Source organism: Homarus americanus, unplaced genomic scaffold (assembly GCF_018991925.1).
Source record: "Homarus americanus isolate GMGI-L3 unplaced genomic scaffold, GMGI_Hamer_2.0 scaffold22413, whole genome shotgun sequence".
Classification (NCBI taxonomy): Eukaryota; Metazoa; Arthropoda; class Malacostraca; order Decapoda; family Nephropidae; genus Homarus; species Homarus americanus.
In genome coordinates this window covers 57,812-201,990 of record NW_024729477.1, presented here as the reverse complement: position 1 = coordinate 201,990, position 144,179 = coordinate 57,812, and the positions used below count along the sequence as shown (strand labels likewise).

At 39.6% G+C, this 144,179-nt stretch overlaps 12 protein-coding genes across 12 annotated transcripts in view; 6 read left to right on the top strand and 6 right to left on the bottom strand.

Moving 5' to 3' along the window:
- The first annotated feature begins 22,686 nt into the window (after positions 1-22,686).
- Positions 22,687-26,360, top strand: LOC121866746 (peroxidase-like). The gene is made up of 9 exons (XM_042366447.1): positions 22,687-22,711; positions 23,025-23,143; positions 23,262-23,361; positions 23,476-23,673; positions 23,960-24,099; positions 24,979-25,143; positions 25,348-25,547; positions 25,868-26,037; positions 26,128-26,360. Exons 1-9 carry the CDS (start codon positions 22,687-22,689, stop codon positions 26,304-26,306), a joined length of 1,296 nt encoding a protein of 431 aa, XP_042222381.1. The 3' UTR covers positions 26,307-26,360.
- Positions 26,361-47,028: 20,668 nt separating this feature from the next.
- Positions 47,029-49,757, top strand: LOC121866745 (glycine, alanine and asparagine-rich protein-like). The gene is made up of 3 exons (XM_042366446.1): positions 47,029-47,101; positions 47,626-47,660; positions 48,954-49,757. Exons 1-3 carry the CDS (start codon positions 47,065-47,067, stop codon positions 49,638-49,640), a joined length of 759 nt encoding a protein of 252 aa, XP_042222380.1. The 5' UTR covers positions 47,029-47,064; the 3' UTR covers positions 49,641-49,757.
- Positions 49,758-53,132: 3,375 nt separating this feature from the next.
- On the top strand, positions 53,133-55,078 carry LOC121866744 (maternal protein pumilio-like). The gene is made up of 3 exons (XM_042366445.1): positions 53,133-53,222; positions 53,672-53,709; positions 53,946-55,078. The coding sequence occupies exons 1-3, from the start codon at positions 53,186-53,188 to the stop codon at positions 54,675-54,677; spliced, it is 807 nt and encodes a 268-aa protein (XP_042222379.1). The 5' UTR covers positions 53,133-53,185; the 3' UTR covers positions 54,678-55,078.
- Positions 55,079-59,106: 4,028 nt separating this feature from the next.
- On the bottom strand, positions 59,107-61,656 carry LOC121866743 (antifreeze protein Maxi-like). Its single transcript, XM_042366443.1, has 3 exons — positions 61,554-61,656; positions 61,283-61,320; positions 59,107-59,983 (listed from the first exon to the last, which is right to left on the bottom strand). Exons 1-3 carry the CDS (start codon positions 61,639-61,641, stop codon positions 59,297-59,299), a joined length of 813 nt encoding a protein of 270 aa, XP_042222377.1. The 5' UTR covers positions 61,642-61,656; the 3' UTR covers positions 59,107-59,296.
- A 4,243-nt stretch (positions 61,657-65,899) lies between these two features.
- Positions 65,900-67,754, bottom strand: LOC121866742 (glycine, alanine and asparagine-rich protein-like). Its single transcript, XM_042366442.1, has 3 exons — positions 67,652-67,754; positions 67,134-67,162; positions 65,900-66,856 (listed from the first exon to the last, which is right to left on the bottom strand). The coding sequence occupies exons 1-3, from the start codon at positions 67,689-67,691 to the stop codon at positions 66,125-66,127; spliced, it is 801 nt and encodes a 266-aa protein (XP_042222376.1). The 5' UTR covers positions 67,692-67,754; the 3' UTR covers positions 65,900-66,124.
- Positions 67,755-74,446: 6,692 nt separating this feature from the next.
- On the top strand, positions 74,447-76,318 carry LOC121866741 (glycine, alanine and asparagine-rich protein-like). The gene is made up of 3 exons (XM_042366441.1): positions 74,447-74,521; positions 75,283-75,329; positions 75,441-76,318. Exons 1-3 carry the CDS (start codon positions 74,479-74,481, stop codon positions 76,128-76,130), a joined length of 780 nt encoding a protein of 259 aa, XP_042222375.1. The 5' UTR covers positions 74,447-74,478; the 3' UTR covers positions 76,131-76,318.
- Positions 76,319-80,441: 4,123 nt separating this feature from the next.
- On the bottom strand, positions 80,442-82,409 carry LOC121866740 (calphotin-like). The gene is made up of 2 exons (XM_042366440.1): positions 82,372-82,409; positions 80,442-81,427 (listed from the first exon to the last, which is right to left on the bottom strand). The coding sequence occupies exons 1-2, from the start codon at positions 82,381-82,383 to the stop codon at positions 80,588-80,590; spliced, it is 852 nt and encodes a 283-aa protein (XP_042222374.1). The 5' UTR covers positions 82,384-82,409; the 3' UTR covers positions 80,442-80,587.
- Positions 82,410-88,987: 6,578 nt separating this feature from the next.
- On the top strand, positions 88,988-92,470 carry LOC121866739 (glycine, alanine and asparagine-rich protein-like). The gene is made up of 3 exons (XM_042366439.1): positions 88,988-89,062; positions 89,417-89,448; positions 91,582-92,470. The coding sequence occupies exons 1-3, from the start codon at positions 89,023-89,025 to the stop codon at positions 92,269-92,271; spliced, it is 762 nt and encodes a 253-aa protein (XP_042222373.1). The 5' UTR covers positions 88,988-89,022; the 3' UTR covers positions 92,272-92,470.
- Positions 92,471-96,868: 4,398 nt separating this feature from the next.
- On the bottom strand, positions 96,869-98,993 carry LOC121866735 (antifreeze protein Maxi-like). Its single transcript, XM_042366434.1, has 3 exons — positions 98,920-98,993; positions 98,379-98,407; positions 96,869-97,984 (listed from the first exon to the last, which is right to left on the bottom strand). The coding sequence occupies exons 1-3, from the start codon at positions 98,957-98,959 to the stop codon at positions 97,295-97,297; spliced, it is 759 nt and encodes a 252-aa protein (XP_042222368.1). The 5' UTR covers positions 98,960-98,993; the 3' UTR covers positions 96,869-97,294.
- A 2,867-nt stretch (positions 98,994-101,860) lies between these two features.
- On the bottom strand, positions 101,861-103,978 carry LOC121866733 (spidroin-1-like). Its single transcript, XM_042366433.1, has 3 exons — positions 103,917-103,978; positions 103,750-103,790; positions 101,861-102,910 (listed from the first exon to the last, which is right to left on the bottom strand). The coding sequence occupies exons 1-3, from the start codon at positions 103,954-103,956 to the stop codon at positions 102,236-102,238; spliced, it is 756 nt and encodes a 251-aa protein (XP_042222367.1). The 5' UTR covers positions 103,957-103,978; the 3' UTR covers positions 101,861-102,235.
- Positions 103,979-108,306: 4,328 nt separating this feature from the next.
- On the bottom strand, positions 108,307-111,696 carry LOC121866732 (glycine, alanine and asparagine-rich protein-like). The gene is made up of 3 exons (XM_042366432.1): positions 111,619-111,696; positions 111,391-111,419; positions 108,307-109,092 (listed from the first exon to the last, which is right to left on the bottom strand). The coding sequence occupies exons 1-3, from the start codon at positions 111,656-111,658 to the stop codon at positions 108,400-108,402; spliced, it is 762 nt and encodes a 253-aa protein (XP_042222366.1). The 5' UTR covers positions 111,659-111,696; the 3' UTR covers positions 108,307-108,399.
- A 5,496-nt stretch (positions 111,697-117,192) lies between these two features.
- Positions 117,193-144,179, top strand: part of LOC121866731 (CCR4-NOT transcription complex subunit 1-like) — an 80,067-nt gene continuing 53,080 nt past the window's right edge. Inside the window, exon 1 of the mRNA XM_042366431.1 lies at positions 117,193-117,496. Within this exon, the coding sequence (XP_042222365.1) occupies positions 117,395-117,496 (102 nt within the window). The 5' untranslated portion in view covers positions 117,193-117,394. The remainder of the gene's footprint in view (positions 117,497-144,179) is intronic.

Below are 144,179 nucleotides of genomic sequence, written 5' to 3'. Positions count from 1 at the left end.
CAATATTTTTGTTAGGATAAAATATCATAATTAAATTTCGTTGGTCATAAAATAAGCTGAAACTGCATAAGTTATTCCGTGCACCAAACGGGTGATCATGACCTATATTTTATCATTCAAATTAGGATGCAAAAGTGTCCTTGGTGAAGTAGGGTGAGCAGGTGAGAGGCAGGTAGAGATATACTCAGCAGTACCTGAGGGAGGGAGGGAGGGACGAGTCGTATGGCTGACATACGGACACGTCGGAAGGGTGTTGCCCCTAACAGATAACAAGTTCTCAGCCACCACACTGCTACCACTGGGGACCTCTCCTCTCTACTCGGGTAAAAACAGCTTTCTACACCACAAGATAGACTACGACCTTCACCTCCTAATAGCTGTTTCTCATTAAAAATCATCTAACAATCATGATTTCACTATAAAAGTCGTGAATTATATCAGTCATCATATATTAACAACTTAGAAAAATTCACACTAATTTTATATAAACCAAAATGAAATTAGCCAAAAAAAACGTCAAATTTATCACGTCAATATTTTTTTCTCTGGCAATAGACTCCTCAACAAATTACATCTACCAGAGAAAACAGATATTGAGGACCAGTGTGTGTGTGTGTGTGTGTGTGTGTGTGTGTGTGTGCTAAAAATGTGTGAAATATCTTGAAAATCTACTTGACACTGAAATGATGGCTACAGTATGAGTCATGACGTTAGGAATGAAAATTAAACAATATGTTAAATTATTTTCAGAAAACCTTAAACCTATACTGTGGAAAAGAAAAAATAATAGGTCCTAAAAATATCCAGAAAGAAAAATAACATCCTGGTGGTCAGAGAAAACCCAAGCAACAGTGAGGGGGGGAAATGGTTCACTTTCCTATCCTAACTGAAACACAGAACCCGAGACACGAAACACAATTATACATCACTAAGGAATAGGAAATTGATAAAAGGGCAAAACCAAGATAAAAATCTGTATAGATAAGGAACCAACGAATACAAAAAGTTACAGATCTTGGTTCTGTACTGATATTACATAGGTCATAGCTGTAACATTCAGTCCTACATTTGAAGTGGCAGTAGACAGAAATTTTAATACTTCATTCATGTGTCTGTAAGGGTGACAGACAGACAGATTTACCGTCCCTTATTGTCTTCTTCTTTGACTATATCCATTAATATCTCACATACTCTTCAATATCCCTCACACCACTACGATACCCTCCTCCCTCACACCACTAACGATACCCTCCTCCCTCACACCACTACGATGCCTCCCTTCCCCCTTCTCAGCCTCACATTTTCACCATGCTTCACTTAGCCACCTGCCCCACCATGGCTCCGGTCCACCCCACTCACTGGCACAACGAACACTCTCCTAAATAACTAGAAATATGACCTTTATGAGCCGCGGCATTAAGCCTCATTACCCACCCGCTGTGATCGGCAAGAAAATCACATCCGGTAAAAAAAAAAACCTCATCAGTAAGTCGTTAAGTCTGACATTTTCACATATAAGTAGCCGTGTTAAATTATCAGACCTTCTATGGCATGTTTAAGCCTCACTACAAGTAACGTGAAGGTTTATGTATATTGACGGGTGGAATTAGTGGAGGTTTATAGTGAGGTAAAGGATGACTTGCTACTCAATATCATTATCGTTCTTGTTTGATTTACGACCAGTCTCCTGTATGAGGTCACGAGGCTAAGATCCACAAGGTTAGGTTAATTTGTTAAAAACATCATAATATTGTTGCGATGGTTGCCACTCGCCCGTCTCATATTCCGCACCATCAGGTACCCTCAGGTGATTTGCATAAGGTAAACATTAGCATGTGGTGTGCACACGTGTGGAAAATGTAATCAAACCCAGATTTTATCGCGTGTGCACACCTCATCCTTTGTGTGTGTGTGTGTGTGTGTCGTCGCATTTAGAGATGACGGGACCGCATGCCTTCACAGTGGGTTAAAGGGCAATAGCTATTCTCTGTGGGTGGTGAGAGTATCAGGTAATGTTACATGTGAAGAAAAGTGTACAAAGAAACGTCGTCCAACATACTGTAAGTGTGGGACTGTGTGTAGAGATCATTTGGTTTATCTGCTAGGGTTGCGAGTGGGTGTTTACAAATGCCAACATATAAATACTGTCACATAAATACTGAAGCGAATATTTACATAACTGCTTTATAAAAAATTACATAGGCAATTGTATTTTTGTTGACGATACGTACATATGAAAAAGTATGTGGTGGTTCGTTTTACGTGCATCCAATTAATAGTTTTTACTTAGTATGTTGCCGACAAGGGTGTTATATTTCTCCTGTACTGTACTGGCAGCTTTTCTCCTTAATAGTACGTTGCCATAGTGTAATAAAATGATATACACTTACTACACGTATAAATAAACTTGAGGATTCCCGTATACACCTAAGTTCAGCGACAAGAATAAAGATTTCAATGGTGTGTTTTGGGACCCGCTTAGGATGTTGATTTGTCGATTTCTCTTGGTTTTCGTTTCGCGTGTCTGTATTTTATCTTAATTCCAACTGCATAAAGTCTCCAGCTTTTGCTCTTCAACTTAAAGATATGCTTACTGGAGTTCCCTTTTGGAATCTTGTTGATTTTGGTCACGATCGAGTAAATATTAAGGTCACAGAATCGTACCTTCCCTACGGATGATGTTTCAACCTTTTTACATAATGTATTTAATAGATAAGGAGAGCAAGAATAGATCAGACATATGCCGCACCCCAATCACTTTATATAAGAGAATATAAATCATGTCAGTATTCTTAAAAAAATTTTAAGCTTAGCATCAATCAGTTACAACGTCATACTATACGAGAGAGCAGAGAATCAGTACAGCGTCTAATGAACAGGATTCTCAACATATGTCTGGCGTATGAGTCACTTAGTTGTTGTGACCAGGAATCTCTCAGCCTGTTGGTTACGTCACAAGGTAACTCTTGAGTGACGAGAGCCCTTCTTGCCTGCCCTGAGATAAGACCAGGCAGGGGACAGGTCTTGACATCCTCAGGTAAATAAGAAAAGTGAAGGGCGCGTATGGCATGGATTTTAAGAGGGCGGTTTGTGTATTTCATTTTATCCCTAAGTAGGAGCTGGGAGTCCTATAGTATTCTCCAGGATGCTGTGTTATATCAGCTTGAAGTTGGTGAGGGAGAGAGAGAGGAAGGAAGGGAGGGAAGGAGGGAGTTGAAGGGAAGGAGTGTGGGAGGAACGGAGGGAGGGAGGGTGGGTGGGAGGAAGGATGGGAGCGAGGAAGGGAGGGAGGAAGAATAGAAGAGAGGGAGTGAGGGAATACGGGTGGAAGGGACAAAAAGAAAGAGAGAAGGTGAAAGAGAGGGAAGAAGGAAAAGAGAGGGAGAGAAAGGGGGAGGACGGGAGGGAGGGAGGAAGCCAGGACAAGAGTAAAGGAGGGAGAGAGGGAGGGAGGATAAGCAAAATTCCCAGGTAGAACAGGGGCAACAGGTGAGCCCTGGGCTATTGTGAGTTACCTGGGAGGGAAGGAGGGAATGAGGAAGGGAGGAAGGAGAGTGTGTCAGGAGGAGGGAAGGAGTGAGAAAGGGAGAGAGGGAGGGAAGGAGTGAGGAGGTCATGAATAACTTGCTGTGTTAGACGGAAGCACAATACACACACACACACATATAATAGATGAACTGATAGGTAAAAATAGATAATATCTCTTGATAGAAATATAGAAAGAAATAGAGAGAGAGAGAGAGAGAGAGAGAGAGAGAGAGCAGCTACCAAACTGGGAGGTACTACCGCCTGGGAAGATATTGGAAGCATAATGTGTTGTCTAATGGTAGACCCTTCTGCCATATGTGACCAAGTCCCAGGTTGTTGATCTGACTTTCTGCCTCATTTACACACAGTTGCAGGGTCTCAATTGTTTCTCTTACTTTGACAACACAACATACATATATTGTTTCTCAGTCTTGATCTTTTTTTTTATTTTCTTATTTATTTATAGTTCTTTTTTATTAATATTTTTATTATTATTATATTTTATATTTATTTTATATATATATATATTTTTTTTTTTATAAACTTTTATTAACTTTTATTTATTATTATTATTATTATTATTATTATTGTTATTTTTATTATTATTAATAATAATATTATTATTATCATCATATTTTCCTCCCCAGGCCCTGATATTCCATTCAAATTCAATTGATGCGGGTCATTGGCTTGAGCCTTGGTGGGCTAATACCGTAAAGAAAGAAAGAAAGAAAGAAATGTATGTATATTATGTATGTGCTCCATTTATATACATAATATACATACATACATACATACAGAAAGAAAGACAGAAGGAAGGAAGGAGAAAAGATGGGGGAGAGAGAGAGAGAGAGAGAGAGAGAGAGAGAGAGAGAGAGAGAGAGAGAGAGAGAGAGAGAGAGAGAGAGAGAGAGAGAGGACCGCCGGGTCTTGCATTACCATCTTATTTGCTTACAAGTATAACTATAGGAAAAGATGTATATATAAAATGTATATCTGTTGGTGGCAATAATGTTTTGGTGGCCTGGCAGCAACAAGCGGTGTTACTGAAAGCTGATGTGTGTGTGTGTGCGTGTGTGTGCGTGCGTGTGTGTGTGTGTGTGTTTCTCTCTAGCTGTAAACTAAGATAAGCCAAAATTGTGTTATCGTGCACATATACAGTAGGGGGCAGTGAAATTTTGCTCAAAGCTGCACTCTTCAGGCATTGTTCCTTATACATATCTAAGACCCAGCCATGAGTTGAAAAGAATTGTCATTACAATAATAAAGTTCAGTGCTCCAATGTGGTTTTACATCAAGAACACCCTTACGTAACACACGGCTCAAGGAACGTATTCCAGTCCCTGCTATATATGAAACACCTGAATAGTGAGGAGGAGACGATAGTGAAGAAGGCTGTCCAGAGAAATGCATACTTCGCCCACACAGATCAACTTCTTCTTGGTATGTGTGCAGATGAGGACATGACTGTTAGAGAAAAAGCTGTCTCAATGATAAGAAAAATTAGAGAGGAGAATCAGCAAAAGGAAGAATGCACTGGCAGATCTGAAGAGGAGGAGGAAGATTCTGATGCTGCTGTTGACGAGAATTTGTTAAACTATACTGATGAGGAGGGTAAAGATGGAGATGGGAATGAGGATGTGCCTCCTGTAGTCAACATGAGAAAGGTGGTGACTCCGAAACTAAAGTGGCAAGCAAAAAACTATCATTCCATGATTAACTGGAGGAATGAACTCAAGACTGAGCCTCCTTACATTGCTTCTCTGTCAAATCTACAGGTTAATGACATTCTTGAGACACCATTAGTGGTGCCCAAGTGGCCAAACAGCACTCAGGCGGTCGAGAGAGGCATAAAAGTGATGACTGAAGCTTGCACTGAAGTGACGGGATACGAATCGAGAGATGGATATATTAGGCAAAGATTATTGTCTAGGAAAATGATGCCAAGGTTCCGCACAAAAAAGAATTTCAATATGAACTTGTAATGAATTTCTATACGGTGTACCTGTAAAATAACATGTGAATTAAATCGATGTCACCCATGTAAAATTTATCATAATCCTGGATAACATTAAATGACACCTAATTTTTGGTATACACTAAAAGTTGACAAAAAGTCGTTCGCGATGCGGCAGGGTAAGTATGCATGAAATGGCATGAAATTTTGCACAGGTGTTTGTTACAGCCATACAAACGATGCCTGAAAAGTGCAGCCTGCAACTCAAATAAAAGTGTTTTTTCCCTGCCTCCTAATATACAGTATATTTCCTCTCTCTATATCTCCGTGTGCCTGTGTTCGTTTGTACAGTAAGTCATATTCATAATTGAATATATATACTTATTCTCACCCAGGTTGTGACTCAGGTGCTGTTAGCTGGTATCCTACATGTGGCATCTTATTGGCAATGGTGCCACAAGTGCAAGAACTATACACACCTGGTAGCACAAGTGGTGCAAGGGGCAATGACCAGGTGTACAGGGTGGGGATACAGCTTCCCCTGGGTGGAACAGCGCCCTGCCAAATTCGAGGAGTAGGTAGGTAGTAGGCAGCTACCAAACAGGGAGGTACTACCGCCTGGGAAGATATTGGAAGCATAATGTGTTGTCTAATGGTAGACCCTGCTGCCATATGGCATCACGAAAAATTGTGACCAAGTCCCAGGTTGCTGATCTGACTTTCTGCCTCATTTACACACAGTTGCAGGGTCTCAATTGTTTCTCGTATTATTGACAACACAACACTGTTTCTTTTTTTTCTTTTTTTCATTTTTTGTATGAATTATTATTATTATTATTATTATTATTATTATTATTATTATTAATGAAATTATTATTGTTATTGTTATTATTATTATTATTATTACACCCCCCCCCTCCCCAGGCCCCGATGTAGGTCAGTGACCTGTGCCTGGGTGGGCAGATCCCCCTTAAAAAAAATGCTGAATGATGGTGGAACAACCTTTGGCAGAATACACACACACACACACACACACACATACTCCCTCTCAAGCAGTTAGTCGTGCAGTATAACAGTAGCGCAGTATAACAGACGCGCAATACAACAAAACACAAAACTGAACGTAGGATACCGAGTCACGATAACAATGTACGAAGGAAAGATGATATCAACTATACGATTAACAATGGAACTCCCACACCTGTACACTATGAGAACCATAACAACCAAGGTAAGAACACACACACTGCTCTGTTCTCTTGTTCCACCTTAATACTATACAACCCATGTTGCACTGCTTCCCCGTTATATTTATATTTTTCAATTCCACTGTAATTTATGTATATACTTATAATATAAATAAATAAAATAAATAAATATTCAAGTATAAATAAATAAAATAAATAAATATTCAAGTGATAACCGTGGTAACATTCCGAGATGTTCTTATTACCACCATGCTATGTGCACTATTCCAGATGTTACTAAATGTTACATAATACTTCCTTGAGATAAATGTATAGTATATATCAGGTGCCTACAGGAGAGCTCAGGTTCTCAACTGGCTCAGCCATGTTAATATTGTTATTATTATCCTCTCTGTATCTGTGTTTTTCTGGCTAAATAAACTGTTTTGTTTCAATTAAATTCAAATCAATGAAGGGTGGGTAGTTTAGAAGAAACAAAAGAAGAACAAGAGTAAGCGGCCCAAATAATTATCAAGGATACACCCGTAATAACCTCAGTAGTTGACGGCCAGCAAATCAAAGGAAGGAAGGTAAGGCCTTACTGACCCTGGAAGTTGATAGGCTTAAAGACCAACCAACCAAAGAGGAGGGCGCGTGCCCGGGGAGGTATCATATGGAATTAAGCTTCCCTTAGTTATCTATGCTTTTACATCAATAGATACGGTTTAGAAAACGGAAATTATTTTGACAGCTCCGGCACCTTAAAAATTGGCATTGCAACTCTGCTTGTGGGCAAATTATTATCGGCTTGCGCGGCTGGCTACAACATGTCAGAAATTGCAAGAGACGTTGGTTAACCCACTGGGAGGATTCCGGGAGCTTGGAAAACCAGTTGCGGTGAGTGTTTTGATGGTGTGCTGACATTTGATATATTAACATGACTAATTTCGGTGTGTAATTTAAACAAAACCTATTTGAACTCTTGTTAATTCATAGACATTATTTAATATTAGTTCGGAAGACCACGATTGACAGGCGAGAACATGGAGGGGGGGGGGGGTTGAAATTTTATATGACCTGTGTTGGTAAATATTAAAAATACATGTGATTTCAACCCTTGAATTCAATATTTCTCACGATATCAACGTTATTATAAATATTTAATTACCGATGTTTAAAACCTGAACAACAACCTGAAAATGGATGGCACGTTATAATAATCATAAAATAACGTCCTCATGAATTACCTTTTCAAGCATGTAAACCTAAGATAATATAGTGAAGAATAACTTACATACAACCTTTCCTTCCTTCTTTCATAAATTTCCCTGCTTTCTTCACCCCCCCCCCTCCCCTCTCTGATGAAGAACTTGCCTCATACTGCCCTCCCCACCCCCAACAGACAGCACTTCCCTAACTCAGTCAATACCCCTCTCCACCCCTCGTGACTTAATGTGCAGAAAGGACCCGGCCAGACGCAGGGGTTAGGTTCAGATAGTGAAGTGGATGATTACTTTTAACCGTAACTGTACATGCGTAAACATGTATACACACACACACACACACACACACACACACACACACACACACACACACACCACCACCAGCGAGGCAAACATATAATCACCTGCTTCCTCTATAACCTGTATGTTACCTTAATGTCTTCTTTTTATATAAACCGTTAATTATTATTATCATTATTATTATTATTATTACACGTAAACACCTGCAGTTGCCTCGTGCAGCCCTTGCTAAGGTTGAAAAGTCACAAATTCCTACGTTAAATTTTCCTCCTAACTGGAGATGTATGTTACAACGTATCTAACTGAGAGAGAGAGAGAGAGAGAGAGAGGACTGTAGCATTTCACCAAAAGCTGCAACATTTAAGGAAACATTACCTGGGCACGAGATCTCCATTATAATCGCATCAATCACTACACAATAGCTAACGCGGGAACAGATGGTAAATGATTACTGTGACATCGTCTATAGTAAACCCATGTGTCAGCGCTGGCAAGAGATGATGGTTCTCTCTAACTAGTACTGCGTTTGTGGACCCACTTATGTGTGTGGGGGTGGGGGGAGGGGGGTGTAATGATCAGCATGCACGCCTCGTAAGATAGTGGACCCGGGTTCGATCCCCGGGCAGGGTGAAACTATGAGCAAATTTCTTTACGTCATTTGCCTCTGTCTACCCAGCAGTAATCGGGAACCTGGATGTTAATCGATTTACGGATCGTGTTCCGGAGTAATGGTTAACCAGCGCAGTCGGCGAGCTGTCCGGTCTTCCCGGTCTATTTCTTGCAGCTCGTTAACTTAGGGCGTGGTTGTTGTTTTGCGACAGTTTCTACGTCTTAAAATAAATTCACGCCTAGGCGGCCCTAGGGTCGGCCATCCTTGTTACATGAGTAAATGGGTGAGTGGGTAGTCAAGAAATCCTAAAACAGGTGCATTAGGAAGTACCGTCGTCATTGTAATAACACGAGTCTTCTGTTCATCATTCCAGGCAAAAATGGCGTCTTCTTGAGTAAGTAATTCAGCGGCGAAGCTAATGTGGCATATCCTTTTTCATATAAAAAAAAGATAGTATCTTGATAAACCAAGAAAACTACGCACCTTGTGGCCTTATCAACGGTTGTGGGAACTGCATAAAGGCCAAACTGTATGAATGCCGCCTCCATCGACCACATCACCAAGGAATTATATTCTTGATTTTAAAAATTCATATTTAGAAAGGTTAACTTTAAGTCTCGCTGTAGAAAGCTTCAGGAAAACTAAGGTATGCGTCACCAGCCTGGTCGTCTTTTCTCAACTCTACCCAACAACGCCAGCTAGAGAAGGTACAGAAAAGGGCCTGCGGAATCATGATCGGCGCGGACTACTCGGGCTACAACAACGCTCTCTCCACCCTGGAAATGTCATCCTTCAGTGACCTCCACCACCAAGCACTAGCAAGGTTTGGCAGTGGACTACTGCCACTACAACAAAATTCAGCCCATAAGAGCCCGCACTGATAGATATAAGACTAGCACCATCCCATCTATTGTTAAAATAATAAACAACTCCTAATTTATGTACGGTACAGCCCTGTAAATGTATTCAACGCATATCATTATGTCTAAATCAAATGTAAGTCTGTATATTTTCAGCCACCGGCTGCAACTCTATTAATAAACCGTTTATTATTATTATTATTATTATTATTATTATCATTATTACTATTATTATTACACGTAAACACCTGCAGTTGCCTAGTGCACCTTGCTAAGGTTGAAAAGTCACAAATTCCTACGTTAAATTTTCCTCCTAACTGGAGATGTATGTTACAACGTATCTAACAGAGAGAGGACTGTAGCATTTCACCAAAACCTGCAACATTTAAGGAAACATTACCTGGGCACGAGATCTCCATTATAATCGCATCAATCAATACACAATAGCTAACGCTGAAACAGATGGTATATGATTACTGTTACATCGTCTATAGTAAACCCATGTGTCGCGCTGGCAAGAGATGATGGTTCTCTCTAACTAGTACTACGTTTGTGGACCCACTTATGTGTGGGGTGTGGGGGGAGGGGGTGTAATGATCAGCATGCACGCCTCGTAGATAGTGGACCCGGGTTCGATCCCCGGGCAGGAATTGAGCAAACCAAATTTCTTTACGTCATTTCCTCTGTCTACCAGCAGTAATCGGGAACCTGGATGTTAATCGATTTACGGATCGTGTTCCGGAGTAATGGTTAACCAGCGCAGTTGGCGAGCTGTCCGGTCTTCCGGTCTATTTCTTGCAGCGCGTTAACTTAGGGCGTGGTTGTTGTTTTGCGACAGTTTCTACGTCTTAAAATAAATTCACGCCTAGGCGGCCCTAGGGTCGGCCATCATTGTTACATGAGTAAATGGGTGAGTGGGTAGTCAAGAAATCCTAAAACAGGTGCATTAGGAAGTACCGTCGTCATTGTAATAACACTAGTCTTCTGTTCATTATTCCAGGCAAAATGGCGTCTTCTTGAGTAAGTAATTCACGGCTAATGTCGCATATCCTTTTTATAAAAAAAAGATAGTATCTTGATAAACCAAGAAAACTACGCACCTTGTGACCTTATCAACGGTTGTGGGAACTGCAAAAAGGCAAACTGTATGAATGCCGCCTCCATCGACCACATCACCAAGGAATTATATTCTTGATTTTAAAAATTCATTAGAAAGGTTAACTGTCTCTTGACTTCAGGAAAACTAAGGTATGCGTCACCAGCCTGGTCGTCTTCTCAACTCTACCCAACAACGCCAGCTAGAAGGTACAGAAATGGCCTGCAGAATCATGATCAGCGCGGACTACTCGGCTACAACAACTCTCTCCACCCTGGAAATGTCATCCTTCAGTGACCTCCACCACCAAGCACTAGCAAGGTTTGGCAGTGGACTACTGCCTACAACAAAATTCAGCCCATAAGAGCCCGCACTGATAGATATAAGACTAGCACCATCCCATCTATTGTTAAAATAATAAACAACTCCTGATTTATGCTGTACAGCCCTGTAAATGTATTCAACGCATATCATTATGTCTAAATCAAATGTAAGTCTGTATATTTTCAGCCACCGGCACAACTCTATTAATAAACCGTTTATTATTATCATTATTATTATTATTATTATCATTATATTATTATACTATTATTATTATTATTATTACTATTATTATTAATATTATTATTATTACTATTATTATTATTATTATTATTATTATTATTATTATTATTATTATTATTATTATTATTACTATTATTATTATTATTATTATTATTATTATTATTATTTTTATTACACATACACACAAACACACACACACATGTATACACTTCCATATAAGCACCTGCAAAGATACACACATAAATATGCACTTACACTCGTGAAACCACACACACACACACACACACACACACACAGACAGAACATTCTTCCTTGCTTGCCGAATGCTGCTTCAGTTGTTGTCGTGACACCGCACACATATTATCTCCCTAATACCGCTGGTGTCTGCGGTGAGTAACAGTGTGGTGTGTGTCTTCATGGTATACATGTAGTGTGGTGTGTGTGTCTTTTCAGTAACAGTGTGGTGTGTGTGTGTCTTGTGAGTAACAGTGTAGTGTGGAAGGGTGTCTTTTGGTAACAGTGTGGTGTGTGTGTCTTGTGAGTAACAGTGTAGTGTGGAAGGGTCTTTTTTGAGTAACAGTGTGGTGTGTGTCTTGTAGTAATACATGTAGTGTGGTGTGTTTGTCTTGTGAGTAACAGTGTAATGTGGAGGTGTCTTTGAGTAACAGTGTGGTGTGTGTGTGTGTGTCTTGTGAGTAACAGTGTAGTGTGGTGTGTGTCCTTTGAGTAACAGTGTGGAGTGTGTGTCTTGTGAGTAACAGTGAGGTGTGTGTGTCTTTAATGAGTCATGTAGTGTGGTGTGTGTGTCTTGTGAGTAACAGTGAGGTGTGTGTGTGTCTTGAGGTAAAGTGAGATGTGTGTGTTTTGTGAGACAGTGTGGTGTGTGTGTCTTGTGAGTAACAGTGTGGTGTGTGTGTGTCTTGTGAGTAACAGTGTGGTGTGTGTGTGTGTGTCTTGTGAGTAACAGTGTGGTGTGTGTGTGTGTTTTGTGGTAACAGTGGATGTGTGTTTTGTGAGTAACAGTGAGATGTGTGTGTTTTGTGAGTAACAGTGAGGGTGTGTGTGTGTGTGTGTGTCTTGTGAGAACAGTGTGGTGTGTTCGTCTTGAGTAACAGTGTGGTGTGTGTGTGTCTTGTGATAACAGTGTGGTGTGCGTGTGTCTTGTAGTAACACTGTGGTGTGTGTGTCTTGTGAGTAACAATTGGTGTGTGTCTTGTGAGTAATACATGTAGTGTGGTGTGTCTTTGAGTAATACATGTAGTGTGGTGTGTGTGTCTTGTAGTAGCAGTGAGGTGTGTGTGTCTTGAGGTAACAGTGAGATGTGTGTGTTGTGAATAACAGTGTGACGTGTCTTGTGAGTAACAGTGAGGTGTGTGTGTCTTATGAGTAACAGAGTGGTGTGTGTGTCTTATGAGTAATATTTGTAGTGTGTGTGTGTGTCTTGTGAGTAACAGTGTGGTGTGTGTGTGTCTTGTAACAGTGTGACGTGTGTGTCTTGTGAGTAACAGTGAGGTGTGTGTGTTTTGTGAGTAACAGTAGTGTGTGTTTTTAGAGTAACAGTGTGCGTGTGTGTCTCAGAGTAACAGTGTGGTGTGTTGTCTTGTGAGTAAACAGTGTGGTGTGTGTGTGGGTTGACGTGGTGTGTGTGCGAGAACATGTGTGTGTTGTCTGTGTGGGGGTGGTGTGTCTTGAGTAATACATGTAGTGGTGTGTGTGTCTAGGAGTAACAGTGAGGTGTGTGTGTCTTGAGAGTAACAGTGAGTGTGTGTGTCAGAATAACAGTGTGACGTGTGTGTCTTAGAGTAAGCAGTGTGTGTGTGTCTATGAGTAACAGTGTGGTGTGTGTGTGTGTCTTATGAGCATGTGTGTGTGGTGTGTGTGTCTTGTGAGTAACAGTGTGGGTGTGTGTGTGTCTTTGTGAGTAACAGTGACGTGTGTGTCTTGTGAGTAACAGTGAGGGTGTGTGTGTGTCTTGTGAGTAACAGAGTGGGGTGTGTGTGTCTTCAGAGTAACAGTGTGAGTGTGTGTCTTGTGAGTAACAGAGGGTGTGTGTGTGTCTTGTGGGTAACAGTGTAGGTGTGTGTCTTGTGAGTAATACATGTGTGTGGTGTGTGTGTTTGTGAGTAACAGTGTGGTGTGTGTGTCTTGTAAGTGAGCAGTAGTGTGTGTGTGTGTGTCTTTGAGTAACAGGGTGTGTGTGTGTGTCTTGTGAGTAACAGAGTGGTGTGTGTGTCTTGTGGGTAACAGTGTGGTGTGTGTGTGTCTTGTGAGTAATACATGTAGTGTGGTGTGTGTGTCTTTTGAGTAACAGTGTGGTGTGTGTGTCTTGTAAGTGAGTGTAGTGTGTGTGTGTCTTGTGAGTAACAGTGTGGTGTGTGTGTGTGTCTTGTGAGTAACAGTGTGCTGTGTGACTTGTGAGTAACAGTGTGGTGTGTGTGTGTCTGGTGAGTAACAGTGTGGTGTGTCTGTCTTGTGAGTAATACATGTAGTGTGGTGTGCCACAAGGACAACCCTAGACCTTATGCGTGTGACCAGGGAACGCTACCGACCATGACACAAGGATACTAGTGTCCTTTTGGCATGGTCGGTAGCGTTCCCTGGTCACAATCATAAGGTCTAGGGTTCGTCCTGGCTGGTGGGGTCGTTGATTATATGTTCACGTCCGCGTGTTATATGGACTAAAATGAAGTGTGTGTGTGTGTATTATATATACAGTATATATATATATATATATATATATATATATATATATATATATATATATATATATATATATATATATATATATATATATATATATATATATATATATATATATATATATATATGTATATATAATCATTCATCTATTTCCCACAGTCATTCCATCACCATGATGAACCTGACTGTGCTACCAGTCGTCTCTATGCTCATGAGTAGTTATCAGCCGCCAGTCATCACGCCTGGGTTCACCTGTGAGGGACCAACACCTTTGTTTTTGAAGACCCCTGATGTTGACCTGTCTCTTCTCCCACCTGATGCTAACCTGGAGAAACTGCTGAGCTTAACTTGGCCAAGATTAAGTGAGTAATGTGTGTGTGTGTGTACACAGGGTGATGTAATGCATCTAGTGTGGCAGCATCATGTTAGTGTTAACGTGCAAGCCCTGCTTGCTTCCTCTCGCTTTCAGCTTCCACTGCTGGCTAGCCCTCGTGGCGAACAGGGAAGTAACTTCCATAAGTCCTCCCCTGCCAGTACACACTACACAGTCTCTTCACCAGCAAGACTCGTGCTGTGCCTCCTCATGACCACACACGGTAACTAGGTGCTTCGGGGCCCAGGCTAGGCAAGCAGGGGATCTCGGAGCAGCAGTGGGCCCCAAAGGCACGGTGCACAGGCCCACTGGCATATGAACAAGTCCTGGCGCCTACCAACCACTGCCCCGCTTCCTTGCAGATTAACCTTGGTAGGTAAAAGGCTACGGAAGTACACACCCACACGAAAAATCTGTGGTGGAGCCCCACATCAGGCAGACATGCTTACAGAGCTCCAACAAGACCCCAACGGTGGTATAGGCGGAAGAGGTGACCACCATTGGAATCTAACGACTCCACCGGCGGATAAACACATACATGATGGACAGCGTACTAAGGCGAAACCCAACAAACTGGGCTATCGGCAGTCCATTGCAACTCTCCCTCTCCCCAGTCGTTGCAACACTTATACCACTGGATCAGGAAAAGGGAGAGCCAAGATGTGTGGTTACAGCCTGCACTCCTGCTTCACCACATAAATCAACTCACGTGCAGCCAGCATCCAGCTCATCATACTTTTCATCACCATCAAAAGCCCTATATCCCCAAAAGTCCTATGGCAATGGAAGAATGGCAACGGGGGAAGGCAGAGATGACTGCCGGGAGTCTCTAGTCACAACTCTGTACATGGGCGGCATAGATAAGATGGTCGTTTATGCACTGGGATCTAGGCAGCAGTGCAATCCGGTCCTGTCTGTGTGACTGAGCAGCCCTTTGGGGGAGCCATTCTACTCATCCTACATGGGGAGGTGGCTAGAAATGGTGCCCTAAAAATAGCCTGCCTGAAGAACCAACCTGACTGGGCAACTGCACCCGTTAAGGTCATCCTTATGCGGTCGAAAACACAAATATAATCACAGATCAAAACAAAAACAAACTTTACAACCTCTTATGGCCACTGCAATGGCATGTCAGGACCCTTCTGGATACTGGCACAAATAAATCGTCCTGAAAGAAGAACTGCCCTGGTGGCAAAAGAGCTGGCTAGGTATAACACTGATATAGCACCTATTAGTGAGTCCCGTCTCCCAGACGAGGGTCCACTCACAGAACGGGGGTGTGGCTATACCTTCTTCTGGAAGGGTAAGCCTGCTGTGGAGAGAAACCGCATTTATGGAGTTGGATTTGCCATCCGCTAATGCATCCTACATAGACAAACTGAAATGCCAGTCGGGATCAACGAGCGCGTCATGACACTCTGACTCCCACTGAATCACTCACGTCATACTTTCTTCGTCAGTCCATATGCCCCAACACTGGATGCAAGGGATGACATCAAGGAGGCCTTTTACACCGACCTTGACAGAGTGCTAACCTCTATCCCCAGAGAAGATAAGGTTGTGCTCCTAGGTGACTTCAATGCCAGAATTGGCAGAGATGCTGACATTTGGAAGGGAATCATAGGGAGAAATGGACTAGGTAAGTGTAATCCCAACGTCCTTTTCCACCTTGGCAAGTGTGGTGCACACAACCTCACTATCACCAATACCTTGTTTAGGCAGGCCGACATTTTCAAGGGTTCGTGGCAACATCCACGATCCAAACACTGCTGAAAGAGTTGATATCCCTCAATATGACACGTTTCAGGCACAATTTGCCAAGCCTCACATATGGCAACGACACTAGCGGCGGCTGACCTGACTGTGGTTGCCAGCTCGTCAAACTTGAACTTGTTAGCTAGGGAAGTGACGTTGGAGAGCAGTAAAGAAGGGAGATCATACCATATCCGTGGAACTTCAGTGTAATGGTACGGTCTGTCAGGTGTGGGTTTCTCTGGTTTCCTAGTGGAGGTTACGGTCCTAATGTGTTTATGTTTATGACGCCCCTGTCTACGGCTGCCTGCGCGCGTGGAATATGTTCAGTGACTTGAGTCGGGCGATAACACTGTCATCAGGATAACTGTTCCCATGCTTTAAAAGGTACAGAGAGCGTTGGGAATAAGTGATTGGTGGCCATCTGTTGATATCTGTTGTTGTGGACGGACGGAAGTGTTTGTCCCCGGTGGCCATAAACTCACTGACGGCACTTTGAGGGCCACTGACACTGGTAGGCGTCTGTTAATATTTGTCAGTCGTAAACACCGTGAGTCCTTGTCTCTGGCGCTTCGGGTCGCCGACACAGTATCCACGATATATGTAAACACCGCGGTGGTCCTTGTCACTGGCACTTTGAAGGTGACCGACAAAGTTGCCCACTGTCTGGTATTACACTGCTGTGTTTTTGTGCTTTTCCTTGGGGTGCACTATCGGAACACTGTTTGGTAATCATTTATTGCACTGATCACTTGAATGTTTTGCTGAATAAATCCCGGTGTAATAAGGCTGGTAGGGCGTTGGGATATAGCAGGGGCAGGGGGGAGGGGGGGCAGGGCCAAACCCGGAGCGCCTTCACGGCACGTCTTGTCTCGCTGATGGTTGACAAGTGTATGTGTGTGTGTGTGTGTGTGTACAGAAACACACAAGAGATATGGGATAACCCATTCTTCTCTCTCCTCAGACGACAACAACAAACTGTCGCAACGTATCGAGACCCTACCTGACATCCCCGCCAGTGATCTCCAGTAAGTATGTTTGAGATGTGTTAATACACCGTAGCTTGTATCTCTCCCTCAATCACTCTGTCTCTCTTCCTCACATACTATCTCTCTTTCACTCACTATCTCTCTTTCACTCACTATCTCTCTTTCCTTTTCTAACAACCCATCTTTTACTTACAGAGAAGCCTTTGACTTTGGTGTCTCAGCCTTCAATGCGCAGATCAAACTTGAGCAGCTGCTGAAGAACAGAGGCCTGTGTTTGAAGAGGAACTCGTCCTCTTACGATCACCAAGTACTGAACAATATGCCTAGACCCACCACAAAAGCGCTCTCTCGTACGGGTCACATTGTGGACTACTGTACGGCGAGGATAGCTAAGAAGTGAGTCTTTGTCCTGTATGTGTGTGTCTGTCAATGTACTTGTCTGTTTGCCTGTCTGTCTCTCTGTCTGCCTATCTGTCTCTTGTGGGTCATATATGTAATTGGTTTATAACTGGTGAACACTGCTTTTCATCTCTCACATGTTATTTACTGGCACGTCTACGTACAGAGACACCATTAACCTTTTAGACGGGAGCAGCGCACTTACGTATTTTATTCTGGTTAACGCCTCCCGTACACACACAAAAAAAAACCTCTACCAAACATCACAACTAACATCATAACTCTCAACTTCAGGTTTAACTTGGACAGAAATCAGCTGAACTTTGCCATACAGAAGTTGAAATCCCCGAAGGAATGTGAAGACGAGAGAATTAGACAAAAGAGAGAACCTTGTGACCCCAAGAGACGTTTTAGAAATCAAGATGGCACCTGTAATAATCTTAGAAACCCAGAGACAGGAGCTGCTTTCACTTCCTTCAGACGTCTTGCTCCATCTGAATTTGGTGATGGTGTGTATGTGTGTGTGTGTATGTAATAATAATAATAATAATAATAATAATAATAATAATAATAATAATAATAATAATAATAATAATAATAATAATAATAATAATAATAATAATAATAATAATAATAATAATAAACGGTTTTTAATAGAGTTGCAGCCGGTGGCTGAAAATATACACTTTCATTTGATTTAGACATCATGATATAATATGCGTTGAATACATTTACAGGGCTGTACAGTACATAAATCAGGAGTTGTTTATTATTTTAACAATAGATGGGATGGTGTGTGTGTGTGTGTGTGTGTGCACCAGCTGTAACATCATAACACCTATCTATCTTTACAGGTGTTATGACGTTAAGACAAGCAGCAGACGGAGGAGACCTGCCTAATGCCCGTCTTGTGAGCACCACTGTCAACTTTAAAGTATGTTGGCACACACACACACACACACACCGAAGGAAAAGTTCACTTAATTATTCTAAACTTAATACTTTTCCATCATTCAAATACTTAAAAGTTTATGAGTAACATAATGTCTGGTTTATTACTACATAATTTATTACTGAATATTTTACTATTGCTACATTTCTTCTGTTTAAGTAAGTGAAGTGTCACCCCCTCACAGTCCGCAGGTCAGAAGACTTGCCTCAACTTTCTTCACATGACTTTCGGCCAGTTCCTGGATCATGACCTGACCGAGACGCCCATGAGTAAAGGTGAGCTTCCAACCACTCAAGGTCAGGTGTATGTGTGTGGTACAGTAACCTTGCAATACGGTGCAGTTATCTTGCTCTACGGTACTGTAATCTTACTATACGACACAGTAACCTTGCTCTACGCTACAGTAACCGTGATATTCCGTAATGTAAATACGCTATACTGTGCATGTATAGTAACCATGCTATACGATATAGTTACCATGCTATGCGGTACAGTTACCATGCTATACCGTACAGTAACTGCTATACCGTACAGTAACCATGGGATACGGTACAGCAACCATGCCATAAGGTACAGTAACCATGCTGTACGTTATAGTTACCATGATATACCGTACAGTAACCATGGGATACGGTACAGTAACCATGCTATAAGGTACAGGAACCATGCTATACGGTACAGTAACCATGCTATACCGTACAGTAACCATAGTATAAGGTACAGGAACCATGCTATATACGGTAAGTTAATTAGCATACCGTACAGTAACCATGGGATACGGTACAGTAACCATGCTATAAGGTACAGGAACCATGCTATACGATACAGTTACCATGCTATACCGTACAGTAACCATAGTATAAGGTACAGTAACCATGCTGTACGTTATAGTTACCATGATATACCGTACAGTAACCATGGATACGGTACAGTAACCATGCTATAAGGTACAGGAACCATGCTATACGATACAGTTACCATGCTATACCGTACAGTAACCATAGTATAAGGTACAGGAACCATGCTATACGATACAGTTACCATGCTATACCGTACAGTAACCATAGTATAAGGTACAGGAACCATTATACGGTACAGTTACCATGCTATACCGTACAGTAACTGCTATACCGTACAGTAACCATGGATACGGTACAGTAAACCATAGTATAAGGTACAGGAACCATGCTATACGATACAGTTACCATGCTATACCGTACAGTAACCATAGAAGGTACAGGAACCATGCTATACGATACAGTTACCATGCTATACCGTACAGTAACCATAGTATAAGGTACAGGAACCATGCTATACGGTACAGTATCCATGCTATACCGTACAGTAACCATAGTATAAGGTACAGTTACCATGCTATACGATACAGTTACCATGCTATACCGTACAGTAACCATAGTATAAGGTACAGGAACCATGCTATACGATACAGTTACCATGCTATACCGTACAGTAAACTATAGTATAAGGTACAGTTACCATGCTATACGGTACAGTAACCATAGTATAAGGTACAGGAACCATGCTATACGATACAGTTACCATGCTATACCGTACAGTAACCATAGTATAAGGTACAGCAACCATGCCATAAGGTACAGTAACCATGCTGTACGTTATAGTTACCATGAATACCGTACAGTAACCATGGGATACGGTACAGTAACCATGCTATAAGGTACAGGAACCATGCTATACGATACCATGCTATACCGTACAGTAACCATAGTAAGGTACAGTAACCATGCTGTACGTTATAGTTACTATGATATACCGTACAGTAACCATGGGATACGGTACAGTAACCATGCTATAAGGTACAGGAACCATGCTATACGATACAGTTACCATGCTATACCGTACAGTAAACCATAGTATAAGGTGGAACCATGCTATACGATACAGTTACCATGCTATACGGTACAGTAACCATAGTATAAGGTACAGGAACCATGCTATACGGTACAGTAACCATAGGGTACAGGAACCAGCTATACGATACAGTTACCATGCTATACCGTACAGTAACCATAGTATAAGGTACAGGAACCATGCTATACGATACAGTTACCATGCTATACCGTACAGTAACCATAGTATAAGGTACAGTTACCATGCTATACGGTACAGTAACCATAGTATAAGGTACAGGAACCATGCTATACGGTACAGTAACCATAGTATAAGGTACAGGAACCATGCTATACGATACAGTTACCATGCTATACGGTACAGTAACCATAGTATATGGTACAGGAACCATGCTATACGGTACAGTAACCATAGTATAAGGTACAGGAACCATGCTATACGGTACAGTAACTATAGTATAAGGTACAGTTACCATGCTATACGATACAGTTACCATGCTATACCGTACAGTAACCATAGTATAAGGTACAGGAACCATGCTATACGATACAGTTACCATGCTATACGGTACAGTAACCATAGTATAAGGCAGGAACCATGCTATACGATACAGCCATGCTATACCGTACAGTAACCATAGTATAAGGTACAGCAACCATGCCATAAGGCAGTAACCATGCTGCACGTTATAGTTACCATGATATACCGAACAGTAACCATGGGATACGGTACAGTAACCATGCTATAAGGTACAGGAACCATGCTATACGATAGTTACCATGCTATACCGTACAGTAACCATAGTATAAGGTATAGTAACCATGCTATACGATATAGTTACCATGCTATGCGGTACAGTTACCATGCTATACCGTACAGTAACTGCTATACCGTACAGTAACCATGGGATACGGTACAGCAACCATGCCATAAGGTACAGTAACCATGCTGTACGTTATAGTTACCATGATATACCGTACAGTAACCATGGGATACGGTACAGTAACCATGCTATAAGGTACAGGAACCATGCTATACGGTACAGTAACCATGCTATACCGTACAGTAACCATAGTATAAGGTACAGGAACCATGCTATACGGTACAGTATCCACGCTATACGGTAATGTAATACACACAGGCAGGCACCCATACACCCATGTGAACGACCCTTACAATGTTTATGATACTTGTCAGACCGAATGGACACAATTAGTTATATCCTCAGAGAATAACATGTAAACCTAAATGGGGTGCCATGGAGATAACCCCGCCCATACAGTGTGCCAACCAATCAGGGTAACAGAACATAAGGACCCTTGGAAAAAACCTACTGTGATTGGAGACTGAAAAGGCCTCCTCGACAACGGGATAGGCAGTGTAAGAAAAAGACAGACAGTTTGGCTGTTGAAGTGTGGGGGTGAGGTTCCTGTGTGTGGGGCCCGGCGACCGTCGATACTGAAGGATCGGTTATGTGTACCTAATGTTTTCTCTTTAGTTTTGCGGGTGTATAGTGAACTCCACCACCCCCCCACCCCCTACGGTGTCTAGTTAGAAATAGGACGAACACAGGCGACCTCATCTCACATCCTTACTGAATAAACTTAAAATGGAAAATATCTCTTTCCACTACCCTTAATAACTAATACATTAATCTAAAACAAAGGATTCCCCCAGTAACAGATGGATGGATACCTAAATGTACATAGAGTCAAGTGACCCCCTTTAGTAACTACAGTACCACCCCGACTGAGTAAAGTAAGTCGACACAAAACCTTTGTTATAGTAAAGTAACCATGTAATACGGTACAGTGTCCATGCTATACGGTAATGTAACCTTGCTATACGGTAATGTAACCTTGCTATACGGTACAGGAGTGAACGGCAGCACTATAACATGCTGCAGTAAGGAGGTGCAGGACAACCCAGACCTGCTACACCCACAGTGTGCACCGATCACCATCCCCGCTGGCGACAACTTCTACAGCCCTTATGCCGTCAAATGTATGGAGTTTGTGCGATCTGCACCTGCCGACAGGTGTGCCTTAGGTGAGTATACTGGTATATCTTATGGGAGTATACTTGTGTACCTTAGGTGATTATACTGGTGTATCTTATGGGAGTATACTTGTGTACCTTAGGTGAGTATACTGGTGTATCTTAAGGGAGTATACTTGTTTACCTTAGGTGAGTATAATTGGTGTATCTTAAGGAGTATACTTGTGGTACCTTAGGTGAGGTGAGTATACTGGTATATCTTATGGGAGTATACTTGTGTACCTTAGGTGATTATACTGGTGTATCTTATGGGAGTATACTTGTGTACCTTAGGTGAGTATACTGGTGTATCTTAAGGGAGTATACTTGTTTACCTTAGGTGAGTATACTAGTGTATCTTATGGGAGTATACTTGTGTACCTTAGGCGAGTATACTGGTGTACCTAAGGTGAGTATACTGGTGTACCGTAAGTGAGTATACTGGTGTACCATAGAGGAATACACTCAGGTTGTGAGTGTATCTGGGGGGTGTAGCATAAAGGGCGACTAAATAATGATTACTTAACGATAAAATTACCTGTATTAGTTTAATCTTAGTTTATTATAATGTAACATAAGTGGCCAGTAAATTAATAATCTCCCCCAGGACCGAGGAAACAACTGAACCAACTGACCTCGTATGTTGATGGTGGCAGTGTATATGGGATATCTCTTGAAGAAGCTGCCGAACTACGAACCTTCCAAGGTGGCCTATTGAAGACCCAGGTGAGGCTACTCTTTCTCTCTCTTAGAATCTCTTATCAAGTCACCATTATCTCTCATCTTCTCTCGATACCTCTTACTGTCTCTCACTATAATAATACAATTATCTCTATACTTATAGTTAACGAGGGACGGGGTGGAACTACTCTGGCCAGACAAGAATCTTCCAGGCTGTAATGCGCCGGCAAAGAGCGCTGAGGGGGAGTACTGTTTTAAGGCGGGTAAGTATCTCTCTCTCTCTCTGTGTCTGTAACCTAAATAAACCTAACAATTCCAATACCTGCTATAACATTCATCAATGTATCATCCCTTCCAATAATTTTCGTATTCCTCAGGCGATAACCGAGTGAACGAACAAAGGTTTTTGACGACGGTAACGACGGTGTGGGCGAGGGAACACAACCGCCTGGCGAAAAGACTGGCGAAGATCAACCCTCACTGGGATGATGAGAGACTGTTTCAAGAGGCGAAGCGAATAGTTGTAGCGGAGATTCAACAAGTTGCTTACAATGAATATTTGCCTCCTGTGTTAAGTGAGTGAGTGAGAGACCGAAAGACAGAGAGAGAAAATATACGGATTTCTCACAGACTATTGTAGAAGTCAACGCAGATACTTGAAAACATTATAATAGTCAACATGTGTTTGACTGTAACACTTAAACACTGATAAAATCCAATATATGTTAATACGTAACACTTAAATACACATCATTGCTCCTTTGTGTTAATATTTAACCAGTAAACACATAAAATAGCTAATATGTGTTAATATGTAGCACCTGATAAACACCCTTAATACCTGTGTTATGTACTCGACAGGTCCTAAGCTCATGGCAGCAGCTGGACTCAATACAGGAACTGATGGTCAACAAACAACTGATTATAGTGACAGAATTGATCCATCTATGACGACTGAGTTCGCTACTGCTGCCTTCAGATTTGGTCACTCCCAAATTCCCGTAAGTGTTCGGGGTGTGTGGGAGGAGTGTGGGGTGGTGTGTGTTTGTGTGCTGGGAGGGTATGTGTGTGTAGGGAAGTTTATAGGTGCTTGTGTGTGTGTGTGTGTGTGTTGGCAGGGTGTGTGTGTAGGGGAGTTTAAAGGTGTGTGTGTGTGTGTGTGTGTGTGTGTAGGGGAGTTTATAGGTGTGTGTGTGTGTGTGTGTGTGTAGGGAAGTTTATAGGTGCTTGTGTGTGTGTGTGTGTGTGTTGGCAGGGTGTGTGTGTAGGGGAGTTTAAAGGTGTGTGTGTGTGTGTGTGTGTGTGTGTAGGGGAGTTTATAGGTGTGTGTGTGCGTAATCCACCCAAAAACTTTTGTTGACTAGTGACATGTAAATAAACCTCAAACACCTGTATCCATCAATAACTTAATACACCTGTCTCCACCAATTTGCTCCTGATCCCTACTCATCAGCGGCATAATGTAATGTATTAACGTTCATCAAGCACTACCATTGTGTTATGGAGCGTGATTTGCAGCCGTCATACATGCATTGAAGACGAGAATGTCACTATCTGAACCCAACATTTAGAACATCGAAGAGCAAAAGCATCATTCAACGCTATTTTATACTTCAACTGCAATGGGGGGAAGGGAGGGGAAGGGAGGGAGGGGAGGGAAGGGAGGGAGGAGGGGAGGGGAGGGGAGGGGCTTCTCTGATCCACGCCACCAGAGAAGAAAATAAAAAAGGGGAAGAAGATCGAGACCAGTGTGTGTGTGTGTGTGTGTGTTACCTTACAAGCACACATATATCTCTCTCCTATACACACGTCTCTCACCTTCAGAACTATCTCCCACAAACTATCTCTCACACTCAACTATATATCTCTACTACATACAGGACCAACTTTTTGAAGTAGCGCAAAATGGAAGAACCACAGTTGAAGACTTCAGTAGTGTGTCATTTAACCCTTTCGCACTGTACCTGCCGGGAGTACCTGAGAGACTAGTGAGAGGAGGGCTGGTCCAGGCTGCAGGCAATGTGGACATGGGCATAACTATGGCGGTGAGTTTCTATACGTGATTCCCGTGGTCCAAGGTGAGTCACTTGATTTAGATGAGTCACGGGGTTTTTTGGAGTGTTTAATCATGATGAAATAAGCCTGGGGGTGAATATTTTGGTGATTTCAAGTTTTTAACAAATTCTTATTTGTCTGGTTAGTTTAGGTAATCTGGTGTACCGCACTGAATACAACTCGTGGTTATACAGGTGACCGGGAAGCTGTTCCGTCGTATGAAGCAGTTTGGGCTGGACCTTCTCGCTCTCAACTTACAACGAGGGAGGGACCACGGCATACCTGGCTACGTCAGATACAGGATGGCGTGTGGCCTGAAACCTGTCAATAACTTTGATGAGCTTGTACCTGACATGGAGCCTCAGACCTTAGTTAATCTGAAGAAGGCCTACAAGTGAGATACAACGAGAGAAAGAGATATAGAGATATAATAGATGCATAAAGAGAGAGAGAGACGGACAGACAGGTTGGACCACAGGGTCAAGTGGGTCAAAGAGTAAATGGTTTGATTATGTTTCCACATGTGGGTACAAACGCGACTAGCCTTCAGTATTAAGACTTAATAAAGGTAATATAGGTGACCTCAAAACGACCTGACACTCTCACTTGTCAAATTATTCATGATTTACCTGAGGCGATGAGAGAAACTGATACATATAATGATCTATATATATCTCTGTCAATCTTTCTGACTAACTATCTATGGTCCCGCAGGAGGGTTGAGGACATCGACCTGTTTGTCGGCGCTCTATCAGAGAAGAAAGTGACTGGCGGCAATGTGGGTCCCACCCTCGCCTGTATCTTGGCAGACCAGTTTGTGAGAATCAAGATGGGAGACAGATTCTGGTTCGAGTACAAGGACTCCCCGGGAGCTTTTACTGTTGGTAAGTGAGACAAAAAGAATCACTTTCTCTCAATATCTCTCTTATATCTCCAAATTGAACATAATTCTCCTCTATCTCTCACCTCCGTAGATCAACTGAGAGAGCTCCAGCTGGTCTCCTTCTCTCGTCTTCTCTGCAACAACATCAGAGAACTGAATCAAGTCCAACGTTGGTCGTTGATGGTCATAAGCCCTTTTAACCCTCTCTTATCATGTGACTCTAAATGTATTCAAAGTCTGAACCTCGACCATTGGAAAGAGAAGCACTAGATACCATTGTAGTGCAAGGTACCATTATAGAACAAGATACCATTATAGAGTAAGGTACCATTATAGAACAAGATACCATTATAGAGCAAGATACCATTATAGAACAAGATACCATTATAGAACAAGGTACCATTATAGAGCAAGGTACCATTATAGAACAAGATACCATTATAGAGCAAGATACCATTATAGAACAAGATACCATTATAGAGCAAGATACCATTATAGAACAAGATACCATTATAGAACAAGGTACCATTATAGAACAAGATACCATTATAGAACAAGATACCATTATAGAACAAGATACCATTATAGAACAAGATACCATTATAGAACAAGATACCATTATAGAACAAGATACCATAATAGAGCAAGGTACCATTATAGAGCAAGGTACCATTATAGAGCAAGGTACCATTGTAGAACAAGGTACCATTATAGAACAAGGTACCATTATAGAGCAAGGTACCATTATAGAGCAAGGTACCATTATAGAGCAAGGTACCATTGTAGAACAAGGTACCATTATAGAACAAGATACCATTATAGAACAAGATACCATTGTAGAGCAAGGTACCATTATAGAACAAGATACCATTATAGAACAAGATACCATTGTAGAGCAAGATACCATTATAGAACAAGATACCATTATAGAGCAAGGTACCATTATAGAACAAGATACCATTATAGAACAAGATACCATTGTAGAGCAAGGTACCATTATAGAACAAGATACCATTATAGAACAAGATACCATTGTAGAGCAAGGTACCATTGTAGAACAAGGTACCATTGTAGAGAAAGGCACCATTGTAGAGCAAGGTACCATTGTAGAGCAAGGTAACATTGTAGAGCAAGGCATCATTGTAGAGCAAGATACCATTGTACAGCAAAGGCACCATTGTACAGCAAGGTACCATTGTAGAGCTAGGCATCATTGTAGAGCAAGGTACCATTGTAGAGCAAGGAACCATTATAGAACAAGGTACTATTTAGAGCAAGGTACCATTGGTCTACTGTGTATCCCGAATCTTTGGAGTGACGAACATGAGGGAAAAATAGGTTACAAATGTTATAATTACAAAAAGTACCAATATTTTAAATCCTTAACCATTGGAAAAAGAAAGATAGAGTTCCAATATCCTAATTTCACTTATGAAGTTTACATAAATTAACCTAACCTAACCTAACCCAGCAAGGCCTAACAGAAAAGTCGATTATTTATCATCAGTGCCAAAGTTTATGTTTCTGGAGTTAAAATTCTAATATTTTCTTGAATTTACAAGTATATTATTTCAAGTTGTTTTTTAATTGTCCCTAATTTAATATTTACTTAAATTATTATTTTGTTTTTAGATACTAAATTAATATAAAATACTTTTAGTTAATTATTATATTGTTTTAAAATTATATATAATTTTTGTTTGGTTATTTTTTGTTTATGAATGAAAACAGTTATATTGTTGTAGTTTTTAATTGGTTGTGGAAAGTTATATTTAATCTAGTGTGTATTTGGTTGTGTGAAAAAAGTGGAGTTTTTAATTTTTGTCCGAATAAAAAAAATGTCAAATTGTGTTGCTTTTTATTTTTGTATATCCGACTTTTACAACATTTTTAAAACTATTGAATAAAGTGGATTATACACCCGTATAATCCGCCCAATCAGCCTAACATCAATAGTAGGCAAATTACTGGAAGCAATCATTTCAAACTCTATTCGAAATCACCTGGAGAAGCACCGATTGATCAATGATTCCCAGCATGGCTTCACAAGCGGACGTTCTTGCCTAACTAATCTATTAACATTCTTTTCATCAGTTTTCGAATCGGTGGACGAGGGGCACAATTATGATGTGGTATATCTCGACTTTAGCAAAGCCTTCGACAGAGTCCCCCACGAAAGACTAATTAGAAAGGTAGAAGCTCATGGCATCAAAGGTGACATCCTTAAATGGATTAGGGAGTGGTTACAGGACAGGAAACAGCGAGTGAGCATTAACGGCACTAAGTCCCATTGGAGCAAAGTCACAAGTGGAGTTCCCCAAGGCTCAGTACTTGGACCATTATTATTTATTATATACATAAACGACATAGATATCGGCATTGACAGCAACATAAGTAAATTTGCTGATGACACTAAAATAGGACGTGTTATCAAATCTGTCGAGGACTCGGCAAAACTACAGGAAGATCTAAACAAATTTTTCGAATGGTCTGAAAAATGGCAGATGAAATTCAACGTCGACAAATGTAAAGTACTTATAGGAGATTAATGATAAGTAGAGAACCTTAAGCCAAGTAAACAATGTGTTTTTGCTCGTAACAAGGCTAATAAAGTACTTGGGTTCATACAAAGGAGTGTTAGTTACAAGACTAGCGAGGTCATCCTAAAACTGTATCTTGCTCTTGTGAGACCACACCTGGATTATGCAGTTCAGTTCTGGTCACCGTATTACAGAATGGATATAGAATCCTTGGAAAGAATTCAGAGGAGAATGACAAGACTAATCCCGGGCATTAGGAACCTTGAGTATAGAGACAGGTTAAAGCATCTTAATTTGCACTCCCTTGAGAGACGTAGAGCGAGGGGCGACCTGATAGAGGTGTATAAGTGGAAGGCAGGGCTAAACAAAGGGGACATTACAAAGGTACTCAAACTATCCAACCAGGATTTAGGCGTGAAATAGGTAAACACTGGTTTGGAAACAGAGTAGTGGATGAATGGAACAAGTTACCAAATATCATCATTAACTCGAATACGCTGAATTGCTTCAAACATAGGTTGGATGCTCATATGAGCAATAGGGGTTGGGTGTAAACGGGACTGCCCAGTATGGGCCAATAGGCCCGCTGCAGTTTCCTCCATTCTTATGTTCTTATGTTCTTAATCCAGATGGCATAATGTAGGGAAATGTTCAGAAAGTTTAAACTAATCAACCCCCCAAAAAAGGGAAATAATTGGAGTTGGATTATTAAAAACAAAGACATTAAAATCCTGTTTGAGGCAGAAGAAGTAAAGGAGAGATGGACAGAGTACGTAGAAGAAGCATACAATGATAAGGATAGAGTAGAGGTAAATAACGAAAAGGAAATAAAGATCGAAATACCAATTCTGGAAACACAAGTTGAGGCAGCTGTGAGCAAAATGAAAAATGACAAATCTTGCGGGATTGATCAGCTTCCAGTAGAATGCATCACACAAATGGGCAAGAATGGGATAGAATGTTTGACTAAAATATTTAATTATATATACTTCAAAGGAGACCTTCCCAGTGATTTCGAAAGCAAGGAGCCTCAGTGCACACAGTTTAGAACAATAAGCTTAGTATGTCATCCGTGCAAAAATTGTATTCAACATTATTTTAAGTAGAATTAGTTTAGAATAAAGTGAGTTTATCTGAAGACCAAAATGAATTTCGAAGGGGAAAAGTTACTAGAGAAGCTATATTTGGTTTGAGAATTTTGAATGAGAGCTTTTAGGAGTCCAAAGAAATTTGTATATCTGCTTTGTTAATTTTGAAAAAAATCCTTTGATAAGTTAAAGTAAATATAATGGAGATACTAGAATTTTAAAGAATTTTTACTGGCAAGACGAAGCTGCAGTGTTTGTAAATATCATAATGAACTTATTATTTGGATCACAGACGGGGAAGTAAGACAAGGCTGTGTTCGATCCCCAACATTGTATAATATATATTTAGAATTCTCATTGAGAGAAGTTATAAGTGATGATAATGAAGAACTAAACGTTTATGGTAAGGTACTCGTAATATCAAATGTACGTTATGCAGATGATACTGCTCTTATCACAGCGAGTGGAGAGGTATTACAAAAACTCGTTAACAGATTGTGGATAAAGGTAAAAATTATGGTTTAATGCTGTAAAGACGAAAGTAATGGTTGTTTACAAATTCGAAATAAATCCAAAAATACAAATTATGGTAGGCAACAGGGAACTTAATCAAATGGAATATTTTGTGTATTTGGGAAGTAACATTAGCTGTGATGGTAGATGTACGGAAGAAATCAAAACAAGAATAGGGCGAGTAAAAACAGCATTTAATAAAGCAAAAGGCCAAATGAAAAGGAGCACTAACTTCAATTTGAGAAAAAGACTACTGAATGACTTTATATGACAAGTACTGATGTATGGGTCAGAAGCACGGACACTTTAAGCAGACACCAGAAAGCTGCAATGACAGGAAAACAAATGAAGAAGTACCAAGATTAGCAAAAATTTCATGAGAAATACTTGAAATGTACAGAAAAGGAAAGATTATCTACTCTGTTCATGTAATTAGGGATGAGGGGATAATAACAGAAATATTAATGGGCAAAGTTAAGGGTAGGAGGGTCAGGGCAAGGCATAAACAGGGATGGATGAGTGAAATTAAAAACTGGGTCCCAAGAGAGATTCAAACTGTTGAGGATTGGTAAAAACAGCCCGAGAACGTTTAGAGTGGAGGACTGTGATTGCCATCCCTCAGCGCCGACCACACACGTCCTTACCCTATGAAGGCTGAAAGAAGTGTGTGTGATGCATGAAACTCTAACTAGACATGAAGAGAAAAAATAAAAATACTCATTAAATAATTAAGTGTAAACGTGTCCATTATAAAAAGATACCCGACGCTCAGTAAGTTAATACAAAAATACCCGCAGAGTAATAACGTACTGGAAAAAGCAGAGAATATTTGCATGAAAATACTAGGTCATCCCAAACACAATATATCCATACAAAATTAGTCCCAATCTTAGCAAAAAGAATAAATAAATAAGTTAATAAATATATATATAAATAAATAAAGATCATTCTTTTATAATTTCCACAGCCATAAAGTGGTTTACACACGATAAATTACCATGTACTGTATATATATCTACTATAATATTAATATGATGTAGTAAAAGAAAGGTTCACGGCACGCTTCAGTTGTTACCCTGACAACAGTTATATATATCGTTTTAATGTGAACACGATGCTAATATCCCTAATTCACACACAGAATAACTATTACCAAGATATGATTGCCACTGTCAGCGTTGGGCCAGACGAATGGGAGGCTGTTAATGTTGCGGGCATGGGGAGAGAGGATGGTTGAACGGGTGTAGTCACAGGGTCGGGTGGGGTGACATTACTGTTGTGGGCGTGGCGCTAGACGAATGGGTGGGATAGGTGAGTGGATAATGACAACTATTGTGAACGTGAGGAACGACAAACGGATGAAGGACGTGGTTTGAATACTGTTGTGGGCGCGAGGTAAGGGAAGAACGGGCAGGCATAAGTAGCGTGGATACCAGTCTTGGCCGAGGGGACACGAAGAGGGAGAAGAAGGAAGGGGATATGATTACTGCCGTGGACATAAGAGGTAAACAAGCTTGATATACTTACTCTTGTGGGCGACGGGACGGATAGAGTTGAGCTTGTGTGGTGTAAATTACTGTTGCGGTCATGATGAAGCCAGCCGGGCGGGCGTGGTTTGTATACCGTTGTGGGCGTGGGTCCAGATGAAAATGGTGGGTGAACGCAGAGGAACGTGGGTGGAGGCCAGATATAAATTGTATATAGTGACTGGTCACATTATTCACGGGGATGGGTGTGAGGGAGGGCGAGATAAGGGTATACTGCATGTTGGCCGTCCCTCAGGTGTGCATCGTGGCATGTTTACTGATGAACGTATATACCTGTCGCAGTACGTCAAGCATATGAACTGTAAACAAAATTACTTAGAGAATAAAATCACACACACACGAGAGTATTCAGTCAAGGGAATTTTCTTATACTGCACTGTAATTCTGCAATATAAAGATCCATTCGCCACATATTAATTTCTCCGTATTAAAAAAAAATATTATTCTATACAAAGACGCGGAAAATCTCACATAATAAAGTGAGCTCACAGATGAAAATATATTCACTTGCTCACAAACCATCATAATAGAGGAAATTATGCACTAAAACGAATTTCAACATTTCACAACAAAATCATGGTTACACGGACGCTGGCAGTGAGTGAGTACCTGACAGCTTTCTCTTGTAATTTCATTCATCATACTACCCAGCGTAAACAAAAGATTGGAATTGGCGAGACAGGTTGAGAGTCCGAAAGGTGTTGCATTCGTATCCACTAATCCACCCCGAGACCCAGCCCACGTAACCAGTTTTCTTCCATACACCTGAGAACCAAAACAAATAGATTTACCTTCCATTTTAGCATTCCTTTCCAAAACCACCTTCTTCCCTCACCCACCTTCCTGCTGTCCACGAGCCACCAGGAGCATCAGTCAACAGGAGACAGGAGTGAGTTTATGCAGATCTTCACCCATCACAGCTCATCAATCACGCGCATCACGACACATTACCATCAAGGAGGAGGAGGTGGGGGATGGAGTGTCTAGGCTTGGGCTGGGGCAGAGCTAAGGGACCCCACTTAGTTTGCTGACTTTCTTGATTTTAAGTTGTGGTCAAAGTACTGTACGTATATAAATACTTAATGAAAGCTGAATAAGGTTGTGAGTGACGGTGGTAAACACAAATGTGGTCAAAATTAATTTTCAGGTACATTTTTCATTACATGTTTCAAAAATGGTTAATGTTTTTAGATTTTCACGTCAGAAAATGCATTTAAAAAATGGGTCAGAGTCTGGGAGGCTACTCGACACCCTCCATTCGCACAGAGGCACGTCTGTAGCTTCACAGTCCAGTCACAGGAAATGTGTGTACTTGATACGAAGTTTTAATCAAGTCTAGGAAATACCCGTACTGATGTCTTGTGTTCTTGGTCCAGATGTTAACATTTACTGTAAAAAGTTTCAACGATGTTGTGATTCTCTCTCTCTCTTTCTATATCCTTCCACATACCACCATCACTGTAAACCTTGTCACGTCCCTATCTTTTTGCAGGGCGAAGCTGAGCTGTGGGTCAATTTATAGTAAAGGACATAATCAGATATAGAGGTTTTGTTATGTCCAATGATAATTCAGACAAAAACAAGACGATTTTCTTCTATGACACTTTCAGCGCATTTAACCCATAACCGAGATATCGTGAGCTGAAAACCAGAAAACTACTAGAAAAGGTATTACTGCATCTATTACCACGAACCGAATCTCGGGAATTTTATCTTTCCAATCAAAAGCTTATACAATTCTCACACTTTATTTTCTCTGTCGTTTCCCTCACAAACAACCTATTGTAGGTATGTTTGGTTGGTTAGGATAACTTAATTAGTATAACGTGATTAATAATATAATAAATACTATCGTATCATTACTTCTATTACATAAACAATGGACAAAATAACTCAAAACAGTCTTTCAGGCTATTTTCGCGTGACCGGTAATTTAGCCACTGCCATATATTTTACCTTGTACAGCAGCGCCTTGTACACATCTGGGTAACCTGAGGTAGACCTTAAAGCAGCTGTCGAGGAGACCTTCTCATTAATTACTATCCCAAGGATGAAATTCTTGAACTCGATTACTCCTGTAAAGGTGGGAAAACCTGTTTAAAAAAGTGGCAGTTATAACACCTTCAATAACTTTTTCTGGTAGTCTAAGATATGACAACACAAAACAGTATACAAAAAACAAACATTGCAGGATACAGTTCCATAGCCACTTGATTGCAATATATCACAAGTTCCTAATGTTGAATTTTTAACGCCATCCATTCAACCCTAGTGAGCGACCTGGCAAATTTTCTCCAGGTACACCCGTTACCTCCTGCACTAACACTGGGCTAGAAGAACAAACATTAAGAATTACGGGAGGGATTGAACATGCTACCAGTATCCTTTCCCCGTCAAAACAATGAATTAACATATCTTTAAATCCCAATGTAAGGGGGGAGGGGATCTCTCTCACCTCAAACTGCCCCCCTTGTCTTACTCATACTTCTCTTGTCTTTTTCTTTCACTGTTCTTCCTACTTATTTCAGTTCAATGTTAACTACATAACCTCAGTTCTTTGGTAGCTGGCGAGGGCTGGCAAGTGGGTATTGTAATTTTGGTATCAAGGTCACTTGGACGGCAATAAAGGTGGAATACTGAGGTGAAAATGAATACTTCTAATGTACTCTAAGAAAAGGTATATTAATATGAAATCAAAGTAGGGAAAAATACATCATTAACATACAACTCCAAGATGCAACTCCTCGGCTTAACTCAACTGCAATTTACTCAGATACTGTACTCTTACTACACACAACCTTACTGGTGTTACATTACATTACAGTTACAAGGATCAATTCCTTGGCTTTACTCACATTACAACTCCAATCAGATACTTTACTTCTCACACCTTCTGGTGGTACATGGCATTACATCCAGTTATAAGACAAACTTACATCTGATACCTTCACACTGTTGTTAGTACATATGAGATGCACTCACAACACACAACACGTTAATACTGAAACCAACAACTTATACATGGGTTCACTACCCAACATGGAAAAATTATTTCCAGTTAATTATCCCCAAACAAATACAACACACACTGTGGACTATAACTTTCAGGGGCGTCCCAGGGTATAACACTGGCGCCTCTAACAACTGACGACTGCTGTTGTGGTCGGTTACTCCAAGTCTCCAACACGTGTTGACAGTCTGGGGTCTAAGGCCCACGAGGCGGACCTGCCGGTTCAATCATCTCGAATCACCGACATCGGCCACTACCGCGAACTGATAGGTAGCCACCGACTCCGGGGCAGTCGGTGGGGTGTTCAAAAAGCCACCCACTGTACCTGAGGTACAACGGGAGAGGGAAGTGTCACCGGAGGAAGCATGGACTCAAACACAAACAAATCTTTCGTCTCGCAACGTCAGACGACATTTACTCTATAGTACTTCTTACACAGGGTGAATGACAATTCCACTGTTACAACATGAACACTGATGCTCACTAAATTTGCTAAATCAAACTGAATGGCTATATTGGCGGGGAACACACGTCTAACATACCTGAGAACAAAGTTGGAGGATCGTCACGGGAGGCAGAGCTCCTCCTCGCACGGGGTTTATATACTCCTGAGTTGCCAGACGTGGCTATCTCACGCAATGACAGAAATTACAAACAAACCAACTGCTACACATTCAAAGATGACCCTCAGTTGACAAAGGTCTTGCGAATTACTTAAGTTGATTTACACAGACTCATTCAAGATTGAGCTAGCCAGGAGAAAGTGGAATAAAACGTATTGACAACTGTCTTCACAAAGGCGGGGCTAACTGGGAGGGAAAAGCGCATTTCTTCTAAGGGGTAGCTAACCAGTTACCCATTCATGTTTTGTGGGCGTGAAGTATAATAGGAATCCTCAGAGTTAAAACAGACTAGCAGTCAATGTGACCATGACAAAGCTCCCCCTTTCCCCAACATTCTTATTATGCGGTAGCGTTCGCTAAACATGTACAGTAGTTACACAGATTCTTTAAATAACAGTTACCTTTGGTCTCACACTACATATGCTCATAACAGCACATCAGGACTATTACAGGCATCTGGCACAAAAAGGCATACAAAACAAGAACACAAAGGTTACATACACGGGATAAACGGTAGTTAAAAAAAAACAATCTATTATCACTGACACATTGAATAGGGGAACAAAATACAGGTAATTAAACATACATAGGAGAATAATGTAATGACATAGAAAAAGCATAAAAATGGGGTTACATACATAACAAAAATTTTTTTACACAAAACACACACTGGAGATACAGCTTCTCACATCAAAAGTTTCATAGAGGAGATTGATCAAATGTTTACTCGACACCACTGAGATTTAACTTAGACTTCTCAAGCTAGGACATAGATGAACGTACCCCATCCAGTCGAAGGAATGATTTGTTTGACTTTAAACGAAACAGTCATGTCCTACTCGCGAGAGGCAGCAACCTTCGAGGGATCCCAAACGAGCGGAGATATTCCCAAGAATACGATGCAAAACGAAACGGTCCTTATGGGAGCACAACCAAACCAAAAAACTGTCTGTACTTATGGCATTTGCCATTTAGCGAAATCAGCGCCATTATTAACCATGCCCGACCCCACCTAAAAGTCACGAACACTACTCCTATACACAACAAGCCTAGCTATGACTTAACCCACAAAACTTGAGAACTCACAACTGGTATCTTTACTTAACTGGTAACAGATACCCATCAGATGAGTGCATAACTGCCCATCCATCTTCTAATCTCTATGTCTTTACTGCAACTTGACAATCCCTCTCCGGAAAAAAAAAATCCACAAATACCTCCATACTCACAAACATTCCCAATGCACCACATTCCATACTCACATGGGCAACAACATACTCACTTTCCACAGCTTACTGATGCAAGGCAACAACACATTCTCTCACTTTCCAGTTGTACTTCTAAATTGCAACACAAATATGCAAAACATCACTCTTCACCATGCACATCAACAACCAATGCATTCCAGAAAAGGTCTACAACCCTTTAAAGATATCTCGGCAACACTGATGCCAGTCTCTCACGTAACTAGCAAGAGAGGCATTCCTTACTCTTCTTCCCTTCTACACCTGATGAAACAACTGGTGGTGAGACCTGGGTGTCATTCCTGTGAATGAACATGTCTCCACCCACATACTTCTCAACTCTACACATCAACTCACTGGACACAGGTTCTGAGCTGACTGCCCTGAACTGCTTCTTTACGACGGCCATCATGCCTGGAGGTCACAACAACTCGCTGTAACTACACAACACGGGCACAGTGCACACCTTCAAATACAATCGGATTACTGCCTAACTGACCTTCTAATACACAAAAACACTTGAGATACTATTCAAAATTACTGCACAAATTATTACTCACTACCCCTAGTGATAATACTGGAATGTGAACTTTTACTTTACTGCTTCACTGATGAATACACAAGAAAAACATTACTGTACTCTTTTGTCACTTTTCAAGAAACACTTACTATGCAAACTCAAGGCAATTGCACTTACTAATGACCATCTCGGTATGGTGCAACACTGTATGAACTCTTCCCGAATTACACTGTACTATAGAAAATCAACTAACTTTAAAGAGAACCACAACATTTCCATTACTGAGAGTCTTGCTCACAAAAAATAATAGATAATACTGTAATACTTTACGAGACTGTCCCCTCGGTATTCAACCAGTATTCACTGTCTTTTCAATTGCACTAATTTTAACACTGTTATCACTTCACAATGTACTCTGTTGTACTCACAATTGGGGGTCCTTACATGTATTTTCAACAATCAATTTTCAAAGATTGCAGTCTTTCACAGATGTCCATATCACCACAGAGTCCTCAACCCATTAATGCAATTGCTGAAATTTATACATGTATTAGATCTCAAATAAATCATAAAACACACTTACGGACCATGCCTGTATGTCTACACTGCTAGAAACTAATGCCCTTGGCATTAAAATTATAAACTAATAGAGACAACACAAAAATACAATACTCGGAAATATAACACAACTCGCGTTATACAAATAAATTCACTTGTCAAAACTGACGTCAACTGAGAATTAAAACAATTCCAATTGAAACCAAAACAAATACATCCAAGAGAACTAAAACACTTCCAATTGAAACCAAAACAAATGCATCCAAGATATGTCACAATTTCAAATAACACTAAGTTCCATAACCTTAGTACAATAAGGCCTTCCGGTGACACTCAGAAAAGAACACTGCCCACAACACTCTTAACACGGCACATGTTCACTGCTCGCTCATTGTCTGTAAATATCAAAGAATTAACTCGAGTGATCACAACCGTTGCTATGGTGCCAGTGTAGAAGGCACCCCAAAAAAAAATATTCCCTTGGCATACAACCAACACTTCTTCCTGAGATTTCACAAAAAGAATGCAAAAAAAAATAGTTAGGTAGCTAACCTCTGTTTTTTCAGACACTTTTCAATACTCTGAACATTTCAAGTTTCCACACTTTACTGTACAATTTACTTTAAAAAAGATTTATAATTTCTTTGAGGCAATTGTTCTAACCTAACTTCAAGTAGAGTATTTACCGTGAACTGTTTTCAACTTCGTAAAACCACAGAAAAAAAAGTTTTGCACAGAATTACATACTATACTGTACACTGGAAAAATTACGGAACAAAATTATTAGAAATCTGAAATATTCATTACAGTGAAATGGTTAGGTACCTGTACAAAGAAATGGTTAATACAAATCACACTTAAAAAAAAATACCCACAGAATCACATTTATTCCTCCTGACCTGATAACATGCAAATTACATCCCATCGCTGCAAACCAATGTAAGGGGGGAGGGGATCTCTCTCAACTCAAGCTGCCCCCCTTGTCTTACTCATACTTCTCTTGTCTTTTTCTTTCACTGTTCTTTCTACTTATTTCAGTTCAATGGATACTACATAACCTCAGTTCTTTGGTAGCATGGCGAGGGCTGGCACGTGGGTATTGTAATTCTGGTATCAAGGTCACTTGGACGGCAATAAAGGTGGAATACTGAGGTGAAAACGAATACTTCTAATGTACTCTAAGAAAAGGTTTATTAATATGAAATCAAAGTAGGGAAAAATACATCATTAACATACAACTCCAAGGTGTAACTCCTCGGCTTAACTCGACTACAATTTACTCAGATATTGTACTCTTACTACACACAACCTTACTGGTGTTACATTACATTACAGTTACAAGGATCAATTCCTTGGCTTTACTCACATTACAACTCCAATCAGATACTTTACTTCTCACACCTTCTGGTGGTACATGGCATTACATCCAGATATGAGACAAACTTACATATGATACCTTCACACTGTTGTTAGTACATATGAGATGCACTCACAACACACAACACGTTAATACTGAAACCAACAACTTATACATGGGTTCACTACCCAACATGGGATAATTATTTCCAGTTAATTATCCCCAAACAAATACAACACACACTGTGGACCATAACTTCCAGGGGCGTCCCAGGGTATAACACTGGCGCCTCTAACAACTGACGACTGCTGTTGTGGTCGGTTACTCCGACACATGTTGACAGTCTGGGGGTCTAAGGCCCACGAGGAGGACCTGCCGTTTCAGTCATCTCGAATCATCGACATCGGCCACTACCGCTAACTGATAGGTAGCCACCGACTCCAGAGCAGTTGGTGGGGTGTTCAAAAAGCCACCCACTGTATCTGAGGAACAACGGGAGAGGGAAGCGTCACCGGAGGAAGCATGGACTCAAACACAAACAAATCTTTCGTCTCGCAACGTCAGACGACATTTACTCTATAGTACTTCTTACACAGGGTGAATGACAATTCCACTGTTACAACATGAACACTGATGCTCACTAAATTTGCTAAATCAAACTGAATGGCTATATCGGCGGGGAACACACGTCTAACATACCTGAGAACAAAGTTGGAGGATCGTCACGGGAGGCCGAGCTCCTCCTCGCACAGGGTTTATATACCCCTGACTTGCCAGACGTGGCTATCTCATGCAATGACAGAAATTACAAACAAACCAACTGCTACACATTCAAAGATGACCCTCAGTTGACAAAGGTCTTGCGAATTACTTAACTTGATTTACACAGACTAATTCAAGATTGAGCTAGCCAGGAGAAAGTGGAATAAAACGTATTGACAACTGTCTTCACAAAGGCAGGGCTTACTGGGAGGGAAAAGCGCATTTCTTCTTAGGGGTAGTAACCAGTTACCCATTCATGTTTTGTGGGCGTGGAGTATAATAAGAATCCTCAGAGTTAAAACAGACTAGCAGTCAATGTGACCATGACACCAAGACAGACATTTTTATATTATGTATCCTACATTGTCATCAGGGCCGGATTCAGGAGTGGGCAAAGTGGGCAGCTGCCCAGGGGTCTCCACAATCTGGGGCCTCCACACATTACAATATGTCATGTCTCACTTGTGTGTGTGTGTGTGTTGGGAATTTGTACACTGTCAATAAATATACAGTTAATTAAAAATTTCTCAAAATTCTCCAAAGAAGTGTTCAAATTTCAAAATTTTCCCGGGGGGCTTACAGCGCCCCCCGGAACTCCCAGATGTTTAGACTCGCTTCACTCGCCACCCTACCGTCTTGGGTAGTTATGATGAGGGGGGCCTCCACAAAGAGGCTGCCCATGGGCCTCCACAGGTCTAAATCCGGCACTGATTGTCATTTAAAATTAATAATAACACCTGTGATGTCAATACCCATCTTTTATATTGGTATGAAGTGCTATGTCAGCTACACCAGCTACCAAACTGCTGACATATGCCACCAATTAAATGCTTATGCACAGTACAAGATATACCCACACATCTACTGCTTTACATTAAGTTTACACCTTTACAGTAAACTATCAGGTAATGAAGATCGTAAAAAAGAACACACTGACCACCCAAATGTTAAGCTGGCAAACGGTGAAAATAATAAATAATAAATAAATACCCATGTTTGATAATAAAATTCCTATGAATAGATGCTCAAGTAAACATTATCAATTCATTAAATAGAGAAAAAGTTCAATTTATACTTTCTTACCTGTGTCCTTCCGATTTTTTCTTCCAGAACACAGATCCACGTCGAGGTGTTTGTTGTATGCCACGCCATGATCACCTGTTTATGTGAACATTGAAAGGCAAACGTTTGATAAACATTTAAGCTTCCGTTCCGTACACACGAGAAACCGGCAGCAACTGGAAAACTGTTTTGTATAGAATATGATAAATTATTTCTTATAAATGATATAGCAACAAATAACAAGGATTTAAATCAATTTTAGTATAATTAGTTCGGTGATTTTGTTTTGGTGGCGCTTCATACCCGAACAGCGTAGCTTATGTTTTTCCAGCAAGGAAGATGATACTCAGTCAGCAATTATTTAATGTAAATAAGATAAACCAACTAAACTCACCTAACCTACTTATCTTTGGATGGAACTGGATTATTCTAAATTAAATTAGGTGGATTGGTTAAGATATTATTTTGTTACCGTACCTTGTCAACAGGTTACTTCTCATGAGTCGGTTGTTTTAAGTATTTGCCCCAAGCGAGAAAGCTAATGTCTATCTGTATACATTTTCTGATATACATAGAAAGTATTGACTACGGTAAGAAAAAAAATAAATCCGCTTTGCTTTTTAAGGTTTATGTGATTTTTAAATTTTACTTGTTTTAATTTCTGACCTTTATTTCATGAGTAAATGGTTTGAAATTGTAAAACCTAACCTACATAATCTTAAATATCTTACTCTACAGCATGTTATCTGTCCTTAGCTTGTACGCAAATTATTTAAATGGCCACAGGTTTCAGTTTTCTAGGAATGTCATACTTCACAAAAATTTATATTATATAATTGTTCGAGTTGTGTATTAATTTAGTAATGCCTGAAAGGATATGCATTCATGCTCATGTACGCTCCGCTAATTGGCTAAGATAATTAAATTTTGGAACCCCCTCGACGCTCAATGGCTGATCACTCGAGACGTCAAAGATGGCACATGAAGCCCGAGAAAAATGACCCGGTTTCTTTATGTAAATACCTGTCAATATTATTCATTATCCATTTACACAAACTTTCATACATATATTCGTGAGGTATTTACCATTTTTCGCTGAGTTTTTCTACAATTATTATTTTTTTTAATTTGCCTGGCGGATTTAAATCATATACTAAGCCCTGACTAATGTACTTCTCTCTCCTTGACGATAAGTGATAGCTGTAGTTTCTGGGGGTTTTTTCAACTTTTAAAAATCAACAGATAACGTCTAATATGGAATAAAAAGCCTCATCCTTACTTGAAGGTTGAGTTTCCCATCAATACTCCATTTTCTTGTATCTTATATTAAATCGTTTTCTTCTTATGAATAATGGTAGACTTAAGTAATATAAATATTTTTTATCTGCTTAAAAGTCAGTGGTTTCGTAGCTTCAATCTACCTTACGTAACCAAGCGTAGAATTTGTTAATTGCTTGGGTAAATTAATTTAGACCGATTTATAACGATTAATTTAAAAACATTCGTCGTTGAAGCGCACTAATAACATTGTAACAAGAGGCAGATTGTCTGGAGTCCTCCTCATTGTTGATGGTAGTCATTTCCTTATTGTAATGAAAGTTTTTGCTAAGCGACCCACTTCCTTTTCTATATAGTCATTCAAGTCCATTGTATATTTTCAGCCTTTTGACTGCTGTGTCGTTTTCAATGAACCATTATTATCATCAATATTATTATTATACAAGGTGCCCGGTTTTTTACAGCACAATAAACACATTCTTATAGAAAATGTGGCCTCTATCAACACATTCTTATAGCAAGTTTTGTTTCTTTTGTTGTCTGTAAAATATTGAGTTCTTTGATGGAAAAATTAATTATATATCAAAGCGGTCATTTTAAAGACATATTAGAAGCAAATGGCATTGCATAAAAGGTAATTTTATATACATAGTTCCAATAACAATGTAATAAATAGGGAATCAAAAAACCATAAACAAAACAATTCAACCCATGAGAAACCATATAGTAATAATTTCATTCATAAAATATATAACTTAATGTCATGAGGTAGTTCCTTATAATCCTCACGTGAACATTTTGTAAATTTATAGCATTTTTATTTCAGTAGTTGCAATGGTGGTCGTAATAAGGGAGGCTGTAGTGGTGGCCATTGTTGTCATTCATCGTCTTCGCCGTACTGGTGGCAATCGCTGTGATATATTATGTGCGATTAACGGCGGCAGTACGAGATCCTGAGTGGGGTCGCTGGATCTTTGGCTGACTGTACCTATATAATTATATCCTTTTATACTAAATTAGGTAAATTTAATTAATAAAACCAACAAATGTTTGATAAAATAGGTCCATAAAGTGATAGTTAGCTGTGGTAGTGAGAAACATTGCAGCATATAGCCAGCGACTTGGACTTGCCATAGAGTAGGCTAATAAATCCGCAAAAATTACTTTTCTAAATTATACCTTTCTAATGACAGGGCATGTCTTATCACCCGTAGCGTCTTATGAGCCGGGAAATACGGTAAATCCTTAATCTCTGCATGGAGAAGCCCATGCGCCGAAGATTGGATACACCCAGGGAAAGTATACAGGAAGAAATGTATCTTAAAGCGACTTAATGTAGATCTCCACAGTGCGCACACCTGGTCACTAGATGGTACTTATTAAATGGCCGGAAAAGTTGTGTCGGCTGTTTGTTTTAACTTGGTCGCTGGGTATGGTGACTGGCATGACAGTGACACAAACATGGCGAGAAGGAATGGACTTACTTCACCAGTGTGTTGTGTGCGGCACAAATAAAAATAACAATAAAGACCAAGGTTTCATTACTTCCCAAAAGACAAGAAAAGGTAAGCGTGACACAAGTTTAATTTGAAAAGCAACCAGAGAAAATGTGAGTAACCAAGGCTCATTTTCAAAAATACACAATATGGTAATGTTACAAGAGACGGTTAGCACCAGAAGGACATTATGGAATTGCACCAAATTTTCAGATATTGTTTGGATGATATTAAGTAAGAAAATGTTATGACAATGTACAGAACCCATTAGAGCCTGACCTAACCTTACACCAAAATTAACCTTAGCTAACCTACCTTACCTGGTAAATTTACAGTCTCGGACATCATAAGTTTTGGAAGTTCGAATTATATTTTTCTGTTGTTTTTTTGTGAGTTTTAAACGATTTTTACATTCATTTATATCGCAAATCGCTTAACCAACCTACCCCTAGGAGGTAAAATTGCCTTTGCAAGGGAAACGTCATAGAAGAAAAGTGTCTAAGAATTGTTGAAAACAATTATATATAAGATGAAATTCCCAAAATTCGAGCAATGTCCGAAACTGTAATAATACCATAATAAATATAGTTCTGCGGTTGTACTCTACTACATCTTAACTGCATTTTTCACTTCATTTAACTGAGTGGTTCATCATTTGTCAATCAAAAAGAACTTTAAAGGCTTGGCATGGGTTGACTCATTCACCCTTGACAGAACTTTATAGATTTTCTTCATTTTTTCCTGGTTTTTATGATGGCTTTGAATAATTCTTTGGATATGAGAAATGTTAAGTGTCATTTGAATTATTTTTCCTAATTTTTCCCACTGTCTAAGGTTGGTCCGCGAAAAAGGTAAACACACCCAGCACATACTTTGAGCACAGTCAAATTCCCTGGAACATTTCCTATATATTTTTGACGATTTTATTTTCATACTCTATTTGGAAATGAGAAATAAAACTAGGTTAGGTTAAGTTGGTTAGGTAAATCGCTATTAGGTTTCGTTAGATTAAGTGAAGTTAATGGCACGTAATTCTTTTATCACATTCATTATTTAGTATCATCAGCAATCTCGCAAAAATTAATAAAATCAATAAGGTCCTTCAGGTGTTAACTGTACACTCCACCTTTACCCGTACTTTCATCTGGAACTTAGATTAAAGGCAATAATATATCTTCGAAGCATCCTCTAGCACAACTTATTGACAAAGGTATCAGTAATCATTCCCATCTCCAACTTATTTTCCTTAGATAATTGATGCTAGTAATTTCATACGCTTGTTCAATAACACACCCATATTTGGCATTAATACGTCATAACTAAGTGTAGTCTATTTTTGTTTTTATTTAACAAAGTAACACTTTCGACTGTGGCTTACGAAAGTGAATAGAGCAGAACACAACCGATCCCACTATGGAAGCACTAAGTAGTCCTGGGGAGGAAGTGGGAGAGGTCGGGGAACAGCAGAAAGGGAGGGGAGGGGGGAGGTCGGGTGCTGGTGTTATGTAATCTCCCCTCCCCTCCCCCCCCCCCTCCTCTACAATGCGTGCCAAGTGACCGGGTGAGACACACAGGCTAGATCTATTGATGAACCTCAATGAAAAACCTGGAAATCATGGAAGAACTTTTGTTACTCGCGTCTTTGTGGCTTTGAGAGAGGCTGCAGCAAGAACGTATAGTGTGGTGCTTTTACTCCCATTGTCAACTGTCTTGCGCGCGCAGGAAGGTATGTGAGTTGATTGCCACATTTTATTTAATCTTTCCTGAAATCAAATAAATTAAATCACATTCAATATCAAAGTTTTCACTACGATAAACGCATTGAATATTACAAGAATACTGTAATTTACGGATACACACAAAAAATTAAATGTACATCATTGCACAAGAACCGTTAATCAAGTTCATTTGGCGTTAAAAGCGAGCAATAAATGTGTGTTTTTTTCTCTAAATTATAGCGACGAGGAAAGATGGAATACCCGGTGCATTAGTTCACAGTGGCGGACACGTTAACTAAGGTGTGGTCAATACAGATTCATGGGTTAATACTATGGCGATTTGTTCTCCTCCGTGGAATTATTACTCATTCTGTCATCCTTCCTTCCTTCCTTCCTTCCTTCCTTCCTTCCTTCCTTCCTCAGGGTGTTAGCCATTCCTCTCATGTCGTTCTCAGGTGCATTCGTTAGTTTCACATAAATTCGGTCCTCAATTTCACTCCAGTAATAATTCCGAAGAAGCTCTGTTTCCTTTTGGCTTTTTTTATGTAGACTGATCAGCAAATAAGACGAAAATGTATATAATAAAAATTATATATGAATGGTTTTATTGCTAAACTACCTAACCTAACTTAACCTAACTCACAAATCCTCACCTAACTTCACAAATCCTCACCTAACTTCACATATCCTCACCTAACTTCACATATCCTCACCTAACTTCACATATCCTCACCTAACTTCACATATCCTCACCTAACTTCACATATCCTCACCTAACTTCACATATCCTCACCAAACTTCACATATCCTCACCTAACTTCAAATATCCTCACCTAACTTCACATATCCTCGCTTACCCTAATCTTATCTAACCTGTCTAAGTGTAGCTTGAATGTTAACAAACGCCGTCTGAAATGAAACGGGAGAATAGATTTATATATATAAACTTATTTTCACATGTTACGGCAATAAAAACAACAACTTATTCCTAATTGGGGAAAACGCCCTTTGTATTTTAATGTTTCACAGTACAATTAGATATCCCTAGAAAGCTCCCCACACACACACACAAAATGATTCCCCTCGTGTTTGAGGAGTGAATTTAGCTGGCGCCAACACAACAACCACAACCTAAGATGACGGGCTGTATGACCCAGCTTCCAGGAATACAGAACGCCAAGAAGACCGGACAACTCGCCAAATGCACTGCCTAATCATTACCCCGGAACACTGTTCGCCAGTCGATTAATCTCCAGGTCCCCAATTCTCTCTCTCTCTCTCTCTCTCTCTCTCTCTCTCTCTCTATATATATATATATATATATATATATATATATATATATATATATATATATATATATATAGAGAGAGAGAGAGAGAAAGAGAGAGAGAGAGAGAGAGAGAGAGAGAGAGAGAGAGAGAGAGAGAGAGAGAGAGAGTAGGGTTAGCATACCCACGTAATGTTTATTGGTAATTTGTTTGTCTTTTTTTGTTTTATTTCATAAATCTTTGTGGTAAAAGATTGTACTTGTAACGTGTAAATATAAAATATATTTTAATTGGTTTTATATCCAATAATTTCAGTTTTGATTGACAGGGTAGCGAGGGAGTGGGGTGGAGCGAGGCGTAGCTGCCTTGAGTATATAAGTGAGGGTCGGTGGCCTGCCTAACGTCAGACGGTGCCAAGCCCCGGCCTCAGTAACTCCCTCCACCATGTACACTCACGTCCTCGTCGCCTGCTTACTTATTGGTGAATGTTCACATCCTTTTATTATATACAGCATCAACAATATTATAACTTTCTTCCTCAGACACATACATAACACAGATATATCTCTAATAATAATAATAATACTAGTATTATTCATATGATTATCTGTGAGCTGTAGATACCGGTATGTTAACTGAAATAAGTTTGATTCATAGATAAGTATTACCTTATATCTAAACATCTTAACAAAATATCTACATCTGATTCCTTATATCGAGAGGTTCGTCTTCAATTCGAGCTTAGAGCACCTCTGTGAATGGTTAATTAGGTTTGGTTAGGTCGAGTGCAGTGCCTTGTTAACTTAAGACTTAAAATACAATAGGTTGTTATCTCACTATCCGTATCAACTCATCTGACCTATAAGATGATCTTTATCTATTTCTAATTCAAATGTCGGATTCTCACTTCTATATAAAACTTCACCAACGAAAATTCATATATCGATAAATATTTACTCATTTTTAAACCGATAAGAAAACTAACCCACTTCGTCTATTTTACAGGATCCACATTTGCCGGGGAGAAAGCTGAAACAAGGGTGAGCTCCTCTTGTGCTTCTAATACATTACTTTATATGACCCTAGTACATGCCTGAAGGAGTCTTGTAGATTATTGACGGATTCTAGTACATTATTAACGGATTCTAACACTATTGACGGATTTTAGTAACAGTTGACAGATTCTAGTAGATAATCAACGTATTCTAATAGACTGTTGAGGATTCTAGCAAGTATTGATGGATTAGAGTACATTATTGATAGATTCTTGCAGTTAATTAACGGCTGTGGATTACTGACTGATTCTAGGAGATAATTGACTGATTTAGTAAACCATCACTCAATTATATAATTTCCATAGTTTGTTCCTTTACCGAGGTGGCTGAAAATGTTATATAAAAAGAGACTTAATACATTCAATATTCACGGTAGTAAATTAGTTTTTAAAACATTATGACCACTAAGACGCTAAGCACTGATGACTGATGTTACTTATTTACTTTATTTCTTTTTACACATTATTTGGGTACCTTCTGCCGTACATGATATTTTGAATTGAATTGAATTTTGATCTGCCCAATACATGTCCATCTTCTCTCGAAGGTTTAAGACATGATAATTTGAGTAAGTTCCATACGCCCATAATGCATAAAGAGTATTGTCTTAACCTTGTGTGTGGACATATTTTGTACATGCATTAATAATGTGAGCTGGCGTTACGTGGTCTCAGTGTTGATGTCGATTAATGAACTCGTCTCAGATCTTGTAATTTTAATCTGTGTCGAATTGTTCTCAACGTCGGACGAACACACGACGACACACACACACACACACACACACACACACACACACACACACACACACACACACACACACACACACACACACACACAGTGACATATAGACTCTGACATCCACCATATACATAAACCCTCTCTATGGAAGCAGTAGGTGATACAAGTGAGAACCTTTTAGCCTGTGGAAAGAAACCTTGACATCTGCTCTCCAGGACAAGGGTGTCCTACGTCCCTCACTCGAATCTAGACTCCCGGGTGATAGTGTGTGATCCCTGTGGCTGTTTACCAGTGTTATTATTCCCAGGAGTAATAATAAAATACTTTATCTCCTCTTAGAGTATTATAAAAAGCTCCCCCATCATCTGGCCTAATGCCTTGTAGCAAAAGTCATGCATAATGACAGTCCTCGACATAATGATCATTTACCCCTGACAACCACCCAAAGACAATATTAACCACTGAACCGTCACCACAGACAAATAATAACCCTTGACTTCTGTTTTTAGTATTATTATGATCCTTAACTCCTGTCCCCAGGGTAAGCGTGGATTCTCTGGCGGCCATGGTGGCGGCTACGGTGGAGGCCATGGCGGCGGCCACGGAGGTGGCGGTAGCTACCTGGTAGTTGGCGGCGGCGGTGGCGGCGGTCATGGTCCCAGCGCCGCCGATGTCGCCAACGAGGCTGCCAACCAGGCCACTGCAGCTGCAGCAGGTCTAGGAGGTGCAGCTCACGCCGCAGCTGCAGGAGCCGCTGCAGGTGCCGCAGCTGCTGCTAATGCAGCTTCACAGACAGCTCAGGCCGCAGCAGCCAGCAAGCAGTCACAGGCTGCACAGGTGACGCAAGCGGCACAGGGAGCACAGGCCGCAGCCTTCGCTGAAGGCTCTCTCGCCTCTAAGGCCAACATCGCCTATCAAGCGGCCAAGATAACAGCTTCCATGGCCCATGGCCTGGCCGCTAACATCGCCCAGATTCTCGCGGAGGTCAAGGCTCTGGCCAACCAGGCGGCCAACAGTTTGGCCGAACAACAGAACTTCCTGGCCGCCCAGAGGACCATGGCCTGGCAGGCTCAGCAGGCGGCCAACTCCCTCAACCAGCAGCAATACGTGGCACTCAACGACCTGGAGGATGCCGCAGGTGCGGCCGCCCAGGCCCAGGCCTCTGCAACCAAGGCCATCTCCAGGGCCAAGGGCAGCAGTGGCCACGGCCAAGGATACGGCCGCTAGGAGTGACGTGTGATGGACGGGTTGTATGTATAACAGTGATATCGATTTTTTACGACAAACGCACAATGTTTGCAATTGTGCGTGTAGAATATATAAATATACTGTCTTCTTCTAACAGCCTTGTGTTTCAATCAATAAACGCCCCAGTCTGGTGTATTGTTCAGCAGAGATGCCCAAACAAGACAGTGATCTCCCGCAGCTGTTCCTGAGAAATTATTTAACACAAGAACATTGTAAATAAAGGTGATATATCACAGGAAGGCGACCCATAGTGTTGTGGACATCACTCTTAGACTTACAAGCAGGAGGTCCTCGATTAGAGTACACCGTTAAGGAAGTCCCTTAATGTCATTTGCTTTTGTCTATCCAGCATGATTGGGAAATGGTTCGCCATACCAGCGCAAATTGACGCAAGTTGCCGGGACGACATATTATAATTGGTTGATACATCAACCAATTGTCATCAACACTGTGGGAGAATGTTTCTAATTCAGAAATACTTTCATAAATATATCAATTACATTACACAGTCTTTTAATATTAGTCCTGTGTTACCAAAGAAAGCGTTGTCATACCAAGTTTTAAGCCGTGGTGTTCATCACGGAAACAACTACTCTATATAACAGATCAGACAAGAAATGTTACATAAATAGATAACAACACACGGTACAGTTCTTCTTGGTACAGTATACACAACTACTTAGCTAAAATAATAGTCTAGTAAAGTTGACTTAAAGCATATATGAACTAAACTCAGGCTAAAGAAGATTTACCTATCAATAGTTAACATAATTGATACTTAATAATTCAACAAGGGTTATAAATATGCCCTGAAGTTGTCTTGCCTTTTAGACCACCTCGCTTGGGTGTAGGCCTAACGCTAGGGTATAGGCCTAATTTCTCTTGACCTTTCTATTTGTATTTAATCATCCTCGTAGTACCCCGGGCCGGTGGAAGTTGTTTGGACTTACTTCCTAGCCCCCATTAGTCCCTGTTCACCTACCAGTAAAGTAGGTACCTGTTGTAAGTCAAAAGTTGCGAATTCGTATTCAGGGAAAGTTGTTGGAGCTTCCAATAACTTGATGACATAAACCACTGACTCTTCAGGCTTCTTCGCCCTTGACTCTTCAAGCTTCTACGCCCTTAACTCGTGAGACATAAAGGCAAGCATGAACTTAGCATCCTTCCCTGTTGGGCGCTGTAAACGCTTCTGCGCTTCACCTTACACAAGGATGTAGGGGAGTGCCCAATAAATAAAATAAAAAAAAAAAATCCTCGTAGTACCTATACCCTCAATCTTAGAATTAGTCTTTATGGTAAACTTTAAATACCTGGCGTTGTCAGCACTTGGCTTTTAGGGCAGCTCAGCCTAAATCCTTGACTACAATATGAGCTAAGCTATATCCAATCCAGAATTTACATTACAATCACTCCAGAATTCACACTTTATTCCCAACACTATCTACACTACATCCACTACACTACTATCTATTCTACATCAATTACACTGCCATCTACAGTATAAACACTTCACCAAACTTAGCGAAAATTAAGTACACATACAAAATAACAGCTTTCTGTTGTACTGCACTTCATCACACGCCTCTACACCCGAAGCTGTAACATTCATAAAATATCACAAATTTGATATTTAACTGTTAGCAGGCGATAACTTTATGCTAGAACTGTCAAAATTACCATAAATGTAATGTGAAAAAAGTTAAAAAGTATTTGTGACAATCCTTAACTTCCTACCCCCGTAAATTTAAGAGGAACAAATTTCAAATAAACTGCATTAGTGTGTGTGTGAGGGACTTGCCATTAGAGACCAGTTTTCCTAAATTTCCCCTTCACAAAAATACATGGAACAATCGACCTGAATAATAGCTCGTAGTGAGTTTATTCTTTGATCAAAATATCGAACGAGGGTTTAACTCCAAGCCTACAGGTGATGGGCCAAGAGACGAAGGAAATATGTGTGATTATTATAGATAAGGGGGGGGGGAGGGAAAAAAATCGAGTCATAGGAAAAATAATATGTTTCTTCCCACTGAAATAAAACATAAGGGAATAAGATACAGAAAAATGACCTAAATGAATTATATAAATGAGTATCTAAAATAATCACATACCTAAATCACATACTTAAACCACTAACCTAAATCACATACTTAAACCACTTACCTAAATCACATACTTAAACCACTTACCTAAATCACATACTTAAACCACTTACCTAAATCACATACTTAAACCACTTACCTAAATCACATACTTAAACCACTTACCTACCTAAATCAGATACTTAAACCACTTCTACCTAAATCATATACGAAACCACTTACCTAAATCACATATACTTAAACCACTTACCTAAATCACATACTTAAACCACTTACCTAAATCACATAATTTTAAACCACTTACCTAAATCACATACTTAAACCACTGAATTAAATCACATACTAAACCACTTCCCTAAACTACTTAAACCACATACCTAAATCACATACTTAAACCACTAACCTAAATCACATACTTAAACCACTTACCTAAATCACATACTTAAACCACTTACCTAAATCACATACTTAAACCACTTACCTAAATCACATACTTAAACCACTTACCTAAATCACATACTTAAACCACTTACCTAAATTGATTACCTAAATGAATTATTTTAAGGAATCATCTAAATGAACTACCAAATTAACTACCCAAATCAAGAAAAAATTCATGCAGGAACAGAATAATTTGCTAAGAATGTACTGAGGAACCAAGGGAGTAAGGAGGGAGGAAAGAAAGAAAGAAAGAAAGAAAGAAAGAAAGAAAGAAAGAAAGAAAGAAAGAAAGAAAGAAAGAAAATCAATACCTAGCTGTAATCATAAGACTGACCAGAAGAAAGAATACGAAAGAACAAGACCCAGCGGTAAGCACTTGTATCAGTGACGGCCACATAATACAAAACCTTGGATCCGTTTTGTATTAAATGTGGCTTATATATTATTTATAGATTTTTAACTCTCAATAAACCTGTGACGTGAGATGTTGACAACTTGCCCAAATGGACTTTTTATCTTGTTCATTTCATAAGAATCTTTACAAGTTGGGAATTTACAAGGTGTTGATTTCACGATTATTATAAGTTTTCAGTGTATTCCCATCTTAGTTACGTGAAGGCAATAATATTGTGGTTCTGGCATTTTTCTGAATCAGTCCCAAAAGCAGTATGTTTTGTGTTGATTTTTACCTCTAATAAAGTCTAATTCTCGTTTTCTTGCCGTATGTTCACTCAGACACTTTCCATTCCATAATTCTCTACTAATACTTCCACCTACGTTTTTGGTTTGGTATTCTTTCTAATCAGGTTATTTTACCAGTGACGTGAAAGCTAAAGATAAGATTACAATTGAGTGCAGACGTCAGTGAACACAGAGAGGGCGGGGGTTATAAAAGTGGCAGTCCAGTCTTCACCACACAGTAGCTCGATAACCGTGGTTGTGTGAACGTCGTCTACGCTGCTCCCAATATCACCACACACCATGTATCGACTCGTCATTCTCTCCTGCATGATCATGGGTGAAAATGAGGCTCTATTGTTGGTCTGGGTAATAGTAATGTTTATATGGGCAAAATTGACAACAAACATCCCTAGTCATGGAAGATGTTTTTTTTTTTGGTTTATGCTAAGGTGAAAAGATTTATAATGAGATAATCTCTTCAGTTAAGAAAAATATCGCTGTATTAGGTAAAACAAGTAATGAAAATGTAAATAAAATAGAATGCAATAAAAACGTACAAGTTTACAGTCATAGGAATGGCGAAGAAATACCTTGAGCTGGCATTAGAGTAAATAATTCAAGAGTTTGTTAATACCAGAGGAGCTAATAAGCTAAGACTCTTGGGGTGTCTTCCTCAAGAATATACAATTCTTTTGCCGTAGAGAAATCAATTTAAAAGTAAACTACACGGTATGAATGATCGTCACTATCTATTACGATGCTAATATGATGCCTCTTTCATTACAGGATCGGTACTGGCTGGCGACGACAGTGAGGAGTCAAGGGTGAGATACAATCAATTTGTTATATGAAAATGCAAATCAACATCAAAAAAGCATATTGTTACCTGAAATATAAACATTTACACACTATATAATAATGAAAACAGACTACATGTATTATTCAATCATAATCGTTGTTAAACAATCTATGAAAAAAAGGTTCCGATATTTGAGGTTCTATGAAGTATCAATGTTGTTGCCATAAAACATTAACTACACTGAAATTTCTATATCGGCAGAATAAACGTGGGTTCGCTGGCGGTTACGGGAGCGGTTATGGCGATGGTGGTGGAGGTGGTGGCGGCGCTTACGGTAACGGCGGCAGCTACCTTGTGGTAGGCGGCTACGGTCACGGAAATCACGGACCCACCGCCGCCGACATCGCCAACCAGGCTGCCTCTCAGGCTACCGCGGCTTTAGCTAGTCTTGGAACTGCAGCTCATTCCGCAGCCGCAGGAGCCGCAGCAGGTGCCGCAGCTGCTTCTGCCGCTGCCTCACAGACAGCTCAGGCTGCCGCAGCCAACAGACACGCGCAGGCCGCACAGATCACGCAGGCAGCACAAGGAGCACAGGCAGCAGCCTTCCAGGAGGCTTCACTGGCTGGTAAGGCCCACAAGGCAGAACAGGCAGCTAAGGTAGCCCACTCCATGGCTCAAGCTCTGCTCAGTAACATGGGCCAGGTCTCTGGTGAGACCAACGCCCTGGCCGGTCAAGCCACCAGCAGTCTGGCTGCCCAGGAGGGCGTCCTTAACTCGCAGAACTCCATGGCGTGGCAGGCGCAACAGGCTGCCAACTCTCTGCGAACACAACAGAATGTGGTCATCAGCGACCTGCAATCCGCTGCAGGTGCCGCCACACAGGCACAAGTCGCAGCGGCCAAAGCTCTCTCTAAGGCGAAAGGGGCTAACAACGGAGGGTTTGGGGGTTATGGAGCAACACATGGATTTGGATATGGTGGAGGATATCACTGAAGATAGAGAAAACACCTGCTGTGTTTCGTCCATGAAGCGGCGAAGAGTAGAGCAGCAGCGATCACCGTCCTTGCCGAGAGTGAGGACAACCACCAAGATGATGGGCGATAGTGTGTTTATGTAGGCTTCTGAAGGTCACGTCGCTAGCAGCTAGCTGTTCATCAACGTCCCCAGAGTCTTGATACACATACACACACACACACACACACACACACACACACACACACACACACACACACACCTCAACACGTCATGGCGGAGTCAGAGAGTACCACGACAACGTGTGTATGACGGATGTTTGCCTGATCTGAAAATACTGACTTTCAATGTTGAGCAGCTGATATTAAAATAGCCTATGTCCATGGTAATTTACTATACTAATAAATAAAAGTATGTTTTAATACACAATTATTATATTACCAAATAAAACGATACCACTCAAGGGATATGAGACTACATGATCGTTTATGAACGGTCAGGAGTTTCCAAATATTATAAATACATAGAAGTTATGGGTAGTCGGTGATTCTATGTATTTATCATATTTGGAAACTTCTGATTCAATAATTTCATACTAAACCTCGATCAATCAGAGTATCGTCAACATACGAGTATCTTAGGGTTGGCGACCACAGTCCACCACTCAAAACGTTCTCGGGCTGTTTTCACCAATCCTCTAAGGTTTTGTATCTCTCTGGGGACACAGTTTTATTTCCATTCATCCATCCTAGTCTCTGCCTTCCCCTGACCCTCCTACCCTTAACTTTGCCCATTAATATTTCTGTTATTATTCCCTCATCCCTAATTATATGACCAAAGAAGATATTTTTTGTCTGTACATTTCAAGTATTTCTCTTTACTTTTTTTCTAATATCAGTACTTCTACATTTGTTTTCTTGTCAGTGTAATTTATTCTTAGAATTCGCCTATAACGCCACATTTCAAAGGCCTCCAACCTCTTTCTGATGACTGCTGAAAGTATCCACGCACCTGACCCATACATCAGTCCTGGCCATATTTAAACCCTTTCATTATGTCTTTCAGATTTTATTAAACACTATTTTTCCTTTTCCTATTCTTATTTTGATTACACTGATTTATTTCCAAGCTTTTGTATTGCCTCTTTACTGTGATAAAAGCAGTATCATCTTCATAGCATATATTTTTTATTAATTAACCATTAACTTTTAGTCCTTCTTTATCACTTATAATAAAGGACTAACCTAATCCACTTTAGGTATAATTTTACTAATTTATGACAGTAAACGACGCCTTAAATAAACAGAACAAAATCTTACCATAAACAAATTAATTTCCATTGAGCTATAGCAATAAACACCAAAAAATTATCCCTATTCAGAAAAAAAAACTTAAGTTGCTTTTTCAGGTTTAATCGGTAAATATCTCTATTGTATCTCTGTTATGGATATTAAGAACGTAATGGAGACTTAGTAGAGGATAATAGAGGAAGTTAAGTTTATATGAATATGATATACAAATAAAATCATGAATAAACAGTCATTCAGATTCGTAATTATCAAGAAGTAGAAGAGGCAGTGACATCTAATTTATTACCAGGTATAGATTACAAGATGGTGACTCGATATTTAACACCTACAATGATGATAATGACACGAAGTTAATACCATTCCTACACTGGTTATATTATTCTTGTGTTTACTGTGAAAAAGATCATTCATTCTGTCATATGTTTCAAGTACTTTTAATACTTCGAGAACCGTAACTACCGAACTTTAGACAGGTAAATACGGGAGGACGCATACAGATACACCAGGACGCATACAGATACCGTAGAACATGATCCATTATATAATGTCTGAGAACCGATTTTGTATTCTTTTCCAAATATACATTACAAAAAAAAAATCAATAGTGTGAATATACAAATTTACACATAAGACATATTCAGTATGAAATGTAAAATGTAAAATGTAAAATGTAAAATAAAAACTGCACGTTTTTAACCATTGATTTTCTCACTGTAACCAAGAAACCTCAGAAATAGACGGGTATATTTAAAAACTCCTTTATTGACACAAAATCTGAACTAACAAATTGAATTCTATTAGTAATCTCAAGTTATGTGAGATTATTAATTATTACATTTCATATCCCTTATCGCTGTAAGTGAGTAAATGTTACGTTGATTCATATATGAGGACAAAATGAGCTCTCGTCAATAAACAAGGCAATAGGGTGTTTTGATATCACCCTGATCACTGAATCTATAGGTGTAGGGAGGTCAGTTTAAGGTAGCTGGAGATTAACCTCGATAACAGTGCATTACCGGTAACAATATTAGCTTGTGTGACTTTACTACTGAGGTTTCTAGCCAGCCGAAAGTCCTCATCTAACAGTGAATTGAAAAACATTGAATAAAGGTTGGGTGTGTTCTTAAGTGTTTCTTGACCATATAGTTACGGCTTTTGAATAGTGTTTTTATGGCCAGAAACATGTTATTTATTGATGAATGGTTGTGGTTTAATTTAGGGGACATGATTCAATAAACCTAATTTATGAAAACACTGAAATATTAAAGGGACTACACACGTGTCAAATAAACTAAAGCGCTTAACATAGGAAGTAAGAAGCACTAAATTGATATTAAAACCTAATAAAAGTATTAAAAATATACCATTTATTAACATTACTACCTATACCCTCATCAACTAGTCAAACACTTCCTCGTTCATTTACTACCTACTGATATGAACTAAATTTTAGATATTCTGGTCAATTTGGTCGAGTAGGCAATTTGTTCTTTTCTTAACCTAACACCTTCACAAAACAAGAATACTGTTAAAGGCACACAAGACCCCGCCGCTGGTGCTAATGGTGAGTTACGTGATATACCTGACTCCAACGTGATATACCTGACTCCAACGTGATATACCTGACTCCAACGATGTATTTAGTTTGAGTGTAGCTGGGTATTTAAGGCTGTGTATAGAATATAGGGTGTCCCAGAAAAAATGTCCCTGCCTCCCTCCGTCCCTCCAACTCACAGTGACACATGGAGCAAGCAGGGAGGGAGGGAGGAAGTAGGCAGGGAAGGGGGGAGGCAGCAGGCAGGGACGGAGGGAGGGAAGGAAGGACGTTTTAAACAGTACAAATGAAGACTTGTAACACTGGAAGAATGTTTGTGGATCGTGTACAGCTGAGCCGCTCTAAACTCAATTTAGTAATACACTGTAAATTGATGTGATATGGAATTTATGGATTTTCTTAATAAAACCTGTGATACATTTTGAGTTAATATGAGCATTTATGAGTCTATTAGCATTATGGGTACCTGATGTCCTTTTGGAAACTTGTGATTCACTTGGAGGACATTATGAGCAACAGTGAGACAGTTTGTGTCATTAAAGGCATTTGTAAGTCATTTGATCTCACAATGAGTCCTTTGGGGTTTTCATTATGAGCACATGTGAGTCACCTATGAAGATTCTAACCACATGATACCTTTATGAGTACCTGGGATTTACTTGGGATCATCATAATTACCTGTGGCTTGCTTGGCCTCATAATGAACACCTGCGAGTCATGATGAACACCTGTCAATCATAATGAGCTCCTAGGGTCATTATGAGTACCTAATAATCACCGAGGATCATTATAAGACCTTGTAATTATGAGCACTAGTGGTAATTGTACTGGAATGATTATAGGGGCCTCTGTGAATCACTTAACATTATTGTAAGCACCAAATGTTCTCACGAGTACCAATGAGGTTCCTGGTACCATTAGGAAGACTTGTGAGATATATGAGGTTATTGTGAAGTGTGATGATACGCCAAGCAGGGCCCATCCCTTATGTCTAACTACTGTAAATGATACAAGACTCGTGCTGTGGAGAGCAGTTTTCAATAAAATACTATAATGACCTTGACCTCTGATCTTATAACCCCAAAATGTAAAGCTATTGTACTGAATTTGGTCAATATCCTTGGAGCCTTTCAAGAAACATGCCAGGACGAACAACAGGCCCACATAATGTCCCGTCACTGCCGACAGGGTGTAACATGGGAAGACTTAAAACACCCGGAAAAACTCGTTTTCCGGAGCAACAGGAGTGAACCTTGCTTATATACTTTAGTGTTGCTGATACTGTCTTGGTTAATCACTTCTTCTTTGTAAGAGATAATTGATAGAATAAATATAAATATTCTTTATATTTGTAAGGCATCTGTGTGTCGAAATTCATGAATAATATTTGTATTTGAGGTGTTATTTTCTGAAACATTTTTATTTCAGAATAATAGAATATGACTCATTTTCCCTGTTAACAAACTAAAAGCTCTGTATCATACACAACAGTTAACTATACCTTCAACTCTTTCATTAGCATGTACTGGACAAATAACACTACGGGACCTTAGGCTGTCCGGCAAATAAAAATGCTAAGAGCTTCTGTCAAGTAATTTATTAAACCTATACATCGGCAGATCAGTTGAGTTCACAGAAGAGCATTCTGTACACTTCTATAATTATGAAACATTTTATTGCCGCCAGAAGCCATTTAACATGTAATACCTCGCATCATAGATGTGTTATGTAACATTAGCCTTCAACCTAAGATAATTAAGTATATGTAAATCTTAGCGGCCGTATCCTTGGCCGTGGCCGCTGCTGCCCTTGGCCCTGGAGATGGCCTTGGTTGCAGAGGCCTGGGCCTGGGCGGCCGCACCTGCGGCATCCTCCAGGTCGTTGAGTGCCACGTATTGCTGCTGGTTGAGGGAGTTGGCCGCCTGCTGAGCCTGCCAGGCCATGGTCCTCTGGGCGGCCAGGAAGTTCTGTTGTTCGGCCAAACTATTGGCCGCCTGGTTGGCCAGAGCCTTGACCTCCGAGAGAATTTGGGCGATGTTAGCGGCCAGGCCATGGGCCATGGAAGCTGTTATCTTGGCCGCCTGATAGGCGATGTTGGCCTTAGAGGCGAGAGAGCCTTCAGCGAAGGCTGCGGCCTGTGCTCCCTGTGCCGCTTGCGTCACCTGTGCAGCCTGTGACTGCTTGCTGGCTGCTGCGGCCTGAGCTGTCTGTGAAGCTGCATTAGCAGCAGCTGCGGCACCTGCAGCGGCTCCTGCAGCTGCGGCGTGAGCTGCACCTCCTAGACCTGCGGCAGCTGCAGTGGCCTGGTTGGCAGCCTCGTTGGCGACATCGGCGGCGCTGGGACCATGACCGCCGCCACCGCCGCCGCCAACTACCAGGTAGCTACCGCCACCTCCGTGGCCGCCGCCATGGCCTCCACCGTAGCCGCCTCCATGGCCGCCAGAGAATCCACGCTTACCCTGGGGACAGGAGTTAGGGGTCATGATGATGAGGAGTTGAGAGCAATTAACTATCATCCTACAGAAGTCTTACTGATAACCATAATCATCGCAGGTGCACAGTAGTATAACTGGATAACAGACAAGGATTCAATGTTTATCTGACGCCTTTGTTCTCGAGTTGCTATTATTCTGTGGACAAGGGTGAACGGTCATCATTGTCCAAATCAAGTTATTAGCGCTGGAAAAAGTGTACGTGTCAGAAAATAAAAATGTCTATAGTCTACGGAACATCGTCTTACAAAGAGATATTACAATATTCAAGCCCAAATCAATTTTCCTGTCATAACTTAAAAATTCTTAGTAGCTAATAAAAATGTGAGATTGAAAAGTACTTTTCTATGGGTGGCAGCAGGATTTATGCTAACACTACTGGAGGTACGTGAGCAAGTTATATAGAAAGACTACTGAAGTCAAGCGATGTCACGGTAGATAACACTAGCAGAATGATTGTGGATTGTGTACAGCCGAGTCGTTCTTTAAGTATTATAGTCAACTTAGTATACACAGCAAATTGATATAAACCATTATGATCAATGTGGAATTTATGGATTTACTTTACTAAATTTGTGTGCGTGTTGAAGAAATGTGAGCACAGTGTTGTTTAGCCTCTTCATTAGTGCCCTAAAAATATTTCGAATAATTCCTTCCTACCATTTCCTCGCTTCGCTGTCATTTCTATCTCTGATCCCTCCCATGCACGTGTGAGAGATAATTGATATATAGCCAGAGAAGGGAATTAATTATATAATATAGGTCAATTTTATATACCTTATCTATATCAATATCATAAGCAAATAAGGAAAATGTAGTTAATGTATTAATGTCTTCAGGGTTCCTTTATCAGTCTTTTGAAAGTGAATCCCACAGACTTAATGGCCCCATACAGCACTTAAAACTCGCATATTATTATACACTAAAGTGGCGTTGTCATCTTTCCTCTTATTACATCTAAATATCTGTAGCCAGGCAATGATGCTCAATGCTATGTAACAAAATGGTTTATAATCTGCATTGGTGTAGAAATCATATTCCAGTGTATATTGTTATTTGATATACCTAATTCTCATACCTTGTTCGATATAGGAAAACAAGAATTCGAGATGTTATTAAATTATCCATTTTGAACATCAGTCTCTAAGGTGAAGTAAACTAATGATTGAGCAATAATGTAATCCATTTTACTCCCCAGCACTAACATAACCCTTACTGTCCATCAACGCTCTTACCTCCGTATTAAGGAAGACAACAAACACTTACCCTCTCGGAAGACGCCTTCTTTTCCTCGCTCATCACGCCTGTATAGAAAGAGAGAAACTTTTAGCTTCCGTATCATAAAACTTTTGATAATCAACGTAATTTTACCATCACCATTTAGTAATGTATCAGAGATCACATAATTTAAAATATATAGTTAGTTAAATATATTGTACAATTTATTTACAAAAGATGATACAAAAATGTTAGGTAATTTGAATATGAATATTAATCTGGATAACGTTCAGTAAAACTCGTCAGTCATTGAACTCACCAACCACGAGGAAGGCACACACGAGAACCTTGAGCATCATGATGGAAAGTGTTAGCGGGTGAGAGGTGCGACTAAGTGTGACTCCCATCGCCTGCTTCTCCCACCTTATATACCCACCCCCGTCCTGAGTCATCAACAACAAGCTTATTGAAACACAGAAGGCTCCAATGAAAGTCCCTTGTTTCTCTGGGTATTGTTAAACCGGCGAGTTGTTGGTCCACCCCCTCACAAGGTATTGTCGTGCCGCACGCCTCCCAGAAGAAAGGCGTTGGCAATGATAGGAACTTGGGCTCCTGGAGTTCCAGCGTGAGACACTACAAGTCATGGCAGCAGTGATGCAATGACTGACTACTGATGCTGATATAGGTATATAATGCGCATAAGTGATTGACGCTCAGATTTATATATATATACATATATATATATATATATATATATATATATATATATATATATATATATATATATATATATATATATATATATATATATATATATATATGCAAGTAAATCACTGTAGTTGTGCGTGATCCAGGTATATGCTGATAACTACAAGGAAAGAAAAAAACGCGAAGTTCCCAAGCGCTTTCGTGTAATTCGTGTAACAACACAATTGGTTGCATTTATAAAGTTCCTTGCAAGGAATGTAATATGTTTTACTTAGGCCAGACAGGTAAAGATCTTGTAACTAGACTTAAACAACATAAATATAGTGTTAGGAGAGGCCAGGAATCCAATGCTCTGTTTGTTCATCTGAGGGGTAATAAGCATTGCATTGACTGGGATAATGCCTCCTCAATATTACCATGTAATTAAATTGAGAGTAGGAAAATTATAGAATCTAGTCTCGTTAAACATACCGAAGAAGTCAACATGAATTTGAGTAATGGCATGTACAAACTGGACAATTTTGTAATTAAGAAGATTTGTAACCAGGTGAGAAGGTTGGGTCACCTTACCCTCTGACCTGACTACCGACTGTTGCGGTCATTACCGAATACCTGACCATTGTGGACCTGATCTCACCCTCCTCTGTATATATACACCTTGTTTTGTACTTCTCCTTAGTCTGTACTCACCCCTGAAGATGTGAATTACACGAAAGCGCTTGGGAACTTCGTGTTTTCTTCTTTCCTTGTGACCTGACAGGGGAACGCTAACCGCTGGACCACCAGGATACTAGAAGTAGTCCTAGACTTTGTTATATTTCACACAAAGCCTGCTCAACGAGCTTATGGCGCCGTGAACCTCTAATGGGGACTACCCGTATCACGTAGGTGGTCAGAGTAACGTTTTACCAAATCCGGCTTCGAAACACGAGGATCCATATATATTTCATTAGCCCAATAGCACGCGGACTTCTACATACAATCAACACAACAAAGCCTGCTCAACGAGCTTATGGCGCCGTGAACCTCTAATGGGGACTACCCGTATCACGTAGGTGGTCAGAGTAACGTTTTACCAAATCCGGCTTCGAAACACGAGGATCCATATATATTTCATTAGCCCAATAGCACGCGGACTTCTACATACAATCAACACCTCAACCGGCCAGGATTCGAACCCACGGCCCACTAGCCCATGACTGTGACGCGCTAACCGCTGGACCACCAGGAATATATATGGATCCTCGTGTTTCGAAGCCGGATTTGGTAAAACGTTACTCTGACCACCTAAGTGATACGGGTAGTCCCCATTAGAGGTTCACGGCGCCATAAGCTCGTTGAACAGGCTTTGTGTGAAATATAACAAAGTCTAGGACTGCTTTTAGTATCCTGGTGGTCCAGCGGTTAGCATTCCCCGGTCACAGTCATGGGCTAGTGGGCCGTGGGTTCGAATCCTGGCGGGTTGAGGTGTTGATTGTATATATATATATATATATATATATATATATATATACACAGAATGTTCCGGAAATAACCTTTCATAAATCACGGGGTCTATTCCTAAGAAGATAAATGACTACATTACCAAATTGTCACTTCTCAATAGTTTCTGATTTACAGCACATGACAGGTTTGGTGGAAATGTGACGAAACCTACGGTCACCTGACATAAATCCCCTTGATTTTCTACCTGTGGGGTCACATAAAAAGCAAGGTGTATGTTACAGTGGTCCCCAAACTGTGAGGAATTATGGCGCCGTGTGCAGGACATTGTGACAAACATTCACAACACCCCTGGGGTCCTTGAACGTGTGGGACACTCACTAGTGCGACGGGTTGAAGCCTGCATGGGCAAGAGCGCGGAACATTGAACATTTGCTCTAAATGTTAACACCAGCACACATCATAAGGCATTATTATTGTTAATTGTCACCAGCAACATTGGGTGTTTTATTTACACCCCATATTGGTTTCATCACATTTCTACCAAACCTGTCATGTTCTGTAACTCTGAAACTATTGAGAAGTGACAATTTGGTAATGTAGTCATTTATCTGTATTTATCTCTTAGGAATACACCCCCTAATTTATGAAGGTATTTATGAAATACCCTGTGTGTGAAGGCTCCCTCGAGCTCTTCAGGTGATGGAAAAGAGCCTCGTAAGCAGCAAGCATTTCCTCTCTGCATCGCTTTGCTGAGGCACCATAACAGTAACTTGATGTTCGACTCCGGAAATTCCGGACATTAGTGCGTAAAGTTTCAACAATCACAGATATAAGAAATATTGAAAAGACCCATAAATGGGAAATCAATATGTTTTCTAATGACGTACTCGTTCACGGTGAACAGGTGAATGTGGGCAGACACGTGCACAGGTAGGGCTCAAGAGGGGCTTGAGCCCCTGCCCCTTTTCCCTGCCAGTTACGTAGCGTCCTCTTCGATATGTTTTGGTTTTCAGTCAGTAACAAGAGGATAGGGTACCCACTAGAAGTGAAAAAAAAGAGGCAGATCAGCCCATTTAGGACGCAAAGAACTTTGGGAGGAAAAAATCCTCTTGTATTATCATAAAGCCAAGTATAAACACCTTGCTATAATATAATATGTGCTCGCGCTTTCGCAGCAGAGTTTGGATTTTAGTATTTATGTTGTAAATAAATTACCTAATAATGTTATTGTATGGTATATGAGCCATCTACACATGAAGATGAAGCACATAATGACGATCAGTATATCATGACGAAGCAGTTTGCAAGTTGTTTTTTATTACATATTAACTATATTTTCATTAAAAAATTATAAAATATACCAAAATTCAAGGGACACTCATTGCAACCATATGGCTTCAAAATGGCCCTCAAATAGATCAGATTTCAAAGATAATTTCGGGGGGGTTTACAACGCCCCCTCCCCCTCCGACCCCCCAGCTGTAAAGGCTCACTTCGCTCGCCTCCTCCCTCAGAAGCTAGTACCCTGAATGTGGCAAAAAACACAAGGTTCCTACACCATAAAAAGCATGACGTTGGAGTATAAAATGATTCTACCTGATCTCCTGAATGACATAATAACTTCAGAAGAGGTCTATCACATCATGGACGATAATGAGAATAAGCTGGAGATATAAATTTAACATGCACAGAGAGCGACTTATCGCTATAAACAGGTAAACTTAACACCTGAAAATCAAAGGAAGAAATACTCCATGAAACAAGAGGTCACCGTGATAGACAGCGGCCAATATATAGCCTACACGTAGCCCTAAAACGAACCTCACTCCCCGAATCCTTACTCCCTCTCAAATACGACTGACAAAAGCAAATGCCAAGAGCCATCTAAGAAAACCGTGGGATTCAAAGCTTTTTAAACTATTTCGTATTATATTATGATCTTTCTTCAACCTCTTCAGAGTCGTGCTTTTCACTGGACATTTCACGTATTATTATTCCTCAAGGATTTTTCTATTGTGTTTAAAGCTGCACTCAATAATAAGGTCAATAACAGCATCCTCACGGTGTACTGTAGGTCAATTAAGCCATAGAAAACAACTGAAGTTTTTGCCAAATAGGGAAAAAAAATTTATTGCTATAACTCAATGGATATTTTTTTATATATGGTAGAATTTGCTGTTTCATTTAAGGCTTCGTTTACTATAACAAGATAGCAAAATTATGCCGAAAGTAGATTAAGTTTGGTTAGATTAGGTTAGGTTTTATGTGAAGCTTTCATTTACATATATTACAATGATATATATTATATGTGCGTGTGGCTATGTAATGTTCATCTCAGTTCATTGTATTCTCATAATTCCAAATCCTAGTTTTTCATTGCGTTTACAGCAAAATGTGTGAAGATGCACAGCATAACGTTAGCATATATGGTATATAATTTTCTAGCATTTTACTGGGCTCATTTATATATGCTTATACTAAATAAAATAATGTGTGGGTTTGAAACAATGATTTCTTCATACATATCTTTATTATTAAACCCTCCATTATTTTCGTTACAGGGAGGTTATGTACAATAACTGTAATAAAGCAGCGGTGTACAAGAGTAACTGGTACGAGAAAACCCTGCAAGCCCTACTACTGACATTCTTCATGTTGCTGCTCCTACTAACACGGTCCACCGAATCTGCATCTGATAGTTTCTCAGATTCTTTAGAGGCGTTTCCTTCTATTACTTCAGTGATATCCTCCACCATATCCAAATCCATGTGTTGCTCCATAACCCCCAAACCCTCCGTTGTTAGCCCCTTTTGCCTTAGAGAGAGCTTTGGCCGCTGCGACTTGTGCCTGTGTGGCGGCACCTGCAGCGGATTGCAGGTCGCTGATGACCACATTCTGTTGTGTTCGCAGAGAGTTGGCAGCCTGTTGCGCCTGCCACGCCATGGAGTTCTGCGAGTTAAGGACGCCCTCCTGGGCAGCCAGACTGCTGGTGGCTTGACCGGCCAGGGCGTTGGTCTCACCAGAGACCTGGCCCATGTTACTGAGCAGAGCTTGAGCCATGGAGTGGGCTACCTTAGCTGCCTGTTCTGCCTTGTGGGCCTTACCAGCCAGTGAAGCCTCCTGGAAGGCTGCTGCCTGTGCTCCTTGTGCTGCCTGCGTGATCTGTGCGGCCTGAGCGTGTCTGTTGGCTGCGGCAGCCTGAGCTGTCTGTGAGGCAGCGGCAGAAGCAGCTGCGGCACCTGCTGCGGCTCCTGCTGCTGCGGAATGAGCTGCAGTTCCAAGACTAGCTAAAGCCGCGGTAGCCTGAGAGGCAGCCTGGTTGGCGATGTCGGCGGCGGTGGGTCCGTGATTTCCGTGACCGTAGCCGCCTACCACAAGGTAGCTGCCTCCGTTACCGTAAGCGCCGCCACCACCGCCACCGCCACCGCCATAACCGCTGCCGTAACCCCCAGCGAACCCACGTTTATCCTGCCGATATTGCAAAAGAACTTCTCATTATCAAGTTATGTCATTCAAACCTGTTCATAAGGAATTTAAGAACATGAAATTATATCCATAAACATAGTTTATCGTAGAAGACAATAACACGGATAACTTGAGGAGCCTTTCACAAATATATATTTTTATATCAGACACAAAATGTTACATTTGGTTGTTTTAAGATTCATTGTATATTTTCCAAACACCAAGACAAAACAAAGTTGAGATGTAATCAACTCAGCATCAACAAAGGAGTTAGACTCACCCTAGGGGTTTCCTCTGCAGCTGCCACACCTGTAATAATCAGAACCAAACTTATACACAGTAATTGACACAGATACACATCGATACATCTCTAGTATTCGTAAAGTGACTTCTGTTCCGGTGAAACAATATAATGTTAATTTGAAGAATGAAATACAAATGCTGTGTTTGTATGGCAATCAGTTCCTTTATATAGGAATAACCTATAAAGGGCACTGGTATTGAAAGACACCATTAAATACTTGTAACATTAGATAATACTGCAACATTATACCTACAGGTGTTTCATATATTCTGTAGAAAGCTATTATTTTCAAATTGAATTTCATTGCGTAGTTTTACTGTCACTTCATTTTAATGAATTACGAAATAATCCTCAATTTTGTCTTTCCAATAACTCCCGGTACCACATCAAAAGTGAGTTATTGGTTAAAAATCACTTAAACCTTTAATGAAATCTAATCACATAGGTATAAAAGCCTTCATATACCGTATATAAATATCAGGAAGGACTCATACCTAGACAGAGCGCCACGAGGAAGAACTTGCAAGACAGCATGACTGAGACTTAGATGTGATCTCCTTGCCAGCACAGGGTGAAGTGATGCTGCGGTGGGCGATACCGGGGCCATTTATACCCAAGACCGTCCACTGACTCACACCGGCTCACCTTTATTTCTTTTGTCAAGTTTACATTGTTGACGGTAAATGGTGTCCGGAGGCGTTTCAAAAGGTATTCGGGTATTCGGTATCCAAGGCATTAAAACTTAGTTTAGTTCGGATAATATAAATCACCAATTACTGATATCTAAAAGCATATACTTACGCCTAAATAAACTCATTTATTTCATGAATATCGTTTTTCATCAGCTAATTAATCATTAAGCGGCAAATAAAGGCAATTATTTCAAATTTCTGCAAATCTTTTGAATAAAATTTAAAAAAAAATACTGAATGTTTCCATACTTTAATTACACAGCTGACTTCAATTGGTTCCCTAAAATGGTTACACAGCTGACGTCACTTGGTTCCATAAATTGGTTACACAGCTGACGTCACTTGGTTCCATAAATTGGTTACACAGCTGACGTCACTTGGTTCCATAAATTGGTTACACAGCTGACGTCACTTGGTTCCATAAATTGGTTACACAGCTGACGTCACTTGGTTCCATAAATTGGTTACACAGCTGACGTCACTTGGTTCCATAAATTGGTTACACAGCTGACGTCACTTGGTTCCATAAATTGGTTACACAGCTGACGTCACTTGGTTCCATAAATTGGTTACACAGCTGACGTCACTTGGTTCCATAAATTGGTTACACAGCTGACGTCACTTGGTTCCATAAATTGGTTACACAGCTGACGTCACTTGGTTCCATAAATTGGTTACACAGCTGACGTCACTTCACAAACTAGTAAATCCAGCTCCTGACGTCTTCCTTGTGGGCGTTATATATATTTTTGTTTCGTTTTCTTCAAGTCGTTCATTTTCACGTTGTATGTAAACTATATCCAGTTGTGATGAGTGTATAGTGACGTAAATATATAGGCAGCCTTTACAGAAATTAATTGAGAACTAAAGGTAGAAAAATGTCTCATTGTTTTGGAAATTGGTGTAACTAAACAACTGCATCAGAGGCTACACTTAAGTCGGTGTTGCTTAAGATAATCTAAGAGGTCCCGAATTGTGTATGGAATCCCTACAAGATTTCACTACAGCTAAGGTTACATCTAAATAATGAAAACGGTGCCTATTATTATTATTATTATTATTAGTAGTAGTAGTAGTAGTAATAGTAGTATCAGGAGCAGCCGTACTATTACAAATTTTCCCCTATCAAAATAATCATATGTAAGCGTTGCGAGAAATGAGACAAAACAAAATTCTGAAAATTCGAGGAACTTTTTTCAGCTCTAAATGATGCGAGGTAATTGTATCATATAACCATACCACAGCAAACTAGCTACAGTATCTTTACGCTGGGGTCTATGAGAAATTCAGCTCTTTGCACCAGTGGCTATGAAGATAAAACAGGCATACCGATATCACATTACTTTTCTTGATACCCAAACTTAAACGTACAAGGGGATTATGAGATATTTAACCTTTTTTTTTTAATGAGGAATTAATCAGTTCTTACATGATTAAACTCTGTAGTTTTAAAATCCAAATTGGGGATATTGTCTGGAGGGTCTTACCTGTGTGCTGCTATTAATGTTAAGTGACTATCCCTTCACCCACCTGGCCACACACCACCACCCACCTGGCCACACACTACCACCCACCTGGCCACACACCGCCACCCATCTGGCCACACATCACCACCCACCTGGCCACACACCACACCCACCTGGCCACACACTACCACCCACCTGGCCACACACCACCACCCACCTGGCCACACACCACCACCCACCTGGCCACACACACTACCACCCACCTGGCCACACATCACCACCCACCTATTGTCACACTTACCACACTCTGTTCCCACACCTCTTACATAACGCCTTGCTATTATCTTAAGCGACGCATTAGGACGACATGATAGAGAAGCATGTTACTGCGAGCCCTATGTATGCCTGGAGCTGATGTCTGCCCCAAGTCACATTATACCATCTGGGCATTGGCTGGTGTATTTTCCTTAATCTTAAGAGGAAATTGGCGAACAGTGACATCTGGCGACATATTTATACAACGTAAACTATAAAGACCTCTTGATTTCACTTATTGAGTCACATTATAGTTTGTTTTTTCTTACTGACTTGGGTTATTATTTGTTTGTTTCAAAGTATTCCTATCACCAGTAAACTGACTCATCAGCCAGTAATCAGGATGACACGTTCTGGTTGGCACGGAGAAAACATGGCTGATTACAACACAGAGATAAGGAAATGGCTCACACTTCGGCTCTGATGACAACAAAACAATAAATACCCAAGATCCCAAAAGGTGTAGAGGTAACATGGTAATGGACCTACCAACAACCTGTACAGTGTAGCGAGGAGGGCAATCAATAGTATGGTTACGTTGCTTATGGATTTAATATTTACCTACACAGGAAAGCAGAGAGTTTGCTAAATTTAGGGATTTGTCAACATAGAGTCGGGAGTTTGGATCTGTTCACATCTAGAGTGAAGCAACCAATAAAGTTAATTTAAGGCAACAACATTCTCCTTTACTCTCCAGGCACTATTATCAGTTGTCCGTTTGTCTCTCATGGGACCTGTCTTTGTGAATGAAAGGAAAAGTGAATCCTTTGTTTATGAGCGAGACACTGAGTAAAGAAAATGATCCGTCACGAGGAAAGTGTTTACAGTCCGGGTGACAAAAATTAACACATCAACAGCTTCCGTGAACAAAATCACACCAAATGAGGATTGTGATTATTATAGTAAGCAAATCATTTCAACAACCAATCATTAGTAACAAAAATATATAGACCATAGATGTGTTTTATAGCAAGTATTTACATCATCATTGAAATATTTTGCCAATATTCTTAATTTAACATTATATTGTAGACGGAGTACCCTGAGAGGAACAGCTAAATCCACCCTTCGAACAACACAACATAGAGACAAGTATGGTGTACGGTACCTGAGTTGTGTTTGGGAGCGAGATTGGTATCACAGGACATAGGTAAACATACTGTACATTGCGTTGTAATCATATTAACAGAAGGTAATCCTATTTTAAGGATTATTCGGACGATTAATCCAAAATTTGAATTCGTATTTATGTTAATGATTATTCAAAAGAAAATCCAAGTTTAAAAGCCCCATATATAAAATATTTCCAACAACTTTTCATAATGTTACTAACGTTCAGGTAATTTTGTTGTAAATGATTAATAATATTTAAAACCAACTTGAGTTTGGGTGTTACTTCAACCCAGATAAATACTTTTATGTTTTAGTCTTAAAAAACAGCTGATTTGATTCACAGTTTAGGTGAATGGAGGAAAGTGGTTCATCAATGGCAGCCGGTTACACAAGGAGGTGTTGTTGCTCCTTAACATTGTGTTCATTTTGTTGATGAGTTTGTCATTAGATGTGTTAGCAGCTCTATTAACGCCCTTATTTCCTTCCTTCCTTCTTTCCTTCCTGCCTTCCTTCCTTCCTTTCTTCCTTCCTTCCTGACTGACAGACCCACTGAGTTTCCTCCCCGGCCAAGCCCGCTCCCCTCCATTGAGCAAAGGCAAAAATTTTGCTGCAACAAGGATGAGTAACATTATGCTCTGAGGTTTATTTTCATTATATTTACAGCTACAGAGGCATCCACAGAGAAGTAAAAACACACATAACTTCTTTAGCTATGACCTTAACCCTTAAAATATGATCAGAGTACGGAAGGATACGCCAATAGCTATGATAAACAACAAAACTGTACATAGTTTACCGAATCTAACAAAGGATATAACATTCTGGGCTAAAACAAGATCTCCTTCGTAAAGAGAGATAACTCGATGGAGATAAAAACAATTCATGGTTTTCAATGGCCACTATAAAGCTCTAAACTCAGTGATTGGTACTGAATGATTGAAGCAATATTCATCCGATCACCTACAAAACTCGGCGAAATCTTGGTTATATCGCTTACATAATCTGGTCCTTTATAATCTCAAGAAGAGACAGTGACAATGTGAGGGAGTGTGCGACAATGTGGACGTATTGCGTTAGGTGAGAGGGGGGGGGGGGGTTTCTGGACCAGACAAAGCCTCTACTGTGTTACCTACAAAACCCAGAAGAAATTGCCGAAACACTTCCACTGTCAATAATGGGGAAAAGATCTCTTAAGCGAATCAATCACGACTAATGTACTTGTGAAACTATGTGCTGTATAATCAAGCTAGTTTCATATCCTATTAAACTTTGTGGCGAATTTAAAAAAAAATAAAAAGTATATCAAAATAAACTCTACGTATTGGCAAACATTTTAACGTACCAAATGACTACCTACTAATATACATATAATTCCAACAATCAATTACCTTGGGTATGGTTGAAGATCAAGCAAATACAGAATCGGTCACGTCATTCCCCTCTCCATCCGACCAAGAGAGTCTAAAACAATGTAAAGTCAACAGATCCCTAAACGGTCGCTGTTCCATTGTCCAAAAGAAAATAATATTGTACACAGATACACTTTTATGTATCTAATCCCCTACTTAGTTATATTAACCTTATCCAATTGAAACTCTGATTATATTTCATACATTACAATTGGAATCCCACAGGACGGGAGAGGTGGGAATTTCAGTGCGTAAGTAGATAGTTAGCTGATGTCTCAATGAAGTTTATCGCATGTAAGAAATTTTTTAATCTCTAAGAGGTAACTGATGAACAATTTTCTGTCTTGTAATAGTATTTAAAATATTACTCTTAGGTATGTCAACAATTAAAATTTATCTGCCTTTATCTGTTCGGAAAATAAAGGCTTTTACAATGTGTTCTAATTCTATCATAACTTAAGCTTTAATTTTTTATCCATCACTATCAGCTCAATTTTAACCCCCGGTGCTACAAAGCTTCTTTTACCTGTTGTGTTATTTATCGATTGCTAATGCAGTAGACTCATCCAGTTATCTTAATCCACCTTCAACGGCTGTGATATTCACTGTATTTTTGTATATTATTATTATTTTTTTTAATTTGTCAGTCAGTGCTATTCAGGAGAGCCTCGAAGTCTTGGCAAGTGAACTATACAAATCGCTTCTTTAAGAGTATTCATTTTTACCCTGAGTCTTGGTTTCCTGTTTAGTTGGCACAATGCGCGTCACGCCTGACATTGTGTTTACATCTTACGGGAGTGCATGAAGCCCTGTCATAGTCTTCCCAACCCATGATACATGTTGCTCACAATACACACTAGAGTTAAATTTGCAGGTCATCTAGAAAGTTATAAACATCATGCATTCGAATCAAAATATATCAATATATAATAACAAAATGGTATCGACATGCTTTTTTTTTTAGTCATACGAAGGTGGCAAGAAAATAAATCCCAACTGTGGTAGAATTCTGTCACTCTCAAGGAAATAATTCAGCTTTCACGGTCTTCGATTTGTTTATAAAATTTGTAGCTATTTAATAAATATTTGACGACGAATGCACTCTATTACAAATCATGAGTACATAATAAATAACAACACATAAATAAAGCACGATATAAAATACAGGTATATTTGTATATTTAACGATATCTGGAACTGTTAATAATTTCACCCGTTTCTGCATACCCCCTTCTGGTTACAAACAGTGAATGAGTGCTTTTAATACAGTTCTAAGGCAAGGTATTAAACATTAGTTCCTTCCAATACGTTTACGTAAAAAAACAAACACAAAAACAATACAGTATACGATAAATTTCATTTAATAAAGGCGTTAACTTATAAAATAAATATGCTGGGTGTTTATACAATACTCTACACAGTACATAAAAAAACATTTATTGACTGCAGGAGGTTAACCTTTATAAGTACAATTATGTGAGATGATAAGAAATAAAATATTTTTTATATACATGCATGCTATTCAACTAAGGCCTCATTACTCAAAATAGAGAACCGTCGGCAAGTATAGCACGAGAACTCTAGATCTAGTTTAACATCTCATATAATGGAAATCACAATAGAAATTATTTATTTTAATAATAACAAAATTAGATGACAAAGTGATATTCAAGTTAATACGAACGAAAATGGGAATATTAACGGGATAATGATTCACCTTAGGTTATACTACAGTACTACTCAAATATTTAAACAATGAATTCAAAATGACTTAAAACTTCAAGCGCAAAACCAACACCTGGTACAACTAAATAACTGAAACTCACATTACCTTTTCCTGCGTCAGTTCCTACGCCAAAACATATTCATATTAGAAAAGCTAACAGCCAAACTCACTGAGCCTGCATCCCTAAAAGCCAATATAGTTATGTTTATTTTTCTATCAACTAATGTTATCGCACAATGTCAATCTCGTCAATCTTATTCACGTGAAGTGGGAATATTTAGGTCTTCCCACGAACCACTGCTTGATAGTTCAGTCTTATTCACCTGTCCTTATGTTTCTTTAGCCGCATCTATCCTACCACGCATCACTACAATCAAGATAGGTTTTCTCCGTTAACCTATAGAACGCCAAATCACCGCATTTATAATCATATAGTCTTATAAACTAGCTAATACTGTTCCATTCCCAGGAAGAAATGAAGTGAGGGAGAGCGTTGGCGTCAGCACAGGGAGAGCGTTGACGTCATCACATTGGTGGGTATATAAACCGAAAGGCTTCCACGCAAGGCATCACAGTCTCTTGGTGCACTCCTAAGGCAAGATGCGCGCCGCCCTCTCTTTTCTGGTTATCTGCCTCGCTCTAGGTAGGAACCCTTATCTTCGTCCATGTCTCGGGTGTTCATGTTTGTTAATAACTCTTGTGTTTCTCCGATTAATACAAACTAAAACTGACATTTCATCAATAAGTATGCTCTTACCAACAAAAATTGCGGAACTGCATGAGTTTCCATTGCAGGAATTTGTACTTAAAAGCACTAAATTTGTATATACGAATATCAAAACTTCAATAGGTTCTAACACTCTCGATGTACCGCCCTTCAGCAGTGTTCTCACAGCTGTAATTTAAGTCAATAGATACAACTGCATACACCAGAGGCAAAAATTACCTCTTGGCATAAAATTTCATAAGCAACGATTGATCCCGAAATTCAGTGACTAAAGGTATAAGAAATTTCCATAAGGTCTGAGTAAAAATTAATTTGCTGGTTTCCACAAATGACGTGAACTGTCCTAGTAGATAACAGTATAAGTTCTATATACAGTAAGTAATGTATATCATAACCTTCAATCACATCGTTCGTTGTCAGCCAGTAACTTTCCGCATTAGTGATGATTATTTTAAGCTTCAAAGATCGCCGTAGTGTAAATTATCAAAATTCACCTGAAAACTGTGATACTATTATGAAAGACATACAGTTTCCCTTGCAATAGAAAACTGTATGCTTGGAAGTGGTCACAAATTATTCACGTACTTCCAAATAGCAAATTGATTCACATTTGCAAAAAAAAAAATCCTGTTAGGGTACATCAATTTAACTTTTAAACTGTTTTATCTACTCCGCAGGCGTCGCTGTCAGTACCCCGGAGAAGGAAGCTGAAGAGGCCCAAAGGGTAAGTCTAACTAACTAATTACTTTAACAGCTGGTAACTGAAATACCTCAATAATACAACTCATCATATCATAGTACGTCAGTTATAATACAAACTCATGACTATCACTAGGAAAAGCGAGGGTTCAACAGACCCTTCACAGGCGGCTACGGCGGCGGTTACGGAGGCGGCGGCGGATACCTAATTGTTGGTTCTGGTGGCGGCGGCGGCCATGGACCCACCGCTGCCGACATCGCAAACCAGGCTGCTGCTCAAGCTTCCGCCGCTGCTGCAGGTCTTCATGGAGCCTCTAGTTCAGCTGCACGAGGCGCTGCTAACCAGGCTGCTGCTGTTGCATCAGCTGCAGCTCAAACAGCTCAGGCTGCAGCTGCCCAAAAGCAGTCACAGGCAGCACAGCTAACACAGGCTGCTCAGGGAGCGCAGGCTGCAGCCTTTGCCGAGTCCTCACTGTCCGGACAGGCCTTCGCTGCTGAACAGGCAGCGGAGAACACTTACAACCTGGCCGTGGCTGTGGCCAACGATCTGGCCGCCGCCCGTCAGGAGGCTCGGACAGTCGTCGCCCAGGCTTTCAATGCTCTGCAGGCTTCCAGAGCCGTAAGGGCTGCACAGGCTGCCATGGCCTGGCAGGCTCAACAAGCCGCTGCCTCCCTCCACCAACAGCAGGCCGTTGTCATCAGTGACCTGCAATCTGCACAGGGAGCAGCAGATCAAGCCGCAGCAGCAGCAGCCAAGGCTTTAGCTAAGGCTAAGGGCACCGGCGGCGGATACGGAGGCGGTTATGGCGGTGGCTACGGCCACTGAGGACACTAGGACACTTAGGGGACGTGCACCACCTGACCCTCCATAGTCAACAGGTCCACACAGAGCGGACCAGTGGGAGGCGGTTGTCAAGGGACAGATGTAACATCGTATTATACCGTGAAGCATTCTCGTAACATTACGTTAATCTATGAATTTCCTAATAAAACGTTGGGTCAATGCTTATTTTACCGTGTTGTATCCTTTAATACCCAAACATGATTATATATAAATAATTACTGATAAAGCATATACTGTGTGTACACCTTTAATTAAATTAGGAATAAAATACAAAGGATAATTGAGCATAAGAACATAAGAACATAAGAATGGAGGAAACTGCAGCGGGCCTATTGGCCCCTACTGGGCAGTCCCGTTTACACCCAACCCCTATTGCTCATATAAGCATCCAACCTATGTTTGAAGCTATTCAGCGTATTCGAGTTAATGATGATATTTGGTAACTTGTTCCATTCATCCACTACTCTGTTTCCAAACCAGTGTTTACCTATTTCACGCCTAAATCTAAATTTGTCTAATTTAAAACCATTGTTACGAGTTCGCTCCTGGTTGGATAGTTTGAGTACCTTTGTAATGTCCCCTTTGTTTAGCCCTGACTTCCACTTATACACCTCTATCAGGTCGCCCCTCGCTCTACGTCTCTCAGGGAGTGCAAATTAAGATGCTTTAACCTGTCTCTATACTCAAGGTTCCTAATGCCCGGGATTAGTCTTGTCATTCTCCTCTGAATTCTTTCCAATGATTCTATATCCATCCAGCAATACGGTGACCAGAACTGAACTGCGTAATCCAGGTGTGGTCTCACAAGCGCAAGATACAGTTTTAGGATGACCTCGCTAGTCTTGTAACTAACACTCCTTTGTATGAACCCAAGTACTTTATTAGCCTTGTTAAGAGCAAAAACACATTGTTTACTTGGCTTAAGGTTCCTACTTATCATTACTCCTAAATCTCTCTCGCAGTCGGGTTTCTCTATGGCATCGTTGTTCATCTGGTATCTGGTTTCCCTGTTTACATCTCCTATACTGAGTACTTTACATTTGTCCACGTTGAATTTCATCTGCCATTTTTCAGACCATTCGAAAATTTTTTTTAGATCTTCCTGTAGTTTTACAGAGTCCTCATCAGATTTAATAACACGTCCTATTTTAGTGTCATCAGCAAATTTACTTATGTTGCTGTCTATGCCGATATCTATGTCGTTTATGTATATAATAAATAATAATGGTCCAAGTACTGAGCCTTGGGGAACTCCACTTGTGACGTTGCTCCAATGGGACTTTGTGCCTTTAATGCTCACTGGCTGTTTCCTGTCCTGTAACCACGCCCTAATCCATTTAAGGATGTTAACTTTGATGCCATGTGCTTCTACCTTTCTAATTAGTCTTTCGTGGGGGACTCTGTCGAAGGCTTTGCTAAAGTCGAGATATACCACATCATAATTGTGCCCCTCGTCCACCCATTCGAAAACTGATGAAAAGAATGTTAATAGATTAGTTAGACAAGAACGTACGCTTGTGAAGCCATGCTGGGAGTCATTGATCAATCGTGCTTCTCCAGGTGATTTCGTATAGAATTTGAAATGATTGCTTCCAGTAATTTGCCTACTATTGATGTTAGACTGATTGGGCGGTAGTTAGAGGATAGTGATCTATCCCCCTTCTTGAAAATCGGTATTACATTCGCTATCCTCCAGGATTCTGGTAAAACACCTGTTTTTAAGGACATGTTAAACAACTTTGCTAAGGGCATACTTAGCTCTTCCTTACATTCCTTTAATACTCTGGCAAATATCTCATCGGGACCAGGTGACTTATTAGGCTTTAGTTTGTCTATTTGCTTACTAACATCGTTACTAGTCACTACTATCTCGCTTAATTTGTTTTCTTCACTATCTCTGAATAGAGTTGGTGCCTCGGGTATCATGTTTAAATTTTCAGTGGTGAAAACTGTTGAAAAATATTTATTCAAATTATTGCTCATTTCTCCGTCGTTATCAGTGAGCTCGCCGGTATCTGACCGTATTGGTCCAATCTTTTCTCGTGTTTTAGTTTGATACATTTGGTAGAATCCTTTGAGGTTTGTCTTCGCCTCCCTTGCTATCCTTACCTCATTATTCCTCTTGGCTTTCCTTATCTCGGCTTTAACCCTACTCGCCAATATCTTATAATAATCCTGGAGGTAAATTTCGCCACACTTTATCCTTCTACCTATAGCCTTCCTTTGGCCAATGATGTTCTTTAAATAATTATTTATCCATTTAGGGTCATTGTTGTCTGATCTGAGTTTTTTGTATGGTATGTTCTGCCTTTGTGCATTAAGTAACTCATTATTTAAATTGTCGTGGAACTCGGCAATCTCAGATCTCGTTATCAGGTCGGAGTCATCTGTCAGGTTCACGGCCAAGGGCGACACCCCCTCTCTCAGCTACCTCTTTAAACTGTCAAAGTTTGCCCTTCTGAAATCTGGTACTTCAGTGGAATTTTCCTTACGTCTGCCCTGAAAATCTAACTGGAATCTAATTTCTTTGTGACCTCTGTTTGCAAGTTCATTCCCTACCTCGACATTGCTAATGAGGTTTTCTCTGTTCGACAGAACTAAATCGAGTATATTATTACCCCGTGTGGGTTCGGTTATATGTTGACTTAGGAAACAGTCCTGGATCGTCTCGAGCATGATACATGATATAGGGTAAACTCCTGAATCCCGACATATAAAAGAATATTGTCTTCCAAATAACGCGTACAGTATATCCAATCCATCATAAGATTCCACATATACAACGTACTACTTACATACATTAGTGACTCACTTAAGCCTCTGTTATTTAACTGGAACTAATGTCGGTGTGAGTAAATTTTTTCCATTTACTTGAAATTGATTTACCGATTTATTTGTTTATTTATTTATTTATTCATAATATACTGTAATATATTAAGCACACTGCAAATATTTTCTTTAATTTATATACTTGTTTCGAAAAAAAGGGAGGCTACCATTATACCTGGTAGGTGAAGTTGACCTGACATTTATGGTGATCATTTATGACCAAACTCCGAATCCATGACGTGACTTCGTGTTCATCATTCTCATGCTAAATTTACCACCGTCTGTAGTTTCAAGAATTAACCAAGTCATTTACTGAATATTCTTTGTAAAAAAATTAATTTTAAATGAATTATTTATAAGAGATAAGTATTATGATCAGTAAATATACAGATATGCAATACTGACCATCTCTAACACAAAGATGGGCAAAAAATAGCCACAGCTGTCACGGAAGGTCACTTTCCCTTTCTTGTCTCGTCACTGGCAAATGGCTGGGGGGTGGGGGGTGATGATAGCAGCTGTGTTTATTACCGGGGTATATTGTTCTTTTACGGTATGTTACACAGGTTTATAATACATTTTTATTATTTTAATATACCGTAATCTTAATTTTAATCCAGCTTCCCAAATGTAAGTTTCAGTATAAAATAATTAGTGGTAGGACCTTGTGAGTGGTTTACCATGTTTCCATCATCACTCTTGACACGCTAAATCACAATATTTAAGAGGTAAGAATTTTATACCTGGTGCTTAAGACGACCCCCTAATTTTTGGCTGATTTTTTTTAAGGTTCAAATTCCGTCTTATAGGCCGAGATATAAGGTATGATATGCCAAATCCTTGTTACGACTGTCCACCTCCACCCCTCCGCTGTCCCCTATATGTCTGGCACAAAACTGCCTAGTTACAAAACTCAAGTGATTTTATGAAAACTCAAGGAATAGTTTCCACTGTATCTAAACATAAGTAACACTGCACTCGTACAATATGCGTCAGGCCAGTGTAAAAATCACTTGTTTATTCTCCATCAGTGAGTCCGTGACATTTAATTTGGTTCATTTAGTATAAGATCATACAGTACCTCCGTTTATGAGTGAGTGAATCTGTAATAGAATGCAATGTAGAGAGGCTGGCATAGGATAATTTTACTACTACATAAATACACTTCCAAAAGGAATTCATGACGTGTGTGTGCGTGTATATGTGTGTGTGTGTGTGTGTGTGTGTGACTTCATAACATTGCTTCAATTTATTCTAGGAATTAAATTCATATCTACCGAAGAAGCATTTATAACTACTAAACAATCACAAATATAGTCACCACTGTGTTACATCAACGTGATGTAACTATACATTGTCTTCCCACTTCTTGCTCATTAATTATAAGGCTTAATGTATATTCATTTTCTTGGTGTTTGTAGAGCCTGGTAGTTATTATTGTGCTGGATATAGATTTAAGCCATCTAGAACAATGAAAATTTATTGACTGTCAACATACACTGCATTATTTACAAATGCATTAGTCTGTGTATTTATTGTACAGCGGGACTGCAGCGTCATTCTGCCACTATCACCGGTAGTGTCAGCTGACGCCGCCTCCCGAGGGAAACTCAGTGTGCGACGACGGGGCCGGCCAGGTGAGCAGCGCCATAGGGGAAGACAGCACCATGAGCAACAGCACCTACGTGATGAACAGCAGGAACAGCAGCGACGTGGTGCTGTACGTGGACGGGGTGGGCATAGGGTGCGGGCACAGCATAGGGCTGGGGCACGGCGTAGGGCTCGGGCACGGCGTAGGGCTCGGGCACGTACTGGTGGTGAATGGGAGTGACTTCCTTGGTCTCGTAGACAGGCTTGGGTACGGCAACGTCGTAGGTCTTCTCGATGATCTTAAGCTCGGGGCGAACCTCAGTGATCTGGGGAGTATAGGAGACAACGGGGCGACCAAGAGCCTTGACGGGCGTGCGCTGGACCAGCAGCTCAGGGGCGGGGGCGTCCCCAGTGGGTGCGGGCGCCGGGATGTTGAGGTTGAAGTTGGAGTAAGCCACAGCGGCAGGGGCCACAGCCACATGTGCGGGGATCTCGACGGCCTTTAATGTGGGAGCCACAGCCAGAGGAGCGTGAGCCACAGCCAAGGGGGCGTGGGCCACAGCCAGGGGGGCGGGGGCAGAGAAGACGGGAAGACTCTTTACGTTAACCTCAACAGGAGCTGGCTCTGGGAAGGTCTGTGTCACCTGACGAAGCTCACCCTGGACGGCGTACCCGGGCACGGCGGCTGCCACGGCAGGAGCCACGGCCACTGCCTCGCCTACTGTCTTAAAGTGGACACCAGCAGGCCCGTGAGCCGTCACCTCGTGCTGCACGGCCAGGGGCGCGCCATGGATGGCCACAGTGCCCGCTGCATATGTTGGGGCCGCCACACACCCAGCCACCATGAAGGGAAGCAGCACCTGGAGACACCATAATCTGACATATATTCCAGGAGTTACATATTCCACAAAAAAGCAGTCATTAAAATAATCTGAAATATTACTAATTTTACTAAGACCAGTTCTCGAGAAGTACCAGTAGTTTTCTATAAAAAAAAATGTACCGTACTTCGAATGTCATTCATACCTGATAAAATTGCCCTGTTGCTGAAGTGTCATATACAGAATTGGTATATTAATAAAATAGCCATTCATTAAAGTATGGAAAAGATAAATATTACATCCTTCGAAAAATCAAGCAGCGCTGAAGTAATATTAGCAAGAAACACTGTCTCTTGGTTGCAAACGAACTCAAGATTTTAACAGCACTTCATAGGACAAGGCTACTACATTGACCCTGGAAGATGACGTCAAGTGGGCCGAGTCAAGAGAGCTGATTGACTGACAGATGGTCGATGTTAAGATTCCTTGGGTCGATGTGCTTGCTTCTGAGCTCCCACATTGATGACGTCATTCTCGATGGCCCAAAGCAGCGACCACCTTTTTGGATTGGCTATTCAATTCACAACCATTGACGTTCGTGAATCTTAAATTGCAAGAACCGTCAAATCCGTCACTCACGTCTCTACAAAAGCTGCCAACGCTTCGTTTTCTTTGCAGTATAATAATATTGGAGGCTTGATGACGACAAGATAGTTGTCGAAAAGTTGACAAATATAAGTTGTTGTTAATCCATACGATGGGACTGTTATTTATCCTCCGTATACTGTACACTTCCCCCGAGAAGAGTCAATTGCATTATATATATATATATATATATATATATATATATATATATATATATATATATATATATATATATATATATATATATATATATATATATATATATATATATACATGAAAAATCTTACTATAATATAAAACATGATTATTGCATCGTTCACGCCACACTAGTATCTCACCAGAGGATTCATGTCGTCGGTAAGAGGCGTCGAGGTAGTACCCTGCCTAGGTGTGCTCGTGGGCAGTTTATATAGGGAAGATGCTGCCACCTTGTCCTTGTGGAGGTGGCGACCACGCCTAGCACCACCCTCCCTGCACACGGTGGAGGGTCTTCCTTGTTTCGTTCAAGGCATAAAGAGAGAGCGTGTGTATTTAATGCATTTACAAATCAAAATCAACATGATTAACCGTTTATACAAAATGTAGTAATTCTTTTGAAAATCAACACTTATGATGATTGTTTAAATTTCAGTAAATAATTCCACTGATTAATTTTCACATGAAATTCAAGTGATACATTCCACAAATTAACGTTTTTGTATAATTTAACCGAATCTTAATTAAACTAACATTTATGTAAAATTCCAAATCAACAGTTTAATCTTCAAATTAACCTTTATATGCAATATAACTGATAATTAAAAAAATAACGTTCATTTACTTTAACTAACGTTTATCTATGTAAAATAATGAGTTCGAGTAGCTCTACCATAATATTCTCAAATATTCTTGCTACACTTCATCCCACAGATATTTACTCCACTTATCTCTAAACTTATTATTTTCACATTTCATGGTATATAATGATTAAGGCTACTATGCGTCATTTCCGTTCCCACTTTGTTATTCAGGGCGAACTCAACAGTCACAGCATAAGATATTGTTCTGCTCATTAATATAAAAAATACAACTGAACAAAAACTAATGTACGCCCCTTAAATTATGTGGGCTTTTATTTATGAATAAGACATTCCTGTTTATGACAGTTATTATCATTTAGGTGGAATTTTAAAGTTACGATTAGGCTTCTAACTAGCGAGTAAAAACCATTACTGTACTTGGAAATGTTGGTCAATACAAACTTTGCCTGTTAATCTCTCCCAACTTACTCCATGGCATTTTTTTTTCAGGGATTAGCCCACCCGGGCACAGGCCATTGACCCACATCGGGGCCTGGGGGGCGAAAATGTAATAATAATAATAACAATAATAATAATAATAATAATAATAATAATAATAATAATAATAATAATAATAATAATAATAATAATAATAATAATAATATTAGTAGTAGTCAAATGATTTAATGGCAAGTAAAGCCTACTGTACATACCTGATGTGAATGTGGATGACATCTAAATATTTATGAAACTTTATAATTACATTTGATAATCTGTTTGTATCTAATATATTGATTTCGCAAATTCGCAGTTACCGGTATATCATCGTCAATCGGTACAGAAGCCTCTTTCATCCTATCCTATTCATCTTCTTGTGGGAAGGACGATAAAACGAATCAAGATACAGTAGGCTACACATATATGTTGGGTACATGATTACGTAGAGCAAAGTTTTATTCATATCCAATATTTATTATTTCGTTGTTACCTAATCCTAAAATTAGGCTGATTTAAACGCAATTAAAAGCATCCGTAGGCTTATAAACAACTGCAGTGTACACGTGCGTATACATAATTCTAGCGATAAGGAACACTGTGTTCTGGCGTGTTATGTAGCCGTGTGCACTGTTTAAACTGTGGTGTCAGATGTTACACAAAACAGCTTTTGATAATTAGGAAAGATGTAGTAATCTCACCCTGTATATGTATTTCCATAAACAATGTATGTGTGGACTTTCATATTCATGTAATACATTATTATTATAATAACTAACCATCGGGTCAATAAAACACCCGGTAACATTCTCAAGAGCCAACGTAACATATCTGCTATTTACACAACACATCGGTCCGTTAGCCTTGAAAACAGTCCTTCATGTGCAACCATCCCAAGCCACACCCTCTGGCCGTCAATACCTCCTCCGTACGGTCCACGGCCACTATCAACCACGCCCACCACCAACAGCCCCACACCAATAACAACCCCACACAGTCCACACCCATCTCCAGCCCCACATCTATCACTAGCCTCATACTAACAACCAATCCCACACTCATAACCAGTACCACATTCACAACCAGCCCCACCACCATACTTAGCCCCACGCCAATAACACCCCTGTAGTCCACGAATTCGAAATATATACATTTAATTATATTATACGGTGCTTTGAGGTTTAACATTAATTATAAACTTAATTATAAGTAATTGTTACCACAACAGGATACCGAAACAAAAGGTGACGTCGGATATTATAAAATCATTTGTATACGGCAGAGCGTGAGTCAGCTCATTGACGGGGGATTCCAGCTCTTCCCTTTTTTTGAGATATTAATGTTACAACTGTTATATAAAGATACTTTGCAGCATCTTTTGTACAACATTTTTAATTTTATTTAGGAGTCAACCAACTAAGCTAGTTTTAGCAACAACAGGAGTCCAGAGGTAGCCAGTGTATTTCAGACGTATGCAACGTTATGTAATATACTTTACATATTTAGAAAAGGTCGGCAGGAATTTTGAGAATTCACTAAGACTAAGACAATACAGCATTATATTTCCTGTGTAAATGAATATTAACGTACTGTAATCACGTTTTCTTTTATTAGAAACATTGTTGTTGTTTTTTCATCCACTAGTTAGGTTAGGTAAGTTTTAAGGTTTCTATTGGAGACAGCATCCAATGTTAAAATAAATATGTTAACTAAATATTAATTTGCACAGAATATATATTACATATAGTACTTGTAATCAGCATAAAATGCTGCACTGAAGAAAAACAAAGTTGAAGAATAGCCTAAACCTTCACTAGCATTTTGAAATGCAAACCAATAGTAACTCAGCCACCTAGCCATAAGCTCAATACCAATATAATTCTTGCTACGAAGAATTTTACCCTTATCCTTTATTTATATATTTATATATATATATATATATATCATTAGCCCAATAAACACGGGGACTTCTACATACAATCAGCGGTTAGCGTTCCCCGGTCACAGTCATGGGCTGTGGGTTCGAATCCTGGCGGGTTGATTATATATATATATATATATATATATATATATATATATATATACAATCAACACCTCAACCCCCCAGGATTCGAACCCACGGCCCACGAGCCCATGACTGTGACCTGGGAACACTAACCGCTGGACCACCAGAATACTAAAAGCAGTCCTAGACTCTGTTATATTTCACACAAAGCCTGTTCAACGAGCTTATGGCGCCGTGAACCTCTAATGGGGACTACCCGTATCACGTAGGTGGTCAGAGTAACGTTTTACCAAATCCGGCTTCGAAACACGAGGATCCCGTGATATGGGTAGTCCCCATTAGAGGTTCACGGCGCCATAAGCTGAGTTCAAGGTCGTCTGAGGGAAGACAGCGCTCCCCGCATGTAGGGAAAGGTTGTGGAACTAGGCCTATATGATATTAAATGTAATTTACCGAGTTAATAGGGACTCAAATCATGAAATTAAATATCAGTTATTAAATTGAAAATAATTATAGATCGTTTCCCATTCTGAAAATGTTGTGTACGTCCTAATTAAGCTGTTAATCGTCTGGTAAATAAGTCACTCCTGGAAAGCGTGAACCAGTGGGCAAGCGTGGCTGAGGAGCTGTGATAGAGGTCAAGGACCACCTCTGTGCTGTACCCAGGAGAGACGGATCGCGTGACCTGGTTCCTTTGTTTATTTAACATCAGTATTAACAAGTAAGTTGTATTCAATCTCAGACAAAGCTTGATAGGGCGGTAGGAACAAGCGGTGATGTGAGACAATAGCTAACAGCCCGGGTTTTTCAGGGTTCTGTAGACCCCACGCGGTATGATAACGTCCACTGGCGGTATGAGACAGGAGTGGTGAAGCGAGCTGTATGACCGTCCATTGACCTGGGTTTGAGCCACCTGTTGAGTATGGTGAGAGTTGGAGTGAACCCAGCTGTCTAGGTGCCCAACTAACGACGTGACGATCGTTTGGGGTCATCAACTCTCCTCTACCTCGGCTCACAATACCACATATCTTCAAGCAGCTTAGTGAAAACCTTTCACTATCGGGAAGCTAAAGCTTCTCTCAACTGTACAAGGTCTGAGTGGCTCACTCCCTTCCATTTCATGGATGTACTGGGGGTAAAGTGAAGCCAGCTGAGTGATACAGGGTCACACACTGGGACCAAGAGTCCAGTGGACCTTAGAGGTACATTTCCAAGGTTGAGAAAGGCTGATTTGGGCCTTAAACTACGGGTGCCTGTTGGTTGTGCCTTAAAAAACTACGGAGTGCAGGTGGAATCTATGTGTTAGGTTAGGAAGCATGGTTCACGGGTATTGGTGGACTCAGCAACTTCTTAATAATAGTGATAATATTTTTGTGTGTACTTAATACTATTTTTTCAGTTACTAATGTATGCTGTGTGCATTTAATATTTCCTTATAATCTCAGTCTCAGGTATAACCCTTGTTCCCCAGAGTAGTGTTTAAGTTAGGTCAGGAGGTGTGTATCTGTTGGGGTAATATAATTTTGCTGAGTGCCCTGAAGGCCTACTCAGGGTGGAGTTAATAAGTTCTATTTTTTTATACCATTTTCTCAGTGCTGGATATCATTTTGCTGAGTGCCCTTAAGGCCTATTCATTGTAGAGTTATTGATTTCCTATTGTTTTAGTCATCCCAGTCACAGACGCTATCCTTCCACGGGTCACGGACAATTCATTTTGTTTAGTAAATTTAATTGTTCTTGTGCTGGTTCGGGATTTCTCTCAAAGGGGCGCTTCCACTGCAATTACCATCTAATAATCTTTAATAAACCCCAAGTCAAGTGAGAAATTAAAGTCCAGTAATTCCGACCGGTTACAAATATATTATATATATATATATATATATATATATATATATATATATATATATATATATATATATATATATATATATATATATATATATATATATATATATATGTATATTATATAGGTCTCTCAGACACGCACCCTTTGCGACCTTTACCCTTTAATCCTTTTGCGCTACCGCTCACAGGATGAATATAGGGTGAACAGCATGATAGCCGCTGTGTGTGGCAAAATTCAAAAGTGGATTCCCGCCATTTTGACCACACACAACACCACACACACACATTTGGATGATCAGTACGGATGAGCCTCGACCTGAGCCCTGACAGAACATTACCTTTGCACTATTCGTCAGGCTGAGGTGAGGAAGTATATGAGAGTGATTTTGGAAGTTATATTTGTGTTCCATATAAAATACTTATAGTTTATTCACCTGTCTAATGATTTTTTTTGTGGGTGTGTACTGTATGTGATAGCTTGAATTTGAATTTTGAATTTGGCTACATACAGCGGACAGCGGATAGTTTATTGTATCAATATTTTTACACTCAGTAGCTAAGTCAATTCCCACGTATAGAACTGAACACACAAATGTGCTTGAATACCCCTCACGCAGGTGTGAATAACAAAGTGTGCAGCCATATGTATTGTCTCACACAGCTGTACTCACACACACAGATATATATATATATATATATATATATATATATATATATATATATATATATATATATATATATATATATATATATATATATAGGCCGACTGACAAGTTGCCTATAACAGTAGAGCGTATAGCATGCTTAAAGGAGTAAAAAAAAAAAGTTCATTAAAACCCAATCAGTTTTTAATTCAGACCTTAAACCGAAATTATAAGTACACACACACACACACACACACACACACACACACACACACACACACACACACAAAATAGTCATGGGGATGCGATGCAAAATTTACTAATATTTTTTTATTTAGATTTACTGGCATTTCTAATCTGTTATGGAACCAGTCATGAGTAACTAAAATATACACAATGTGTGTTTTATCTTCAGTCCGTTAACAGGCTCCCTAACAGCAGAATTTACTGATGACTGTTCTCAATCAATTATTTTACAACACAAGCAGCCTTAACAATAGCCCATATAACAGTGCAGTGCTGCTGTTTTCTACCCGGAGATCTTGCATAATTTTTCGTTGTTGATGAGTTAGTGTAATTACTTTGTTATTCGCTTAAAGATCTTAGTTACTAAAGCGCAGTAATAACATATATAAAAAAATAAGACAATCAATGCTCCTTGCTATTTCGCACAAAGCAGGCGCTGTTGATGTCAGGGATTATCTTTAGTTCAGGGTGGTAATTCATGCAAGTCCCATTTCATGTTTAATGTGTTGATATGAGTCAAGGTGTTCAGTGGGCTACTGTTGGCCCCGTAGCTCCTAGCAGCACGTATGGATTGAAAGATTTAGTTCTCAGCAGTTTAGAGCTTCACCATTACGCAATGAAACAAAAAACAATGTGCAAGTTGACATGTTAATGTTAAAAATAAACCCGCAGGCCTACCATCACTTGCGAGTATTCAGTTACGGACATCTTCAGGTCTCTATTGCTGGCTGAGCTCTGCTTGCTAGCTAGTTTGTTCTACCCAGAATATTTTTCAGCAGATCGGTTAAATGAATAAAAACAGGTGAGCATTCTCCCAGCATTGTGGAGCGCGGATGTGGTACAATAGCCAGTGTTGGGTGCCTTTATGCCGTCACACAGCCGGGTCTACATCGTCGTCATGCCATACGAGGAAAGGCCACTATAAAAGCGACACACACTGAAATCACGTCACACTGGACCCACCCTCCCACCAACATGGCTGCCCTGAAGACTCTTATTGCTCTCCTGTTCATAGGTCTGTCTACGTGATTTCATTCCAAACTAGATGTCCAGATTGCATTTTTTATTATTTCATATACATATTTGTAAAAAATAAACCATGCTTTTTTTTTTTTATTAATCATGCACTGTCATAAGGTCTTAGTTTCAACGATACAATCTAAAATTCACTTTCATTTTTATATGCTTAACACTCGCCCGCTGTTTTGATATTGATTTGTTCCAACGGCCAGGGGCTTTAAATACCGCTCAGTCTTAATTTCTTCAATAAAATCAAAAAGTTTTAACTCGGCAGGGTTGATGAACAAATAAATATATCCATTTATCAATTTTTTCTCGTGTGAACAGTGATTTAAATTTTTCTAAACAGGATTTGCGGTTGGCGAGGAAGAAGCAGTGCGCGTGAGTACTTGAGCGTCCCTTTTAAGTAAAGTGAAAATTACTGTACTACATATTGCTGCACATTACACTCTACCAGATGTACTCCTTTTTTCGCAGAAATGTGCCCGATAATTAATACATTACAAATAATTTTTTTTACACACTTTGGATAATTTCAATATTTCACCATCATTTCAGCCATAATGACATTTTAAGAATGTCATATATATATATATATATATATATATATATATATATATATATATATATATATATGTGTGTGTGTGTCAACTGCAAACAATGTAGGCCTATATTTGGCTATCAGATGTAAAAAATATCCACGCACTATCAACCTTACCGGCAAAAACTAATAATAATTATAATATATTTTAAGTTTGGTAAATTTGGGGACATGCGCACAACAACACAGATATTCACACTGACCCTTTCGAATATACATTTATTAGTCAGTGAAAAAAAAATCATAGCTTATTTCCCTGTGAAATATGGGTGATGCTACTCACGCAGTCTGATATTACATGTTCATGTGAAATGATTCGTAAATGATCTTGAAGTGGACAAATACCAAGTGCCGAGTGCATAGGCAGGTAACATATTACTGAACGATATTAGCAATAAAACTATTATCATAACACGGGCGGATCCAGGGGGTTCCTGGGGGTCCGGACTCCCCTTTTCATCAGAAAATCCCAATACTTTTCCTTAATGCAGTATTGTACTCAGGCAATTTTGAATAGTAAAATGTAATTACTATTGACCTCAGAATATCTCCTAATATCAAGTGCACGTGGCTTCAAAATGGCCTCAAATTCCCCAAAAATAACGCTGGGTGGGCTCGCCCGCAAATCCTTTGACTCCCTTTTGATATTCCTGGATCCGCCCCTGGACCTTAACCACAGGAGTTAGGTACACCAATTAATTTTAAGCATTAGATTATAATTATAATGGCGAAAAAACATTATTTTAAACACTTTACAACATAAAATGTGCTCTTAACCTGATATTGGCAAGTGATACCTATCATGGATAAGTTACCCATTGCAAAGACTTTATGTGCGTGTGCGTAAGTTTTCTTTAATAGATTCTTTGGTTCTCAACAAGAGAAACTAGTATGTTGTTCTAGAGTTTTCTTTTCCATCCTCTTAAGTATAATTTAGAATTTATTTCACGTTTTTAACATATTAAAGCTGCAGATTTACATAAAAAAATACCTATTGCTCTTGCAGATAGTAACCGCGATGACTTTTCAAATAAAAGATAAAAAATATTTTCCCTTATAGTAACCACAGTAATCGTGAGATATTTCCTCGGTCATAAGATCTCTCTTCAACAATATAATAGGTAATGTCTTCTTGAATTTCTAACTCCTGCACTCAAAGTAAAGAAAAGTTTATGCTACACCTCTGGCGCCATGGTAGCTGGATAAGTCAAATTGCGGTAACACCTTGTCTAGTTTATTATGAATCTGAAATACAGCATAATTTTGCATAGCAGTAGTCTTCAGATTCATACACCATACATCCGGTGTCATAGTTGTTGCAACGACTTGTTATCGATATAACGGTAAATACAATATGTCCAAACGCAACTTCAGAAAATAAACGTTGTATTCTTACAACTTTTACAGTAAAAACGCTTAATTTTCTTCATTGATAAAACTATATTTAATAAAATTCTAATTGAATCTTCCTTATACTGAAAAACCTCATTGTCAATACAATCTCCGTAACCTTTAATGTAAAACACAACCGCTGATCAAAACTAAAAGCAAAATGTGTTTCATTATATTACATATTTTCTTTTCGTTAACTACCGTATAAAAACAAGTGGTTCCTAAATGTTATAAAAGGTTGTAATAACACGTAACAGTTCAGTTTAGAGGGATATTGAGTTTATGAATCAGGCTATCTATATTTAAAAAAAACACCTTCCTAACATTGAGGATTAGTTCCAGACAGTGTTATGACAAGTTAAATTAAACTAAATTCCTGCTTCCCTGTGATAGATGTTAATAAATAAACCTACCAACAACTCACATACTGCCCGTCAGAGATATATACCAACCTGAGTAAAACAATGTTATTGTGTATGCAGAACAGTGTTTCCTACAGCTCGATAATATATTCTTTGTAGGAAAAGCGAGGGTTTAACAGACCCTTCACAGGCGGCCACGGCGGCGGTTACGGTGGCGGCGGCGGATACCTAATTGTTGGTTCTGGTGGCGGCGGCGGCCATGGACCCACCGCTGCCGACATCGCAAACCAGGCTGCTGCTCAAGCTTCCGCCGCTGCTGCAGGTCTTCATGGAGCCTCTAGTTCAGCTGCACGAGGCGCTGCTAACCAGGCTGCTGCTGTTGCATCAGCTGCAGCTCAAACAGCTCAGGCTGCAGCTGCCCAAAAGCAGTCACAGGCAGCACAGCTAACACAGGCTGCTCAGGGAGCGCAGGCTGCAGCCTTTGCCGAGTCCTCACTGTCCGGACAAGCCTTCGCTGCTGAACAGGCAGCGGAGAACACTTACAACCTGGCCGTGGCTGTGGCCAACGATCTGGCCGCCGCCCGTCAGGAGGCCCGGACAGTCGTCGCCCAGGCTTTCAATGCTCTGCAGGCTTCCAGAGCCGTAAGGGCTGCACAGGCTGCCATGGCCTGGCAGGCTCAACAGGCCGCTGCCTCCCTCCACCAACAGCAGGCCGTTGTCATCAGTGACCTGCAATCCGCACAGGGAGCAGCAGATCAAGCCGCAGCAGCAGCAGCCAAGGCTTTAGCTAAGGCAAAGGGCACCGGCGGCGGATACGGAGGCGGTTATGGAGGTGGCTACGGCCACTAAGGGCGTGTCTATTGTTTCTTTTTTATTCTCTAGATTTTCCAGACATTTGAAAACTTGTGAAGAGGAAATGTGCGTCCCTGTATAGTAAAGTGAGTGAAGAGTGGCGAGGCTGATGTGTGGTGGCTGTAACACATGGTTATCCCTCATGGATGACCTTACATGTATATATTTTGCGATCAATAAACATGCTAAATATGAAGTAGTTATCAGTTTTGAATAAACCAAAACAAGAAATAATATTCTACTGTAAATAATTTTTATTTTTGCACAACTAAATACATTCATGATAAATTAAATTGTAAATTGATAAAACATCTGAAAATTAATGCGAGTTGCTCGGAAGTGCCAGTGAAGAAATCAACATTTCTGTCAGTGTCACCATTTTCTTCCGTCAGTCAGCGATAAACTTAAGTTTAGAGCGACTAGCACTGCTAAAGATAAAATAATAATAATAATAATAATTGTTTATACAATAGTTAACAACTTAATATTGGTGCCTAACCACAACACATGTGATACTGTACTCTAATCCTTATTCATGTCATCAACGGAATCTGACCATCACTGATCGAAAAATACAGCCATTATAATCGAATTTCAGTCATTAATACCATTTGCAATAAATACATATTTTTTATCATTCTAATTTCTGTACTTATCCATTCGTTGAAATATGAACAGGACAATTTCAAGTTGTTGAAATTCCTTTCTTCAAGCAAGAATAAAAATATATTTTATATTCTCCTCAAATGTTGTTTTCTGCTCCATTGCATAATAAATCTACCAGTGGATTTCATTTTGTGTGTGTGTGTGTTATGCACTTTAAAGTGTGATGGCTAGGCTTAGGATAATTATGCATTTAAAAATGGCTAAATGTGCATGCAAATATGCAGTAAAAACTGAGACAATATGCACTTAAATATGCACTTTAAAATTTGTTAATAAATAATAACTACTAAGTTAATAACTCCTTGTCTGTACATTTTCTCAGTAAATTTACTTTCCCAGACAGGATGTCGCCGAAGTAGGATTTTTTAAAGAAGGATTAAATACAAAAAACAATATACTGACATAAAGTAATTTATTAAACAATACTGAAAAAGTATTTTCCTTTTAAGAAAACAGAAGAACAAAAGAGTGTCAGGAGCCGAGGGAGCCCGTGCATCCATACCTTGCCTGGCTGAACACGAACCCATCACGTACAGTTCATGTCCACTGACCAGCCAATCACGGCCTAGCTAACCACAGCCTAATGTTGACCTATATAAACGTCATTTAAGTATGTTCCTTTTGGATATTATGACGCTAAAACAAAATCGCGCATTTTCGATTTTGCATTAGTGCAACAAAATGGACATTCATTATATTTCAAATATCAGTAATTTCTGCCCCAGCGTTGCTGTTATGCTCGCGAATTTTTTGACCCTTGAGGTTGAAGAATGTTTTATAATATTTTGGAATTTTCCAAATATATGCCCTATAAAACAAAAAAATATGAATATGCACTTTAGCTCAAAAATGGCTTAAATATGCATTTGCATATGCACATATGCAAATGCATAATTATCCAGATCCTAGTGATGGCCAGAAGCACACCGTGGCAGGTAGGTATCATATACAAACTATGACATGAGCACAGTATATGTTATAGGGGTACTCGGCGTTGCCCGAGTTTGTTTATTGGTCAAATAAATTAGTTAACCAAATTGAGTGCAGCCACAACACCCCGACAGCTCAGAGCCTATGTCCGTCCTTGGCTAAAATTAAGGGCATATGCAAATAATAACAACAACAATAATAATAATAATAATAATAATAATAATAATAATAATAATAATAATAATAATAATAATATACGTTAAAACTGTGATCATGCACAGGCCCGCAGCCTCCATCCCACCAATTTAAACACCCTTGAGTATTTTCAAAGCTATATTCTTAAACATTTCCAATTTTTGCTCTCAAAAAACATAGCCATGAATAGTAAAGAAACAAAAATATATGTGCTTCTAATGAGGGGGTTCCACTTCTGGGGGCCGGGGCCCAAAATTACACTATTTTTGTATGATTTGCTTAGCCATTTTTATGAGGGAAGAATTTTTTACCTTCAGTTCACTATTCAAAAGCTGCCTATTTTTCCTCTTTTATCACTCGTATGTCATAATTGGCGGGAAAGTGACGCGCGATTACAAAGCAATCCCCCAAAAAAACTAGAGACGATTTATAATAGATAACAATGATAAATGAGTAATATACATAAATTATAATTATAAGTGTCTCAGAGCAGTAGAGTTTTAGAACGGTTCTTGGTTTCCGCTGCTGAGTAAAGAATTTTAAGTTAAGAAGACTCTGAGAAGCCTCGCCATGTTGGGTTGTGTGAAAGTGAAGTCATTTAGTCGAACTGGGGGAGATCACCGACCCCGCTGGATGATCTCAATAGTCAGGAGATTTGTCACACGTGGTTCCTTTCCCGATTGGATGCCCTTACATGAATAGAGAGTAAAAGTTGGTCCCATAGACCTAAGTGCCCTTTAGTGACAGTATGGATACAGCTCACTGCATACAAAGCACTAGGTGCCCAGAGAGGCAGTGTGACCGGCACTACACTTGTCGCCTTCAAGTCCATAAAGTTAGGTACTCGACTGCATCTAGTCTGGAGGTACCCTGCAATCGAACCGGCTTCCTTTAGACAAAAGACGAGCGCTATATGCACTCGGCTGCCGCACCCTTGAACAAACAGTAACAGATAAAAAGTTTCCATTTAAGACAGATTAAGAGCGAGAGATAGAATAAGACTCCTGTATTAATTAAGGTTTTCCGGGTAGTTGTGTATCACTGTTCAGGTTTTGTTGGAGTTCCAGCCATACCTGAGGTAATCTTTCTGACCCAAATTTCTTAGTGGGGGAAAGGTCTTACAGCTCCAAGAAATTTTGGTCAGAAAGACTACCTCGGGTATGGCCGTTGCTTCACCTTTCATACACGTGACTTGCAGGAGTAAACTCAAAGAAAATTTGACTGAAAACAAAAGTGAAAGGAAAACACCCAATTGGCTTCGTGCACAATAGCGGCCCGCCCACTATTGAAGGTGCACGCTGAAGTGTTGTAATGTTAGTATATTGACTTGACTCTATCGTGGACACGTCAGCTACGTGAGGAAAACTAGCACATGAGCCATGCACGGACAAAGCAGCTCAGGAAGGAACGCTAGAATATGTCATTTAGTCATTGAGAAAGCAATAGGTTATCTGAACTGGGGAAATTATCATGACCAGCTAGGCAGGTGAACTGTCTGTAAAGGGAAAAAATAAGTCATGGTAACTTCATAACAGGGAAAGCATGGACAACCGCATTAGAAAAAAAATGAAAAGAAAATTAGGATCTCTACTTTTTAACTTGGATAAATCAACAATAGAACAATTTGCCTAATGATCAAGATAATTTCAGCTAAATGGTAATTAAAAAAACCTAGCTACTTGGTAGGAAAAAAACTTGTCGTTGAAACAGATGATTGTCTCATTCAAACATATATTGTAAGTACTACAGTGTAACAACTTCACTCGAAGTGTCATTAACTGTTCGGCGACATTTGCAAAAAGTAAACGATTCCTGGGGTTTAAGAGTCGCATTTCCAAGTGTGTGGTGTCATCTGGTGGATAATGTATACGTAATGATATACACGTCTCACCAAAATACTGTACTGTCATCCTACAGGTAATCGATAATCAATCAAAATTAAGCTGTAAATGGAACCCAGTTGTATTAGACTTATCCTAATACAAGACACAAGTCACTTGTTTATCTGCCGGAAGAAGACACTACTGCTTAGGTAATAATGGTAGACGACCACTATAGGTAGAAGCTATAGGCAGGCCTTAAATCACAGCAGCAGTTCTTGGTTATTACAAATATTTAGTAGCAAGCAAAGTTGAAAATATTCCAAATAAAAATATCTCGCTGATCCTCGTTTCATTTTTTTTTTTTTTACTTTCGTGTTTTTGTACCTAATGCGTCATAACTATTTACTCCTTTGCATTAGAAGTACTGTATCGGCGGCCACAGTCTATAGGTCACAACTTTCCTTGAAAAAAAACAGCATTAGTAAAGGTTTCAAGTAAAAAAAAAAACATTAAGCATCTACTGAAAACTGAAATAATCAATACATTTACCAATCTAGGCAGCTTAGAAATTACCTGTCAGCTCATATGCCATACAAAGCTCTTCAGTATTGCCTCCTGAGTCCTCTGGCTAGGTAGGTGCTGGCCAGAGGTGTTGAGACTGGCTACGTGCGGCGACACCACCTCACAGGAGAATCTACTGTAGTTCCTCTGTATTAGCGAGATGTCGCCAAGAAGAAGACCTGTTACTTGTAGAGCCAATTCCTACAATATGAGTCTGTGATGATGACAAGTCTTACCTCTTGTGTCCAAATATAAAAACAAACTGGCACAAATATGGTCCGGCACAGTATTATTTGGGATGGTGGACAGTTACACAGAGGCCACTATTATTCGCTAGATTCTTGCAATGTACTTGTGAGATGTAACTGAGAAATTAAACAAAATTATTATTATTTTTTATTATAACTTAACCACTTATGAACTGCATGGTCTTAATTTTATGCATTTCAAAAGATAAAAAACTCTATTCAGAGAAGCTTTTAAATAACCACAACATTTTGTTAGTATTGCTATAACTATGCCTAATAATGCCTATATGGTAATATTTACTCTTTTTTCATCCTTCACCATCTCAAGATAATCAAACTACTTAAGTTGGTAAATTCAGGTTAATACTGATTATATTCACTTACACTTTACATTAAGTTCATCTACTTTTTGCTACTATATACATATCACTTAGAATTTTCATAAAAATTAGAAATGTATCGAAATTACACGTAAAACGCTTGACATTACCGGACACCCTAGGACAGGTGTTCTTTAATACTGGTCAGTGGATACTGCAGTATATCATCTGTCATATTGCAACTGTCCTGACCCTGTTAATGCCAGTGATCCCTCTTCTAATGTGTTCCATATCCGTAGCCTCCATTCTTGGCCTTCGCCAGTGCCTTAGCTGCTGCTGCCTCGGCCTGGGCAGCTGCTTGATTTGCCTTTTGCAGGTCGTTGAGGGACAGATTCTGCTGCTGGTTAAGTGAGTAGGCGGCCTGCTGAGCCTGCCAGGCCATGGCTGCCTGCGCTGCCCTCATAGCTCTGGCAGCCACCAGGGCCTGGTAAGTCTCCTCCACGATGCCTCGAGCCTCGGCGTGAGCAGCGTCAATATCGTTGGCTGCCTGCACCGCCAGATTGTACGTGTTCTTGGCTTCCTGCTCGGCTGCTATGGTCCGGGAGGTCATTGAGCCTTCGGCGAAGGCTGCTGCCTGCGCTCCTTGGGCAGCAGTCGTGATCTGTGCTGCCTGAGACTGCTGATTGGCTGCAGCAGCTTGAGCTGTTTGCGCTGCAGCCGATGAAGCAGCAGCAGCCTGATTAGCTGCGGCTCCTGCGGCTGCGTTGGCAGCTCCAGGAAGACCTGTGGCAGCGGCTGTGGCTTGATGTGCAGCCTGGTTGGCGATGTCAGCAGCGCTAGGTCCATGGCCGCCGCCGCCACCAGCACCAACGATCAGGTAGCCGCCACCGCCAGTACCATAGCCGCCGCCTCCATGTCCCCCATGACCGTGTCCGGCACTGCCATAACCCCCACCGCCACGCTTCTCCTGTAGTGCAGCATTAAGGATGAGATACAGATCTGTGTTATATAAAGGAATATACTTCAACTGTTACGGTTTAAAGCTTACTCTGTAAATCTGAAATTCGAAGAAGTAACTGATTTATATTAATAATATATTGCGTTAGTAACCAACTGCTTGTGACATTGTAATGGCGTGTAATTAACCCAAAACTCGATCATTATCCGGAACAACCACGGAGAAAGTCGAGGCCCACTTTAGTGTGTAAATATTAAGTAAGAATATATAAGTTTAGATTCTTTGAAACGATTTTTCTCTCGAAACGTTCATGTTGATTTATATTTATATTACATCTTTTAAAATCTTGCTACTAACTACTACTGGAAATCTAAAATCATTGAGGTTATGTTATAGTGCTCACCCGGGCTGCCTCCTCGCTCACCACCACACCTGTGAGGAGAGATGTACACTGTATTAGTGAATTAAAATTTACGAAATGAACACAATTAACTCACGGCCTCCTAGTGAATACAATACAATGTTGAACCCATGTCCTTAACTCGGGTTTGTTTTAATTACAAAGTAAACAATATAGTGTTAGATGATACATGTTGGAAGTACACATGTATGTTACTCTTGGGGGGGCGGGGGGATAAGGTGTGTCAGCACCATGAGTCACCGTATCCTTGCAAGTGAAATGATAAATATATACTTAAGGAGATAATTTTGAGGGTAGTATTACTGGCTGGGGTTTGATTGGTCGAACACCCGAGCTGATAAGACACTGACTTAAGTATCTAAATAATAAGAGCATCTATGTAGATTAGATTTGTACAAGAAGTTAAGAGAGAAGTGTTAGAACTACTTATTTAGCCATCATCCCGTAATGGTAGTAAGGCCGACGAACAAAAGGGTAAAATAGTGTTTCATGATAGATCATATCCGCGAGGCTTCAAACTTACCAAGACAGAACAAGAAGACAAGCGCCTTTAACGTAACCATTCTGGATAAAGTTTGGGCCTTCTGTGGCGGCCGCGGCTAGTTGCTTTCTTTATATAGCCAGGCGGTGAGTCAGCCACGCGTTACACGGCATCCCTCTCATGCTTTAGTTTAGTCCTACATTATTGCCACTCTCGCCCCTGATTTTCCTGGGTGCTAAAGCCTAATACCTGAGTAGTAAAAGTCACATCCTTATTTGTATATCACTGAAGAATATTTGTGAGATGTGTTTCAATGGGTGATGCAGGTAACAGTTATCAACACAAGTGAGTGTAGTGGTTGAACCTTGCTGTCACTTTCACCCAAAGAAACACAGTGAATCATCAGCCTCCTTCCGCAACCTCTGCCACCCACCAGTCAGGATACCACTTACCTTATCAATCATCCGCTCCAGTACTCTATTTTTTTATACGCCTACGCAGTCTCATATGGATGCAATTATTGCTTAGCTATATACAGTAATTATCATTATATTATTTTCGACCTTTCCTGGAGACATTAAACTGCCCATAAAAATTTTCATGGATTTTCCTATTTACCTTAGTTGACACAGAAGATGTTTAGAGGGGCTGGTTGAGTGTGTACTGGACAGCAAGAAACAGCTCTGCTTTATTAATCTGATTTACCAAGTGCAAGACAATTTTCTAAAACTCTGAATGTCCTTCTATAACCATGAAGAAAACCAATTACCAGAGAATGTGAATTTATTAAGTAAATCCGGATTCATTGTTTTTTCAGTTAATTTCGTCCGCCATGTTTGTGTCTTTGAGTCGATGGACCAGAAGTGTTGTAGAAATTTAACATTATCTCTAAAAGTGTGTCTCCTAATACCATGTGTGAGGGCAAGTTTGGTCGCCTGAGAGGCAAGCAGCGGAAGGGAGTGCGAACGGCGACTATTCAGAGCACCTAGTTGGGTTTTCAATACAAGGGAAAGTGCTTTTTCTGACGACTTGAATAGATGATTAGGAAATGTGGCAGTGTTGAACTTACCTGGCCTACCTGTAAGGGTTTAGAATTTATACCGGTAAATACTGTAGTATAAGATCTGTAGTTACGTTTCCTAACTATGACTATAAAAGCTAGTTTATGTTTGTTAAGTTGCATAACTACATTATATTTGAAAAGAAAATGATAGGGGCATGATATATTGAGAGAAATAACTATATTCCTCGTATCGGGCTGTGTTTTAGATCTATAATGACCACACAGGAAAAGGGAAACACTGAAGCACCAGTACTACAGTCTTTCCCTTTTCCTGTCTGGTTTTATCGAGATTTATCTTATCCACGTTTCCATTGTGAAAGAATGTCCAAGACTAGTATACAGATGTAATCTTTGTGATATCATGGTTTTAATTTAACGGTACTCATATAGAAATGACAATACTTTTCTATGAACAAAAATCATATAAAACTTTTATAAAAAAAAAACTTAAAAAACTGAGGCTTGTTATTTTGTGGTTATTGAATAAGAACACCCACACATTACTTCGGTATAGTGTTCCCGGTTAATTACTTATTGAAGTTTCAGATTATCTGATTATAATTTCAGACCTTTACGCGCCGTGTTGTCTGTGACATCATTTTGACATAATTATTAAAATGACCGTCGACTTTCTCTTCCCCACCTCCCACCCCAACCTCTACCCCAACCCCGTCTTAATCCCAAACCTCCAATCAGTGTTCTTTTTGTGGTTTGTGGTATGTTAGATCAGGTTAAATTAGGTTAGGATATGTTTGGTTAGGTTAGGTTTGGTTAGGTCAGGTTAGGTTAGGTTAGGTTAGGTTAGATCAGGTTAAACTAGGTTAGGATATGTTAGGTTAGGTTAGGTTAGGTTAGGTGCATTATAATATTCCAGTGACAAGAAAGTCATCATACAACTATGTGTGTAAATCCCGACCCTGGTTTCCACATCAGTTAACAGCAGCAATGCAGGAGTTTTGTATATCATAGTAAATATGTTCACTAGATATTGTTGCCTTAGCGATTTATATATTATTTAAGACGTCTATAGAGAGAGATTCTGCAGCTGTTGACGGAGTGATAATGTATAGTAATATCTTTAATGTTCGTGAATAATTTCCATTTGATGTTTAAACTGAAAAATACTTGTAACGTAAAGACTTGTTGTACTATACTGATAGGAGATGTGCTCGCCTATGCCCCATCGCTTTAGTCCAGTGGTAATGTGGGTCGGTACAATTCCAGTGGGTGTGTGTGTGTGTGTGTTAGCGTAAGATTTGGGTTCCTTTGTGTTTGAATTGTTTGTTTAATGTTAACTGTGCTTATTTCTTGTATTAATAATCATTTTTTATCATATATGGTTTAATCTATTGGTGTTTTTTTAGATATCCAGAAAATTAGTTTAACCTACTGAACTGTGAAAGGATAATGGGAAGGAACTGAGAATAATCACTATATATATGACTGAATCTTTAGGGTCTTAACAAGAAAGTATATGAGGATATTTCTAATTAATTTCTATTCGCCATTTTCTATTGGTTCCCACATTTGTCCTCTCCAGACTGACACTCCCATCTCTTTCCTCCGCTGTCTGAGAATTATGCTCCCCACGACAATAGGAGAGGAATAATGATAACAGAGATATAGCAATTGTCCTCTTTACAACATACAGCAATACTTTTTCTTCCCCCGGACGGACATATTGCACTTCTTGAACCATATTTATATGGTGAAAATGTATTAAAGAAAAAAATTATCTCATGTGAAAGTATTTTGTAGTATAACACTTCCTTGATGTAAACAGACTGTCATACGGGTGAAGTTGGGTAAATGGCCTTCTTCATCCTCCAACAAGATGCATGTGTCCATTTGAAATACAAAATCAATTCCGACATTCTGATATTTAACAAAGAAATTTATTTTCTCAGGAATCAAAGGCTGTTCTCATTTGGATATTTATTGATCAAGGAAATTAGTTAAGTGGTGTAAAGTGATTGACGCTTGGTATGTACAATACAGGGAACCTCTAAACTTGTATGTTATTTAGTCTCATACTGTGTGTGTGGCTTACTGGCTAGATATTTAGTGTTAGATTGTTCTCAGGTAAAGAAAATTGTCGCTCGTCATTGTTTCCATATTTATCATCATGAAGATTGTCGTTATAGTGGCAGCTTGGATGTGTTTCCCTATATCTTAGTGGCAGGAAATAAAGAACTGTCATCAGTTTATAAATCATAAGAGAACAACGTTCATCTGGACACTGTCTGGGCTTGAGAGGTTTTGCTGCATTTATCTGTACAGATACAAGTTAATGACTTAATGACCGTAGCCTCCGCCGCTGTATCCGCCACTATTTTTAGCCCTGTGGAGAGCCTTGGAAGATGCAGCTGTAGCCTGTGCAGCAGCTGCCTGTGCCCCCTGCAGGTCGTTTACTGACAAGTTCTGTTGCTGGTTGAGAGAGTTGGAGGCCTGCTGAGCCTCCCAGGCCATGGCTGCCTGAGAGGTGCGGACAGCTCTGGCGTGCTGCAGAGCCTGGAAGGTCTGGGTGACTACAGCCTGAGCCTCGGCATGGGCCGCATCGATGTCATTGGCTGTCGCCACTGCCGCATTATATGTGTTCTTGGCCTCTTGCTCGGCAGCTTGGGTCTGCCGCAGCTTGGCGGCTTCTGAGAAGGCTGCAGCCTGAGCTCCCTGTGCAGCCTGTGTGACCTGTGCCGCTTGGTTGAGCTTGCTGGCTGCAGCAGCGTGAGCTGTCTGAGATGCGGCTGACGAAGCAGAGGCTGCTTGACTAGCTGCGTTACCGTATGCAGCAATTGCGGCCCCAGCTTGACCTGCGGCTGCAGCTGTAGCCTGATTAGCAGCTTGGTTAGCAACCTCAGAGGCGAAAGCTCCATGTCCCGCGCCACCACCAGCACCTACCACCAGGTACCCACTGCCGCCACTCTGGTATCCACTACCACCGTACCCACCGCCGCCATACCCACGCTTCTCCTGCAGGAAGGGGAGGATTGGGTGAATACATATACAGAAGAAAGAAGTGAAAGTACATTATTAAATGTGCTGTAATATATTACAAATACAAATAACTGCCCTGTGCAACCTTTACTCATGTTTTCTTGTAAAAATTAACAAAGATTTTTTTCTCTTCAAGAATTGAATTGCTCCTTATGAAAAACTAATCCCTCTGATTATATTTTATTTATCTTACTTTCATCTCATAGTGTTTCTAAATTGTCAAGTAAAGTGGCTGGGAATTATGATACGAACCCAAATTATTTCTAATTACAATGACATTTGAGTTGGCGGCTTGTGAACTGGCTGAAACATTCATAATGCTTCACTTAAATTTCATGAAACGCATCACAGTATTATTCAACTATAGGATCTGACGTATTTAACTTGAAGACTATCTTGATTGTGCTCTTACTTTAAATATATAGTAAAAGTTGTTGCAAAAATGTCCTGAATACTGACTTACTAAACGTTTGGTCAACTAAAACACTTGCCACTGAACTGTAACTGGTTGTCGCAGGAACGGTCAAGTGATCGTTGCTAAAATCAGATGAAGTTCAGTATTGCTGTTTTGAATCGCCGAGATGAAGAGGTAGACGTATACATGCCTAATTTTTTATTTGATTTTTTTTAGGTGTCCTATAAGAAAATCGTCATCTCTTAGCCTATAAAAAGTATACGTCACGATGAAAGTTTACTAAAAAGTAAAGAAAGTTTATAATAGGAAGCCGATGCTAAAGTGAATACTGTATCGAAGAGAAATATTTACCTTTTGTAATCGTTGTATTTTGCAATTGTTTAATTGTTCAAGTACTTACGCGAACGGACTCCTCTTTGCCTTCCTCGGCGATAGCCACTCCTGTGAATATAATACATAATTTTTATCAACAAACAAAACCTAATCCAACACTATATATCAAAATAGTAAGATCTTTATTTAGATGCATATACTCCCGTGCGCCGGTGTACTCGTCGCCATGCTCACCTAAACAGAGGAGAACGAGGAGTGTCTTGAGATCGATCATGCTGGAGGGTGGCTGGGCGTGGTGTGAAGCTCTTGGAGAGGACGTCGGCTTTTATAGTTCCCGTCCAGTCATGCATGGAGAGAAGACATTGTGTGAATTCATTGTACTGGACTTCTTTTGTTGGACTTTCAGTATACTGAATTCTGTCAAAAGAACTCTTTATACTTCAGTTGCATCGGATGTAAATAAAAAATAACCATGCCAATCTTTGATATTTACTTCTGTTTTATATATCACAAATGACTCTTTTTCCGCAACATAGAGTTAACAGAAAGAATGAATTGACGGAGAACACAGTCGGTAACTGAATATCATTTGGCAACTTAAACAAAAATACTTACGCTATTGAGTCATTATATATATACAGTATATTGTATATGGCTGGAGAATTCTTCCACACGTGACCGCCTGGGGCAAAGATGGCCATAGATACTGTACTTCAAAATGTATCTAAATACCAAATACATCACTGTAAACTAGAATACAATACTTCAAAAAATATATTCAAATACACTCGAAATACATCCTAAATACATTCCATTTTTCATTGTTTATTATTGTTATGGTAATCCGAGGTTTCCTGTCGTTAACGGAGACGATACAAGTAGACGCGATAGAGAGAAGTATCGAGATATGTCCTGATAAACATAAAACATTACAATGTGTCAAAGTAACAGGGTGAATAATTAAATTTATCCCTTTACAAACACGAGACACAAGTTCATCCACCTCGGACACTAGTCATCCACCTCGGACACAAGTCATCCACCTCGGATACAAATCATCCACCCCAGGCAATTTATCCACCCCAGACACAAGTTATCCACCTCGGACAAAAGTCATCCACCCTAGACACTAGTCATCCACCTCGGACACAAATCGTCCAACCCGAACGCAAGTCATCCAACCAGGACATAGCCATCCATCCTGGACACAAGTCATCCACCCCGGACACTAGTCATCTACCCCCAGACACAAGTCATCCACCCCAGACACAATTCATCCACCCCAGACACAAGTCATCCACCCCGGACACTAGTTATCTACCCCGGACACAAATCATCCATCCCGGACAAAAATCATCCACCTCGGACACAAATCGTTCAACCCGAACACTAGTCATCCATCCCAGACACAAGTCATCCACCTTGGACACAAATCATCTACCCCGGACACAAGTCACAAAAGAACTCCAAGGAGTTCCACAAAACACATCACGTAAACTCACGATTTTGCAGATTTATTTGAAAAAATATGCATGCAAATATGCAGTAAAAACTGAGACAATATGCACTTAAATATGTACTTTAAAATATGTAAATAAATAATAACTACTAAGTTAATAACTCCTTTTCTGTACATTTTCTCAGTAAATTTACTTTCCCAGACAGGATGTCGCCGAAGTAGGATTTTTTAAAGAAGGATTAAATACAAAAAACAATATACTGACATAAAGTAATTTATTAAACAATACTGAAAAAAGTATTTTCCTTTTAAGAAAACAGAAGAACAAAAGAGTGTCAGGAGGGAACTGGTGGAGCCCGTGCATCTATACCCTGCCTGGCTGAACACGAACCCATCACGTACAGTTCATGTCCACTGACCAGCCAATCACGGCCTAGCTAACCACAGCCTAATATTGACCTATATAAACGTCACTTAAGTATGTTCCTTTTGGATATTATGACGCTAAAACAAAATGGCGTATTTTCGATTTTGCATTAGTGCAACAAAATGGACATTCATTATATTTCAAATATCAGTAATTTCTGCCCCAGCGTTGCTGTTATGCTCGCGAATTTTTTTACCCTTGAGGTTGAAGAATGTTTTATAATATTTTGGAATTTTCCAAATATATGCCCTATAAAACAAAAAAATATGAATATGCACTTTAGCTCAAAAATGGCTTAAATATGCATTTGCATATGCACATATGCAAATGCATATAATAACAAACTGCATAAATGATAATGTATTTGAATATGCATTAAAATACTCTGAAAATTATTGTAGATGCAATTTTTGGATACAAGTTATAATCAAATCCGCATTAAAGTATTTATCAAGTGCATTGCTAACCGCCTCTGGCCCGGGGTAGTGTCTCACGATTGATAAGGTCACCTCTACGTGGGGTTAATTTCTAGCATACGTGGCTATTTGGGGTAACACGACACACATGAATGCCTTGAGGAATATTTTATACATATGGCTGGCTGGAGTAGCCTTTTGGACAATGTCTGTTTGGGGTGTGGCCACTCAGACAAAGGGGTCCCTGATGGAGCCTCTAAGATAAATGGCTAACTGATGGAGCATCTCAGACCTCTTGACAAATCTTCTTCTATTTGACCAAGTTATCATTCGTAATTTATATTTTAAGAATAACAAATGGTAAATAATATATGATAAGGCTATGGTGAGTTAACCCGCTTAATTTCCTTGATTCAAACTTTAATCTCTGAAGTAACGACTAAATTAAGGAGAATGAAGATAATTGATTACAGATATGAATGGGAGAATATTGGTGGGGAAACTGATAAAACAAACAGCTTTATCAAGTACAAAAGCAGGTTAAGGAAGTAACTCTTAGATATGTAAATTAGTAAAGAAGAAGGATGTATTTTTTTGTAAGGAGTGAGAACATGAAAGGAAATATATGAATAAAAAAGAAAGTCAAAGTTTTTCCATGCTTTGTGGAAATTTCACGTATGAGTTTACACCAAACACGATGGATAGCTGAAGGTTTATATACACTTAGATATATTATGTCTTGTGTTTGAGTTTAGAAATATTAAAGCTGTAAAGATAACGTTTCTCCACCGAGCAAGAGCTGTAAGTCTGTGTGAAGCCAGGACTGACGACTTGAGAGAGTGGGGACATGACCAGGATCATTGGGCACGTTTCACAATAATGTTAGGGCCAGGTTTTCGATTTCAAAATACCGCGATTTATTATTTATTTATTTATTTATTCATTTATTTATATATATATTTTTTTTTTTGGGGGGGGTTATTTAGAGAATTAATAACAACCTAACATTTAATATATATATATATATATATATATATATATATATATATATATATATATATATATATATATATATATATATATATATATATATATATATATATATATGAAAATAGCTCATTTCTAATGTTATATTATATTTTAGGCGTGGACTATGGTATTTTGGCCGAGATATTTCTCACAAAATTTGGTTTATCACGAAGATGCAGTATTGACATATACAATTGCGTTTCATCTAACGAACGAATCATTTAATTGTGTTCCAGAATTATTATATACTTATACAAAACAATTATACTGTAGTTTTTTTTTATAAGTATAGGCTAGGTGCAGCAGCTACTGTAGGCTATCACAGAATCGCACCCAACGTAACCTCACACTGTAGAGTAGACAGTGTGCAGGCATTATTGGGTTGTGATGGCTGACCGAAACAACTGTCATAAACGGGCGGTTACAATGGCAAGCTTTAATATCCTAAGGCACATTCACAGCTAATGAAGTAATTCCATCAAGTAGTAGGCAGCTACCAAACAGGGAGGTACTACCACCTGGGAAGATATTGGAAGCATAATGTGTTGTTTAATGGTAGACCCTGCTGCCATATGGCATCACTAAAATTGTGACCAAGTCCCAGGTCTTTATTATTATTATTATTATTATTATTATTATTACAGAATTATTATTATTATTATTATTATCATCATTTTATTTTTTATTATAAATTTTATTTACTATGAATTATTATTATTATTATTATCACATTTTCGCCCCCCAGGCCCCGATGTGGGTCAGTGACTTGTGCCCGGGTGGGCTAATCCCCTTAAAAAAAAATCTAAACACGGAGTTTATTTGGATTCATACGTAACAAGGCAAATAAAATTTGCATATCATAGAACTAAAAGGAAGACATAAGCGAGGTATTAGTGAGAGTTGTATACTTGGGTCATGTGTTGAGTTTTCTGGAAATATGGAACCAGTTAAATGTCTTTTTTGTCTTTTGTAAGGACTTTTTGTCTTGTCTGTTCTTCCCTTACGCTAGGTGGTAATGAAATTATTTTTTCTCGACAATCTTTATTCATCTATCACGAATATTTTCCTATAATACATCTGTGAAAATGTATTTACACAAGCATCACATAATGCTATATTTAAATTCCAGTTAAAACATGGTATTACAATGCACTGTTATCCCAGACAGTAACCTACTGAGGTCCGTCCACAAGATAAACAATAATCGCCTCTCCGTCGTCGGTGCGCCGGTGCCAGTGTTGCATTGTCGTGTTTTCGTGTGGACTTAAATTTCTTATTATGCAAATAGCCTACTCATGTCTTTGACTAGTGGCGTTTATTCAACAATTTCAGTACACGACATAACGACTGGTACAGCTGTGAAGAAGAGCTGGAAAGGAAACCTACTTAGTGCACTCCATGTCCGTAACCTCTGTTCTTAGATTTAGCCAGTGCCTTAGCTGCTGCTGCCTCGGCCTGGGCAGCTGCTTGATTTGCCTTTTGCAGGTCGTTCAGGGACAGATTCTGCTGTTGATTAAGGGAGTAAGAGGCCTGCTGAGCCTGCCAGGCCATGGCTGCCTGCGCTGCCCTCATAGCTCTGGCAGCCACCAGGGCCTGGTAAGTCTCCTCCACGATGCCTCGAGCCTCGGCGTGAGCAGCGTCAATATCGTTGGCTGCCTGCACCGCCAGATTGTACGTGTTCTTGGCTTCCTGCTCGGCTGCTATGGTCCGGGAGGTCATTGAGCCTTCGGCGAAGGCTGCTGCCTGCGCTCCTTGGGCAGCAGTTGTAATCTGTGCTGCCTGAGACTGCTTATTGGCTGCGGCAGCTTGAGCTGTTTGTGCTGCGGCCGATGAAGCAGCAGCAGCCTGATTAGCTGCGGCCCCTGCGGCTGCGTTGGCAGCTCCAGGAAGACCTGCGGCAGCGGCTGTGGCTTGATGTGCAGCCTGGTTGGCGATGTCAGAAGCGCTAGGTCCATGGCCGCCGCCGCCGCCACCAGCACCAACGATCAGGTAGCCGCCACCGCCAGTACCATAGCCGCCGCCTCCATGTCCCCCATGACCGTGTCCGGCACTGCCATAACCCCCGCCGCCACGCTTCTCCTGTAGTGCAGAAAAACAGAACAAAAAATCATGAAGTTAAAACTTAATTAAATAAATGTATCAACACATTAATGTGTTGACCCGAGTACCGCCTGCATGTATAATATTATTACTCGTTTTTAAAGCGGGTGGCCAATAATTCATAATGATCTTGGATTTTTTTTTAATTGGGAAATGCAGGTATTTACTTTAATCGTAACAAATTAGATTCCAAACAGGCATTAATCACATAGCCTAAATTGTTATTCTAAGTACAAAAAATTAAATATGAAATTAGATACTTTAGAATAATAATTGCTTTAATTATTGGCGTAACTTAAATTTTCTATTGCTATATAACTGTAGTTGCTCTGGCTAGGCTGGGTCCTCTCTTACCGGTACTCACACAATGGAACATACAAACGATCTTTTAACAAACAAGGTAATCTGGTTATGCTGGACAGTTACAACAGGATGAAAAGTTTAAGACTTATAAAATACAAGTCTATCAGTATATGTACAGTAGATCCTTATATTGTAGAAAAAACAGGGCCTTACAGTGTTGCTTTCAGTACTATAGCTTGTCAACTTCCAGAGCTGACCAATGCAAATTTTTACAAATGTCTTATCCATAAAATACAGTTTTCATTTAGCCACTGAGTGCTTATAAACGTTTGAATGTCTAAATTATTTTCTTGCTGAATGTGTTAGTGATGTGTTTCTAGTTCTAGTCGTAATACAAGAGACCATTGCAGCTGAAACAAAACTATAGGAGAAATTCTTATAGTTACAAAACGTCTCAACGTTCACTTTACGTTAGTTAACCAAATTCCTCATAATACTATCAAATTGACCAACGCTTTCCATTTTTATTTTCCTGTAAGCTTTTAAACTACTGTCTGCTATAATAACGTTGAGTACCTGTATTATTTCGGACCTGGATTGTCTAAACTGCAGAAAGTGACGAAAAGAAGGCTAGAGGAGGCTAGAGGAGGCTAGAGAAGAGAAGAAAAAAAAGTGTTAAGTATAAGCAACACCTCCCCAAGCTTTTCGTTTCACACTGTTTACTATCTAACACCTTGAACCATTGACTAGAATCAAAATGCTCGAAAAAAATCAAAATTTTCGCTAAATAATGAACTCAATTGCAAGCCTGTACGTTTGTAATGAAATCGAAGAGAAATTACAGTACTTAAAAGTTTTCATTCAGTAGTCATACGTTGTAGTTACACCAGACCTGTGGAAATTTGTGAAACGACTCTTGTTAACATACACGAATTCATATATTCGAATGGTAAGAGTTTTTCACTGCTTATTTAACGATTAGTTACCGCACTGAATTTACCAACGATGAAAAGGTATGTGTCAGTCTCCAGATTTTTAACGGAGTGATGCTGTCCATTGCGCCTGACACTAATCATATGTAATGAAATCCAGAGTTATGTCAAGAGTTTTAAATGTTGATGACTAGTGCATTACCAATCTAGTTACGTGCTCAAAGATCTTAGTTGTTGAAGCGCAGTAATACATTAGACACTTGTATGTAATAACAATAACATTATATCCCAACCAAAGGAACATCATTGAAATACCATGATCAGTGTTACTTGTTGATATATTAATGAAAATAAAAAATAAGTGTCCGAGATGTTCAAAATAAATGTTACTTGATGTATGACGTCACATACAGTACAACTACAAAGCATTTTCTAACTGATGCTGACTATCGGCTTTCTCGGTATTCCCTAGTAAACAGTTTTCCTAATTCTCGCACTCCCAAAGTCAGCGTTTACCTTCTTTCATATTAATTTATAATGATGAACGCCGAGCTTCATTTCTTGCTCAAATATCGACCAACGGATTTCAAGTCGTTTAATGGATCACTATGAGTAGCTTAGGAATTTTTTGGTGATCAAGTTCCAGGGGTTGGCTGTTCCCACTCTCAAAGATGTATTACAGCAGCTCACCTTGGTTAAATAATTGCATCACCTGTTGTACCAGTCTAGCCTTATTCATTTCCAGGTATATTTATAGGTAAACCTATTGCCCACAGTACCATACAACTTCACAGTATCTCTACATTCTACCACAGAACATTCACAAATAGTCATCAAAATTTACGATTACAGGCCAGACGTTAGAAATAGTTCAACAACCGCAAGTGATTTTATAGTGTCTATAATTCTGATCAAATTTCCAATATTCAGAATTGTATTCCCCCAGTTTTGTAATGGGATACCGAAAAGACCTTTTTTCTGTAACACTAAATAAGGCTCTTCCAGTTTTCATTTGGACCAATACTCAGTCCAGAATACTCACGCGCTGAGTCTCCTCGGCGACAACCAATCCTGAAAGATAAGTGGTACTTAAGAATTATTTCACGAAAACTGTTACAATTCAATCAAATTTAATAATAGTTAGTATTTTAGAGTTAGTTACTTCTTTATATACAATATTTCCAAGTAAGTGGTAAATATTACAACTGATATACAATGTTAGATAACAGCTTTCAAAGCAATATGTGAAGGAAAAGTGTTAGGAACTGACCCAAACAAAGTAGAGCGACGACAATCTTCAGTGCGACCATGCTGGATGGTGGGAGGGTACGATTTGTAGCGCACCCGTGCAAGGTGCCTTTTATATCTCCCAGTTTCAGTCCGGCATGACGGAGCTGAATAAGCCGGTTGTGAGGTGGTATAGAGGAACCCACTGCTAGCCATTGTGTTATAACCGCCCTCCACAATACTGAGAGAATGTTGAAATGTTTTGTCATTTGACTAATCAGTGAGTGTCCCTGCAGTGTTGGGCAACACAGTGGGGTGAGAACAGCTTCCTGCTGATTATTGCTTGAGTCTACAGTAATTGGATTTTCGTCATCCGGTAACATAATAAGTTCGAAACGTTTTCGATTGAAGGGGAGACTATTGTTTTTTATATTTTAGTTTTATAAGGCTCCGTGACCCTTGAACTGGACATCTAAACTTTAGACCTCAAAGAATGGTGAATCTGGGAAATAGCGTTATCAGTTCCTGAATGATTGTAGTCATTGTTGTCAATCATTGAGTTATGTTAGACATATAGACATGGAGGCACTGGCATATATATATATATATACACAGTATATGCTGATAACCACAAGAAACAAGAAAACACGAAGTTCCCAAGCGCTTTCGTGTAATTCACATCTTCAGTGAGTACAGACTAAAGAGAAATACTTGACAAGGCTAATATATACAGTAGAGTGAGATCAAGTCCCTAGGGGACAGCAGGTGTCCACAATGTTCCTGTCATAAGGCAGTGACCCTTACTAATCTTCTTAATATATATATATATATATATATATATATATATATATATATATATATATATATATATATATATATATATATATATATATATATATATATATATATATGTGTGTGTGTGTGTGTGTGTGTGTGTGTTCGTGCTTTAGTTGATGTACGTGTTTGCGTATTTGATATAAGTTAAAATTACACTAGTCTGCATTAGCGAACCATTTCAAATTTTCATGCTAATAAAGTATAGTTAATTTTCAAAAACTTAGCACTCAAACTCAGTAGTCTGTGATGTAGTTCATTAAATGAATACGTGTACTGTATATTATACGTTACTGATACATATCACTTTCACAGGTGGATCCAGTAAGGGCGGGAATAAACCTCATCAACCCATACTTACGGAAATGACCACTTATTCAATTCAGAATCTTACGGGATAAAAATTCGAATCTTTAAAATGATTCACATAAAGATTCGAAGAGCACCATATTCTGTAACAGAGATTGCACCTTTGGAAATTGTTCGGGAGATCCATGGGTGCAGTTGGTGTGTTTACTTCCCGCGCCTCAACGATGTAAAGCCCGAACTACGCTACTGTTTACCCTGGATCTACTTAAAACTCATACTTGATAGTCTCCTAACACCTCACCTCACACTACACCATCCTCACACTACACCTCACCTCACACTACACCTCCTTACACTACACCTCCTCACACAGCACCTCCTCACACTACACCTCCTCACACAGCACCTCCTCACACTACGCCTCATACTTCACCTCCTCACACAGCACACACTACACACTACACCTCCTCACACTACACCTCACACAGCACCTCCTCACACTACACCTCATCACATCACACTACACCTCATCATACAGCACCTCCTCACACTACACATTCTCACACTACACCTCCCCTCCCTACACCTCCTTACACTACACCTCCTCACACTACATCCCTCACACTTCACCATCCTCTACACCTCACCTCTTTCACCTCCTCACACTACACCTCCTCCCACACAGCACCTCCTCACACCTCCTCCACACACACACCTCACACCACACCTCCTCACACTACACCTCCTCACACTACACCTCATCTCACAGCACCTCCTTACACTACACCACCTCCCTACACCTCACACGCACCTCCTTACATACACCTCCTCACACTACACCTCTCCACTACAACTCCTCACACTACAACTCCTCACACAACTCCTCACACTACACCTCCTCACACCACCTCACACTACACCTCCTTACACTACCTCCTCCACACCCCTCACACACCTCCTCCTACACCTCCTCACACTACACCTCCTCACACACACCTCATCACTACCTCATCATACAGCACCTCCTCACACTACACATTCTCACTACACCTCCTCACACTACACCTCCTTACACTACACCTCCTCACTACCATCCTCACACTTCACCATCCTCACCTACACCTCACCTCACTACACCTCCTCACACTACACCTCCTCACACAGCACCTCCTCCACACACCTCCTCACACACCCTCACACTCACACACTCACACTACACCTCCTCACACTACACCTCCCTCACACTACACCTCATCTCCCAGCACCTCCTTACTACACCACCTCACTACACCTCACATAGCACCTCCTTACACTCACACCTCCTACACCTCCTCACACTACAACTCCTCACACTACAACTCCTCACACTACAACTCCTCACACTACATCTCCTCACACAGTATCTTCTCACACTACACCTCCTCACACTACACCTCACACAGCACCTCACACTACACCTCCTCACACAGCACCTCCTCACACTACACCTCACACTACGCCTCCTCACACAGCACCTCCTCACACAGCACCTCCTCACACTACACCTGCTCACACTCACACTGCCAATGAGAATGTTGATCTCGTGAGAATGAAGAAGTTCTGTCAAAAGACTTGAGACGTGGAAAGAATCCCACCCACGTATGGCGCACTGGACCAGCATCATAGATGTGTCTTCCAAGCAAGCATCTGGACTACCGCCCACTAGCCGGTGAAGCCACTGAGAACCCAAAGAATCATGGATGGATGGAGATGAACCGTAAACTGGTTACTATTCGGCTCACACTACCCCTTGCCAAGGATGACTTAGACCGTAATGTGAAGTGTACTTGCACAAAAGCTTTTTTATTGTCTTAGTGCACAAAAACCAACTTGAAATGCACACTTTTATGAAAGTGCAAATACTTGAAATAGGTGTTTAAACATAGCTGCCATTCCTAGCACTTACAATACTGTTCCAGCAGTTTTCAACTCCAGTTAAATTTGTTTTACTTTAGTAATCAGGATATATTTCAATTTGTTATGATCTATGTTTAAATTTATATATAAAACCGCTGTACCAACCTTCCTTCTGGTTACTTTTTATATAATATAAATTTTATTTACTTCTTGGTAGCCAACATACTGTGACATATTAAGTGAAAACTATTAAGGTTTTTTTGTCAAATTGTTGTAAGTCACACACTTCCTTTATTTGTCAACGTTTTGGGGATTGTATAGGCAGTGCTCGCCACATGTGAAGAGTACAGGGTGAATACAAATGATCTTCTTGATTTCAAATATTTATTAAAAAGAAACTAACAATTACAATCACAAAGTAATGTTTATTTTATGTAATCTATGATATTTTAATATGTGCATCCCTTGTGGCTCTGCAAACATCGAAACGATATTGTTTCCATATATTTCTAGCATATCGACGTTAACTTTAAGAACAGCGTTTTGCATCCTGTTCTTCAATTGCTCCAAAGATGTTGGCATTGGTGGAACAAACACTCCACATTTAACATAGCTGAACAGTGACGCCATATTGTTCGCTGCAGAATCAGTACAATCTATGGGAAACGGAATCAGAATATTAGAATATCATAGATTGCAAAATAAAATAGAAATTTACACTTTGCTTTGTAATTGTATAGTTACCTTTTGCTCTACCATCGGATTGTATATTTTGTTACAATGCGTGCATTTTCCCTTGCCTTTTGTTTTGGTTAATTGACCCTCGCCAAGCCATGTTTCTGTCACATCGCCCTGCCACGATAATCATCCCCAGTTGATACAATACAATACAATACAATACAATACAATACAATACAATTAGCAGTATTACTCTCTTGATTCACTATTGAAATTACGTGAACAATTCCACTAAAATCATCACCGCGAAAACTTATATGGGTAACATACATATCATAAAAGTTTCTCCTATTCATCCTGAACCAAGATATATTTCGTAGGCTGACATGAGATGGCTGGTTGACAAGTTATAACAGTATCAAGATTCCACCCACTTTTGGCGGAGCCCTGTATCCCTCCCCCATCCCGGTTGCCCACCATGGCAGGCTGACTATTATCCACCGGGACTAAAATTGTTTGTTAAGGTCCCCAACCTTAAAAAAATATTAAAATAATAATAATAATAATAATAATAATAATAATAATAATAATAATAATAATAATAATAATAATAAAATGCAGTTTTGCATCAACAGGAAATGACTGGGGGCCCGGGCACCCCACTGTGAGGATGCTAACATTGATAAGAACACTGGCAGGGTTAACGTAACACCCTATATCGTTCACACATTTACGGCTTCGTTAAGTTGGGACATGTGATACTCCATAGGCCAAGCGTGTATTATAAACTGTGCTTTATTGAATTGCAAGTGTACACCAATAAAGCTACACTGCGCATTATCAAATCAACACAGTAGTTCATCGATATTAAAGAATTAACACCGATACCTAAATTTATCCCGCTGTATGTGTATCATCGAGGGCTGTATCCAGAGCGTGAGAATAGGACAAAATGAGCACAGCACGACCTCTAGGGTAGTTCATCCAAGGTTACAGATACCCAATAACTCCCTCAAACCCATTTTTTCTGAGAATTACACCTGATACGCTTCCTTACATTCTCTTGCACTTGTTTACAACGCTGAATCTGAGCATCCATTCCTGTGGCCATGCTTGAAACCAAAAGAGATCGTCCTGTAATTGTCCTTTAGATTGTTAATTTCCTCGAATAAGCAGTGAAATTCATGGTAATAGATATAACTCAACAAAAAATATCAAAACATGTGTCTTGACAAAACTTGAACTCCGTCTGTTATGATATTGACAGAAGAATTACACTTAAATTCATATATATGAGATTATTACTAACCACTTGTAAAGATTTTTAACAATTAAACTGGGTCTCTCGGTTGTTACCATTGTTGCGATATACTATACAACATTTTTCAGTAACAAATTAATAATAAGCGTGACTGTTTTCTAAGATGCGCAAAAAACTACAATGCAAAAATTAATAGTTTGTTGTTTGTTATAAGAAATGTGGTAATCATTTTTGAACGCCCCGCCAGAGGTAGTCCGCCCCTGTTGTCAAGTGACTTCACAAAATCGAGTTGCCCGCCGGTTGTTGTTCCGAGACAATAATACTCGCTTACTGTAAAACTAATACCACCGGGGCACTTACAATATGATACAAGTAAATAAATGGAAGGTAGAGATTTTTTAAACAATGATTTATTCATACAATAAACAATAATAGTGATAATCTCTGCGTCTGTTATTCAATAGATTTTGATATTATTTCATCACGTGTAGACTGAACCTGTTAAATATCTTATAAATAGTATTCGGATTCTATTTCAAGGCAAATGAATACATGTGGGATTCGATAGGAAAAGAGCCGATGCGTTTTTGTTTTATGTGCCGCGGCTCAACTTGTATAGTCTATAGTCCGCCCAGACGGTCAAGGAAAGTTTGGAGCGAGTAAGGTCGGAGCAAACATGGAGGACAAGGGAAAAATCACATAGTGTTTCGGTGGAGATCTGACCCACTTTTCCTAATGTTGGACTTCGATAAATTACCGATACACTCACTAGGTGGTTGTAGAAGGTGTATGCGAAAGCTTCAAACAAATTTGAAGCTTTCGATGCCGTTTTAATGGCACTATGAACCTAGACTCGCTAACTGCTGCTTTGTCTCATATTGGTAATCTGGTCGCCAGTTTGACAAAGAAAAACCTGAACTCTAGTGTTCAAGAGATTCAGGAAGTAAGTGTTTTCTTGTTTATTGTGTGTTCAAGTGAAAGTGCAATATAAGGGAGTACAGTATATGTTGGGGTTGTGTGATCAGCTGTGATGCGTCGCCCTGTCCTTCAGTCTTCAGCTGGACGCTCACCCACCACTCGCTGCTGCTGCCGTTGGCCAAAACCTCTACACTCAATTTTTTGCACTGTCTTCTACTATATTTGCTTTATTTATGGGTGTTTCAATGGCTTTAGTGTCTCATGTCTGTGTTTGCCAACTCCTTCATCATCAGTTTATGGTAAAAGCTTTATGGTGCTGGATAACTACATTTTTCTTTCAGAACATTGTCAAGCTTCACCTTTTATCTTAATGCCTGTATCAGTTCATTAGATGAAAATTTATTCCATAGTGATTAATAGAATTAGGAAGCAAATCTTTAGGTATTATTTACACACCCTAAGCTAGCTGTTGTGACGACCTATGATATATAAGAAAAGTTGTTCATTACCTTTAGTAGGGAGGAGCCCATATCCAACCCAGGAATTGTTATTGATTTTTTTGTGTTTTACTATTGAGAAAGCTTTAACTCCACCCTTCATGCTTAATGTTGAAAAAGTGTTGATTGGGTCCATGATATTTTTTCATTATTTGATAACTGTTAATTATCTTCAATGTGTAATGTACAACAGATTTATATACTGCCAGTACTGTACTTAACAGTTGCTGAGCATCAAACTTTATGGCTGGTGCTGTCATTTTAAATTTTAAAATTATTATTTTTTTATATTGATATTACTTGTCCAACATTGTTACCCAGAGCTATAATACTGTGCATCATAAAATATTAAGTTTCTATGCAAAAACCAGCTTTGACTACAGGTATATAAATGATGACTGCCAGACTGTGACATTGAACATAGAAAAATTGCATGTAATAATGATACCAAACCTTGGGACTGTAATTAGGTTTCTAGCTCACTGATGGTTTGTTTTCTTTGGGATTTGTATTGAAACATTTCTTATTAACCAATGGAATGCATTTCATAAAATTTGTTGATCAACATAATGCAAATCTTGTGTTAGAGCCCTGAAGAAAGCTACTGTTAAAATATTAATGAATTGGCATTTAGGCAGTATGCCTTAGTGCCCTGTGTGTTTTGGTGAATTGTAAAACATGACAACTATGTCCAAGTACAGTACAGCTAGTAGAAACGAGTCACAGACATAGTATAGTAAGTGTATTTCTCAGTTTTTCTGGAGCTGCAGTGGTGTATGAGCTATTTGCTATATGTATTTTAAATACTATTTAAATTATCTTGTATTTTGGAAGAGGCTATTGAGCTGGAGTTGATCTACTGGAATATTTACACTGTAGTGTCCATTAACGAAAGTTAGGTTAGTGGTCACTACAGTTTAAATATCCTAGTAGACTACATACAGCTAAGGAGACCAGATATTATAATACATGTAATACCATAAATGCTTTCTTACTTCATGAAGTTGAAGATAAAAAATGCATGAGCAACTGATGAATAATGCCATATTGTCTTCATCTTGGTGGTTGAGTGTAGGTACATGGCAGATAGGTAATTGTACTTTGGAGTCTTCCAAAGACAAGATGTAAACAAAAAAAAAAAGTAAAAATGATATTGTGCAAAACTTACTGCTCGTACCCTTATGTTCTATGGTGAAATGTCCTTGCAGTAAGTACAGTACTTAAGGTGCCAAACATGTCTGAATTATTACAGTACCTTGAAATCTTTTCATAAAGACAAGTATTTTGTGAAAATCTAGAAGAAAACAAACCAATAAGGTAGCAGCCTTAAAATACACACTAAGCTAAAGCTAATATTTCACTAATATACTGATTACAATGTTTGGGAAATGCTGTACCGTATTAACAATGGGCATCCTAAAGTTATTTGTATGGGTAATTTTGTTTATCAAATGGTTAAAACATACACTATTACATGGTTCTATGAAGCCCATTACCAGATACCGAACTTATCAGGACTATCCGGTATTGTATGGTATATAGATTCCATTTCAAAAGTCAACCTTTGGCAATACATAGATCTATTGTTATACCTTCTACTTTGCTTATAATTGAACAGATTTGCTGGTACCCTGTATTTGTTCAGTGTTAGGTAGCTAAAATTATTGTTGAAGGGGTGATATTACCTAGGCCTGGAATATGCTAGGTTTCTTTGATCCTGTATAATTTTTGATGAAGATTTTATGGAAATGTAACTGTAGATATTTTGAAAGTGTAACTCCGTGTTCCTCTGTTGCATTTTTGCCATTAACAGTTGGAGTGACACCATTTTGTAAACACTTGGTTGCCTACAGCTCTCCTCCATATACTGTATCAGTTTCTCCACAAATACTGTCATATTTCTGAAAGGTAAGACCTGAAAAGTAATTACTGTACTAATATTCATATGATAGGTCATGCTTTATATTGATCTCGAATTTTGTTGTGTATTCAGTTCTGTACTTTCACCGCTGAATTTACTGTACAGTACAATACTGTACAGTATTTGTATTTAGTTTATCAGTTTTGGAATTCTGAAACAAAAAGTTGAATTTACAGGCACTGCATTTGATTTGTTTCATCACTTTAGTTTGTTACCCACTTTAAATGAAGTAGATTAAAAAAATTCTATACAGTATGTAAAATACTGTATGATCACTAGGTTGAATGGGCTAATTGCTTGGTACAGAACATTCATCTATGCAATAAGACTTCAAAGTTGCTAGTTTAGATGCCGAAAAAGGGAAATGTATTTAAGTAGTACCGCGATACACCCGACTAATAGGGGCAGGCCCCAGGCACAAAAAGTGAACCTAGGGAGGGAGGTGTGCTGGACGTAATCCTGCCTCGGGACTGTTTCAAGGAAATTGGACACCTTTTGTTGTCGACAACTGTTTTCACTGATATGACTGTTTCGTCTATAAAGTGTTGTACAGGGTTTATATAATTACAGATCACCACAGAATTTGTAGGAAAGTAATTTCAATGTGCACATGTGCATTATGAATAAAGACAACTAGGAGGTGAATGTAGCTACATATATGAGTGGTCAGCAGGAGGTAGCATGGGTGGGTGGCTTCCTCCCCCAGGAATACTTTAACACGTCTTACGGCATTTTCGCCATAATTCCTAAATTATTTAGGTTCATTTGGTGCCAGGTTGACATAACATTATCATGAAATAATCAATAAAAGAATCCCACACTCAACCCCCAGATGAATCATTGCATCATAATGTAAATTCTTTGTTTACAAGTGTGAACAGCTGATTGTTCTTTCTCTCCCTCACCATGTTAACAGTGCCCTCTGTCTCATGCTTACCACAACATCTGTCTTCAGCACTTGGTAAATAACATTGTACTGTACAGTATTTATCAACACTTAATAAATAATATTGTAGTAACATTAATCAATAATATTGTAGTGTATTACACATCTGCATATTCCCTGGTTTATTCATTAATCAGTTGTCTATGGGCACTAGTAGCCAAATTGAGTCATCATGTATCATTCAAAAGTAATAAATACTGTAGCTAATGCTACGAAGGTATCTCCATATCAAATACTGTACAATATGTTAGTGACTGTTGTAAGCTGAATTGCTGAAAACTCCCTCCAGGAACATATCCTGAGTGCATACCTTCTGATACAGCTTATCCTTTTATTTTAAAGTCAAATTACAAATTATATATTGTATTTTTTTATTATTAAAGATGTTCTATTAATTATGATGACTTATACACCATAAGAGGCTGATCATACGAGAATATAATATTGAATCAATAAATAAATCTAACAAATGCGACAACGCCCAGTTCCCCCGCCACCATGCAGTATCTTGGCCCTCACACTTAGTAGCTCACGTTAGGCCTACAGCACATATAATTAGACCACTGTACAGTATTCAGTGAACAAGTGTTGTTGTTTTCACAAGATATTTTTTTTTCATTTGTTTCTTAACATAAGAAAATAAGGAGTCTGCAATAGCCCAGTTGGCCTGTGCATGGCAGCTCCTGTCGAGAGTTACTACCACTATCATCCATGAATCTATCTAGCCTCCTTTTATAACTTTCCAGCATTCCAGCACTTACTACAAAGTTACTAAGCTTGTTCCACTCGTCCACCACCCTATTTGTGAACCAGTTCCTTCCTATCTCCCTCCTAAACCTAATCTTATCCAACCTAAATCTGTTGCTACGAGTCCTATTCTGCTCGGATATTATAAGAACTTTATCTATATCTCCTCTATTGATTCCTTTCACCCTTCTTAAATACTTCTATCATATCTCCCCGCACTCTTCGTCTTTCCAGGGATTGCAAGTTTAGTTTCTTTAATCTATCCTGATATGGAAGGTTTCTAAGTCCCGGAATCAATTTCGTCATTCTTCGCTGCACCGACTCCAGTGAATTGATATCCATTCTATAATAAGGGCACCAGAACTGAACCGCATAATCAGGTGCGGCCTGACTAGCGCAAGATATAGTTGCAATAAGACCTCTGCACTCTTATTGTACATGATTTTGCCCATTTCTTAAACCCTCAACTATCCCTGTAAAAGACAATAACTACTCTACATATAAAGTACACATAAATGAGTATGAAGGTAGGACTTAAACTTGTTCCATGCGACACCGACACACAGATGTTCAACCGCACCTTTGAACACAAGCCGTCTGGACTTGCTGCATTTTACAGCCTTTTAAAAATATTTCTGATGAATAAAGCACTTCAGAGAGTCCCCAAAGAGCAAATTCAGGTTTATTGAAGTCCGGTGTACTGTATAGAGGTTCTACTGCACTGGTACCTATACAATAACAATGTAGAATGATTATTCAGGTACTGTACAGTACATAAAATTTTTCAAAGTTTATATTTTGCCATGGATTAGTACTCCGTGAAGTACTGTCTAATTGTAACGACAGTCGAGCCTGGTGGCTGTCAAGAGACCCGTTTATGCCATGAAATTCTTTCAAGGAATTACTGTACAGTACTTTTAAAAAAACAAAAACCTAAACTAAAATATATTCCAAGAATGTTAAGTTAGGTCAGGTTAGTTTAGATTGATGTACAAGAACTTTTAAGACAAATTAGCTACTGTACAGTGCTGTATCTGTATATTGGTACAGTACAGTATATGTATTTGATAACAGGTTCATGGCAAAATATTCTCTTGACTAAAATTTTTAAGTTTTAGGCTTATGTTGTTTATTATTTAATGATGTACTATAATGGTCAAAATAAATTACACTTTGAAATATGTGAGTGTTTTGTGGAATTGATTTATATTCTTTATCTGTCATTCAGTGATTTTTTCTTCTGTTTAGGTGAACTTATGTTCTTTTATACTGTACTGTATTACCTATTTTAATATAAACTTGTGACAATTTAGATAAACTTGACAATATGTATTCTCTTTTTAGTTAATGATTTAAATTATTAATTGGAATGGTAATTACTAATGGGTGCTAATATAGCATGTGGGCTACAAGATATTTAGGTGAGGTTAAACTAAAGATATCTTTGTAGACCACATTCTAGAGTAGCACCGACTGATGTTTGTGACCTGTGCACGGATGGGCTATTCCCCATAAAAAAAAAGGATGATAGGGCACAAAATGGGAATAATTTACTCTATAGCGAGTTTGTCGGAAATTTTTATTTATTTTTTTTACTTTGATTTCTCTTAAAATGTAATTTTGATCACACAAGGTGATAAAGACTTTGAAGTAGAGGAAAATTATGGGGTAAAAACATGCAAAAACTAATGAAACCTAACCTAACTAGCTAGTACAGAAAACTTTAAGAGTGTAATATTTAAGAAAAGGTGTCTGGGTTAAGGAGCTGAGTTAGGAAACATTAAAAAAAGAAGTTAAAACATCCCAAACAATGGTGAAGGAAATACATTTTTGCCAAACAAAAAAGATCAAGAACTTAACCTAACGACTCAAATATCAGTGCATATTTACGTACCGTATACAGTATCTGTCTAACCTAACCAAAGAAACTAGTAGGACCAGACCTAACCTATCCACCCCTGTGTGTAAACTTACCTAACAAGACAAAACAATGGAACCTAAAGAACCAAACCTGAAATTGAAAGGTCAGAAAACTTTATATATATATATATATATATATATATATATATATATATATATATATATATATATATATATATATATATATATATATATATATATATATATATATATATATATATATATATATATATATATCCCTACAGTCTATGTAAATCAAAATACAGTACTGCGGTTGACCTTTTCCGCTTCTTAACCGTAGAATATCAGAAAGGAAATGTGGTACCCAGTAAGGTTAAATAGAGATGTTCATAAATAAACATTTCTAGTAAAACAAAGTTAAGTTTATGCCAGTTTCACACAAATTGGTTATTTGGCTTTATTTGTTAAATGTCATTTGCTAGCTAAAATATGAATTAATGTGAAATATTAATTCATGATATGTCAATATGTACTGGACAGTATTTCAATAAGAAATACATTGTATTGTGTTTGTATATAAGATGGGATTGGAGCCCCCTAAAAATACACCTTAATTCCTTTGAGATATATATTTCATCCATTCTGGACCCAGCACCAGATCATTTGTCACACCAGGCATCTTGCACTCAACCTGCCTCTGCGCAGCTTGTTGACAACACCATAGGTAAACAAAAAAAATAATCTTTGTTTTTCTTTGCTCCATCACTTAGCAGTACACTTTTACTTTATTTTTATCCTCTTCGCCATTGTTCGGCTCAGTAGCTGCTTGGTGGCCTATCACGTCTGTTACACACTGTTGGCATGTACTGGCTCCAGAATGTATCTGTACCTGCACCAGTGTTTGTCAAGTCTGGTTTTGAATGAGATAACACCTGGTGCCATCACAACACACACTGGCAGATTGTTCCAAGACTACAATTTTCACTCCAAAAAAGTTTGCCTTGACTATTTTCCAAACTTGTGGCTTCTTTAACCTTGAGCTGTGACCCAAGTGGGGCAGGCATCCGCCTATCTATAGTGTAAGCTAGGTGATATCAGGTGTTCTAATCTCTCGGTAACTGAGGTGCTGTCATGCAGGCACCAGTCTTGTGGCCTTCCTTTGGACATTTTCAATCAACTGTCAGTCTAGCATAGCTTGTGGACTAGATGGGTGACATTACTCCAAATTGTGAAGTACCTCACTCTTGAAGAGCATTACGAGGGGATATCTGAACGACCTTCTAATAAGATGTACTCGCCTAGTTTCTTGATTCACCTTCTTCTTACAAGGGCCCGAGAACTTTAGTTCGGTGTTGACATACTCACCCAGGACCTTATCACATTCGGTCTCCATTAAAGCTGTATCTTTGTCCTCATTTCACGTGTCAATGTACATTTTTTCTGGCTTCACATCAGTTTTTCCTTACTTCGCAACACTTCCTTCACCTTGAATTTCTACTGCTTGTGTCTGAATCATGTGGCCATTTAATGGAACCTTCTGGTGCTGCAATTCCTCCACCCAAATGTGAGAGCCTCTTCCATTTCTTGGTACATTGCAGGCCACAGGTGTTGTTTGCTGTTCAGTATTTTATCCTCCTTTACTCTGATACAGTACTTTGGATTGTACTCTCATTCACTCCATAGTGGTCTTGTGAGATTTCTTGGTGATTTAAGTGGTAGAAGAAGCACTCGAGGAATGCTTAAGCATCTTGAGGCATTGATGGGAACTGGCACATGTTGCATGTTGCTGAAAGCATAGAGAGGTAGAGTGAGTGTCCACACAGTACAGTGGTTTAGTGGAGAAGAGTGAGCAAGTGTGGCTGGTCTTTTGTGATAGGCTTGTGCTGCCTCATAATGAGAAGTGGGGGAAACTTTCACTCGTTATAGCTGGTGGATGTGATGGTCAACTTGGAAAAAATAGGGGCTTTCACTGCATAATAAATGAGTATGACTGCTCTGTAAAGAAAATGGGAGTACAGTAGTTTAGGGTGCTGTGGAATAAGGAAGCCAAGTATCAGACAGTGAAATAAGGGGATTACTGTACTGTGCAAATGGCAGTATATCATGCTGTGCTGGGAGCCTCTTGAAGTAGTGGCTGCAGTGACGAGAACCTATCACAAACTATAGTCTATTTTTTTTAGCTGACAAAACAAGCCCTACCCCCCTTGCAGCTAATTGGTTCATATATAATATTCAATTAATGTTGATATATCGCAAATAAATCCATATAAAACTTTTAAAGATATTCAATTATGGCTCATTTTAATGCTGAATTTAATGTACAGTATGTAAATATATAACTGCTTGAAAACACTAACTTTCAAGATATGAGTGGGAAAAAGTTTGAAATAAAGAATATTTACTGTCGAAGTTACAAACAAATTCAAGCTTTCGGAGAATGCATTCACTTCTCTTTTCACAAAATATTATGTATACTCTGTATGAAGACAAATAAGACCAAACATATAAAGGAAAAGATAATAATGACCATTTTATGAAGAGTAGAATGAAGTCACCGAAGTGTCTTACTTCTACAATAATTATATAAGTATTTACATAATTACAATGTTTCCTTTTTCTCTTTTGTAGTTTATGGTGGTATGATATTGCTTAAAGCAGGGCATCAAGCACAGTGGAATATCACACTTGTTCCAGCAGTATTTCGTGTCTGCGAACTTTTTCACGTAACTGTGCTTGCATACGTGACAGGATTTCTGGGTATATTTCTTAGCCTGTGTTGAGGGCAGCAAATTTGGGAAGTAGCGAGCATTAAGGCATAAGGGTGTATCTGTGTCTGTACACCTGAGACCACCAGTTGTTGGTCATGGAGTAGAGTGTATCTTTAGCAGTTGTCTCACCACCTCCAGTGTGAAATCCTGCAATGAGGGTTTCTTGTCTGTGTGAAACATGTATAGAACATGCACACAACACTGCCATGTCTAGGTGGGAAAATAATTTCTTAACCATTTCATGGTTTGGCATGCACAATATATGGTAGATATGTTGTCATGAGTTATCAGTAAGTCTCATGTTAATATTGTACAGGGTGTCCCATAAATTTCCATACATAGGAAAAATAAATTTTATATGAAAATCCATTTTTATTTATATAATATGCTCTACATGACTACCATTCTGTTGAAAACACTCTTCAATGCGTGTCCTCCACTGCTGAAGAACACGTTCAAGCACAGCTGGAGTTATGCTTGTAATGGCGTTGGTGATACGTTGTATGGAAACTTATGGGACACCCTGTAGTTAATCACACACACGGTCTAGTTGACATAGGTGCGTGTGAAGCAGTCAACATTCTGGCCGACTTCTGTCTTGGGCTCATAGACAGCAGAGAGCAAGGTGATGTTGCATTTGTCTTGCGACCTCATTGCAAAGATGTTGTTAGCTTGCAAATTGATGACATCATCATCTCTCCTTTTGTGTGTGAAATTTGGGGACATTCTTCCTGTTCTTTCACACAATTCCACAGGCCCCTGTCTGGTTTTCATAAAGGAAGTGTAATAGTGCAGGGCTGGTGTACCAGTTATCCACAAACAGGGTGTGACCTTGGCCCATGTATGGCTGCAACAGGTTCTTTACAATGGTACCAAACAGGTGATGTCAGTACCAGTGTAGAGCAGCATGTCCAGTATGTAGCCTGTTTCACAGTTGCACATAAAGAGTTTCATCCCAAAGCTGTGACGTTTGGATGGAATACGTATACTGTACTGTACTGGCGAAAGAATAAATTCCTCGCCAGAGCACCAAACTCTTGCCCATCACAATGTTCTTGAAGGGGGAAAATACTACCTTGAACTGCTGTCTCGGGTAATAAAAAGTGGACTGCACTTTCTTCATCCTGTCCTGAACAGCTGGCTGTTGGTGATAGAAGTGGAGGAATCATAGAATATTGGTAAAGCGGTTGACAGACCTGGCTTTCCCAAAGAATGGAGTGGATAGTAGTGGGTTAATGGTCCAGTAATTGCAGTGGACCTTTTTCTTCACTAGCCTCATCAACATTACCAGAGCAAGGAAGGTGTAAATTTCGCTAATGGCCCTATTGTACCATTTGAGGAGACCGACTGAGGTGTTAACTTCTTCTCGATGTAATGAGACCAAAGTATGCCTTTGTTTCCCTTACTTTCAGCTGAACTACAGTATTTTATGTGTAAAATGCAGCTGAAAGTAGTTCCCTCTCTGTTCTCATTGGTGGTGATATTATTTGTGAGACCACAACCACTTCTGTCAAAATCGATGGTATCAGCTAAGTAGTTGTTACCATCTGTCCAATTCCATTGCACACCAGCACCAACTCGAGTAGCAGGACGATAAAGTGAGGAGTGAGCAGTTGAGTGTGGGTGGGTGGGAGGTCTAGTGGTGCCAGGGGTCAGTAAACAAAGCCTTGTGCGACCATCTCGTTTCACTCTCTTCCAATCACACCTTGCCTAACAGCATCATCTGACATTGAAGAGTGATTTAATGGGACAGAAGTTGCTGGAACAGGCCGATATGTAGGAGGAGGAATATCGCAGTCATCTTGGTATAATCAAGGCCATGTGGTGGTTTGGTGTGTACCATCTGGCTCGGACAGGGGGACCACATCTGCTAGCCCAGTTCATACCACTTTGGGCAGGTTGCTTCTTTGAAGTAATCTTTACCGTGATTTACTTTGCCTCCTACTAGCTCTAGGGGTAAATAGCCAAGAGGAAACAGAATTTTGAGAGCTGGAAGTAGAAAGTAGATCTTGAGTCAGGAGTAGGTGATGTGGGCGATGGTGGCTGCACCAACTCTAGGTCATCACTAGTACATAATCTGAGACATGATATTTGTCACTATCACTGCACATGTACAGTATTCAGCAAAAAATGTTATGAATCTGGGGAATAGGGTTGGTATTAACAAAGTGTAACGGTGGACTTAACTGGTATGGCACACAGCAGCACTTCCACACCTCGATACTCCGACGCCACACGGCAACACTCCCACACTGGACTCCCACAGCTCACGGCAGGACTCCCACAGCAAACCCAGCTCACGGCAGGACTCCCACAGCACACACCAGCTCACGGCAGGACTCCCACAGCACACCAGCTCAGCAGGACTCCCACAGCAGCTCACGGCAGGACTCACAGCTCACGGCAGGACTCCCACAGCTCACGGCAGGACTCCCACAGCACACACAGCTCACGGCAGGACTCCCACAGCACACACAGCTCACAGCAGAAAGCGTTGACCGGGCCAGCCAGGAGTTCAAATGCCGGGGTGTTGGTTCACGGCTGCTAACTCACCTCTGTCACACCACCTCGTAGTCCCGTCTCATTGGACAGTCCCGTTATGACGCGCTGTGACATTGATTGACGTCGGTAATTGCTGCTTGAACTAGGCAACGAGTTCTTAGCCAGCTGGTCCACAGTCATGGTATGACGGACACTAATAGTTCTGGGCCATTTCAAACGCTGCGGGAAGTTTAAAAATCAGATTCATTGATCTACACATTAGACCACTCAGAGAAGGTCACTTTTGTATGTAGATATACGAATTTGACTGGTAACAGGTTTAAAAAATATTGAGGATTCATTTGTAGTAAATCTTGATGTTTTAACAGGATTTCTCACATTAGCTATAGTATTTTTTTTTTTTTTTAATAAACCTCAAAAGGCTTCATTTGAGGTAAATCTTGAAGTTCCTGATGTTTAAATTTTCTTTACCTATTTAATTTTTTTTTCATCTCTAAAAGTATTTCCAAAGAAGCTTTCTTTGAAGTTTTGTGTGTTTTAAGTGAAGTACAGTGTCATTTATGGGAGAGAAAACCCTGCCGATATCATTAATCTTATACTGTAGTGAATTTTACCATGGTAGCAGCAGGATTGAGGTACTTTGGAACATTCTCATCCTAATAACACATGATGCTAATTTTGTGTAAATTTTGCCAGTGACTATCACTGCTTCTTGTCACATAGTGTTTGTTGGTTTAGTTTTTTTAGTACACTACAGGGTAATACTTTAGGACATTTTTACAGTAAACATGATTTTTCTTGGGTTTTTAATATTTTAGTTAAAACTTAATTATGAGTTAGTGTGAACACAGAAGTTTGTTGGTTACAGATTGTGATGCCTGGAGGCTATTGCAATTTTTTTTATAATGTATTTAAATTGGTTATTGTAATGTACAGTAATTTTGTATTTTTTTATGTATAATGTATATAAATTTTGTAATGTTTTTATGTATACTGTAATGTATTTAATTAATTTGTAATTGCACGCTCATATACAGTACATGACTATTAATGAACGAAAATACAATTTTACTTGTTTATTTTTCAAGGTTATTCATATTTTTGTGCACTTTAAAGGGTGTGCTGCACAGGAAAAGAATTACCCTGTACCACATGAATCCTTTAATCCGGTAGGAGTTTGGTCCCAAACCAGTATGTAAAAAACAGGATTTTACTTTTAAGTTTCTTTGGTATATGCCTTCCCACTAAGCTGCTTCTCATGCAGGCTGTCATTTTGGGCATGCTTTGTCCATGGATAACACCCATTTAATTATTTTAACACTGGGTATGCCAATCCTCCACACCTTCCCATCACCACATCAGCCCGAAATGAGGAGACTTGGTACAGTACAACAGGCAGTCAACACACGTCATGATAAAACTGAGGCACAACCTTTTGTTTTGCTCCTGTTCACCATTTATTAATCATTAACTAGTCATACACCATTAGTGTAAAAGCAAACATCACACAATGGCACTTTTCTAGAGTGTTTATTTACCACATGAAGCCAAGTGTTGTGCCCATTTGTGGCACATCAAAGATTGTGGTGAGAACTACACTACAATTAGTTACTGGTGATATTGACTTATTAAGTAAAGCTGTGTTTAGATCTGACAATTATTGTGTCATAGGGTTTGTTGAATTTATTGATCAATCTCTCGAGTTTAGACTTATCTACATGTTACCAGTCTTATAGTCCCAAGGTTGGTGATCTAAATCCTCACAAATGCAGTACTGTACTGTATAGTACAGTACCTAGGTCATCATACAAGTATATAGGTAGCCTTTTGTATACAAGGCCCGGTCTAACCTAATGTGAGCTGGTTTATAGCCTCAGTAGACCCCACAGGCTTATTGCTGATAAAGGGGATGCTTCTTCTTTGGCCAAGGGTGTTTGAGTAACTTGTGTGTGTTAAATTTACTCTGTCCTGGTTCTTGGGGATTTTAATGTGCATTCCATTGAGGGAGTGACAGGAACATGTTATCTCTCTGATGCATTGATTAAATTAAGCAAGTGGTGTTGAGAAGCGTATAAATTACTTAAATATGAGGATTTAGGTTATTTAGGTGCGCAGGATGATCTGGAGAATTATGAAGAAGTGAGGCCATGAAAGTAGGGTAATGTCACAGTAGTAGGGTTCTACATCTACACAAAATTACTTAACAAACTTATCTTTAAAGTTGTGCTGTTCCCAGGCTTTTTATTGGCAAGCCAGTGAACAGGTGGGTATGTTGACTAAGACCTTTTAAAGTCCAGGGATTCTGGGAATGACCCATGTGTAATTGTGTATGTTCAGTGTGTGTGGCACACAAAATGTTTTCCCCATTATGCACTATGCTGTATACGTACGTATGTGCAAACTTTAGCGCAGCATAAATGAAATTTGGGTGATAAAAGATAGACCACATATAATGAGACCTTATAACAGAGCCTCATTTAACTTTTTTCAATGACTGACTGAAAAACCCCCAATTAATGAATATGAAAGTAAGGGCAGTAATGTACTGTACGTATTTGCAAATTATTCATATTTGTAGGATAATCTGACGAATAATAGTTGTATTATTGATAGAAATAACCAAACACTTAGCTGCTGAAATTATTTTGGATGAACGGAGAGAGGGATTTTTTGGATGTACAATTGGCTTATTAAATCCGTGACCCGAGTCACCCTAGAACCTATACGTATATCATACATTGAAATTAAATATTTAAACAGACTACCTGTACAGTATTAGTAAATAACGTGTAACTCTAATGGCCATTGCTGTGGTGAGTTGGCTACTGGTGACGTGTTCATATTGTGGGAGTTGTATGCCTGTGTGATGCTAAATTGCAGCTTAAAGTTATTGTTTGAACAATAATTTTGACTACTGTTTGAAATTGGATCTAAATTTTATATGTACAGTATTATGGTTATTATTATAGGAAACTGAAAAGAAAATTATTTTGCCAATCATGAACAGTACTGTATACTATGTATGTACACTTAATGATTTTTTAATTGCTAAATGGTGGCGGCACTGCTTGCCTGCAGCCTGTCTAGGAATTACAAGTGTAGAATAGGTTCAGTATTTTAACTAGCAAATGATATGTTGTTTCTATTATAACATTAGGCAAGTATAAGTAAATATACACAGGACAGGTTTGATAAACTTTATTGTATTTTTAGTATGGTTAAATGTTGAATGGAGCCTGGCTCTCAGAACTTGTTGTTTATCCCAAAGTATGTGAAAAGTTTTGACCACTGTATTAGTTGCAGACAAGACAGATGTATGGAATCATGGTGAAATAGTGCATTGCTCTGCATATATCCAGCAACTTAAAAAAAATGTTTTTAGTATGCCTGTCTTGTTAAGCAGATCAATTATTTACTACTGTATTAAAAATTTCAAATTTGAATTCTGAACTAAAAACTGGGTTTAAAATTTGAAATGCACTACAGTACTGTTTATCACATGTTCCTGTAAGTTCCAAGGATTTCCTGTCCTACTAACATGACCATTATCCTTATGTATTTGATAGCAAGGATCTAAAATTTTGCATGGGAGATTTGGCCCTGTTGCATATAATTATACAAAGTTCTTACAAAGAATCAGTGGAACTTTCTGTTGACCGTGTTCTGCCCTGAACTTAAAGTTTGATATTTTTAAGTGCTCTGTATTGTATGTAAAATAATACAGGGTAGTGAAATTGGGGTATTGCAAGTGTAACGTAAAGAAGTATCTTAATTATTAAATGCTTACACATTTTGCTTATCAAGCATCTTCTTCATAACTTGCTTGAATTTTGTGCCTCCCTCTTTCTGGCTAATGCCCCATAGCTAGGTGGTTCTTTTAATATAGGGCAACATGCTTTGGGGTCATCAAATCCTTAGATACGAGTCCGCAGCCACCTCAGTGTCAACCAGGGTTAATTATTCAGTCATTTTGGATATTGAACACCTTTTCCTTCCTGCTGTATTGCCAGCTGCAGAAGAGGGGACTTGTACAATGTTTACCCAGAAGGCCTTTCTAGACCCATGACTGCTGATTGGGCACTTGCCAAGAAAGCTGAATGAATCAAAGTAAATTTAGAATCGGGCAAACTGTTTTATTTCGATACCACTTGGCCAGTTTTATATTTAATGATGTAGAAATAATAACAGTTTCTCTGTCATTGTGTTTCACTGGTTAAGAGCTTTGGTGTGCTATATTGATATTATTCTCAACTACTTGTCAGGCTTAGTACATTAATTTTCCTGTTAGTTGGAAGCTTTGATCTCCGGAACTCTCCAATGGGCAGATTTTTTTTTTTTTTTTCAATATTCCGGGAAATTCCGGGGAAAGTCTCTCCATTCCGGACATGGGAATAAATTTCTGAGGATTGCATCATGCGCATTTCCTGAAAATTCCGAGGAAGTCTCCCAATTCTGGGTATGGGAACTAATTTCTGGGAGTCCCGAGAGGTTTCTCTATGCTCAGATGGTCCCCAGTTACAGCAAGATAGTACAGTACCGCACATTTCCCCGCCGGGTAAGTGGGAACTTGCCGCTTGGATTAATGCAATGCCAAATAGTGCATTCACTCTTAAAAGGCCAAGGTGAAGTATTCCTCTGTGTTTTGCACTTTGAGTGGATCACAGCAAGAGGAGGAAAGCGACCCATGGGGCCTCCCACTATTTTCAAGGGAGTGCCCAAGTCATGTAAGAATCACCCCATTACCTATCTCAGGCAAACCATTGGCTTTTGCTGTTGCTTATGAACAGTCACTGAGAACACCTCGATAACAGTAAAAAAAAATTGTAGCTTCAAGAAGTTTGCCGAGGGCAATGGCATATGTTTTTCACACCAGTGTAAAGTGGAACGGAGATGGTCTATTGGTGCTTAGGTGGACACCATTAAGAGAAGATTTATCCAGTTTCCATTCATTAAGAGAAGTATATTTCTTTGGCTTCCAACAATATCAAAGCAAAACTTCAAACTGCAAAAGAACAGTCTCTAGGGCAAATGGTCTCAGATTGAGGAAATCCTCATTTTATTAACAAACATAAAGCCACCAACTCCTGCAGAGTCAGTCAACTCTTGGTGTAGAGGCCATTATAGGGTTAGTGACTCCTGATGGGCCTGCTGTCTGCACTGGTGCAGATGGTGATGTTGGTAAAGCTGAGAAACTCCTGAAGTAAGTTGTGATCATGGATTGTTTGGCTGATGCCTGCCTTTCTTGGTAAATTTCTTTGTAGGACATACAGTATACTATGCCATGACTTGAAATCCCAATTAAGTTTTCTCTTCTCTCGAAATTGGGTTTGACTTCATTAATAACATCTGTCTGCTGATAGAGGGATATTATCTTGGCAAAATTTGACATAGTCTATCTAGGACTGGGGTCAGCTCTGTCTTCTATTCCATGGTTGTTTTCTTCCTCGTCCATGAGCTCCATTGCAGTGTCATCATCCACTTCTTGATGAGCAGCTTCAAGCAGGTTATTGAAGTCTCCAGTAGGGAATTCTTCAAACACATGCCCTGTTCAAGACATGGGTCATGTGGTCCTTCAAATCCAAAAAAGTCGGATGTGTCAGGAAGCAACTTGCACCAACCATTCAGAAAACAAGCTTACATTAACTGCTATCCAGGCCTTCCCTATGAGGTATACACCATGTAATGTACAGTATTAAATTTTTCCCAATAACTTTGAAAACCTGCTCGGTTTCTTCCTCATCTAAGGCCTTGTGAGTACAGAAGTGTATCTTCAAAGGTGAGATCAAGGTAAATTAACTTAAAATTTGCTGTGACTACTTGATCCATTGGTTGAAGAACTGAGGTTGTGTTAAGTGGGAGGTAAATAACTTCGATTTCACTCTGAAGATCATTCAATTTACCGGTAGTGGGGTGGCCAGAACAATTATCCGAAAGCAGAACTAACTTAACCCATTGAGCGCCAGCCAATATTAGACGTAATAGACACCCCAGTGCTGGCCCATTTTTTTTCCCTAAATCATCTCAAAATGGACCTGGAAACATGAAATTCACAAGAATTCCCACGTCTGTGTGGCAACACTGTATAGTGAATGGTGGTGGAGGAGGTAGGGAGGTTCTCACGGCGCCCATCACCATGGCAATCGGCTGAGTCATGCTCCTCCTCTACGCCAATCTGACAGTTCTTCACTTTCCTAACACTTCTTGTGTGTGTTTCTTTTGTTTTATTTCTGGTTATTGCCACATAATAATTATTCAATATGCATGCTAGAAAATGAATAATACACCGCTATGAGTTGATATTTTTTATGATATTAGCTTATCCAAGCTCCCCCCCCCGCCCAATTGCAGACAATTGGGTATTATCCGTGTCTGTGAATGGTAAAGGCTATGGAGGGTGTCATGGCAGCACTGCCACTCATTGCCTGGTTCACATCATATTATTACACTAATAGTTCTGAAGAATGTTATAGTCTTTGAACCATGGTGCTACTTTACACTCATTACAGCAGTAACGAGTATCCTTCTTCTTTGCTCTTCGTGATGTGTTGTAGCAGACGTGACACTACGTCTGTGCTTTCTTCTTGCCAGGTGTTGGTGGTAAGGTGGAGACCTCTCAGGCGGAGAGGTGTGTCACGAGCTGTATTACAAGGTGTTACATGTCATTCTTTCTAGTACGTCTGAAACTTCTCCTTCACCACTTCAACAAGAAGATGGAGTATTTTGATCATAGAGTGCGTCATTATGCGACTCAGAAAAATCTTCTGGGTTAAGCTCTGATGTAGGCTTATACTCGACAGCGAGTTGCAAGTATTCCGCCTCAGTCGGCCTGGAGCGAGAGCGGTGTGACATGTTCATGCGTGGCTAGCGTGAGTGTGACTGAGTGATGAATATGGTCACCACTGTGGCATGCAGAGCATGGAGCCACGTGGCCTGGGAAGCAGCATTACCAGTCGGCAAGGAGGGGGTGATTATGTAGCTCAAAGTGCATCTCACTACTGCCACAAATATGAGTTCAGGACAATGCTAAATCTAGCCACGTACTTTTACGGGGTTAGCGCTGGTCTTGGCTGGTCACCCACCCTATATAAATATGGGATTAGAGCTTTACAGGTTCTATGTAATGTTCTTCTTAGAGTTAAAATAATGATGTTTTTGAAGGCTCGAGGTTGGGCCAAGCAGTAGATTAATAGAGGCTTAGACTTAAAATCTCCTGAAGTGTTGGCACAAAATAGTAGACACACAGTCCTTTGAAGCCAGGCATCCTAACTTCTTTCTTATCTAGATATGACTTAGAAGGTATCGTTTTCCAATACAGCTCCTCCCTGACTTACGACCTACTCGACTTACGACCACTCGCACTTACGACCTGCCTCAGTCGTACCAAAATTTTGTCAAATTACGTATTTTCCAGTCCCATCGTCAGTACACAGAAAATTTTTGTTTGTAATTCACTATAAAATGGCTGGCAAGCTTAAAAGTGAGAGTTTTGTGGTGCTGAGAAGAAAAAGAGACACCCATTTTAGATTTTCTATGTATTTTTAAGCATTTTCGACTTACGACCATTTCGACTTGGGACCTGGATTTGGGTCCCTAACCCCGTCGTAAGTCGGGGAGGAGCCGTAATGCTATTTCGTCAGTGTTAAAAACTTGATATGGCAGATATTCACTTTCATGAACTAATCTACGAAATTCTTCTTGTTAGTGAGTAGCATCCTTTGTCAGCAAGTGCTGCATCACCTGAGATAACTTTGCTGGTGGTAGCATACTGTGCAATAAAATTCTGTAGCCACCCATAACTTCCGTACCTTGAAAAAAGTACTTTTCTTGTCACGAACATCAGAACGGGCAACCAACCTCTGGTAGATCCCTCTAGCCTTGTGTTTAGTCTGTTGGTGACACACCAAGGTGCTTCTTGTAGCAATCTTGCATCCATATAAAAACAGCTTTCTCCATAGGCATGCGAAAGACATCTTTCTGAACTCTCACAATACGGTTGACAGACCTAGGGGAAGCTTCAGTATAGGTCTTCATGTACCTTATACACAACGAATGATGGATTTATTGGTGCCATAATCATGGCCAACTGCAGCAAAGCTGTTTCCATCTCGGAATTTTTGTTATTGTTAATCTTGTCTTGAAGTGAATACGTATTTCTTTGGCGTTTATTGGGGTCTTGTACAACCGCCTCCTTTTTCTGTAGGGATGTGATAAATGTCCCCAAAAATTAAGGCAAAAAGAGAGTCAGGCAACAAGACTGGTCAAGAAAGCAGTCACAAACAATAAAACCCATGATGAACTAGTGCATTGTGAGTAGTGTTGCTTCTCTCTTGCTGCTCCCATCTCTTGCCGAAAGGGGCAATTACCATTGCTGACTCTTGATAACTCAAATCACCCCATGATAACGAAATATTGGGTCACAATTATTGAGGGTACCGAGTTATCTCGGATCAGCTCATATCAAAGATAGATGTACAGTACAGTAGTTCCTTACACAGTGTGGTATGATTAGGAAATGGGTTAATTAAATGAAACAAACATCTGTGCATTTTATTTCCATCAAATATTAGTACGTAGTGTTTGTTCCTCCTGCACCAATCACGTCATTAAGTCGTGTCTTGGATGCCACCAGCATGAGATGTCGGGCTCCGTCTATCGTCCGTCAGTAAATCCTCCCATACTTATGTTGCCTTCTCCACCAAGGCTGCTCAGTTGCTGATGATGTAACTACAGTCATCCAAATGTTGCACTATCACACCCTAGATTTTCTCTGTGATTGAGATCTGGGTATTTCGGAGGATGTGGCAGTACAGTATTGTTATTTCTGGATGCTCTACAAACCAGTTTTTCATGACGCTAGAAGTGTGTACTCTATAGGGCAGTTGTTCTAGAGCAGATAGAATTGCGTAGGTTCAAGGAAAAGCAACCGCTATACCAAGGGAAGCAGGACCTCCACCTTTTTTCATTATACCTCTACTGTTTTACCTATTTTTAATTTCCAATATGTTGTTTAATTCTTCTGCAAGTTTATATCATATAAAGTTGTTGAAGCAAGATTTTGACTGGTAACTAGACTGAAGCAATATTGCCTTGCTAATTTCTTCAGACTTTATTGCAAATTGTGGACAAGAACCTCTAATGAAATGATGATGCAGGTTTTGTTGTTTATTTTTTGGGCAGTTACTTGTACTTTTGAATGGATTTTATTTTAAAATCTTGCTATACAACATTTTTCTGTTTATTTTGTCCATTTCATGTAAAGTGCTGATCATCACACTTGAAAAAGAAACAGGAGCGAAGTTAATCTTTTAGTATACGGAATTGTTAGAACGGACTGTTTACTTGTGAGAAAAATAAAGTAACATTGGTCAATGTTTGCTTAACTATGACAATTGTGTCTTCTGGAGTGATAATTCAAGGAATTAGCTAAATAGATATAATGTACAGTGCCGTATTGTACCCCAAAATTTATTTTCTTCCTTATGTCCATCATATTTCATGTGAATGGTTGACCAGTTTTTTTGCCAAATCATTTTAAATTCTTCTCAAAAGTTCTCTTATACTGTACAAGTAATCCCTATTGACAGTCGTTAGTATGGCAGCCAGGTTGAAAATACATTATTCAGTTGCCGAGAATCACTGAATGAAATGATGCAAGTTTTTTCACATGATAGATAATTAAATTTAATGTATTGATCCATGTAAATATTATCAGTTGTAAGCCATTAACAATATGAAGGGGAGAGTTACATTTTATAAAATATGTCACATGAATGGTTGAGTCTGTGAATACTATACAGGGTACATTTGAGGAGTACTGTATGCCAGAGGTGTGATGTGACCACACAGCACAGTATTGAGAACCGTTAAAGAAAAAACTAGTACAGCACGGCCCTTTGTGCAAAAGTTCCACCCCATGTTATTGGCAATGGCATATGGTTGAAAATTACATACAGGTATACTGTAACTTACTAGTGAATCAGCATTGTCATACTTTTTGGTGAAGTTAAACATGAAAGTATTAGTGAATTTGTGTGTAGATATTTTAAATAATGAATTTAACTTTACTTCAGTCATGTGCTTGTTAGAGAAATAAAGGAACAAACTTTGTTAGACCCAACAAATTTGGAACTGAAGAACTTTGCATCCATAATTAGTCTGACCAAGTACCAGTACAGTACTAGTAACTTTGGTGTCTGGGAAGTTGCGCTCTTAAAAAAAGGGGAAAGGGAAGAAAAGAGAACAATGATACATAAAGAATAATCAACAGTTTGTTCTGTAGATGTATAATAAAAAAAGTACCTGTAGTTGTTGTTGAATGAGTAACAAAAGGAATGGCAGAGGGTTTTGGTATACTGTACAATACAGGGTGCTAGACACTGAGATAAAGGGAAGAGCCTAATATCCTGTGTACAGGTTACTACACATTAAACTGTGATGACCTTGTATGTCTTCAATGTTGGTTTTAATTCATAAGTTAAAGTGTTTCGGTAAATGTTCGCAATTTCCACGTGGCATTGGATTTGTTATTTATTTTTTGTGTAAACCCTAATTATTGTACAAATGTATGAATTGGACTTAACTAAAACTATTCTGACTCTTGAAATAATATTCCAATAAAATTGTCAATTACACTACAATATATAACTCATAGGGGGTTTGGGAGGTATGCCATTTAGAAGAAACCCTGTGTAAGAGAGTGCTTGGTGCATCTTTTTTGTCTCCTCACACATGAAATAGAATGAGGTTGATAGATATATAACACCAACCCTAATTTGGTGTACTGCACTGAACCTCTCGCTTATTCTCACCTTTTTTCTGTCCCTGTGTCAGTGGTGTTGCCAATACTGTACTGTAATATTTAGTACTGTACAGTGCTGTATTTGAAATAACCTGTACTGTACTGTAGGTAACTATTAATTTTCTTCTAATTCAGAATTTCTGTGTAAGTCATGTCTTTATTTGGCTTTTAATAATCAGTTAATACCAATATACTGTACTGTATTTTTTCTTGTAACCATTAGTTTACTTGGTGTGTGCATGTGTCTGGGTGCATGCTTGTCATGTACAGTACTGGTTTGCCAGGACTTTGTTAAGAGATTGTCAAGCAATAGGTTAAGAATCTGTCGTGATGTCAGGGTAAAACCGACCCTCCTTCCATTGGGCGGTGAGAATTTCCAACATAGAACTTCAAATACATCCAACGAAGTCCGTGTTGACGTCAGTGCTCGCGGATTCTGGACGCGGGGACAGCGAGCCTTCTTCGACATCAGGATTTTTTATCCCATGGCCGCATGTCATCGTAACTTAGCTCTCGATTCTGCACACAGGAGGAACGAGAACGGCAAGGTAAGGGCATATGGGGAGAGAATTCAGAACGTTGATCAAGGCAGTTTCACTCCTCTCGTGTTCACAACCTCTGGTGGGACGGGACCAAGTGCAAGATGCTTCTACGCCAGACTTGCAGAGGTGATATCCGAACAGAAGCAGCAGCCCAGAAGTTATGTTACAGCTTGGATGAGATGTCGACTGTCCTTCTCTCTCCTTAGGTCTGCTTTGCTCTGCCTGAGGGCGAGAGCATCGGCCCCAAAGCCGACAACAGTTTCAGATATTGACTATGAGGCAACAGTCACTGAATGCCGCATAGATCTGCGGCTCAACTAACTCGACACAGCTACGATAGCGACTTATGTATTAGGATATTTAATTTTAAGGAAATAAAATGGTAGCGAAGGTGTGGCTATTGGGGGAAAATGGAGGCCATTTAAATAGGTTAAGAATAACATTTATGGATGGAGACACTGTGTGGCTTCCTCACCATCTCAGAGTATATACTGTACATACCATACCGTATAATATCATATACGTACATTAGTCTCTTTCCTGTTAATTGCTGATGTAACTTCTTTTTTGTTTTGACTAGACGATCCTGGAGATAAGGCATCCATTGATCATTTTTTGGGTGCCATAAATACCATGGTTGCAGTTTTAGTGAGTATCAAGCTAGTTTATGCCATTTGGATGGTTGTCAGCAAAGTAAAAAAAAATATCTGATTATAAGAAGATAGGAGACATGGATAAGTGGTGCACTACCTATACCATATCAAGGTTATCTTTTTTAAGTTAATTTTTACTTCATAGTGTCGATGTAAACTCACATGAACCAGAAAATTTATGATCCAGCTTTGTTTCAGTCCCACGGGTAGCTACTGGATTAGAGATTCGTTCTGTAGTACTAGTAATAGAAATAGTATAGTAGTAATGAAAATAGTAGTACCTGTAGTACTAATACTGTAGTACAGTACTGTAATGGTGTTAGTAGAATAATAAGATGATGAATATAGAGGAGGACAAGAGACTCTAGGTATGTTTCAGAAAATATGAAGGAGTTGGCATTCATAGTGGCCGAAGGTAACTTACCATTTTTTGAGGCCGATGAAGAGTGTTTTTTGAGAAATTAAATTTGTATCACAAGAAACAATTATCTCTTCTATTTGGCAAAGTTAGTACTTGAGGGTTCCACAAAAATGTGATTCTGTACCTGTACAGTAATAATCATGCACTTTCCCTGTCAACAATTCTGTGTTCAACTGGTAAAGATACAGTATGCATTGAAACTCTTGTAATCTTATACCAACACTTAAGGATGTGTCATGTTAAAAATCATGATTGTTTTACATCAGTTTTTTTAGATTGGTGCATCCTGTGTGGCAGTCACTATTTATCTTCCTGAGGAATAATTAAGAACTGATATTTCATGCTCCTGCTATGTTTTATAGAGGAACTAGATTTTTACTGAACAAATATTAATAGAATTTGCATGTTAACTAACACTTAGTTTGTTTGAAGAAAAAAAAAATTTTTTGTTTAAATAGATTTTGTAAAATGAAAATCTTTATACTGATTATTTTCCCATAGATGTAGTGTTACACTGTGCTGTATATGGAGTATGCATTCGTGGGGGCTGATTTTCAGACACCTTGTGCAACTCCAACTGACCAAACAAAATACTGTACGTACCAAAGAAATAATAACTTAAAAAATTAGTACAGTACATCACTAAATATACAGTACAGTGAACCCTCACTTTACGCAGTTAATTCAACCCACGGCGGCCCGCCTAAAGTGAGAAACGCGTAAAGTGAACAACATAACATATGGGATTAATTGAAATAGAGACCGGGCCAACCCCCAAACTCCACTTTTTCCCGACACAATACGTACGTTTTACTAGAAATAACACCTTAACTTTATGATGGTATTCACCCACACATAATACAGAAGGGAACAGTCAATACAGTCAATAAGAGAAGAATAAACTGAAGGTTAGGTTAGAAAAAAACAAGGTTGGGGTAACACTTACGTTAGTAGAAGAGATGGGTCGGCGTAGGGGAATGGAGGCTGGTTCCGAGGCAGAGGGCAGGCTACTGGCCCTCAGGTGAGTCTTCATCGGTGTCATCCACACTTACTAGTGCCTCCCTGACAAATCCCTCAAAGTCATCATCACTGTCTCTGCCTGTCACTATCACTGGCTTGGGCTGGCTGTGGTGGGTTGCGGGCGAAGAACTTTGTTATGCTTTGCTGATGGCTGATGCTTATGTTGTCGTGATAAACCTTGATGTAGGGCTCCATAGTCTGCAACAGCTGGGTAGTGAAGATTTCATACCTGTTTGCGTCAGGGTCGTCGGAAATGAGGAGCTTGACTTTCTCAATACACTCGATGGCACCCCTAACATTACTATGGGATAAGCAGCGTTCTTCTTGTGATGACGCACCACCTGCCTCTTCACTGACGTCATCATCATCTACCATCTCGTCGGTAGTCACATCAGGATCCCTTATCACCTCCAGGATGTCGTCGTTGGTGGTCTTGGAGAAGCCTGCAACTGTAACACTCTGCGCAGCTTCTCTGGCAAGGTCCACTGCTACTGCAACAGTCTGAACCTCACCAGTCACAGATTTACTCTGCCTAACACCCGGAATGCCTTGCAACACATGTCTCCATGCGTGACGAACAGTTGCTAAAGACAGCTGATCCCTTGCCTCCACTAAGAAGTCCACAGCTTTCTTGAAGTTGAATGTTCTCCAGAATTGTTTTAAAAGTACTTCTTGCTCTGCCAACTGTTGATTCTCGTTGTCTTCGCTCTTGCTATCGGTGTTGGTGTCACTCAGGTTATGCAACTCTTCCTTGGTGTTGGTGTAGTCGTTCAGGAGGTTGAATTTTTTAGCAGAGAATGCAGCTTTTACATTACAGATCAATTCTTGGTCCATGGGCTGTAATATAGACGTAGTGTTGGGAGGAAGGAAGACCACTATTACGTTGGGGTGACGATCTAACAGTAGGGGCGAGTGTCCTGGTGCGTTGTCCAGCAGCAACAAAATCTTGAATGGCACATTATGTTGCTCACAGAATTTCTTCACATTGGGAACGAAACAGTCGTCAAACCAGGAGAGGGTCAGTGTAGAGAACATCCACGCCTTACGTGCGGTCAGCCAGTGGACATTTAGCTTGGTCATGTCCATGCTCTTGTGCGGCTTGCGTGCTATGTGGATCACCGATAACTTGAGCTTCCAGGTACTGGAGGCATTGGTGGTAAACAGGACGGTGATGCGCTCCTTCTGAAACTTCCGGCCCCGACACTTGCTGGCATTCTTCACAACGAAGGTCTTGGAAGGTAGCTTTTTCCAAAAAAGACCAGATTCGTCCATGTTGAACACCTGGTCGTCGGTGTACTGTCCTTCCTCCATAATCTCACGTAAAAACGGAGGAAATTCCCTAGCCGCAACACGGTCAGCACTAGCTTCTTCACCACCAATGTTGATATTGGTGATCTTGTTTCTCTTCTTAAACCTCTGTAACCACCCAGAGGAAGCATTAAAGGGTTTGGGCTCTGTAATTCCCATCTTTCGTGACACTGCAGCATACAGTTCACGTGCGTACTCCTTAACTGAGCGCGTGTCCACCGCCATGTTCCGTCTCGCCTGACGCACTAAGTAGCTCACAAGTAATTTTTCTGTCTTGAGAAGCACCTGGTTGTGGCAATACCTGATCATAGAAGCACCTGTAGACTTTGTGATGTTCATGTGCTCCTTTATCTCCAACTCTTGTATGATCTTATACTTAATTTCGTAGCTTAAGGAACGTCGTGTCTTCTTTGGCTTATGGCGGCTGGGTCCAGGTAATGCAAGGTTTCTTTGTGGTGGTGGTGGTCTGATGGAAGCCATTCTTATGGAACAATGGATACCGATATTCACGGTGTAGCCTGGAGGGGTGTAACTGACGCGGTAGGTCGAGGGGCTTGAACGCTCCCGCGGCGGGGCACGTCATAGTACTACATTAAACCAATCACAGCTAGCAGGGAGGGAGGTAAGGATGCTTTGCCCAATCACAGGCCGCTACGTCATATGACGTCACCGATAACGCAACAGAGACATACACTGCGCAACCT

What these genes read in the sequence shown, in the direction of transcription:
- LOC121866746 (XM_042366447.1), top strand. Translation starts at nt 22,687, where the DNA reads ATGGGAGTATACTTGTGTACCTTAG. An exon ending in GGAGTACTGTTTTAAGGCGG is followed by an intron (nt 23,362 to 23,475) that starts GTAAGTATCTCT and finishes CGTATTCCTCAG; the next exon opens with GCGATAACCGAGTGAACGAA. An exon ending in ATATTTGCCTCCTGTGTTAA is followed by an intron (nt 23,674 to 23,959) that starts GTGAGTGAGTGA and finishes TGTACTCGACAG; the next exon opens with GTCCTAAGCTCATGGCAGCA.
- LOC121866745 (XM_042366446.1), top strand. Translation starts at nt 47,065, where the DNA reads ATGTACACTCACGTCCTCGTCGCCTGCTTACTTATTG. An exon ending in CGTCGCCTGCTTACTTATTG is followed by an intron (nt 47,102 to 47,625) that starts GTGAATGTTCAC and finishes TCTATTTTACAG; the next exon opens with GATCCACATTTGCCGGGGAG. An exon ending in GGGAGAAAGCTGAAACAAGG is followed by an intron (nt 47,661 to 48,953) that starts GTGAGCTCCTCT and finishes TCCTGTCCCCAG; the next exon opens with GGTAAGCGTGGATTCTCTGG.
- LOC121866744 (XM_042366445.1), top strand. Translation starts at nt 53,186, where the DNA reads ATGTATCGACTCGTCATTCTCTCCTGCATGATCATGG. An exon ending in TCTCTCCTGCATGATCATGG is followed by an intron (nt 53,223 to 53,671) that starts GTGAAAATGAGG and finishes CTTTCATTACAG; the next exon opens with GATCGGTACTGGCTGGCGAC. An exon ending in ACGACAGTGAGGAGTCAAGG is followed by an intron (nt 53,710 to 53,945) that starts GTGAGATACAAT and finishes CTATATCGGCAG; the next exon opens with AATAAACGTGGGTTCGCTGG.
- LOC121866743 (XM_042366443.1), bottom strand. Translation starts at nt 61,641, where the DNA reads ATGGGAGTCACACTTAGTCGCACCTCTCACCCGCTAACACTTTCCATC. An exon ending in GTGTGCCTTCCTCGTGGTTG is followed by an intron (nt 61,321 to 61,553) that starts GTGAGTTCAATG and finishes CTTTCTATACAG; the next exon opens with GCGTGATGAGCGAGGAAAAG. An exon ending in AGAAGGCGTCTTCCGAGAGG is followed by an intron (nt 59,984 to 61,282) that starts GTAAGTGTTTGT and finishes TCCTGTCCCCAG; the next exon opens with GGTAAGCGTGGATTCTCTGG.
- LOC121866742 (XM_042366442.1), bottom strand. Translation starts at nt 67,691, where the DNA reads ATGCTGTCTTGCAAGTTCTTCCTCGTGGCGCTCTGTCTAG. An exon ending in CCTCGTGGCGCTCTGTCTAG is followed by an intron (nt 67,163 to 67,651) that starts GTATGAGTCCTT and finishes TGATTATTACAG; the next exon opens with GTGTGGCAGCTGCAGAGGAA. An exon ending in CTGCAGAGGAAACCCCTAGG is followed by an intron (nt 66,857 to 67,133) that starts GTGAGTCTAACT and finishes CAATATCGGCAG; the next exon opens with GATAAACGTGGGTTCGCTGG.
- LOC121866741 (XM_042366441.1), top strand. Translation starts at nt 74,479, where the DNA reads ATGCGCGCCGCCCTCTCTTTTCTGGTTATCTGCCTCGCTCTAG. An exon ending in GGTTATCTGCCTCGCTCTAG is followed by an intron (nt 74,522 to 75,282) that starts GTAGGAACCCTT and finishes TCTACTCCGCAG; the next exon opens with GCGTCGCTGTCAGTACCCCG. An exon ending in AAGCTGAAGAGGCCCAAAGG is followed by an intron (nt 75,330 to 75,440) that starts GTAAGTCTAACT and finishes GACTATCACTAG; the next exon opens with GAAAAGCGAGGGTTCAACAG.
- LOC121866739 (XM_042366439.1), top strand. Translation starts at nt 89,023, where the DNA reads ATGGCTGCCCTGAAGACTCTTATTGCTCTCCTGTTCATAG. An exon ending in TATTGCTCTCCTGTTCATAG is followed by an intron (nt 89,063 to 89,416) that starts GTCTGTCTACGT and finishes TTTTCTAAACAG; the next exon opens with GATTTGCGGTTGGCGAGGAA. An exon ending in GCGAGGAAGAAGCAGTGCGC is followed by an intron (nt 89,449 to 91,581) that starts GTGAGTACTTGA and finishes TATTCTTTGTAG; the next exon opens with GAAAAGCGAGGGTTTAACAG.
- LOC121866735 (XM_042366434.1), bottom strand. Translation starts at nt 98,959, where the DNA reads ATGGTTACGTTAAAGGCGCTTGTCTTCTTGTTCTGTCTTG. An exon ending in TGTCTTCTTGTTCTGTCTTG is followed by an intron (nt 98,408 to 98,919) that starts GTAAGTTTGAAG and finishes CTCTCCTCACAG; the next exon opens with GTGTGGTGGTGAGCGAGGAG. An exon ending in TGAGCGAGGAGGCAGCCCGG is followed by an intron (nt 97,985 to 98,378) that starts GTGAGCACTATA and finishes GCTGCACTACAG; the next exon opens with GAGAAGCGTGGCGGTGGGGG.
- LOC121866733 (XM_042366433.1), bottom strand. Translation starts at nt 103,956, where the DNA reads ATGATCGATCTCAAGACACTCCTCGTTCTCCTCTGTTTAG. An exon ending in CCTCGTTCTCCTCTGTTTAG is followed by an intron (nt 103,791 to 103,916) that starts GTGAGCATGGCG and finishes TTATATTCACAG; the next exon opens with GAGTGGCTATCGCCGAGGAA. An exon ending in GCAAAGAGGAGTCCGTTCGC is followed by an intron (nt 102,911 to 103,749) that starts GTAAGTACTTGA and finishes CCCTTCCTGCAG; the next exon opens with GAGAAGCGTGGGTATGGCGG.
- LOC121866732 (XM_042366432.1), bottom strand. Translation starts at nt 111,658, where the DNA reads ATGGTCGCACTGAAGATTGTCGTCGCTCTACTTTGTTTGG. An exon ending in CGTCGCTCTACTTTGTTTGG is followed by an intron (nt 111,420 to 111,618) that starts GTCAGTTCCTAA and finishes CTTATCTTTCAG; the next exon opens with GATTGGTTGTCGCCGAGGAG. An exon ending in TCGCCGAGGAGACTCAGCGC is followed by an intron (nt 109,093 to 111,390) that starts GTGAGTATTCTG and finishes TCTGCACTACAG; the next exon opens with GAGAAGCGTGGCGGCGGGGG.